Genomic DNA, 144,179 nt, shown 5'->3' with positions numbered 1-144,179 from the left:
AGTTTTGGGCAAGTGATGCTCCTGATGGCCACCCCTAGCCACCAGGAGCCTTTTATGGTGCTCTTCTTCTGCTTCTGAGGCATCATGCCCTGCCTCTCCACAGCCAGCCACCCTTCCTGGTGCAATCCAGAGGACCCAGAGTCTCCCCAGGCTTCTTGAAGGGTACCTGTGTGCCAGTGGAGTCAAGTACCAGTCCACAGAAGTCTCAGGGGATCCATAGAGGGAACCCAAGCAGCTCCATTTCTTCAATTGTTCTGCAGGGGGCATAAGAAGGCCAGTGCTACTGGCCCTGTAGAGACGCCTCCTAGTCCCGGAGTCAAGTCCCAAAGTCCATCCATGTAGGGAATCAGGTGGCTTCTTCTTCCTGCTGGGTATTCTTTCACTGTCTTTGCTCCCAGGTTGATTGTCAAACATTCTAGAAATCAGGCACTCCTTGTCAAGCACTAACATGTTTTTTCCTTGGAAGTGAGATGGGAGTTCCAGATGCTGGCTCCCAACACCACCTCTGCACCACAGCACTTTTGTGATTTGCACACAGCCAGGACTGGGGTCCCAGAGGAGAAAGGGATACCAAGAGAGAGAGAGTGTGCAAGATGAGTGGTTCCTTGTCCTTTCGTTCAGGCTCCAAGGCCTCTTGGTGAAATTCCTTCAATGGTGTAACCTCTACCATTAGAAAAGGGTTTCAGGGTTTCTACTAAGTACCTTCAAATTCCCTTTTTCCCACTGTTGATGCTGTTCCTCTCTTGTTCTTGTCCTAAGTGTTTTCTTGTCTGTATTTGAAGAAGAGTTAAATTTAGTTTACCACAATGCACTTATCAATTATGTCATTTCCCACCGATCATAGAGTACATATCAGAGTTTCCTTACTCCGAGTGGTAGATGTTTCTAGTACGACAAAAAATGTATATAGCAAATGTTCCTGAATACCTCAAGTGTCAGGTTAGTGCAACACATTCATGTCATACATCACATGCAATTATGTCAGGTTAGTGTTCAGATTCCCAACTAAAGTCTAAAATCTCTTCTTTTGTCTTTTAAGTTTTGCTACACTAACTGCACTCGCAGTGCTCCACAGTACAAGGTAAGTTCTATATAAATCATGTGTTTTCATACAGGTGCATTACCGCCTTGTTGCTCAGTTTGGAAGGGCGCCTTAATTTTAATTTCTTGCTTTCTATCTTCATTGTAAGTCTACTGGTGTCTTGAGTATGGTCACAGCTCGACGCTGCATGAGAAGATCACAGGTGCAGGTGGAGTGGAGACCGGAATGTGATACTTCCTGGTAAGTATCCAAAACAGCAAGCAGCTTCCAGAAAATGAGCATGACCTTATATGGCAGACGTGCCCAAGATGGGGGTTGCTTTCGCCAAATTTAAAGATCTCGCAAGAGTTCAGGCGCCTGTTCTTTTAGTCTAACCCTATCTGGGTTTTGTAGAGGCATGACCTTATAGCCTTCCAGAGCTATTTCATGTAGTTGTTTTCTTGTTTTTGGTGTCTACGCGGTTGCTTGCTCTTTGGGAAGGGCATACTTGCAAGGCTTTTGGGGCAATGCGAGGTGACTTTGCAGGTCAAACACAATTGGCCATGATCATGATGCCATGTAATCACTTCACCTCTTTCCCAACCCTCCTGCCAGTTTTCAGGGACAATCCAATATGGTGATTTCGAGATGTCTGTGGAAAGAGCCTCCCAGAGTCTTAGCTCTGCCTTTAGCTGACACAGCTCTCTGAGCCCTTCCATCAATGCTTAAAAAGTGAGCCAATCTTTGTGTTGACTCCAGAGGTTTGCCTCTCATTCTTTGTTTCTCTGGGTCTGGGCTGATTCAACCCAGGTACAGTGTGACAAGCTAATTAACAGATGTAGAGTTTCTACCCGCCACTTCCTTTCCCAGGAAATAGGACACGCAGTGTTAGTGGCTATTTTTGTGTGGGAAGCTGTTTGAACCTCCAGCTGGAGAGAAAAGTATTTAACTTCATCCACTAGAGGCAAAAAGCCTGGAATCTGATTATGAGCCATAAGGATTATATATAGGATGTTAGGGACTGTTATTCTTCATTTGGTGTGCATGTTTACCTCTAGATTGGTACCTCTCTGGACCCTGTAGTGAAGTACTGGGTATTTTAGACCCAGCGGTGCAGGGGCACACACCCTATGACTTCTGGGTTCACCCTGTTCCAGACCTACAGAAACACAGAGTCTTCTGGGTGAAGTCAAGGATCGTTTATTGGCTGCAGACCAATTACAGGTATCCTAGAAGTACAACAGCGTGTATGTTCTCAGGAGACTGCTGCAAATCATAGGAACGGACTTCAGCTTAAATACCCTTTTTCTTGCCTCAAGCATACATTCCTAGGTTTTATGATACGGCCATTACATGTATACATTACAAACGAAAAAGCAGAGTCATGATGACCATCCCACATTCCAGTTCGGCCAGCCCACAATGATTTACACAGTAAGGTTCAGATCCCACGTTTGATATCAGTAGACCCCCCAATAAACATGAGCATCTCCTGTTTCGGGAAACAAGTCATAAAGCAGGAACAAGCAGGTGTGAAAGAGATTAGCCGGAGGTTTGTGTAGAATGAAAGGGTTTTATGATGGGTCAAGCCCTGATGCTAATCACAGGTGGACGGAGGAAGGGGAGCTCGTGAGACCAGTTTGACCCGGGGCAGCAGAGCCAGCTGCCCAGGTCACCAAGAAGTCACGGGAAAGCACATGTACTGTGAGGCCTCCTATTTGCTCCATTATAGCCTATGTGAGGGCAATGACAAGATGGCCACCGCTTCCAAAATGGAACCCGCGTAGTGAAGCAGAATAGCGTGTACACAGTGCATTCATAGCTAAAACGATATATAAAGCACTCGTACATGCCGCATTTACCATTGGCGATTTGCTAATACAGAGATAGACAGGGGTAGGGCCCTGTCCCCTACGCGGTGGCAGAAATTTAAGTACGACAGACCCTCCTTTTGCCCTTACATAGGCAATCACTATACTCATCTTAATCAGAATCTAGGTCGATGTTCACGAAGTCATGGAGATGTTGCTGTAGCATCATCCTATTACTTAGCTCGTCCCTTGATACATGTTTCCTTACACATAAGGTAGCACAGAGGCCACATATCGCAGGAGCACACTGTATACACAGACAGAACAGGAAAAGAATGGCTAAGATCATCCCAATGACCATCAGAACTTTCCAACCCCAGGCAGATATCAATTCCCAGAACCACCCCACCAGTGACCAGTCTCCCTTATCCACGTGTATGGATTCAGATATTTTATGGAGTTTGGAGATGGCTTGATACACTGTTGGAGCGTTATCTGGTATGAAAATGCAACAACTAGATTGAATAACCTTACATACCCCACCGCGGTCTGCAAGAATAACGTCTAGAACCATGCGGTTCTGCAAAGTCATAAGGCGATCCGCTTGGAGCTCAGCTGTCAAATTACCAAGGGCACCAGCCGTTACATTAACAGTGGATTCAACCACACGTGTCAGCTGTCTCAGGTTCCTACTATTGACCATAGGTCCCCAAAACGGCAGGAAACCCAAGAAGAAGTCTCCCGCTTCCTGACCGGCAGTGTCCTCCTTACTAATCACGCCTCTCACAACTCTGGTCTTGTGGTAATCAGAGGCAGCAGTAAATGTCGGCGGTAGTAGATTCGCAATATAACATGTGCCCGAGAAGTCAGGGGGCAACCATGTATATGCTCGGTCATTACAGATGAAATATGTGCCCTTGGCAGCCAAAAACGCAGGGGAAAACTGTGACGGGAAAGTGTACGTTTCAGTACAGTCACTTCTTCCCAGTTGAGCTCTAGGATTCTGACCATTACCCTGTAAGCAGAACCGACCCATGTGGGGTACGACCCAGATTGGAGATGAGATTTTCCGCTGTCTTTCACCCAGACTAATACTATACCCCGTCGCGTTCCATCCTACATAAGGTCTCAGCTCTTCTTTGGGAATGGATGAGTATGCATCAATATCTCTACTCATATCTGCAACTCCTTTCATCAAAGCCTTATTATTGGTGATAGGTCTAATGGAACGCGGTTGGCGAGGGGAGTACGTATCTAGAGCATAGAGAAACATGGTCTGGAATGCCCATGACGATCCATTGTAACTATACGGCAGCACCAAATAAGGAATACCTTTGTTAATGATATGTGGCATTAACCCACACACCCAGCAATTTGTCGTGTTCATTACTAGTTGGTGCTGGTGCAAGAGCTGGATAAATGAGTTATTTACAAACTCTGATCGTCTGGTCTGTTCGTGCTCAGGCAAAGGGTGAAAAGAGTGAGAGGAGGCAGTAGAAAGAGGTATAGGCTGTTCAGTGGGTGCAATGGGCTTTTGAGCGGAGAAAAACACAAATCCTACAATAAACATGACTATACTACACAGTGTAAAAAGACACAAAAATACAAAACATTTACTGTTCATAATTTTACATATCCTTGCTTTAAAGTTCATTTCCTCAACGGGTCTCTCCGTCTTAAAAAACTCCATCCTCTACTTGGGCCGCTCGCGGCGGATGAGTTTCTTCTGCTAAGGAGTACGCCTGTCAGTCCAGGGAAACGCCCTAGACCAACCAGAACCGTTGACCTAGCGTCTTCGGCCTGTACCCCAAAGTCTTGGTACCGCGACCCTGCGGCTGAACCCGGATGGTGGTTCGAAAAACAAAAATCAAGAAAGTCCTTCAGATGGGAGAGCAAAAAAAATGTCAAAAAGGAAATAGTAAGGAAATCTTTATTTGTCCATGGGCCTTGGTCTCAAATTATAACGGAGACGGCCAGGTGCTGTTTGGTCTTGGAACAAAAGTTCAGGCTCAGTGGTGTCCAGTCGATTTGATGGTGGCACAGCTTCCTGCAGAATATTGTCACTCTCTTGGTCTGAAACTGTGCCTCTTATGCGTGCGTCACTGAATGGTACAAAACGAGGTACAGTGTCTGTCTCAGAGTTGGCGATACCCTCCTGGACCCACTGGTCGTATGGCAAAGGCAAGGGGACTACTTTGCAGTGGGTGCCATGGATCCAGTGCTTCTTCCCTTTTACTCGCACCGCTGATCTCGTCGATAAAAGTACAAGGTGAGGGCCGATCCAGCGAGGCTCGTCGTTGCTCTTACGCTGGAAATTTCGGACCAGGACCCACGAGCCAGGGTTGATAGGGTATCCGGGAGGTTCAGAAGCTTGGGGAAGAGTATCATGTACCTGTTGGTGCAAAACACGCAGTTTAACAGTCAAATCATACAGGTAATCGAGTAGTACTGGATGCTCAATCTCACTAAACTTCGTAGGCCTCGGTACACCCCATACGTTGGCCGGGCGGCCAAAGACGACCTCGTAAGGGCTAAGTCCCACTCGTGAGTGTACGGTCATTCTGGTGGACAGGAGTGCTAAAGGCAGAGCGTCAGGCCATTTAAGACCGGTGCTCGCCTGGATTTTGCCCAGCTTGAGCTTCAAGGCTCCATTGTAGCGTTCTACTAGTCCAGCTGATTGGGGGTGATTTGCAGCGTGGAACTTTTGCTTTATGCCTAAACCTTCACATACATTCTTCATCACTTTACCCACAAACTCACTTCCATTATCACACCATACCATTCTCGGCATTCCAAACCTAGGGAAGAACTCTTTCACGAGGGCTTTGGCTGTGGATAGGGCAGTGTTATCTTTCAGAGGATAAGCCTCTATCCATTTTGAGAAAGCACAAACAACCACCAGTACATATTTCAGGTTGTTGCACCTTTCCATGTGAATAAAGTCCAGCTGCAAGACTTCGAATGGACATGATGGGGGTGCAAAGTGACCAGCTGGAGTTGGGGTTCCCCTACCAGGGTTGTACTTCAAGCATACCATGCAATTCTTGACCACATTCTCTGCACACTTGGGAATCCCAGCATTCTGCCATACTGGAGCCAACAACTTGCATATACCTTTCGTACTGATGTGTGCCATTCCATGTGCCATAGTAACCACTGGGAGCACATATGCGTCAGGTAACAACCATCGCCTATGTTCTGTCAGATCAATCCAACAACCATTCTCATCCAACTTACGCATACTTTCTCTCCACTTGCTTAACTCTTTCTCTGTGGCTTCAGCTTGAAGCGACTTCACGCTCTCTATTGTGTTTTCACACATCCCAACATCGTCAACCCATCTTGCGGGGCCTGCAACATACATTCTAGTCTTCACATTCTGTGCTGTTTCTTTCGCGGTCTCATCAGCAAACGCATTCCCACGTCCAACATCATCTGTGACTTTCCTATGCGCACTGCATTTCATGATCGCAACTTGCAACGGTAGGGTCAGTGACTCAAGGAGATCATTCACCAACTTGCCATTCTGGATTTTAGCTCCATGTGACGTCAGGAACCCACGCTCTTTCCACAGTCGCCCAAAATTATGAGCCATATGTGTATATATTCACTCTCATTCCTTCAGATAACACGCATGCTCTCGTGAGGGCGATTAATTCTGCTGCTTGGGCCGAATTATGTGGCACTCGTGCAGTTTCCACGACCGTATGTAAAGTCGTGATAGCATATGCAGCAGTCGTGTCACCATTAGGGAGTTTGAAACACGAACCATCCACCCATAAAGTACCATCACACTCAGTCAGGGGAGTATCTTTTAGATCTACTCTCCCTTTCGTCTCTTCTTCTGTTCTGAACAGACAGTCATGTTGCTCAATCTCGTCTGAGTCTGCTGGGACTGGCAATAACGTAGCTGGATTCAGCGTATTGCATCTCTTTATGTGTATGTGATTCGCTAACAGTGTAAGCTCATAGCCTGATAATCGCGCACTAGTCAAGTGTTGTGTCTTGGTCCTATTTAATAATGTGTCTACAGCGTGTGGAACCATAACAATCAATGTATTGTCCATTACCAAACCAGCAGATTGTCGGATAGACATTGCTGCAGCAGCTGTCGCTCTCAGACAGCTTGGTAATGCCCTCGCTACAGGGTCCAAGGTTGATGAAAAATATGCGCATGGGCGCGGTCTGTCGCCAAAAGGCTGTGTTAACACTGACAACGCACATCCATCTTTCTCGTGAACATACAATGTAAAAGGCTTACTGTAGTCAGGGGTACCCAACACAGGAGCCGAACACAATGCATTACGCAATTCCACAAAACTTCTCTGGCACTCTTCAGACCATGGGATAGGATACGGTGTGTCTTTGCATGTTAAGGCTACTAAAGGTTTTGCCAACAAAGGAAAACTAGGGATCCAATGCCTACAGTATGAAGTGATGCCCAAGAAAGCACGCACTTCTCTCTGTGTTTTTGGCACACTCTACTGTGCAATGGCTTGAATTCTTTCTGGGGTCAGTTTCCTTCCCTCCTTCGATAAGAGATGACCTAAGTAGGTCACTTCTTGTCGACAATATTGCAGCTTAGAGAGAGATACTTTGTGATGGAAAGCGGATAAATGGCGCAACAATGACAATGTAGCTTCTTTACAAATCTTTTCAGTATCCGCAGCGATTAGTAAATCGTCCACGTACTGAATCAGGATAGCGCCACTAGGTAAAACAAGTGCATCAAGCTGTGCTTTCAAAGCTTGACTGTATATGGATGGACTCTCACAGTAGCCCTGGGGAGCGCGTTTGAAGCGGAAGCTTCGGCCTCCCACACTAAAGCCAAAAATGTCTCTGCTCTCTTCTGCAATTGGGATGCTAAAGAAAGCATTCTTTAAATCGATCACTGAAAACCATGCAGCAGAGGCTGGAATCATCGTTAACAAGGCAGTTATATCAGGGACAACTGGAAACTGTGGCACAACAATCTTATTAACCTCTCTAAGATCAATCACAAATCTGTAAACAGGTGGCTGTGAAGGGTCCGTTCGTTTTAAGACAGGTAAAATCGGACTATTGCAAACGTTGCCTCTTGTCTCTTCAATCACACCCTTATTAATCAAGTCGCTGACAATGTCTAACAATGCTTTCTGGCCTTCATTAGAGATTTTGTACTGGGGAATACGCGGCAGTCTGACATTGGCCTTTAAAGTTACCACGTATGGCGGTATCTCCAAGAGGCCCACATCGTTGGGACCAGTAGCCCAAAGGGCATCCGGAAGGGATGACAATTCAGGCGGCATTGTGTTTTTAGACAAGTACATTGGGGAAATCACTTTCTTGCCTAATGTAAGTTGTACTCCTGAAGGAGAACAATACAGTGTAGCGTGCAATCTTTTCAACAAATCTAATCCCAGTAAATTCTCACCACAACCTGTTGTCAGAATCAGGGGTGCTTTCAGCTCGCAAGGTCCAACAGAGAGTGACATGGGACTAGAAATCGGGTTCCTAACTGGGGCGCCAGAAAAACCTACTGAAACATTTATATCGCCAGACAAAGGTGCGCCAGGGAGTTTTGAATGCATGATTGAACTCTTTGCAGCACCAGTGTCTAGCAGAAAAGGCTTCGTTACATTTGCTGTAGTCACCTCAACATACGGTCCACTCTGATCCACTGGCACTGAAACAACTCCCTCTCTCTGTCTATGGCTGTCCTAGTAATCATTATTTTGTGCATCGCCATCCTCTGCATAATAATCATTATTATAATACTGGGCCGTATTACTAGTCACGTTAGCTTGCTGATCAAAGCTATTAATGGCGCTTTGGGGCGGAAGAGGACGCGCGTTCTGAGGAACACTTCCACGCCCTCTGCCTCTAGGAGCTTGCTGACCACCCCTACCTCTTGCGCCATACACATTACCGTTCCGCTGCATTAATTTAGGGCAACTATATTTAAAATGACCTTCCTCTTTGCAGTATGAACATTGGTTGGGACCTACAGGGACACGTGGTTGATAATACCCGTTCATTTGCTGGTTGTTCTGAAACTGTTGGGGTTGGTGATAGACACCTTGGGGTTGCCTATAATTATTCTGACCTCCACGTGGTGAGTAAGCCTGCTGTAAAAGGACCTTTGTCTTTAATTCCTTCGTTTTCTTCTCTGTTCTATCTTTCTCGTCTTTATCTCTATTTTCATAATACTGTGCAGTAGCCAGTATTTGCGCTGAAGAAGAAACAGCCCAAGAACTCTCTGAGTCTTTCAACTTTTTACACAGGTCAGGAAGTAGATTCTGCACAAACTTATCCACAAATAACCGTTGGCCACCCTCAGTACTCATATCCTGCCCACTGTGGTCAATAAACGTTTCTTCAAACCTAGTAAAGAAGTCTGACACTGTCTCATCTTTCTTCTGCTTGCATGCAGATAACTTGTCCCAATTTACGCGCATCGCGGGCATTATTGTCTTCATATACGTGATGATTCTACCAGGCAGTTCAGCTACTAAAGGTTCTGGTTTCGCGCCACCAGTTTGTCTAGCATCAGCAGCAATAATGTTAGCCCATGTGTCCCCTAGTTCTACATCGTGATCTGCATTACGAATTGACCCCCATAGAGGTTGTGGAACAACATTACCAAACAACATATCTATATCGGCCAAATTCATAACGCATGACCCTGCTGTCTGTGACAACTCTTTATAATAACCTGCTGGGTTTTTACGGGGATCAGGTAAGGACTGCTTAAGTGCTAACACCTCAGAGCGCTTCCATGGAACATGCACCCAAACACGCTGGAAATGCGCTGGCACAGCGGCGATACCGGCACCAGCTGCAACTGCTTCCTTCCATACCGGGGGAACTTCTCTCATGGGGTATTGTCGCGCTTTTACCTTTTTCCCCACAAGGACATCTTGTTCAAACAATGACTGTTGACAATCATCATTCCTGAAGGACAATACAACCGCAACTGCTTTATCTACTTCGCGGTCCACAATTATACCAGTTCCAAAATCAAACCTCACTCTACACAATTCCTGCGGGCTCGGATTTTTACCACTATCTTCCAATTCTTCACAGAGAATCTCGCACATTTTCTCAAACACATATCTCTGTTTCGGGGCATCCCACTGATGGAAGACGTTGACCACTGATCCCACATCATACAGTGAAGGGAAAACAATCCATCTGCGCGCCATGCTATCTATTACCTTTTTCTCATCAGGGTTAGGCAACTGACTACGCAATTGCTTACGCTGCAAACCAGGAGTCGCACCAGACGAATCAAAGAGAGGCGACATTAATGTAGTAACCACATTAGCTAAACGCTGTCGCGCTGAAGGAGAAGTTGAGGCGGAAACAGGGGGAAAAACAGAGGGAAGAAAAGAGGATGTAGAAACAGGTACTGGAGTGGTGCAAGGAAGAGTGTCAGGGGAGGCAGCTGCTGAATTAGGCAAAGTCGCAGGAAGCGCCGGGGCAGTCGGGAACACAGCTGGCAGCCCTTGAGAGGGCTGCGCTATAGGGATAGGAGCCGACTGCAAAGCAACTGGCGGTAGCGGCAAGGCTTGCAGTATATTGACTAGAGGGGGCATATTCACAAGCTGGGGAGGTGCCATGGCATTTTGAGCATACGGGGGTGGCGAACTCAACAAATGCGACATCAGGGGATCTTTCTCCTTTTCTTCTAACTCATTCTGCTTAGAATGTGGTAAAGCTGGGTAACATTTGTCGATCCCTAACTTGCGCTGCCTGTGCAATTGCTCACTCATCTGCTCCTCCTCATTGTCTTTAAATTGTACAGCTGCTTGCATTACTGTCATACCTCTCTCTCTTTTATTCTTTTTCGCTAGCTTAATTTCCTTCTGTTTGGCTTCCTTTCGCCATAAGCGGAAAGAGTCAAACATCGCCGGCCGGGCTTTCTTTTTGAACAATTTAATTTCTAAGTTATCTAAAATATCGGTATCGAAACTACCATTTTGGGGCCATTTTAAAACACCGTCTTTTCTGGTGTAGTGGATCCATACTTCGTTATATGCAATGGGGCCTACGCCATGCTTTACATAGAGCTCATAAGTTGGAGTTCCAACCGGAGGAACCGGACATGATTCCTCTAGCTGGAAATCTTTTCCACAACCCAAACAGAATAATCTACCAAATATTCCAGAACCAGGCATCTTCGCTCACTAGTCTAGATCCAAACGTCAAAGGATTATCGATTACGATAGTCTCGTGAATACACGAGTCCTCTGGCTTTGGCGTTTGCAAACTCCAAATTACCAAATTACCAAATCAAACGATCCCGAAGGATACCAAAACAAATGGGAGACGCTCCACTTATACTTAACTGAATATTGCTGATCGATGGCGTCACCAGAAGACTCTCTCGATTGTTTCGCTCTCTCAAAACTCGTCAAGGGTCCAAAACAGGTCGATTAATCAGGGCAGCAGTCCTTCGTAGCCGTCGGGACGCGGAGAACCTCGCAGAAAAGACTTTCGGACCACGTCGACATGCAGGGGTCGATGAAGTGGCGGCCTTCCTCCGGAATTTCCACACGAAGCTCCTCACGAACCTCTGGCTTGGACTGGTACCGCTGAAATCGTCCCGAGTTGGGCGCCAAACTGAAGTACTGGGTATTTTAGACCCAGCGTTGCAGGGGCACACACCCTATGACTTCTGGGTTCACCCTGTTCCAGACCTACAGAAACACAGAGTCTTCTGGGTGAAGTCAAGGATCGTTTATTGGCTGCAGACCAATTACAGGTATCCTAGAAGTACAACAGCGTGTATGTTCTCAGGAGACTGCTGCAAATCATAGGAACGGACTTCAGCTTAAATACCCTTTTTCTTGCCTCAAGCATACATTCCTAGGTTTTATGATACGGCCATTACATGTATACATTACAAACGAAAAAGCAGAGTCATGATGACCATCCCACATTCCAGTTCGGCCAGCCCACAATGATTTACACAGTAAGGTTCAGATCCCACGTTTGATATCAGTAGACCCCCAATAAACATGAGCATCTCCTGTTTCGGGAAACAAGTCATAAAGCAGGAACAAGCAGGTGTGAAAGAGATTAGCCGGAGGTTTGTGTAGAATGAAAGGGTTTTATGATGGGTCAAGCCCTGATGCTAATCACAGGTGGACGGAGGAAGGGGAGCTCGTGAGACCAGTTTGACCCGGGGCAGCAGAGCCAGCTGCCCAGGTCACCAAGAAGTCACGGGAAAGCACATGTACTGTGAGGCCCGTATTTGCTCCATTATAGCCTATGTGAGGGCAATGACAAGATGGCCACCGCTTCCAAAATGGAACCCGCGTAGTGAAGCAGAATAGCGTGTACACAGTGCATTCATAGCTAAAACGATATATAAAGCACTCGTACATGCCGCATTTACCATTGGCGGTTTGCTAATACAGAGATAGACAGGGGTAGGGCCCTGTCCCCTACGCGGTGGCAGAAATGTAAGTACGACAGTAGGCCTAAGTGGGGGTAATATAACCCTGATTGCAAAATTCACCTATAACAAGTGGTATACAGTGAAAGCACCACAGACGTTCAGTAAGCACTGGAGACCTACACTATGAATGCTCACTCGCATTACAAGGACTACTCCAATCTTTGAAAAGTCTCTTCTGTGATAGACTACCTGTATGCAGATTCTGGGATACACAATACATTGTCTCACACGCATAGCCCACACATGAACGCATATGCGGGTGCATGCTTGTTCACGTGTAATCAGCCCAGAGCCTCATATCCTAGATTTCCAGCAGCATCTAATCTAAAGGCGGACCCTGGCAGTTAGCGCTCTCAATCCATTTACAGTGAATTTACCACAAGTTTATCACAAGCGATTCTCAGGTACTGTCTGACTTGAGGGACCTCTAGTTACAGCTTAAGATACTACAGTCTGCATCAGTAAAGTGCTGATGTTTTGAATACCACTGCTTCTTTAAAAACAACACAACCAATTGGTTTTCCCAGTGTTTGTTTCCTTTTGTGAGTAGCATGTACTCTCTGTATGTTCAATTTATGTTGTTGTTTTAGCCTTGCTATACATACACCAACGTTAGAACTGTTTAGTGATTCAGACCCACAGCATCTCAATGAATTTTCAATCAAGGGTATATCAATGATTTTTCCTCCTCACCCCTCATTCTGAATTAAGTATATCACCCTTTATAGGTCGAGCCTGAGCCAGCGCTCAAGCGCTGCTCTGGCGATCTGTTGTAGGTAGTGTACGGGGGAGAAGCTCCGCCCCCTAACTGCCCATATTTTTCATTGGCTTGTGTCTTTGTCCTTCGTAAATGCTGGCATCTGATTCCTTAATAGGATTGTTAGTCACTCCTTGGTACGGCCATGTCGTCATTTGTATCCTTCCATGGCTACTGGCCCCTTTACTTCGGTTCTGACACGGTACAGGTTATTTTAGTGTTGTAAGCACTATTTTCTTTATTGAGCTTGTCCTACTTGAGTCACGATGACGTGCTTTGTTTACATTCAGCGCACTGTGCGCGCTTTCACTTTCAATCGCGACCGCTTGATTTTTTTTAACTTGCGCTGTCAGTTTCATGACGACCGCACGCCTTTGTTTGTATGCGGCTTGCTGTATTTGCCTTAAAGTATTTTTTTATAAAGTACCCCCAAGCTTACACTTTAATGGCTATTACTTTTTAATTATGCTCTATCCCACCCCCCCCCTCCGCCGCACGAAACGGGCGCCTTGTTAATTATATAAATCTGCGTAAGCCATTGTTCCCCTTTCCCATCTTTGCCCTTCCTGTGCCTTGTTTAGTTTTTTTCCGGACGCGGTGCCCGCTTTATAGTGTTTGCGGTTGTTTTTTCTATGTTTGGGCAGCCCTCGCTGCCTGTGCTTCTGCAGCACACATGTCACTACCTCACCTCCAGTTGCAGCCAGTGCTCCTACAGCTGGCTAAGTGCCCAGCATCCGCTTTCACCCCTTTCAGGCTCACATCCCAGAAAACGGATTCTGTAAACACGCCTTCTATTTGACATTAAATCTTCTGTTCAAAGAGTTACATTCAGAGTTTCTCCCATGCTGGACACGTTAAATAAGCCGGCTTTTCTCCCAATTGTAAATCTGACCATGACTATTTTTGGCCGCCTTGCAAATCTCGGTTTGCGGTAATGAGAGTTGGGACATGCTTGCAATTAGGGGTACTGCTACGTTTTACCCTCTCAAGTGAGCGCAGAGATGAGCAGGTCTGTCATCGCATGCTCTCGATGACACCTTGCACAATTCTGTCCAGAGTTTCCGTTTAACGTGGTAGTTTACGTTGCAGCCTTACAAACAATATTGTTTTTATTTAAACTACTTACTAAAATACTGATATATCTTTACTTGTTTTACTGGTATGTTAAGCATTGATTAGGTAAGATATTTTCACATAGCATATAGTAAGAATTCTTGATTAATAAATATGTAATTGCATTTTTTTAACCCGGCACTATAAATAACAATGCCCTGTGAATCTTTATATATTGGATGCAATAAACAAAAATTAAGAATGCTGACCTGAAAGTAGCACACGTCAATTTTGGTGCTTGAGGTGCTAAAATCTTCAAGTCCAAGTATCTATAGGGCATTTTTCATCCGTTCCATTTCTGCAGGCTTGACCTGCCTTAATTTGTCAGGTGAAAAACCAAACATTGAACTTTACTGACAAACGTATATTTCAGACATATGTGCAAACAGTGGTTTGCTCTCTGGCCTGCCCTTTAAATCAAGAAAAAAACCCTGCTTCCCTATTCTTTTTTTGAGGCACAACAGGAGAACAACTTATAAACACCTCACACAGACACACACGCATGGCAGTGGGAATCATCAATGCATCTGACATTTCAGTTATCTACATCCTTGAATTTGGTGACAGTCCTCAACAATTTGACAGCGTTTGAGAAGAGTGATTGCATTTCTGCACTTTCATAAGTGAAGCAGGTGTAGTGCAAATGAGATATCTATCAGCCCTGTGTAAAGTCAGCTTCAGGAATTAAGAAAAAATGGTAAATGCAGAAAAAATCTGTACTGTTGAAAGATAAACTAAATAAACTATGTCAAGAAGCCTTTGACTCTGAATTTTGGATAAAAAGGAAAATTAATAAAAATGCGAGTCTTGCATTACATAGCCAGGGTCCATAGACTACGCAATGCTTATGTGTAACAAGTAAATTTCATGCGTAGATGTCATGAAGTAGACGTAGCCGAGTAGTGTCTTTTAAGTTATTTATTAAGTTCATAAGAACAGTGGTAGCAGCCCCATCAGGAGCAGCCTGCTAGCTGCTCAGCCCATCTTCCAACTGTCAACACTCACACCAGGCACCCAGGCATTCCACTCATGTCCATCACATCAACTTTCCACACAGAACACTCACACTGGCTGAGCAGCTAAGAACCAGGTAACTGGGGACATTATAAACATAACAGGAAGATACTACATTATCGTCTCCCCTTAAAACTGAAAATTAATTAAACCATACTAAAATAAAAGACAACTAAAACAAAATGTACAAATGAAGTCAATAGTCTATAACCCAGGGATGAATGGTAAAAACCACACCATGAGAGGGAACACAGACTAAACAAAGGAGGGAGGAAGAATGAAGAATTACAAACGAACTATCACCATCCTCCTCCTTAAACTTTTTTAAAACAAAGAGAAAATTCAAAGAACGTCAAGCTCATAGACAAATAATGAGATAACACGTCATGACAATACATGTCTAGGAATGTGTAGAGAAACACGGTAGAAACAGACACCGAGAACTCTAACACTGTGAAGAGATATATGGGAGTAAAGCAACCCCAGAACTCAAATACTTATGGGTGGACCACACCCATATACGTACTCGTTAAAATTTACACAAACACTATGGGTGGACCGCACCCATGTACGTACTCCTTACTATTGACACAAACACTGTGGGTGGACCACACCCATGTACGTACTCCTTACTATGCGTGGACCGCACCCATGTACGTACTCCTAAGTAAGAAACGCTACCAAGATAAATGTGGAGAAGGGACTATAACCCAACTTGCCACCCCTCATGTAAGGGACGAAACATCTAAAATGGAACTACATTCCAAAATGCAAACTGTAGAGGGGACTGGCACCCATTGCTAATTACGTAGATAGGACTAACATCCACTACAAGCTGAGTAGATGGGACTAACACCCACTACAAACTGCCAAAAAGGGAGAGAAAACCCCTTAAACCACCCCTGAAGTAAGGGAAAAAGTGGCTACAACGTGGAAGTTGGACTGATACCCCTTCGCATCCCTCAAGAAAGGGATACTGACAATCATAACAAACAAAAACCCAAGTGGAGCACATGGTGACTGTGGTATTTCCCTTAGGCCGGGCGTCCCCTCCCGTTAGGTCACACACTGTCCACACGGTTTCCTAGTTCGGATTTTCGTTTATTAAGTTCAGGACCTCTATGTTATCAACAGACAGAGTAGAAAGGAGTGTTTCTAGGCGTGCTTTGCGGTTTCCTCCCACTCAGGTCTCCTCTAGGCATCCGGGTTCTTCTCACGGGTTCGCAGGGCTCAGGCACGTATGGGAAACAGAAATAGAAAGAAAAGAAACCAGGCTTTAGCCGACAGCACAACACGGCAGGGGTTTTCAAGGGAGAGGAGGGACCGAGGGTAGTGCCGGCCGTCACCAGGGACCTATCGCCAGTGTTTAAGTGCCTAGGGGACAGGAATGTCAGGTGACTGTTTGTGGATGCCCCTCATGCGTCCCCACAGCCCACGAAAGACTCCCCAATACCCGCTCGGCACTTGCCTGCAGCCGCGACCCTCCCCCGGGGCCGTGGTGATGGGAGACCCAGTCTCCTTGTTGTCGGGGAGATCAGCGGTCTCGGGCGCAGTGCTCCTTGAGCTGTTATCGACCTGTTCCTCCTCCGCGTCGTTCGCTCTCCACTCTTCCTCGTTCTCGCTCGCTCTCCACTCTTCTTCCTTCTCGCTCGCTCTCCTCTCTTTTTCCTTCTCGCTCGCTCTCCACTCTTCTTCCTTCTCGCTCACTCTCCACTCTTCTTCCTCGTTGCTCGGTCTCGCCTGTGGACAGCCTCTCGCTGCTTCCGTCCAGCCTCTTGAAGCGGAAGCACCCGCCTCTTCCGGGGAAACAACTAGTCCGTCACCTCCACTTCCGGAAGTACCGGCGGCGGCCATGTTGAGTCGGTCGCCACCGATGTCGAGAGGGTCCGGGGGACGCTCACCACCACACTGCCTTTCCCCCGGGAATGGACGTTCGGGCCATTCTAGCATCGGAACTCGGGAAAGATAGTCCACATTCGTCTGGAGTTTACCCAGCATGTGAAGGGTTTCAAATGAAAAAGGCTGCAAGGAAAGAAACCATCGTAAGACCTTGGGATTGGAGTCCTTGTGGAGCGACAGCCAGGTGAGAGGAGCGTGGTCAGTAAGTAACAAGAAGGGGCGTCCCAAGAGGTAATACTGTAGGACCTCCATTGCCCATTTAAGAGCAAGGCACTCTTTCTCGATTGTGGCGTACTTGACTTCCCGGGGATATAGCTTTCTACTGAGGTAGAGAATGGGACGTAGGTCACCGGAGTTATCCGGTTGGGACAACACTGCTCCTAGTCCTCTCCCTGAGGCGTCGGTTTGGAGTACAAATGTTTTCTGGAAGTCCAGACACATCAGGACGGGGGCTGAACAAAGAGCTGTTTTTAACTGCTGAAAACTCTCTTCTTGAGGCGTGGACCAAGGTATGCGTTTTCCACTGTATGTTTTTGTGAGGAGGTCGGAAAGGGGGCTAGCGAGTTCCAAGAACCGGGGAATGAACCTTCGATAGTACCCTACTAGTCCAAGGAAAGAGCGTATTTCTTTTCTATCCACGGGTCGGGGTATGTTTGTGATAGCCTTTATTTTGTTGATTTGGGGTCTTATGCAACCGTCACTGATATCATACCCCAGGTACTCTATATGGTTGGTACCGAACGTAGTCTTTTTAGGATTGAGTGTCAAACCGGCCTTCTCTAGGGTCTGTAGGATAGCCTCAAGATGGGTATGCCAGTCGGGACTATGCACGACTATGTCGTCTAGATAGGCAACCGCATAGTGTCGGTGTTGTGTTAAGAGGTTATCCATCAACCGCTGAAAGGTAGCAGGAGCCCCATGTAGTCCAAAGGGTAGGACTTTAAAGTGGAATAACCCAGAGGGTGTTGAGAAAGCCGTTCTCTCTTTGGCTGTTGGGGAGTGAGGGATTTGCCAGTAGCCTTTCGTGAGGTCGATTGTGGTCATGACTTTGGCCTCACCCAATCGCTCGATCAGCTCGTCCACCCTTGGCATGGGATAAGCATCGAATTTGGATACTGCGTTCACTTGGCGGAAGTCAATGCAAAAACGAATGCTGCCATCCGGTTTTGGGACAAGGACCACGGGAGACGACCAAGCGCTAGTAGAGGGTTCAATTATGTCTGCCTTTAACATGTCTTGGACTTCCTGGTCTACTGCTTGTCTCCTGGCCTCGGGGATGCGATAGGGCCTTAGTTTAACGGGCTGTTTTGTGTTGGTGATAATGTCGTGTTCCACTAGCGATGTTCTCCCTGGGATCCCTGACAGGACAGAGGAGTATTTTGCACAGAGCGTGAGCATTTGGTTTCTTTGGATCTCGGTCAGTTGGGGTCCCAGCTGTAGGGCTGGTTCGTCATTCAGGTTAACAACAGGAAGACCAGAAGACGGAATGTTCTCACCAGAGGTTGGAATATTCTCACCAGAGTTAGGACCAGCCAACTTTGGAACCTCCAAGACCACCACATCCCCCTCCTGAACCACAACAGGCTGCTGCATATTACAGCCATCTGCCAAATCAGAGGAAGGAACCGTTACATTATTAAAATCATCTTCCAACCAATCTGAATTGTAAGGACCCTCACTGAGTCTCTTACTAGACTGACCGAGGTGATCCATAGCAACCCTTTTCAAATTCCAAACCTCACCATTTTTAAGTCTCACGGCATTGTGAAGCACTTCTACCACTTCTTCAGCATCAAAGAAAGCGCTTTCACCTTTGCACACAAACCCAGGCTTTTTAACTCTAACCCAGTCACCCACTTCAATCACCACTGGTTTGGTGGAGTGTTTAACATTGTAGTATTCACAGTTTTTTTTATGAATACGCTGCATCCTATTCCATACCTCATCTTTTGACCAATTAACTGGACCCGAAGGAAATAACCAACTAGGGTTCAATTTAGAGCGGGGTTTACGTCCACGCATAATAATAAACGGAGGCAACCCGGTTGCTTCGGTAGCAGTCACTCTGTAAGCCCAGACAGTCTTACCCACCTGTGAAATCCAATCTTGTGCATTACTAGAAGCAATTTGAATTATCCCTTTTAACACACGGTTAAATCTCTCTACCATGCCGTTCCCGCTAGGGTTATATAATGAAGTAGTCCTGTGATTCACGCCCAGTTTTGCAAAGTACTCCTTAGCCATATTGGACACAAATTGGACTCCATTGTCACTAATTAAAGACGACTGAATACCCTCCGAGGAAAAAACCTCATCCAAAAATTCAAGAACTGCCGCAGTATCAGCCTTAGCCACAATCTTTACAACTGGCCAGCGCGAAAAAAGATCCATAAGCACAAAAATATACTTCTGAGACTCGCCACACTGATCTTTAATGGGTCCCAAAATATCAATAGCGACCGTATCCCACGGCTCCTTTGAAACGATAGTATCACACATAGGAGGTCTAAGGGTCTTTAAAGACTTGTCAGAATTACCACATGTAGTACAATTCCTAACCACTCTTTCCATCTCAATATCCAAGCCAGGCCACCAGAACAATTTTTTAATCACAGCCTTGTTTCTGGTAATACCCGAATGACCCTCATGACACAGTTCCACAATAGAAGAACGAAGGCTCACAGGTGGAATAACCCTTTCACCTCTTAACAAAAAACCGTCACAAAAGGAGAGTTCTAATCTGACTTCCCAAAAAGGCTTGACCATGTCGGGTATATTATCCTTACGATGCCAATCATTCAAAGTAAATGACACAACTTTAGATAATGTCTTATCACCACGGAATTCAGATTCCCATTCACCTTTGTTGATAGCAGAGCGGCCCTGACTGTGAATCAACGCAACCTGAAAATCACTCCATTCCTCAGCTTCACATTTTTCCAGCATGACAGGCATTCTAGACAAGAAACCAGCTACCAGATTATCTCTGCCAGGGGTATAAACAATTCTATATGTAAAATTTTGCATCCGCATTGAAATTCTAGACAGTCTAGACGAGACATTAGAGGACCCTTCCGAGGACAACATTTTGACCAAAGGTTTGTGGTCAGATCTTAGAGTGCATACCTTTCCCCAAATGAATGATTTAAAATGGTCAAGACCCCAAGCACACGCCAATGCCTCCTTCTCAATTATAGGGTACTTCTCCTCACATGGAGAAAGAGACCTAGACGCAAAAGCGATGATGTTTTCTTTGCCGTTACTCGCGTATTGAGATAAAACTGCACCCAATCCCTTATTACTTGCGTCGGTAGTTACAAACCTTTCTGCAGCAGTATCAAATCTACTGAGGCAGGTCGCATTTGCAATTGTGGTCTTGATAGCATTAAAATCCCTATCACATTCAGTAGACCAAACAAAATTCCCATTTCTCTTCAGAAGTTGCCGCTTATTGAAACACTTGTCAGCGAAATTAGGAACGTATTTAGCACAAAACTCAGCCATGCCTAAAAAGGATCTAACATCATCCTTACTGCAAGGAGTTGGTGCCTCTTCAATAGCTGACACTAAAGACGCCTTTGGTCCAACACCATTACAATCAATGACGTGTCCCAGATAAGTTAGGCTTTCACAGGCGAATTTACACTTAGCAAACTCAATAGTAAGGCCTTTGCCCTCCAAGATCCTCAAAACCTTACTGAGCCTAGCATCATGTTCTTCCTTGGTTCCCCCATAAATTAGAATGTCATCCTGGAAAAGGGTTACACCCGCCTCCTTTTTAAATAAGTGAAACATCAACCGTTGGAATACCGCACCCGCTGACAGAAGGCCAAAGGGCATGCGGTTAAACTGAAAACACCCAAAGGGGGTTATAAACGACGTGAGGTGTTTGGAATCATGAGACAAAGAAATTTGGTGATAGGCTGAAGATAGGTCAACCGTGGAAAACCACTTTGCACCCTCAAGGCAACTTACCATCTCATTGATTTTCGGCAATGGAAACCTATCAATAACAATATTGTTGTTGAGATGGCAAAGGTCGACACAGAGTCGAATTTTCCCATTGGAACGTTTGGCGATCACAACTGGAGAAATCCACTCTGATGCCTCTATTGGTTCTATCACCTTCGCTGCCACTAATTTCTCTAACTCCTTGGCTACATCCTCCTTAACCAGTATAGGAACGTTGCGACAACGGTGCACCTTGGGGACAGCGTTTTCTTTAAGGCGGATAAGATGTTCAAAACCACGTAAATTTCCCAGATTCCCACTAAAAACAGATGGGAATTGTTTTATCATTCTCTCACCCAACGAAGAACCCTCATCAACGATCAACACTTGTTCCTTGCTGTTAGGGTCAAGAATAATATGCAAAAGTTTCTGATCCAACCATCCCAAAACAGGAGGTCCATTCTTAGCAATGTACAATTTAGCACGACAACGTCTGTTTTTAAACTAAAAAACAAACCATCTGAAACCCACAAGGTAAATTTTCTCACCACCATACCCCTCAGGGTGGATATCAGGCTCGAACAATGGTTCACCCACCTTGCTAATAAATTTACTTTTCCACAACTTTTCTTCAATTATGGTGTAAGGTGACCCTGAGTCAGCTATGATATCAATATTCACACCCCCAATCAACATATTGCAAATCGGTTTGTTGGTACATACAATGTTGTCAATATTTAGCATCAAATTGCTTCTAAAGTTTTTAGACAAATCTTCATTCAAAATCATATCCACAGGATCAGGATTTGATTCATCCACACTCTCACAGTTCATATCCATGACACATTTAACTTTGTAGTTTCTTCTTTTACATACCTTCGCAAAATGGCCTACCAAACCACAATTAGTACATTTCTGCTTCATAGCAGGACAATTCTTACTATGAGCAAGGTGGTCTAAGCTTCCGCACCTATAGCATTTAGCACGCTCCTTAAATGGAGGTCTATCTTTAAACTTGTGAGGAATTCTATTGAACTCACTAGGGAAACTAGGTTTACTAACTAGCGCAACATTTTGAGTATCATTCTTTAAGGCGACAGCACATCGACCAGAAATCTCCGCTTTCCTCACGACAGCCAATATATCAGCAAGTGGGGCATCGCCGTTCACCCACAACCTATCTTGAATTGCAGGGTTGGAGGTATGCATAACAACCTGATCTCTAATTAGATCGTCATGCAAAATCCCAAATTTGCAATCAAGAGCCAGCCTTTTTAAATCAGACACATAGTTATCAATAGTTTCAGATTTTGACTGTTTCCTCTGAAAAAATTGATACCTAGTAACACCAATACATACTTTTGGTTTAAAATAATTATCTATCTGTAATAATGCGATTTCAAAAACATTAAAATCTCCAGAAGTAATGCTACCAGTCAATTGGTGGAATGTCTTAAGTCCCATTGCACCCAGAGCATGTAATAATAATCTTTTCTTCTGTTCCGCTGCCATTTTTTTTGCTTCATCAACAGCTTCGATGTAATTTACGAAATACGCCTTCCACTCAGGCCACTTAAGGGAAGGTTAATGGCGACTATCTACAGGCTAGAAGGCTTAGGAAAATCCCGTTGCAATCCAATGGCAGATACACAGAACCAATTTCCAGCAAATTGCAAACCCACAGTTCAAGTATCTAAAAGTTATTTTGAATACCTCACAATGATGCTGTTCCTGCTTGAAAGTATGTGAGGCAAGAAACCGATTACAATGGCTCAGCGCGAAGAATAATCCGGTCACTCGGCTCCGATCCTCGGTAACTAGGCAACGAATCTGCAACAAGATGGCCGACAAGGAGGTCACGCAGCGTGATGACGCTGCTCCGCAGTGCGTGACATGCGCGATGATGCTGCTTCACCTGTTTTGACGGACGTCACAGGGATTCCACGAACAGCAGGGGAACGTCCATGGGGAACGCCACCACGAATACAGCGCTGCCGAAGATCCAAGATCGAGATGGGTTCCAGGACACTTCAAAAGATGCGATCTCTCAGCGGCAGGTAATCTTTACTCTTTTTCTAACGCAACCACCGCAATGAAAACACCTTACTGAAGCAATCTCGTACGGTAGCAAGGCAAAGGTTCACTTGACTAGATTCATCTCCCACGGAGCTTTACACCGTGCATCCACAGCTCAACAAGCACGAAAGTTCAGATTCCATAAAAATTAATAAATCCCATGGCAAAGGGGAGGTCCAAAGTGGGTTCGATGCTCCTCAGCTCCTCAGTCGTCAATTGAAGTGAAGGAGACAAACATAGAATTGTAGATTCCTTTAATAACTGAGGAGCATCAATAAGATACAACGTCCATCTCCAGTTCCAGCAACGATTCTGGTCAACCACGCAGTGGAGCCAGAATCCCATACAAACCCAAACATTCTGTTCCACCCGAGGATGCAAGGTAACTAGTTACCAGGCAACACAACAGCTCTTTTCTGCAAATGTAATCCACATCTCGAGTAGTTTACTGGCACCGCGATCAGGTTCCCAAAAATTCACAATGCATTCCCAAACAGTGGAAGCACGAAGACACAGAGTGCAGTGATATCCCATAGCAAAGCACTCCCATGGAAATGGCCAGAGCAATACTAAACGAAGGTTTCCTTTACAAATGACCCAAGATATCGGGGTGGCTGGTTGTCCCTTTTTATAAAAGTGTATGGCTGTGATCATCATATAACCAGTAGATCCATACTGATGTAGACAACAATCAAACTGAGATGTTGAGGTAAAGTGCCTCACACCACCTACTCACAAGCTTTAATGTCATTTTATATGACCAATGGAGCATGGCCAGGCTGTGGCGGCCCGTTGGCAAGGACACTGGTTGGGCTGGCTTGCCTGTTTGGGATGGCCTTGAGGTCTGCTTGGGTTTGAGCAGAGAGCAGAAAATGATGTACTGTTGCATTTTTTATAGTGGTCACGAAAATGCAAATAAGAAACAAGGGTATCAAAGATTGGACTGCAAAAAGAAGAGAGAAAACCAGAGGAGTAACTTGCTCCATCTAAGCTCCGAGGTTTTGGACGAACATCAGAACTGTTCCACTCCTGCTACAGCACAGGAATGATTTGAACATCTACCCCTTAGGTGAATATAGGCTTTGCTGCCCTCGAACATTCTGCTTGACTGTAAACAATCCTGAACCTTAACTCAGGACTCCCACCCTTACTCAAAACTCCATTGCACTGCAGCTAGCTTTGCGCTTTATGTCTACCTAAGCATGCATACATGCAAACATATGCAAAACTAGAGAAAAATGAAAAAGATACATTTCTAGCTGAAAGGTATTTATCTTTATTTTATGCACTCACATGAAGCAAGTGCCATGGGCCATTGGTCTCAATTCAGATATGGGGTTAACACCCCCTCCCCTTAATTTTAGGACATTATTGCCTAATTAACTTAACCAATCCTTCGATATTTGGCATTTTTCACACAGCTGGTCCTCGATTGGAGACACACTGTTTCGCTTCCCTGCCTCCCTCCGGAATCGCTACTGGTCCTCAGCTGCAGAAAATATGCTGGAGGCCAAATACTTATAAGGCCCCAAAGGCGAGACCGATTGCATTGCAAATGCTTGTTTGCTTCTGCCTCTGACATCAATTCTGAAGTGGTAGATTTTACTTTCCAATGTAGTGTTTGATGCACTTTATAATTAATTTTCCATAAATCAAACAAGGTGAATCTGGCGTGAGTGCAGCTTAAGAGTGAATTTGGACACAAATGGGTACTTAAATTTAAATGGCGTTTTACAATGTAATGCACACCCTTGATTTGACAGGTTCTCTGGCACAGCCTGTGAACGCTGGAGCAGAGCCCAGAGGGATTGATTTTTCTGCCAGGCCATTTTCATGCACTTTAGACTGGTCAAATGATAGGAGGGCTGTGATGAAATCGCAAATGTTCCACGGGTGATAAGCTGACGTGGGATGTAAAAAGACCAACTTTAAAATATACCCATACTACTTAACATGTATGTGGTCGCCGCTTCCTAACAAGACCCACAATGAACATGCTTTGTGTCTGAGGAGCACATGTATGTGTAAGTGATCCCTACCAACTGAAATGGACACCCTTGTGCTGTCGGGTTTTGTGGTACAGCCAGCAATCACTGGATACGGGCCCAGAAATGATGGTGTGTTTATTGCTCGCAAAGGTGCACGCCCTTAGTAGGGGTCAAAGGAAGGTAGGGTAGGCATGAAACAGCAGTTTTCCTTGTAGCAGTGATAAGCCGAACTAGATCAAAGGTCATCAGCTAGCAACATGTCAAACATACAGAGCGCGCTGTTGCACAGTATGAAAGTGAGAACGGTGGCTCAGGAGAGGAGGGAAGCTGCTGTTGACTGTGAGAGCGGGAGAGAGCTGCACAGGATAAGCAAACAAACTGGAGATGACAGACATTCAGGCTGGACATAAAGGAAAACAGGCGGCATAGAACTACGGCATTGAAGGAAGTCAAAGCAGGAAAAAGCAGAAGAAAGAAGGTGGAACTGGGGAAGAGATGCGTTAACAAAAGGAAAGGAGAATGAGAATGTTCAGGACAGACAGAGAAAGACTTACAATAGAGTAGAGTAAAACAAAAAGAGAAAGCAAGAGAGAGTGAAATTCCCCAGGATATAACTACAGGATTAGTGAACAAGAAATAAAGGACACTCGGCTAGAGAGAAGGGGAGTGTGTGCTTTAAACATAGAAGTAAAGGTCCATTCTGCAGAAGAACATCTAGGAACGGAGACAGGCGTCCACCATGCTGCTGCTCACTCAGCTGTTAATTGGTCTGTTCTTTACTCTCTTCATTGCACATTACCTCAAGCTTCAGTGGTTGAGGAGAAGATACCCTCCTGGACCGACTCCGCTGCCCTTCATCGGCAACCTGTGGACCCTGAACTTTGTGCTTCACTACGATACCCTCATGCAGGTACCACAAAAATGGTTGCAATGTTGTTGTTTCTTCTGATGAGTGTTGCAAACACACACTCTCACACTCACAAACTCTCACATACACATACTCACACACACACGCACACACTCATGCTTGAACCCAAGAAAAAATCGAAGGTTTGTAACTGGTACACAATTTTGTTGCCCTGTCTGTCACAGTGCCACACACCTGAGTTTGTCTCTGACCATGCATCCTCCGAGCACGGTAGGAGACTACCACCACTTGGATCTTCCTTTTACTTCCTCCTCTTTTATCACTTGTCATTCCCAAGCTGGGTCACTCACCTTTTCTTAAATCTGTCATTCACTGTGGATAGCAACAAAACACACACACACATACATTAACACACGTTCCCAGTGTTACTATGTTTGGTAATTCTGGAAATGCATCACAAACCATGGGAGTTGCGTGGGAACACCAACGCCATGCCTCTGTAGCACAGAGTAATGAAACGCAGCAATTTGCGCTGCCTTGCATTAATACAGATTTATGACGCCATTCAACGACACATAAAGTGGCTTTGCGTGGCTTCATAAATCTGACTTCGAGGTTTCCGTCACACATGTACCATGTTGAATGGTGCAAGCATGATGCAAACCTCTCATTAATATGCTTCTTGGTTTTTGTAGGAAAGCGCCTCTTTTTGACATGGTTAGCCCCACGTTTTGCCTGGAAAATGATGTAATTTCGACTGGAGGTGCACAAGGTTCCTGCCAACCAGGTCCCCTGTGCCAGAAGCTCTTTCCATAAACTGTACCTTTTGTTTCCCAATTGGCACAACTTCAGTACCCCTTGTAGGGCCCTAGTAAATTGTACCCCTGGTACCGAGGGCACTGGCTCTGAAGAGGGCCCTACAGGGTAGCAGCACTAATTGTGCCACCCTAGAGTCCCCTCTCCAAGATCATGCACAGTACCATTGCAGAATGTGTGCCTTGGTGCAGGCAAAACCAAAGAGTCGACATGACATACATCCCTGTGTGCCGATGCCTACTGATACTGCATGGGATAAAGATGAGACACCCCTTTAGCAGGACTTCTAGCCCTAAGGCAGGGTGCACTGTGTCCCCTTTGAGGACATATCTGCATGAGCAGATATTCCCCTGCAATATACATATTGATTCTTGGATATTGTAAGTTAACAGGAAAGCCATGAAGAGTACATGGACTGGGCACTCATCATTACAAGGTCACCAGCTACATGATGTCTTCACTGTATTATTATTATTATTTTTTAACAGAGTTTTATATAGCGCGAACTTGACCCAAAGGTATAGGGGATCAGAGCGCTTTACATAGCACCAGTTGCATTACATGAGGACACTTTCATTTTTTTGTTAGGCACGGGGAGATTAAGTGATTTGCCTAGAATCACAGGATGTTCAGCGTCATTGCCGAGACTCGAACCCAGTTCCCCAGATTCGAGGTCGACAGCCCTAGCTGTTAGGCCAACTCCTCTCTCCTGATACCAAACATCTCATCTTAATAAACCTGCACTGATTTCAGTGTCATATTTATTAAATATTTCACACAGAGGGCCCCTTAGAGTTGTCCCCTGAAAACCTACCAACACTTAGTGTAGTCAGCGACTGGTCTAAGCCAGCCTCTCACCACCAGAGAGAATTCTGACCTCATGGGGTAAGTGCCAGCGCACTCAGAGATTGAGAACAAAGCATGCTCTGGGCAGACGTGTTCACACCTTTTCCTGGTCAGGAAGAGCCATCTGTGATGGGAAACTTCAAAGGCAAACCTAGTCTCTCCTGATAAAAGGATCAAGCCCCCCTCCTGTTCTCACCCCTTTTGGCAGGAAGACGGATGGGAAAACCAAGAAAGAATAGGAGGTATGCCCCCCTTGGCCAACTTCACCACTCATGTTCTGGAGGCAAGGTGAAGCACATCTTTCAGTGCCGACCATCTTAAAGATGGTGGGACTTCACCAGTCAGGGCTAGGGCTATGTCCCCCTCCAATAGGAGTTGGGCATAATAGAGGGTGTAGACACCCCAAGTAACGGGCCCATTGGCCACTACTTGTCACTCCCTTGTAAATGCCCCTAAATTTAGTATTTAGGTGGCATTCCTAGACCCTGAAGCTTAGATTTCACAGACACAAGAAGAAGACAACCAAAGAAACGCTGTTGGACAGAGAACTGCTGACCTCGTGGTGGATTTTGGGTGCAAACTCCTGCCTGCCACCATAGAGCAAGACAATCTCCATCCTCCAGCTTGTCTCATCGCTGTGGGGTCTCCATAAACCCCAGAGGGTCATCAGAACTTTGAAAATCGCTAAAGAACTCCTTCAAGATAGAGGTACTATCTCCCTCCAGCTGCAGACACCAAAAACAGCAAAGTCCAGTCGAGCGTCGTACAGCTCCCCAGCCCAACCAAAGTCACCAATGCCATCAGAAGGTACACCTGCTCTGAAGGGTTAGCTCAGCCTCTGCACCACACCTTGAGGCACCAGGGCCCACCAGAGCTGCAAGACACCAATACCCGGGATAATGTACCCCCTGCTACAAAAGCGAGTCCAGGCGGACTCCAACTTTACAGTGAGTCAGCACCCAACGAGGGCTCTGGAAACCCACCTCAGCTGTGCTCCAAGGTGCCAGCCCCTGAACACGAGGTTCAACTTTGTGCGTCTTTGCCCAGCTGCCCATCTGCACTGAACCCAGTGCGCCCGGCCGGGACATCTTCAAACCAGCTGTGCTCCCAAGGCCCCAGAGCCCTTGCAACCTCTACTTTCTCTTGAGAACCCTAGGACTTGCCTGCAAGCCCCCCTTTGCTTTTGTTTTACAGATGGCCCCCTGGCTTTGTAGCACACCAGCTACAAAGTCATATTTTCCTTGTTTCCTGAGAAACCCGGGAAGCTCCAAAGAACTTGGCCTTGGCACTTTGAACCTTGGTCCTGAACCTTCTGATTTCCACAAGGGTAACCACACAATATCTGTCCTGCATTTCTTTTTCCAATTGCATTTTTTCTTCCTCGGGAAATGTATTGTGCGTAATTGTGCACAACTTTGATTATTGCATATTACTGTGATTTATCGTATTCATCTAAATATATATAAAAAGTGCACTATTTTTCTAATTTGGTCTCAACCTTGAGTGTGTGTATCATTTATTGCCTCAGTGAGTACAGCAAATGCTTAGCACTACCCTCTGATAAGCCTAACTGCTCGCCCACACTACCACAAAATAGAGCATTACTATTATCTACTTTTGCCTCTGTAAATCAATAAGGGTCTCTTGGATCTCTCTGCACAGTGTACCCCATTGTGGTGCACTATATAGAGAGGTTAGTTTCCCACACTTTGGCTTACTGTGATGCAGATACCCGCACTGCTGGCGCATCGCTCTGAGCACTCTCATTCAGCCAGCTTTGATGGGCAGCCAAGTTTGCATGACTAGGCGTACCTTTTTACATCCCTTTGTTTCCAATATAAGAGGTGCTATAGCACAGGCTTGAGGGGACCAGTGGAATTTACTGTCACAGTGAGCCACTGGCTTATGCCCTGCGTTATGAGGTCAGCCACTACTGTCACTTCTTGTGTTAACTCTCCAAAACACAAAGAGGCATATTTATGAAACTAGTGGTGCAGGGCAGCGCAGCAAGTCACCTTGCTCCGCTGCCATGCATCACTGGGAAAGGGCAGGAATGCGCCATTTTTATTCAATACCACAAATTCCTGTCCTTTGCCCTTATGCTGGCACCGTTCTGGCAACCTAGTGCCAACTCAGGACCCCTTGCATCTGCCTGTGTTGTGGGCAGGACTGCTTTTGTGCAGGAAGGGCACCTTCCTGCACAAAAACAACCCTGAGAGGCTTTTCCTCTTTCTATATTTGCTGCAGAATGCAGCACACGTACAAAGAGGAAAAAAACGGGTAGAAATCAAGATATTTCGTCTTGTTATGCCTCACCTGGTGAGGCATACGGTTTTGGCGCATTTATGGGTTTATAAGTCCTTGTAAATCTAGGAATGTGTCAAAAACCATGGGAGGTGTGTGGGCACAACCATTCAACACTCATGAAATAAACCCCTTGTGAAGTTTAGGGCAATGCAGGGATTTGCGCTGCGTTGCCTTTCTCCAGATTTTTCAAACCATTCAAAGCTACCCAAAGGGGCTTTGTACGGCTTCATAAAGTCTGACTTAGTTGCTTGCGTCACGCATATACCATGTAGTGTGGTGAAAACATGACACAAGCCTCTCATAACTATGCCCCAAATTGCTTTTATGGTGATCTGTCTTCACTTTTTACTTGAAGAACAGAGACTGTAATGTCGATTGGTGAAGGGGAGTCATGCAGCAGCCTCATCAGGAGGCTTCCCTAAATGCCCTTGGCCCATGCAGATTCATTCATTTCCATATTCCTGCATTTTATCTAACTGGCACCCTAATTATTTTCTTAGCATTATTTATGGCTGAGCATTTCTTACAATGAAATATGCAAGTGGATGTGACTACATTTTTGAGCACTCTGAAGAAGCAACCTTTTTTCCTATTTTGTTTGACATTCACAGCTGTATGTCTCTCTACAATGAGTAGCAGATAATTCTGTTCAATTGATATTGGTAAAAGTAACAGCATCACCTTCATGAAGATTTGAACTGATGTTTAATTAAGAAAATGTCTTTTCCCCTCCACATGCATTTTTTGCTATGGTTTCATCGCTGAAATAATTTATTTTGGTGTGTAGAGTCATTTACTGCAAATTATAGATTGGTGCATGCATGCAACTTTAAGGAAAATGCTGGTGTACATGTGTTTCCTCATTAAATGCTCGTTTTCTCACCCAAACACGACTAGAAGTTAGATTTCAGCCTATGTTCCCTTTAAGGTGTGCTACTATTGTTATCAAAAGAAATATAAATATCTGATGACATAATTCATTTCTTACCACAAAATACACAGAAAGTCACCCTACACTGCCAAAAGAGACATGGCGGTTTGTATTTAGGATAAAAATACATTCCCTTTTGTGCAAGCTTTAAGCTTTTTCTTTATGAGACACGGATACCAGCCAAACGAAGATAAGAGCCCAGTAATGGAGAGGACCAGTGGAGGGCTACTTCTTTTCCCAGAAGGCCAAGTGTGTGTCTGAGTCCTTGTGGTGATTTGGAACTGCATCTACCATCAGGTAAAGGGCCCCTACACAAAACAATAATTGATGGCATTTTCTTCTTTGTATGTGTGCTGCAGAATGCAACACGCATAGCAAGAGGAAAAAAACGTGAAGAAATAAAAGGATTTCTCTTCGTTGTGCCACTCCCAGCTTTAGAAAATTTGTAAAGCTGGGAATGTGTCAGGTTTCATGGCTGTTGCGTGGGAACACCTACAGCAACACCATTGAATGCCCCTTTTACGCAGAGTAATCCATGAAAGGGGACAATATTTACAAGGCCACGAAAAGTCACACCTGGTGACTTTACATGGCCTTGTAAATATAGGCGGGCATACGGAGTGCATCAAAAATGTTGCAAACAGGTGGCGCAATGGCCTTGTAAATGAGGTCCACAGTCATGGAGGTTCCCATTAAATACCTTGGGTCATGTATGTGAAATCCACTCTGGGAGCGATTGGGTTGACAACCGTGTGGAGCGCCCCTTGCGAGGTAGGGTAAATACCCATAACATCATTAAATCAACCTACTTGCAGCACAAAGACTCCACATGACATTCCCAGGCAATGATGCTCTTTTCTGTCAAAGATTCCTTTAGCAGAGAAGATTTCCTGGACGAGATAGAACCTCCTCATGTCAGGTGCTTACTCTTGCAGTTTCGCTATGGGGCCCAACCCCTCCACTCTTTTACTGCAAGGTGGTCTAAAGTTTCCAGGGCTGAAGACTGGTGATGTATGGCCTGTAGCGCCCTCAAGGAAACTTTAGGACATGTACTGTTCTTTTGTACGGCCTGCATGACCAGCAGGCATTGCTAGATACTACCACTTTGTTGAGTCAGGGTATCAACGAGTATAAAGTTGCCCCATGGATACTAAGAACAGAGTCCAGAAAGCCACCGATTTATGCACTTACCCGTTACCTGATGGCCATGTAGAGGGCTAGCGCAAAAATGTGCGCCTCCTCTAGGAAGAAACCTATTGTTGCTGTAATGACATATGAATTATAGTGCACTATTACATATATCCATCTCCTGTTTTGACTCTGGATGCTCAAACTTGACCGCGTCTTCCCACTCCTTCCCTCTCACCTTCAACCTGACTGATAATTGTATTGCCTTTTTAGTCTAAAGTCAACCATTGTATATAAAGTTGTCTTGTTTAAAGGTTGCAATATTATGAGCCAGCATTATCTTTTATTTGTACTTATTTAAAATGGTATTATATTTATATTTTAATGTGTTTTATGTGCTTTTATGGCTATGGAGGCAAAATAAAGATTTTTGAACTGAACTGAACTAAACTGAAGACCAAGAGGAGGAAGTAGTGGAATCAAATACTCGAGAAGTTGTGCTTTCCACAAAAAAGCGCGAGACTCCCCACAAACATGCCTCTGGACATGCTGGGTAATTTTAACAGAAGAGTAGCCTGTAAGCTATATATTGTAGTTATTCCTAGATGCATGTTAGCAAATCAGTAGTTACTAAAAGCATTATCAAAATGAGCAGGGGCTTATTACGAGTCTGTCAGTCCATGGATCAACAGACTCAAGGGGGCGCGGTGGTCTTCCGACTGCCCTATTACAACCAGGGCGGTTCGGCCACCCTGGGACCGCCGCAACCGCCATAGATCAGAGATCCCTGGTGGTGGCTCGGTGGTCTTGAGGCTGCAATATGCTTGGCGGGACCGTCACGGTCCCGCCAAGCATGTTACAAGTTTTCACTCCACCGCAGTTTTCATGGCAGTTCCACCTACATGAAAACCGCGGTGGAGAGGAAACAAAGGGGGCCCAGAGGTATTGATGGTATCTGGACCTGGGAATGCAAGCAGGGAGGCACATCTAGTGCCCCCCGTGTGCATGCACCCCAGTACCTGCACGGCATGGACTGCAGCAGTCCATGGCGTGCAGGTACTGATTTTGACATACCCATTGCGGTGCCTATCTCATACTACCTGTAAACCATGTACATCTTTTTTAGGTTGCATTGTATTAAAAATGTCACTGTTTTGCTACTAATATTTCGTGTATACTTGGGGAAGGTGAGTCCCAGCATGGAATGGGAAAATAAGGCTTGCCTGGGTTACCACAAAAATATTTCTGAATTCTCAATCAATCAATCAATCAATCATGGAACTTATATCGCGCACTACTCACCCGTAAGGGTCTGAAGGCGCTTGGGGAAGGGGGTCTGCTACTGCTCGAACAGCCAGGTCTTGAGCTGTTTCCTGAAGGCCAGGTGGTCCTGGGTCATCCGCAGGTGGACGGGTAGGGAGTTCCAAGTCTTAGCTGCCAGGTAGGAGAATGACCTTCCTCCAGCGGTGGCTCTCTGGATGCGAGGGACGACGGCGAGGGCGAGGTTAGCGGAACGTAGCCGGCGGGTGGGCGTGTAGAAGGTGAGGCGGCTGTTGAGGTACCCTGGGCCTAGGTCGTGGAGGGACTTGTGTGCGTGGGTGAGGAGTCTGAACGTGATCCTCTTGTTGACAGGGAGCCAGTGCAGGTCTCTCAGGTGGCACGAGATGTGGCTGCGTCGGGGGACGTCCAGGATGAGTCGGGCGGAGGCGTTCTGGATACGCTGAAGTCTTTTCTGAAGCTTGGCTGTAGTACCGGCGTAGAGGGTGTTTCTGTAGTCTAGTCTGCTGGTGACGAGAGCGTGGGTGACCGTCTTCCTGGTCTCGGTCGGGATCCATCGGAAGATCTTTCGGAGCATGCGGAGGTTGTGGAAGCAAGCTGAGGAGACGGCGTTGACTTGTCTGGTCATCGATAGGGAGGAGTCCAGTATGGCGCCCAAGTTGCGTGCGTGGTCCGTCGGTTCGGGTGCGGTGCCTAGTGCCGGGGGCCACCAGGAGTCGTCCCATGCGGAGGGTGATGGTCCCAGGATGAGGACTTCTGTCTTGTCCGTGTTCAGTTTCAGGCGGCTGATGTTCATCCATTCAGCGACGTCTGTCATCCCTTCGTGCAAGCTGGCTTTGGCGGTGTCGGGGTCTCTGGAGAGGGAGAGAATTAGCTGGGTGTAATCGGCGTAGGAAATGATGTTGAGGTTGTGTTGGCGTGCGATGGCAGCGAGGGGTTTCATGTAGATGTTGAAGAGAGTGGGGCTGAGCGACGATCCTTGCGGGACGCCGCAGATGACTTCGGTGGCCTCGGAGCGGAACGGAGGGAGGCGTACTCTCTGTGTTCTGCCGGAGAGGTATGAGATGATCCATTCCAGAGCCTTCCCTTGGATGCCGGTGTCGTTGAGGCGTTGGACTAGTGTGCGGTGGCAGACAGTGTCAAATGCTGCGGAGAGGTCTAGGAGGATGAGTGCCGCTGTTTCGCCGTTGTCGAGCAGGGCTCGGATGTCGTCGGTGGCTGCGATGAGGGCGGTCTTGGTGCTGTGGTTGGCTCTGAATCCGGACTGTGATGGGTCGAGGGATCCGTTCGTCTCGAGGAAGGCTGCCAGTTGCTTGTTGACGACCTTCTCGATGACTTTGGTGGGGAAAGGAAGGAGCGAGATGGGGCGGAAGTTCTTGAGGTCGGTCGGGTCTGCTGTTGGTTTCTTCAGCAGAGCGCTGAGTTCGGCGTGCTTCCAGCTCTCCGGGAAGGTTGCTGTGTTGAAGGAGGTGTTGATGATGTCTCGGAGGTGGGGTGCGATGGTAGAGGCTGCCTTGTTGAAGACATGATGGGGGCACGGGTCGGTCGGAGATCCGGAGTGGATGGTGTTCATCATGCGTGACGTGTCTTCGGGGGTCACCTCGGTCCATGTCTGGAGGGTGGCGGCGGGGTGCGAAGGTACGACCGATGGGTGCGGGGGTGAAATGTCGAAGCTGTTGTGGATGTCGGCGATCTTGCGGTGGAAGTACGAGGCGAGGGAGTCGCAGAGGTCCTGTGAGGGAGTGATGTCGTTGTTGCCGGTGCTGGGGTTGGAGAACTCCTTGACGATGTTGAAGAGCTCCTTGCTGTCATGGGCGTTCTTGTCCAGTCGTTCCCGCAGAGATTTCTTCTTGGTGGTGCGGATGATCTGGTGATGTCTGCGAGTGGCGAGTTTGAGTGCTGTTCTGTTGTCGGCGGTCTTGTTGAGGAGCCAGGCCTTCTCGAGGGTGCGGCAGGCCTTCTTGGAGTCCTTAAGTTCGTCGGTGAACCAGGGGGCCTTCTTGCTTCTGGGCCTGGTGAGGGGGTTCTTCAGTGGGGCGAGGTCGTCGGCACAGGAGGTCAGCCACTGCGTGAGGTCGAGGGCAGCTGTGTTAGGGTCCGTGGTCCTGACAGGTGGGCTCTGGCTGAGGGAGGTGGCGAGCTGGTCGGCGGTGATCTTGCTCCAGTTTCTGTGGGGAGCCTGCTTCGGGTGATGGTGGACCGTGTTCTTTCTGAAGCTGAAATGGACGCAGCTGTGGTCGGTCCAGTGAAGTCCGGTGGAGTGGCTGAAGGTGATGTGCTTGCTGGACGAGAAGAGTGGGTCGAGCGTGTGGCCGGCGAAGTGGGTGGGGGTGTTGACCAGTTGCTGGAGTCCGAGGTTGGCGAGGTTATCCAGCAGGGCGGTGGTGTTGCGGTCATTGTTGTTCTCCAGGTGGAAGTTGAGGTCCCCGAGGAGGATGTAGTCGGCGGAGGGGAGGGCGTGAGGGCTGATGAAGTCGGCGATGTCTTCGCAGAATTGTGTGCGTGGTCCCGGGGGTCTGTAGACAAGGGTGCCTCTGAGGGTAGTCTTGGGGTCGGTGTGGATCTGGAAGTGCAGGTATTCGGCCGCGTTGAATACGTCGATGGAGTCAGTCGAGATGCGAATGGTGCTCTTGTGTACGATGGCGATGCCTCCTCCGGTCTGGTTGACGCGATCCTTCCTGATGATCTTGTAGCCGTCTGGGATGGCTATGGCGATGTCGGGGGCTGAAGAGTCGTTCATCCAGGTTTCCGTGAGGAAGGCGACGTCTGGAGATGCGGTGTCGAGGAGGTTCCAGAGTTCCACGGCGTGTCTGTGGACGGAGCGGGTGTTGAGCAGGATGCACTTGAGGTGGTTGCTGTTGTCCGTCTTGGTGGGCGTGGTGCTTGTTTGGAGGCAAGAGAAGTTGCAGGATCGGCAGGCGAAGGGTCCATGGGTGCGTCGCGGGGACGCTCGGTAGCATCCGGGGGCTCGGGCGGTTTTGAGTGCGATGAGCGTAGCGAAGTCGTAGATCCTGCGGGGGGGGCTGGCGGGCGCGGGGACCAGGGGGTCTGGCGCTGGGCGCGGTCCAGGCGCGGACGGGCGCAGACGGGCTTACCTTTGGCGCACCTTCGGCGCTCAGTCGGTGCTCCCGCTGCGCGCGTCCGCTGCGCGGTCGCTGGGGGGGCGTCATAAATAAGGAGCCGGGAGGGAGGGTCAGTGGGAGGCGGGAGCGGGGTGGCCAATGGGCAGGGAGGGGGGGCGGGACTGTAGGTGGAGGCGGGACTGGGAGGGTGCGCCTGGGGCAGCGGCGGCGGGAAAACAGCGGGAAGCAGCGGACACCAGGAGTGACCAGGTGAGCAGCGGGGGTCAGCTAGCGAGAGGAGTACAGGCAGCGGCGTGGGGAGCGGCCAGGAGGCAGCAGGCGTTACCTGGGAGCAGGAGGCAGGCAGCGGCGTCAGGTAAGTGAGGAGAAAAAATTTAATAATTAAAAAAATGCGGCGGCGGCAGTCAGGCGTCAGGCAGCGGAGGCAGGTAAGTGAAGGATGCGGCAATCAGGCGTCAGGCAGCGGAGGCAGGTAGGTCAGCAGAGCGGTGGAGGGGAGCGTCCGTCTGTGGGGGGCACAAATGTGTGTACAAAATATGCTATAAAATGCACCATGTGGCCTTTCTTTGAAAAAATATATTGTTATGGAAGAGTTATTTTCCCCCTGAACACCTCTGTAAGTGGTTAGGTTCTTTCACTTCTCTCCCCGAAATTCAATGCAGGTAACTACACCCCACCACTTCCAAAGTTCACCAGCTAGCACTGCTACTTCGACAGAATAATGTTGCTCAGTTATAATTATATTTTTGCTGCTCCATGTTTTCATATGGGTGCAGTTTTTAGGTCTTCAGTGACCCAAGCATAAACCTTTCCTAAACTAATCAATGCTCACTACAAAATGACCTCAATCAAAGGTGATCAAAGACATAAAGGTGATTTCTCATAGGTTTTGTTCAAGATAACCAAGGATGTGATTGCTTGCTAATGCTCTGTGTTGCTTTATTTTTACCCCACCACACTTCAAATTTGAGGCAACTTATTACAAGAGCAAGAGGTGTTCACTATTTACTGTTTTCACTAGGGTTCAATGTCCCCTTTGAGAGGAATAAGCAAGCTCTCAAAGTAGCAATGTTGTGCTTTTTTGAAAAAGTTCAGCCAGGTTTTTGCCTGAGAGATTCATTGGGTTAGTGTTGGTCCTGGCCCCTTCTGCAGGGTGACCCCAGATTGTTGCCTTCCTTTGCTGAATCTGTTTTTGTTGGATTTGAGGACCCCGTGGTCTATACTCCTGTTAACCAGTGATAAAATGCTTTTGCTCTCCATTCCAAACATGGTAAAATTGGGATGCATCTGATTAAATTATTTAATTTGCTTCTAAGTCCTTAGTGAATGGTACTACATGTACCAGGGCCTATACATTAAATGGTACTAAATGGACTTCAGTACTTGCTACGCCACTCACTAAAGTAGCACTGTAAGACATGTCGCAGGATGGCCACTATACCCAGTAGCACAGTTGGAAACTGCCAGTTCGACCTGGCAAAATACAACTTTACCAGACCAAAATCTTCCTTTGTTAATACTTATAAGTCACCCATAAGGTAGGTCTAAAAGGCTCATAGGGCATGGTTCATGGTATTTAAAAAGTAAGATGTGTGTACTTAAGTTTTATATGTCCTGACAGTGAAAACTCCTAAAGTCGGTTTTCACTGTAGCAAGGCTAACACTCACATAGACTAACACTGGGTTACCTTCCGACACTGAATAAGTGGTAACTTCAGTTTAGGAGCAGATAGAGAAATACTTCTTCCACTCATTTGAATTGTAGTTTAAAATCCCCTTTAATGGTAAAGTCATGCCGGCTCTGCCATTTAAGACATGGCAGGCCTGGGAAGGAAAAATCTCTCTGATGCAAAGTTAAACAACTCTCACCAGTTACATTTTGGTTTTTTTGTATTGGTTAGCAGAATAAAAGCTTGGTGGGCACCAAAATACTTCATCTGACAGGCTTTGCAGTTTTGTTGAAAGTGTTTCTACTGCACCAAAGTTTTTTCATGAGTAAACAATTTCTTACTCCTGAATATATACAATGATAAGCCACACCTAGGCATTGAGTAAGTCACAACTATTCTAGAAACGTTTTTGTGAATCTGGGCAAATTTGAGATTTTTTCAATAAAATTAGGGCTTGACAGATGACCAATGATTCCATTTTCGAAAGTTGGAGAAAATAGTAGATTTTGAACTGCAGTGTGTACAAATCAAATGTGCAATGTGTAGTATGTAAAGGTATATATTTGGATCATATTCTATCCTCTTGTATACATAAACTGGAAGCTATGTGTAAGACATTGGGGGTATTAGTTGAGGCGAGAGAGTATGCACCTCAAATAATAACCACAATTCTTACCAGGGTGAACCCTTAAAATCACTGAGTTAACATGAGCTCAACACCCTGGTACCTATGGCACAGAGCAGACAGGCTTAACTTAGAGGTAATGTGTGAAGTATTTATGCACTACTAAAACAATAACAAAGTAAAAACAAAACACACAAAAATCCCCAAAAATCTAAAACCAATTTACAAATACAGAGTGAACTTTAATAAAGCAAATGACACCAAAAAGATAAATATCAAATAAAGGAAAACAGATTGATTCATTTTTATAGTTTAACTGTGAAAATAGTGCCAAAAGGCATTAAGTGTTAACTGTGGTCATCTGGTGCGCTTGACCGATATCTAGGCACAATTCAAGACCGATTGCAATGGAGCAAGGTTTGGATAAAAAAACGATGGTGGAGACTACTCTGTTTTCACTGCTGACTTACACCTCCGACAACCCAACAGAGTAAACACCATTGTAACTTTTGTCATTTGTTGGCCCGCCATATTTAGAGTAGGCAACTAAATGACAAGTTTTCACTATCTCATCGGTATCACTGCATTAGTGACGGAGTTTTCCTCCCAATAAAATGATCCTCCAAGTGTTAAACCAGTTTGTTTATCAAAATCTTTGTCACTTCACATTTAATCTAAAAATATATTCACAGCGAGGACAGCATGCTTCCACCATTTATTTTATTTTTATTTTTATAGAACTTATAATGCGCAACAGCTACCCACAGTGGGTTTCCCGGCGCCAGGGATAGACTAAAGAAGAAAGAGAGAACACAATACCATGTCGGCACCAGTTAAAACAGCAAAAAGGCAATTAAAAAAGCAGGGTCTTCAGTTTTTTTCGGAAACCAAACAAGTTGGCTTCCAACTTGAGGGCAGTAGGCAATGTGTTCCAAAATTTGGGTCCCAGATAGGAAAAGGACCGACCACCCATTCTGACAAGTTTAAATCTTGGAACAACAAAATCGCCATTTGTCGAAGATCGTAGCAAGCGGGTAGGTTTATAGGCTTGAACAAGACTCTTTAAATATTTTGGGGCCACGCCGTGTTTGATCTTGAAGAGATAGCACAGGGCTTTAAATGGTTCTTTATTTTACATTTTCAAATGTCCTCTGATCGCCCATCCGGTTTTCAAACAGCAACACGTAGTAAACCATGCATATAAAAGGGACTCATGTATTTTCACCCAATGCATTTTGGGCCACAAAGGCCCTTTGTCAGGTGTAACTGAAAAATTGAAACAAGACATCTAAACCAGCTGCACATAGCAAACTAACAGTGCCAAAAGTATAAACAATTATATTACAACCTTTTATGATTCCCACTTCCCCCAAACTCACCTCCCCCATAGCAACATGCTTGTTTAAACAAGAAACTACTCCCGAGCTTACTAAACACATCCCCCAACCATAAGCTTCCCAAAATAACAATGCGTGAATGCGTGCAATTAACCCCATGGAGAAAGCACATCACTTCCAATCCTTTATACGAATAGAAATCAAAACTACTCACAAAACTACCCACAATCACTCAATGTCCTGTTGGAAACCGCATTTCCACGCTCATACACCAGGCTGCCGGCTGTGGTTTTAAGGTAGTTACGTGGCTTCTGTTTTTGAATAAATACGGGAGGGTTACTAGGAAGAATGGGGTTGCCAACAGGACATTGAGTGATTGTGAGTAGTTTTTAATTCTATTCGTATAAAGGATGCGACCGATGGGGGCGTACAATTAGCGCCCTCTTAAAGCATTATCTTTAGATTTTCGTGAGTTCAGGGATAGATCACCATATCGGCACTCACGCAACAATTTCAGATTCATAAATTACAACATACATGGTGTCAAGGAAAGGAGTGCTTTCTTTCATCTTTGTCTCAAGTTTTCACTATCCACCAGGTAAAACCTGGTGGTAAGAGGCAGTGAAAACTGCAACATTACCCTACACCATAGGTGGGAGAAAACTCCCATGGCAATTGGGTCATTGTTTTTCTTATTTCAGAAACAAAATCACATATGGGGATGTTGAATTTGGGAATAAAAAATAAATATTGAAAGTTTGCGTATGGATCTGCCAGGTTGACAGAGCCATCTGTCAAACTTTCAATGCAATGACTGAAAGCGCTGTAACGACAGTTTCTGCCAATGTGAGAAATGTCCGCTGGGTCATTGGACAGTTCTACATTTGGGGCCAGATACTTCCTCAGGGTGACTGACTACTTTACTCCATCACTTTGACAAAGTAAATCCAGTCTGCCAAACTCTTAATAGGGTCGATAGTTTCTGAACTGGAAGTCAAAAATCCTCAGCCAGGCAAGGCAGCAGGCTGTGGCTAAAGAAAGCACCACATCATCAGATAACCTTTGGCCGAGGTCTCGGTAAAGCAATTGACTTTTGGCGGCACTCCGAATGGGATTGAGAAGGTCTCTGGCTGGCTGAATACTTTACATGCAAACGGCCGGTGAAGATTTCTACCTTCAGTCTTGGTATGTGAAATATACCTCAGAAATCATCAGAAGGGCAAGACTGCAGACTGTGGTTGAAGACGGCTTCAGGAGGCCAGATACTTTTGCTTTCAAGGTCCAGCTGAATCAGATTTGCTGCAGTGGAGAAGCTCTGAGCAGGAGCAACAGGGATCTTTGGACCAGTGATAACACACCTTCATCAGATCGGTTTGATAGGTTCGTCTTGGTCCTCCGAGGACTTTGAAGCCAATAAGTGTATAAGACCCAAGTTTCAGGAAAGGGTAGGAGTAAACTTTGAGAGCAGCCAAGGGTCCAAGACTCTGAACACAGCACTTAGGGGTCAAGACTCACTCCAGCAGAGGCCAGCAGCAGAGTCCATAACTAATCCACTTGGAACTAGTCACTGGCAAAAAAAGAACTCTGGTTTTAGCTTCTTGTGTCTCTGTAGCTTCAACAGGAGGCTAGCCATATGAACCTTGAAGTCCAATTATTTGTCCTGGTACAGGAGGAAGAGCAGGTCCAGTCTCACAGCTCTTCTCAGGTCACTGACAGCAGGTTCAGTCCTCTTCTGTTTATCCACAGGTCCAGAAAGGAGGGTACTGTGTGTGCCACATGTATGTCTGGTGCCAGCCTGTGAGTGGGGGCAACTCCTGGCCACTCCCTAACCAATGGGATAAATGTTCCATAAGTAACCCCACCCAGTTTTGCAGCATTTCCTGTGTGCCCTACTGCTAACAAGCAAATAGTGCTCCTGTATACCTAAAACCAAGATTCCTGGGCACAGTCCAAATGATCAGTCTGCCAGTGGAAAAGACCACTTCCCCACACCAAAGGCAGTTTCAGGTCTGGCAGCAAGTTCACACCTTATCAAAGGAGCTTTTCATCTTCTGGATGACAGTCGCAGGTAATCCGAATGGGCATCTAGAGGCTTTTGGCAGGGAAAGGGTAACTTTTCTAAAAGTGTATTTTCCAAAATATATTTGTTACAAATCCAACTTCACCAATGTTTTGGACTTGTAATAAATATTTCAAAAAGTCCAAACATTAATTTTGTAGTTGTTATCTAGCCGCAGATGACACTACTACGTTTAATATTGTATCTTAGTGCTTTGTTATGGCATAGTCAATCTGGTTACACTGAAAGTTGATTTTAGGGCCTTTTCAGTGCTAGAACATGTTTTACATTAGTCTTCTATATATCCTACTTTTAAAAACCATGCACCCTGAATTATGGGAAGGAAGGTCTACACGGGGGTGACTTTATCATTTTTATTTATTTTGTTTAATGAGAGTTTTATATAGCGCAAACAAGAACGTTGAGGGTAACAGGGCTCTGTAAAAGAATAGCAATAGAAGATAAGTTACAAAACGGAAGGCAATGTACCAAAGTACAATATAAGTTACATACGCAAGTGGTGAGAAAACAAAACAAATATGGGCACATACTGATATGGAAAGAATCCTTCAGGTAATGGAACGGTGTGTAGATTTTCAGGAAAGCACAGGAGAATTGACTCAGAACAGAGTTGTATGAGCAAGGGTGTGGCAAAAGCAGCAATTTGCTGGTAAAACCTGCACAGGCAGGTTATGCATGGCAGTCCTGTAAGTCATGTTGGTGTTTGCATTGTAACTACAGCGGGTAGCACACCTGCTGCAGCAAAACTTACAGGCCCTTTGTTCACCACATACTAGAGTTTTATGGGTAAGTTAGATGTTTCAATTAGGGATATGTCAATTCATCATGTTGAAAGGCAGAGCTGAGTCACTTTACCTTTGGGTAGCAGGGGTAAAGTGCACAGAGTTCTACAGCCAGCAAAAACAGTCAAGGCAATAATCTGTGAGTACACCAAGGAAAGATGGTAATTTCCAACACTGTACACCTCACAACCTGCTCAATTGATGGTTTCTAATGCAATGACTGATTGATAGTACCGTAAGTTTATTATTTATTATTTATTTATTAAGATGTTTTATATAGCGCTGGCCAGACCTGAGGGTATCGGAGCGTTGTACAACAGATTTAAATCAGAAATCACATAAAAAGGCATGGGTAAACATAAATGTTCAGAAGACACAGTGTGCTGAGCGTCATTGAGGTGGGGAAGTCCTGAGGTAGCCTCGATGAGTGCAGGGAGTCTTGGGCTAAACCTCATTCCGGGAGGAGGGAACGAGGAGGGGGTTGGGGAGAGGGGAAGGGGTAGGTAGAGGTGGAACATTGTCAAGGGGCTGTAATGTGCAGCAAGAGGTAGGTTGTGGTCGAACATTGTCAAGTGGCTGCAGAGTGCAGGAAGAGGTGGGTTGTAGTGGAACATTGTCAAGGAGCTGCAGAGTGCAGGCTTGTGTGTTTCTGCAGCGGCTCTCGGTTCGGGAAGCCATGGTTGATGTAGAGGTCTTTTAGGAGTCTTTTGAATTTTATAAAAGAAGGGATAGTCCTGATATCGGCTGGGATGGAGTTCCAGATTTTTGGTGCGTTTCCAGCGAATGATCGTGAGCAGTTTTTTGTTTGTGTGTTTTCATGGGGATGAGTAGCAGGGCGTTGGAGCTCCTGAGGTTTCTTGTCTGGTCGGCTTTCTTGAGTTTGGAGCCCAGATATTACGGTTTCCCTGTGTGTAAGGCTTTGTGCGTGAGGCAGGCAGTTCTAAAGCTGGCACGCATTTCGACTGAGACCCATTTTAGTTCTCTGAGTGCGGGTGATAGATGGTCATATTTCTTAACTCCGGTGACCATTCTGGCAGCTGCATTGCGAGTTGTTTTGAGGGGAGCTAGGTGGGATCGAGCTGTACCGGTGAGGACTGCATTCCCATAGTCGAGTCTAGATAGTACCAGTGATTGGGTGGCTTGTTTGAGGTGCTTGGGCGGGATGAAGGGCTTAATTTTGTTTAGGAGCTTCAGATTGAGGAAGGCACTCTTCACAGAGATCTTAATGTGTTTGGTCATGTTCAGTTTTGGGTCTAGGGTGATTCCTAGAGATTTTACAGAGTTCGCCAGGGTGAGGTTACCGTTGAGAGCATCGATTGTTTTTAGCCACTCTACGATTTGAGGGTTTTCTTCTTTGTTGGAGATGAGGAGGATTTCGGTTTTGTCTTAATTGAGTTTAAGGTGGTTTGTTGACAGCCAGTGTTGAACTTCTCTCAGAGTGTTGTTGAGTCTTAGAATGTCATCAATGGAGGATTTTTCCAGGTAGATCTGGGTGTCATCTGCATATATATATGAATGAATGAATGAAAAAGCATTTATAAAGCGCCTGGTTACCCAAAGGCATCCCTACTCACTCGTAATGCAGGTTGAAAGGGATGTTGGCTTTTTTTAGTAGGGTGGTGAGGGGCTCCATGCATATGTTGAACAGTTGAGGGGAGAGCACTGAGCCTTGGGGGACCCCTCTGCAGACGGGGTGTGGGTCAGATGTAAAGGTTTTGATTTTTACCCTTTGGGAGCGGTTGTGCAAGCAGGAGGAGAACCACTGTAGGACCACCTCGTCCGCACCTACTCTGCCTTGGAGAGCCTTGATGAGTAGATTGTGATCGAACGTGTCAAAGGCTACCAATAGGTCCAGGAGGATGAGTAGGCAGCATTGGTCAGTATCTAGAGACTTGTGTATGTCATCCACGATGTTAAGGATCGCGGTCTCGGTGCTACAGCCTTTTCTGAAGCCCGATTGGTGGGGATCTAGCAGGTTGATACTGTCCATGTGCTGGGTCAGTTGTAGGAGAACGTACTTTTCAAGGATTTTGGATAGAAAGGGGAGATTGGAAACAGGTATGAAGTTGTTCAGATCGTTGGTGTCTAGGCCTGGCTTTTTCAATAGTGGTGTGACTTGGCCGACTTTGAGGCAGTCAGGTATGATGCCGGTTTTCAAGGAGCTGTTTATTAGTTCGCACCAGAGTGGGGCAAGGGAGAGTTTCAAATTCTTGGTCAATTGGGTGGGTACAGGATCGAGAACATGGGACGCGGGCTTGGAGGAGTAGATCAGTTTAACAATCTCAGCTTCAAGTACGGGGTTGAAGGATTTCCAGGTTTTCGTGGGGAGCTTGCGTGTGTTGGTTTCGATTGTTGGGGTTGGGTTTTTGCAGGAGGGATTGAGGTTGGTATCTAGTGATAGCTCAATCTTGGTGATTTTGTCGTTGAAGAAGTTGGCAAAGTTATCACACAGGTCTTTGGAGGCCTGGACTGGGATTGCAGAGGACTTGGAAGTATGTTGCCTGATGATGTTAAAGAGTTCTTTGGCTCTGTTTTTTGCGTTGTCCAGAGCGGTGCAGAAAAAGGTGGTTTTTTTCGTTGTTGATGTGCTTTTTGTATTTCCTTCGGGCTGCTTTGAGTTGCTCGCGAAGGCTTGTAGAGGGATTGTTCCTCCATAGACGTTCTGTAGCTCTATGTTGTCTCCTTTCAGCGTTAATGTCCGTGTTGAACCTGGATCTGGAAGGAATGTTCCAGGTTTTTTTTTAGTTTCAGGCGTGCAAGTTGGTCTAGGATGGACGTCATAGTTATGTTGTAGTGAGACGTGAGTTCTGTTGTGGAGAGACCGTCTGGGGAGATGGGCAGGAGCTTGCTTATCTTTTCTTCTAGGTCGACCATGTTGATTTGTTTTAGGTTTCACGTCCATGTGGGGGGGTCTTGGATGGGAGTTTGGTACTTGATCGGTTGCGTGATGTGGAATAGGATTAGGTGGTGGTCTGACCGGTCAACCGGTAAGATGTGATCAATTGTGATTGTGTCGCATTGGGCAATGATGGCATCCAGGATTGCTCCTTTGTTATGGGTTTCTTCTGAGCAGTGCTGGGTAAGGTTTTTGCTGTGTAATAGCTCATTCAGGTTTTGTATTAGTGAGCTGCTTTTTACGTTCCAGTGAAGGTTGAGATCGCCCAGAATTAGGTTGTCGGTGTCTCGGAGTGATCAGTGAGCAACCAGGTCTGACAGGTGTTCCGTGAATGTGGTGGTGTTGCCTGGGGGATGGTATAGGAGATAGCAGTGTAGTGTCTTGTTGTCGCTTCTGTTAATGTTAGCGGTTAGGCATTCAAAGGCGTTATAGTTGAAGGTATCAATTTCGGTCACAGACATGTTGTTGTTGTGAATGATGGCTAAACCCCCGCCTCTTTTGTCTTTTCAGTCTTTATTAATGATTGTAAAGCCTGGGGGTACGAGATTATCCATGATTGGAGGCAAGCAGTTGTTTAGCCAGGTCTCGGTGATGAAGGCTATGTCTATGCTATGGGTGAGGATGGATTCTGCTAGCTCTATGGCACGTTTGGAGGCTGATGTGCAGTTTATGAACATGCAGTTGTTAGGGGGAGTCCCTTTTTTAGGTTTCTTTCTTAGGGGAGCCATGGGGATGTTGGTGAGGGAGGCAGGGGGTCTAGGGGGTTTCGGAATGGAGTGATCTCTTCTGAATCCAGTGATCACCTAGCCTTGGGGAGCCTTTGGTGTGTGGGGTTGGAGACGGTGGGAGTACAGTAAGGATTTTTGGAGGGCTTGCGAAGTGTAGCGAGGTTGGTTAGGATTTCGTTAAAGCCCTCTATTATAGCGGCTAATTGGCTTTCAAGCAGGGAGAGACATTGCCCCGTCTCTTCCGGGGTGGGGGTGGGTGGGTTCTGGGCGGGGTCCTCCCGAAAGGGAGGAGAAGGCCTGATGATGTTGTGCTGTCGTCTAAACGTTATTGTGTTGTCCGTGATGGATTTGAGATGGATCGTGGGGTGAGGGGGGTCATGTTGTGTCAACTGCATTCTTTTGCAGGTGGGTATAGGAAGGAGGTTGGAAGTCTTAGACTGTGTATTGTGATTGATCGGTGTTAGTTGGAGGAGGTTGTGAGAGGGGGCTGATCGAGGGGATGATTCAACGGGGGAGCCATGTTCTTAGAGCCAGAGGTGTGGGCGGTGTCTCGTGGAGGGTAGCAGGAGTTTATGGTAGAGGGCAGAGAAATGGTGTGTGTGTTCAGCTGGGGGGTCTAGTTGTCCAGGTAGAAGGGGTGGGTTGGGCGGGGGAGATGTGTGTGAGAGGAGGCAGTCCGAAGTGAGGGGAAGAGGGAGTCAAATGCCTCAAGGTTGTCATTGTTAGCTTGGATCAGGACTGTGCCGTTGGAGTAGATGGTCACAGAGGTGTTCCCGCTCCACGTCATGCGGTTAGGGATAGAGAATGATAGTTTGCAGCTATGGGGAGTATTGGTGGTTTTAGTGATGTGGAGTTATGATCTGAGAATGGAATTCTATTTTTCAGGTATTTCCGTGTGAAAATTGAGATCCATTTTTACTTGGCCTTTGGAGGAGCAGTGATATATGTCAGCAAATAGTGATTCTGGGTATTGTCGGATCAGTTTATGTTTGAGGTTTTTTTTCGCTTTGGGTGAGAGGTTGGGGGGGAAACTAATCGAGAAGGAGTTCGGGCCATGCGGTTTTAAGTAGTTCAGTGTGAGGGGGTTGGTGTGGGTTAGTGTGATAGAAGGCATATTGTCTAAGTGGAAGTGGGGCTGGTTCCTTCAAGACTAGGTGTGTTAAGGTACCACAGGGGTCGGGGTGGGTTGTAGTGGTGGATGAGACTGGCAGCGTGGTCAAGCTGCTTTTTTAGGGGTAGGTTAGTTTCTTAGTGGGGAGTGTTACTATCCTGAATAAGGTGACAGAGGTTGTAAGTAGCTATCTAGCCTTGTGTGAAATGGATATTTGTGACTTCCTCTAAAAGGGACAGCTTTCTGGTTGTCAGTGTTAGTAGTTTACCCGGCTCCTGTTTGTTGATTTATTGCATGTTTACTTCTTATCCACAGCTTGCGAAGACCCATGGGAACATTTTCACAGTGTGGCTGGGGCATACACCAGTGGTGGTGCTGAATGGATGCCAGACTGTAAGAGATGGTCTAATCTCTCACTCTGAGGAGCTCTCTGGACGCCCTACAACTCCATTGTTTGAGGAAATTGCAAAAGGCAAGGGTAGGTGACTCTTGCTCCACAATGGCACAGATATAGAGCAAACAGTAACTTGTTTGTGTAGCTATTTTTACTGTAGTTCTACTATTTATAAGTGTTATAAATAGCAGGCTTTACTAATATGCATTATGCAATGTAGTAATATTCAATTTACCAACCTTGGAAGAATGGGAGAATGAGTCCCTTGCCAAGGATTGAATATGTGATCTGCCAGTGTCATCATATTTCAGTGTCAAGCTTTTTACCCACTGAACCGCCCTTCTAGCTCTGAGCCCATCAGATGGCAAAGAGGTGAGTCGAGAAGAAGGGCCCTATCACTGGGAAATGAATGGATGGATTGCCTGAACGTTTCTCATCTATCTACAACCATACCATTCTGCTTTCAGGAATGGTAACTCAGTGCCTGGTACAACAGTAATTCACCTTTTTCATATCTTAGGTGTGTGCTTTGTAAATCTTTACAATTGTAAGACTGATTCACAGAGCCAAGTAACACAGACCTTTCCATGAGAAGGTTTGACTTACACCTTGCTTATTTTTACAGATGGAAAAGTTCAAAGCGAATTGTGCACATAGCGAATGAGTGGATGGAACAGCTGTAGGGACAGGCTGAAGAGCACTGTCATCACAGTGAAGAACTCGGGCAACATATGTACATGGTGCACTAGTCACACAATGCAATGCTGCTGGCACACCTCTGCCTCTAGGATACCTTGTGCGTGCTCTTCCTTCCCCAGGAGTAAACAGACCTTTGCTATATCTGTCTAGGCTTCTGAAGTGTGAGCAATTGACTGATAGGATTAGCAGTGGTGGTACACAAAGAGCCTCTGAAAACTGAGCTAGAAGCAGAAAACAAACAAAGCTAAGAAGTGGTCATAGTCATACAGGTAAAACAATAGGACTCTAAGTGCTAGAATTGGGTACATGATACAAGACTGAGTGGTTCTTATGCTACAGATAAAAGGGCTCTTGGATGTGAAAGGATAAAAAATGGATGGGGACCCTTTAAGGCAGCTGCATGAGCGGTGTGAGTGGCAGCAAGAGGCGATGATGTTAGGAGAGTAGATGTAACCTATCGGCCAGAGTCATTAACTGTGGAATATGGGAGCCAGATTCAGGTCCCTGCATCGGCTCACCATCCTGTGATTCTAGACAAATCACTTAATCTTCCATGCCTAAAAAAGCCTGACTTTTTATAATGGTAACCTGGTGCTCATATAAAGCACTCTAATGCCTTTGGGCCAAGTTCACACTGTGTAAAACTCCAAATAAAAATACTTATGACTCAAAATGATAGTTGCTGAAGAATCAGTCTCTCTTGTACCCTTTTAAGTAGAGCACCTTCACAAGTATAACATTGTAAAAGAAGGTAAAAGCATTCTTCAGCCACACCTAAAAATAAAGTGGGGTACTTGACAACAAAGACAGTTTTATATATTTAAATCCTTAGGAATTGTACTTTCTTCTGGACACAACTGGAAGCAGCAGAGACGCTTTGGACTGATGACCCTAAGGAATCTTGGACTTGGGAAGAAAAGTCTAGAAGCGCGGATCCAGGAGGAGGCTCAGAGCTTGGTGGAGTATTTTGCAATGAAGAAAGGTAAATGACATTACGGGACCACTTTTATGATAATAAAACATTTGGGGTCATATTTGAAAGTTAGAGGCACACTCCTTTACAGCTACTGTAAAATAATTGACACATAGAGCTGTGCACCATTGCATTTTTTGGACTTTCCAGACTGGTTAATATCAATGGATGTTCTCAAACCAAATGTAATGAAGGGTACTTAATGGCATTAAGGGGTGGATGACAGGTTGAGGTAAGTGGAGAAAGAAAGCAGCAGAAGGAAGAGGGAAATAGCAGGAGAATAGTCAGCAAGATCACCTTGCTTCAGAGGTTGCCAAATCCTGACTAGCAAGTGCGGAATTTGCCGCTTACATATACAGATAGCCATTTCAACACAAATACTTATTGGGCTAGGGAAGTATCAGTCAGGCATCGAATATAAACTATGCAAAGAGTTTCAACATTCCACCTGCTCAAATAGACTCTGTGCATGGTGCCTGCCCTGCAGTAGGGACATTGTCACCTTGCCAACTGATCTGCCAAGGTCCATTGCTAACTCCACCTTCAGTGGCATATGCACCACCATGTTGGAGTGAGGCTAGTTGAGGAGAGCCACTGAAGGGATGGCAACAATGAGTAGTGTGACCTTCAAATGTTTGGAAATACCGCCAGCATATTAGATAAGCAACATATGATAGCACCCATAGTATAACTCAACACTAGGAATAAATTTCCAGTATCTGTATAAGGTGGTGTTACTTCTACCTATGCACAGCAACAATAGTTGCATATTGCCCAATTATGCCCATCTCAAAGTATTTGTTCCTATGACAAAGACAGCCTCTCTGATGGAGAAACCTACATTAACAACTATCCAGTCTTCTCAGAACACAGACTCTTTTATGTTGGTGCATAGAGATTGAGTAACCATGAATAAAGGAAACGTCCAACTTAGCATCAGGTTCATGTCTTTATCTTGTGTATCTACTTCATGTTGAAACAGCAAAAACACTTAAACTTGTCTATTTATCATGAGGATTTATTGTGTCAAGAATAAGAATAAGTTTTGCATACAATACCTAGACTAATATTGATAGTTAATTTTTAATTATTTTCATTTCCAACATCAAAAACCCCTTTTTAAGGAAATTATCTAAAGCTAAAATAAAGTAAACCATTAAAAGGGAGAGTGTCTATGTGAGGAGTAATCTCAGCCTCTAAGTGTTTAATAAATTCCAGATTTCCTGATGCCTAAAACCTACCCAAATTTGGTGGTCCTGGATTCTCCCACTGGAGGTGAGTGACCATTTACGGGTTCACCCCTCTCCGCCCTCTTCGTAGCACTGCACATAGAGGGCACGACACTAACAATAGGTATGTATGGTTTCCCTAGGCTGTCCCTTTGGCTCTTTGGTCCTAAGGAAGACCAGCTAAGATGTTTTACCATTAACACTCAATTGGAGGGCCAAAACGTCAGCGTAAATATTCTATGTCCTATGTCTGCTATCCTACAAGTATAGAAAATAAATAATATATAAGGAAACCTTGAACTTCATAAGTGTGGACATTGACTGTATGTGTTCTCATGTCTGTTTATGTGAACACTGAATTTTCAATTTGTCATGTGATATATGGCAGTTTAATTCACGTATTGTATGTATTCTGTTTGTTGTGGACAGCCTAACAATACATGTCATTGATGAACTGCTCTCTTTGTGTCGTGTTATATGAACAATAGGAAATAAAAAGTTCAGAGGCTTGTAAGAAATTATATAAGCTCTCCTAATCTGCCTGTTAGGGATCAGCCCTTGACCCTTAATATTCACGCTCAGTAAAGAGCATTTTTTCACAATTCGTGTCAGAATTGTGACGCCTGACAGAACCACTTCCATTTACCCAATCAGCAGACTGCAGAATGTCTTCCAACTTTCCTCTCATCTAAAAAGCTTTTGGAGCCATTGCCCTTTTACTGACTGTGCTCTTAACATGACCACATCAACACCTGTTTCTCTCATAACATCAAATCCAAATTGCATATGTGGAAACCAAACTGGTCTACAAGTTTGAGCATATTGAATTATCAGCTGATCTGCCCCATGCAGTTTAGCATCCCTTACTTTTACATAATATTGCGTCACACACCTCATCACCAAAACAGCTTAGCTTGTTTAAGAAACACTAAGGCCTGATTTATGGGGGTTTGGCGTAGGGCAGTGCTGCAAGTCACCTTGCTGTGCTGCCTTACGTCAAAGTGAAAGGGCAAGAATGCACCAAATGTATCTAATACAGTGCATTCCTGTCCTCTCTCCCTGGGCTGCCGCCGTTTCAGCAGCCTAGCACCAATGGAGGCACCTTTGCAACATGTGTAAGGGTGTCTGTGTTGTTGGCAGCATTGTTTAAATGCAGAAAAGGGGCACCTTCCTACACAGAAACAATCCATTGAGGAGTGTTCCTCTTTCTCTGTGTGCTGCAGAGTGCAGCACTCATAGAAAGAGGCATAAATGAGAAGAAATATAGTTATTTCTCCTTGTTACCCCTCACCACGGGAGGTGTAAGGTTTTGGCGCATCCTCAGGTTTACATGGTATTGTAACTCTGGGGAACTGTCAAAATCCATGGGTGTTGCGTGGGAACTAACATTTCAAAATTTTGAATATTTGGACTTCATCAACTTCTTTGTCATCACATTTGTCACCATCAACATATCATCTAGCAACCATGCATTGCTTTAATTACAGATGTATCTGAGTTCACCTTAAAATAACCGAAAGCCTTCTTGCAAACCTCAGTCAAAAGAATTAATGACCTCTATGGGAAAGACACTCACGGGAATGAAACTCAATTCTAAACTCCAAAACACCATTTGTTCCACACAAACCTGCACTTTTCACTGTAGCCCATGCTTCCTTGACCAAATATGAAGCTAGTTAGAAAGTTCTCAGAGTCTACTCACTTTTAAATTAAATTATTCTAACTTTAAAAATATATAAATGCATTTAATTTATTGTTTAAAAAAATATACATAAATAAAACATAATTATTATTGAATTTTGAAATATGGTAATAGCCCTTTGAATAATAAAACATTAGTATAACTTTATATTTATTATTAAAATTAATCTAAACTATGTCTATACATAATGTTAAATAAGTAGTACTGTACAAAAAATTTATAAACATTTTATATTTTAAGTGGGATTTTTTTTATTAGATTGAAATCATTGAAATAATTTTAGTTTAATTTACTTTATTAATGACAATTAAAAATGAAGCTAATACTTTTGCAGCTATTCTACATTTTATTCTATTTTATATTATTGTACATTAAAATATGTATACTATTTTTTTTTTTTTCAATTTGAATACAATTTTAAACTTTTTCCTTTTTACATTACCATGGGGAAATCTCCATACCAGTAGTGTTGATGTCCATTTGCATATGAAAAGTTATAATTACTAACATTAAACTCAATCTACATTCCACCCCTGGATTTATGGGGTGGGGACATATAGGTCTACACTTTTGAGGAACTTTACACAAATAGTGAAGAGCCAAAATTAGTAAATTTACTCAAAAGTGTAAGAGTACACTTCAACATGTAAATGTTCTCTCATGTAACCTTACTTTTATGAATAGCCCCTACGCTATCTTCCACAAAACCTACCAATTGCACACTAAACAAACTTGCCGGCTAGGCTCCCTTTAAGCTGTATACCTGCGCGAGCGCACTCGCTGTCATTTCTTACTGCACACAGAGCCAGCAGAGGCATGCAGGGCAAAAGTGTCTCCTGTCACAAACATTACACAGAAGGCTGTTCATAAACTACATTGCAAACTAATACAGAGTAGATATGAAGGATCATCCTTTTTTGCCTAGAGGATTAGACGTGATTGTGTTATTGTTATTCTGCCTTCCAGTCTCTGTGCCTGTTGTGTGGATATTGCTTGTTCTGATTTGAGCCATAAAATGCTACTAATGTTTCTCTCTTGCAGCCCCACCTATTCCTCAAGTCTGTTCTTCTGCATGTTTATGTTGCTCCATCAAGGTCTTGATGACCCCAGGGCATTCTGTATAAATGGAGCCCTAACCAAATCTAGTTAGGGATGGACAAAACCTAGCTCGTTAAGTAATTCATGTTTACATAAATTCAATGAATGATTTATTCCGACATTAAATCTATGGTTTGTGGATCCTCTCACTGGGTGCACGGTGTTTAAGCACTAGAAACAAATTTCAGTCTGCTTTGCATTTCTCCCTTTACCCGTTTTTTTCTTAAAACACTAGCTTCCAACTAACATACCATATATATATATATATATTATCTACTGGCGGTCGCCAGTAGATAGTTATAGTTATGACCGTGTTTCCATAGGAAATCCGCAACATTCTATTTGGAATAACTTTGGCGCCGGTTGACGAATCCTCGCGAAATTTTCAAAATAGGTGGGGTGCTCCGCTCCGCTCCTACCCTGAAAGTCTCGGGGGGATTCGTCAAGCGGGGGCTGAGAAAAAAGGGGGTCCCAAAATGCGTTTTCCCCATGCAATTTTCCATAGGGACCTTTAGTCCAAGGTACAGCCCGAACGGCTGAACAGAATTACTTGAAATTTGGCAGAGAGGTAGTCCTCAGGTCAGGGAAGTGCCTTTTGCAGGTCTGGTGTCAATCTGTTCAGTAGTTCCTGAGAAAATCAAAAGTAAAATCATATTTATGTGGGCGGAGCCTAACCACACATTTCATCCTGAGAGCTGATTGGCTGTCAGCACTTCATCCAAGAAGTGTTGGCATCCATCTTGGGACCAATATACATGATAGCACCTCATTAAAAAGCATTGCAGTTTATAGAAGGTTTTAAGACTTTAGTTACATTATAAATCATTTGTTGATGGTTCCATAATCATTTTAGGAATTGTGGTATGTTCTAAGGTGATTTCACCATGTGAAAAAGCCTTCTGCTGGGATATCATGAGTGAGAGAAAAATATTTTCTCATGCTTTTCCCACAGAGGTTTGGAAGGTGATCTATAAGCTAAACTGTGAGCTTATTTTCTGTAAATTCACATTATCTTTCTCAGTCATGTGAGAATGAAGTCTGACATTCTCAGTAAAACATGTACATCCAACAAGGGCAGAGACTGTCAGTTGATTCCTTTGTGTTCTACTGCAGCTTCCCAGAGTGTTCCAAAGAACAACTAGAGCGCTAACAGTCCTACTTATGATAAACATATGGCACACCTGAAGCCATCTTGCTTGGATTAAAGTGGTAACTCTTAAAACATTTAATTTAAAAAGGAACAACATGAGGGGGTTCATTGTTCTATAAAAAGTATGATTAGTGCTGCAGAAAGAAAAATTAGGGCACATTTTGAGTGACTTCTCAAATCCTCTTCTATTTCATTAAAAAATTCTGATATGCAGACTGAAACATGCACTTTCAATACCAGCAGCAGTTTTCCCTGGTGAGCAGTAGCTTTACTACAGTGATCTAATGAGCAAAAAGAGTGCTAACATTCTGAATTTATGGCAAATGTGTGACACATCTGAATGTCTTCTTGATGGAATCAAAGTAAAAAACTGAAAGTATTTCCTACTGAGGAGACTGCAGTAAATGAGGAAATTAGGAAACTTCATAACAAATAAGTCTCCCAAGATGGCCACCAGAGACAAAAGAGCCCAAATGTAGCCCAAATATCACCCAGATGTAGCCTAAGTATAGCCCAATGACAGAATGTCCCAGAGTGTTCTTAAAAACAACTAGAGCGCTTACTGTCTTCATTATGACAAAAGTATGGTACACCTGAAGCCATCTTGATTGGAATAAACTGGTAACACTTAAAACATTTAATTTAAAAAGCAACACAATGAGGGGGTTCATTTTGCCATATAAATTATGATTAATGCTGAAGAAAGAAAATGAGGGCACATTTTGATTGACTTCTCAAATCCTCTTCTATTGCATTAAAATATTCTGACATGCAGACTGAAACATGCACTTTAATACCAGGAGCAGACTTCCATGGTGAACAGTAGTTTTACTACAGTGATCTAATGAGCAACTAGAGTGCTAACATTCAGAATTTATGGCAAATGTGTGACATATCTGAATACCTTCATGATGGAATCAAAGTAAAAAACTGAAAGCATTTCCTACTGAGGAGACTGCAGTACATGAGGAAATTAGGAAACTTCATAACAAATAAATCTCCCAAGATGGCCACCGGAGACAAAAGAGCCCAAATGTAGCCCAAAATCCCCCAGATGTAGCCCAAATATAGCCCAATGACAGAAGTGTGCAAAACACTTATTATTTTGTGTTTTTGCAGTGTTATATAGTGCAGACTTGTCAGGTATTGGAGTGCTTTACATGAGCATTGGTTACATCACACAAGAACAAATTCATTTTGGTTGTAGACATGGGGAGAATAAGTGATTTGACCAGAATCACAGAATGTCGAGCTGAAGCAGAAACTCCAACCTGGTTCCCCAGTTGCAAAGTCTGCAGTTCTGGAAGTAACACCACATCCTCTCCCCTAAGTGCAACATTTAATCAAGTGGTCAACTGGATAAAAAAACATAAAGATAACAAATAATTTAAAAGTGCTTTGTCGCTATTTGAAAACTCAGAAAATATGTCCTTATTTTAGTCTTTTAGAGCACTAACCATAATTTTGATGCCAATAAGACCCTCTCATATATGTAATTTCTAAAGGAAATGCTCTAGGTATTACAGTTTTGATTACATCAAGATGACGTCAGGCGTTCCACACTTTTGTAATAAATATAGAATGTTAGCAATCTAGTTGTTCATTAGGATACTGTTGAGAGGCAGAGGCCAGGGGCACGGACTCTGAAAATTGAAGGCAGGTAGGAGGGTGCAAAGGCAACAATTTAACCACACTGAGCAGGCAGGAAGGGCCGTGACAGCACAACAGACTATGGAGGGCAGTGGAAAGGGGAGCAGGGGCAACAAACCAACAATACAGGACTTGCAAGAGAGGCTGTGGCAATGTAATAGACCATTGTGGGCAGAAGGAAGAGGCAATGGTAGTACAACCATATATGCCAACAGACCCGATTCAGCCAGGAAACGTCCAATGTTTTTAAGCTCAAATGGGATTTATTTGATCTGTCTCCTGTCTACAATCTCCTCTTTTTCAATGTAATTCAAAGGGGAAAATCAATACCCCAGTTTTTTTTCAAAATCTCCCTCTTACCAAGTTCAAAATGTTCGCAAGTATGGTACATTGGATCATGGAAGGAAATGGGGTAGGGACATGGACTTGGATAACAGAGGACAGGAGGGACATGGAGAGGTGCACCAAACTGACCCTGCAGGGCAGGCATCAGGGTTTGCAGCAGCACAATACACCACACAGGGCATGCGGGACGGGAGTGCAGCACAACAATCCATAGAAAGCAAGAGGGAGGGGACAGGACCATGCACATGGACAACAGAGAACAGAGGGGCAAGAGGCAATGGTAGCTAGCTGACCATAATGGACAGACAGGGGAGAAAGCTGCAGCATAACAGACCATAAAGGGCAGGAGGGACGGATCAGGGGCATTACAATGGAACAGACAAGCCAGGAGGGAGAGAGTAGGGGTCTGCACATGTAAACAGAGGGCTGGGGGCAAGGGGGCAGGGCAGGAGCAGCAAGATAGCCATGGAGGTCAGGCAGGATGGGCACTAGAAGCAAGACACACCATGAAGAGCAACACTGAGACTGTGATGGCATACACACAGACCATGGAGGGAAGGTGGGAGGGGGTCAGGGGCAGCTAACTGACCACACAGGGAAGGTGGGAGGGGCCATGGCAGCACAGAAGACCATGCATGGCAAGTGGGAGGGTTAGTGGCAGCACAATGGCTATGATGGGCAAGAAGGAGGGTGCAGGGGCATGCACAAAGGACGATGGAGGATAGAAGGGAGGGTCAGGACCTGTGCACAGACAAGAAAGTTCAGGGGAAGGGGCCTCACAACAGACCGCACGGGGCAGGCAGGAGGAGCAGTTGCAGCACAACAGACCAGGGAGGGCAGAAGGGTGTGGCAGTACAATGGACCATGTAGGACAGGAGGAAGAGGATAGGGGCATGGCATGTGGACAGGCAGGGTGGAGGTGGCAGGGACAGGTTACAGTCATCTGACAATGCTAGGCAGGTGGGAGGGGAGTGGCAGCTCAACAGAACACTCAGAGTAGATAGGAGTGGCAGGTCCATGGAACATGGTGGGCAAAAAGGATGGAGCAGGGGCATGCACAAAGACATCGGAGGGCAGGGGGAAGGAGAATAGGGGCAGCAAGCTAAGCACAGAGTTTAAGCAGGAGGTCAATGAGGGGGCATAGAATTGGGCAATGGAGGGCAGGAGGAGTGCACTGGTACATCATACTAAATTGAGGGCAGTGGCAGCACATCAGACCATGCATGGCAGAAGGGAGGAGGCTAGTCCATGGATTCACACAACAGAGGATAAGGGGGATGGGGCAGCAAGCTAACTGTTCAGAGAAGGCGGGTATTAGGAACTTTATTGTTTTTAAAACGTGTGTCTGTGCGAACTACTTAAAATATGAACAAGTATGCAGCATAATCTCAATAAACTATGCACCAAAAAGTGTGATATAAGATGAACCGGGCGTGAAATATAATATGCAATACATTGTGCGCAATTACAGATTCATTGGAGAGCGCGAGATAGCACAGGCACTTGCGCGTGCTATGCAATATGCGCCTTGGAGTGTAATATGCACAGGGCAGTGTTGTGTAACCTAACTAGTCTCTAAAGTTGTAATATAAAATATGTGCTGGGGAGTGTAATGTTGCATATGCACTGTGACGAAGATATGGATCCCAGATTGTAATATGTATGGCATAGCACTGTGCGTTATAACATAGGCATCGAGGAAGGCACGTTAGATGGGGCAATATAACCCGTGCGAAGACAAGTGTGGCATGACATATTCACGGGGTGGTGTTACAGTGCACATGGGCTAGAGAGTGTCATAGCATATGCACTAGCTAGTGGAATACAACACAGAGGTGTGTGGCACTCAGCAGGCAATGGTGGGTGTAACACAGCATTGGGCTCTGCCAGGAGCGCGCTGTGACTCTCAAGTGATGTTCGTCCCCTTTACAGAGAGTAAAATAAAAAGTATTACACATCCGGGAGTGGATGTGTGTTTTATTAACCGTGAGGGGGGTTTCTTGCATAGTTTTGGTCGAATTTTTGTCGAATCCCCTTTGAATGGCTTGGTGTGCATGTGTATTAAATGTGCCCGTCAATAGCTACCCCTGTTTGTATAAATAAACGACAAGGGTGTCTACCGGGATTAGGCACGGTAGGGCATCAGACATGTCAGAGCTTCACTAGTGGTGTAAATACATTCCACGTGGATTCATTGTATGCATAGTCGCCTTTTAATGAATATCACGCAAATCGTCATGGTGATAGGTACGTACGGTTTGTCCAGCATGTCCTAGGTGTGTTTATAAATATATATTTTTTAAAAATAATAAAAAACAGTGGCCGGCCCTGGGGATTGGGGTCCAAAAAATATAATTAGGAGACAGGCCCTGCGGGATGGGGTCATCAGGGCCAATAAATTAGAATAAGAAGGGGAACCACACAGCCCCCCTTCTTAAAGAATTAAAATAAATAAAAGACTGGCATCGTTCCGGAGGCCATGCCCCCTCCTTGCAGCACTCTGCAAACGCGCCCCCTGGCGAATTGTAAGTTGGGGAATTAATTCCTCTTCAATACTGAGGGTCCCTGAGGGCCAACTAGCCCAACAGGCATCTCCAGTATGCGCCAGGGAGCTGCGCTGCAGACAGGTGTTCTGAGGCCAAGCCCCTTTTTACACCTCTCTGCAACGCAGCTCTGTGGCACTTACTGGAGGTACCTAGTGGTCTAGTTTGACCCTAGGGACCCTTAGGATTCAAGGGGACTTAATCTCTCAACTTAGAACAACCACAGGGCGCGTTTACACAGTGGTGAAGGGAGGGGACGGGGCCTGAGGTGACGTGTGCAAACACGCACTATGGCACGTTTTAAATTGGGGATATAATTTCCCTTCAATACTGAGGGCCCCTGGGGGCTAACTAGCCCACCAAGTGCTTCCAGTAGGCTCCACTGAGCTGCATTGCAGAGAGGTGGTCAAGGCCGTGCCACTTTTTACACCTCTCTGCAACGCAGCTCTGTGGCACTTACTGGAGGTACCTAGTGGGCTAGTTGGACCCTAGGGACCCTCAGGATTCAAACGAACTTAATCTCCCAACTAAAAACGGACACAGGGCGTGTTTACACAGTGGTGAAGGGAGGGGACGGGGCCTGAGTTAACGTGTGCAAAAACGCCCTGTGGCCTGTTTTAAGAGGTAGTTTTAATCCCCCAGCCCTATTATATACTAGGGGCTTACAGAGGAGGTCATGCTAATCACAGGGGGACCCCAACGCATAATGTTCCCTAGTGTATGTAGGTGTTTTCACTGTATTCTAAGTGTCTTTTAACATAGCACTGGCTCTAGGACTGGTTAGTCAGACTCAGTTACCACCAGTATCCGTCTGAAAAAGTTGAGGGTACAGGATGATTTTGCAACAAGGCTTCTTTCTGCTCTTCTTTTTGTTCTTTCTGCACGTTATCCTTCTTCCTGCACATTTCTTCGTCTTTGAGGACTTCTGTTGCTTCTTTCTGCACTTCTTTTTTTTCTTTCTGTGCATTTTTACTTCTTTCTTCACATGTCCTTTCTCTGTAGGCATAGTTAGAAATTAGCATTTAAAAAACCTTTGAAATTCACAGAAAAAACCATAGGTTTCAGGCACGTTATAGTTAGGAATTAGCATTTAAAAAACCTCAGAAATTCACTGAAAAAACCATACGTTTCAGGGGTGTTATAGTTAGCTGGACTTTTCACTTGTACAAAACCATTGAAATTCCCCCGTTATAGTTAGTTATAGAACATCTATGTTTTTTCAATATATTTCCCAGCTATAACATCCCTGTAACCTTTGTATCTTTTCAGTAAATTTCAATGATTTTTTAAATTTTAATTCCTAACTGTAACCTGCAACCTTTGAGAGTGGGTGTGTGAGTGGCTGTATGGGTCTATGAGTGGGTGTGTGAGTGGTTTTGTGTGTGTGTGAGTGGCTGTATGGGTCTATCTGTGGATGTGTGAGTGACTCTATAAGTGTGTACATGCATGGCTATGTAAGTGGGTGTATGAGTTCCTGTGTAGATCTGTGAGTGAGTGTGTATCTGAGTGAGTGTGAACGTGTGTGTAAGTATCTGAATGAGTCTGTGAGTGTGTGCGTAAGTATCTGAGTGGGTCTCTGAGTGAGTGTATAAGTGTATAAGTGTCTCAGTGGGTCTGAGAGTGGGGAATGAGTCTGTGAGTGTGTGCGTAAGTATCTGAGTGGGTCTCTGAGTGAGTGTATAAGTGTATAAGTGTCCCAGTGGGTCTGAGAGTGGGTGAGTGAGTATCTGAGTGTGTCTGTCAGTGCATGCATGAGTCTCTGAGTGGGTCTGTGAATGAATGCATGAGTGTCTGAGTGGGTCTGTGAGTAGATGCATGAGTCTGTGAGTGGATCTCTGAGTGGGTACATGCACCTTTCAGTGGGTCTTGAGTGGAAGTGTTGAGTGTCTGTGTGGCTCTGTGAGTGCATGCATCACTGTAAGACTGAATAGTTGAATGTATTCTTTTTTATTCATTTTGGCGAGGTCAGCGACTCCACTGCAACATTACACAGAGGCCCGTGCTGAGTGTCGCTATGGGGTCACGACTCCTTCCACGTGGGGAAAAAACAGATTTTGGTGTTCTATTGTAAATCTCATAACAGATCCATGGCACACACCTACAATGCCTCCATGGAGTCAGGCTACTCCTACCCTGACCCTTTCTATGTTGTTTTACATTTATATAGATCCCCAGGACCGGCTGCTTCTTTATAAGTTGGCAGCCAAAACTTTTTTAAATTTACTTTGGCAAGGTTTGCTCCTCCTTTGCGATGGTTCATGGGTTACAGCACTGAGAGCCACTATGGGATTGCGACTCCATCCATGTTGAAAAAATGACTGATTTTGACATTCTAAAAGTCATAAAAAAATCCATGACACACCCCTACAGTACACCCATGGGGTCAGGTTACTCCTATCCTGACCCCTTCTATGTTTTCTATGTTTAGATCGATCCCCTGAGACTGCTCCTACTTCATAAAATGGCAGCCCCAACTTTTTAGGCAGCTTGCGGCCAGCCATCTACATCACTTCTCCTGGTGCGTGGGTCCACATTAAACCGCATCGGTCCACGGATCCTCCACATCCCTATAAATGCAATTGAAAATGTCTTTTAATAACTTCGCAATTACTGAATGGATTTACACCAAATCACAAAAAAGCACTTCCCTGGACCTACCTTGCAGCTAAATTAGATGTAATTCCATTCAGTAGTTCAAGTTGTAGAGATGTCTAAAGTTCCTATGGGAATTAACATGGGGAAACACGTTTTGGGACTCCACCTTTTTCTTGGCTCCCACTGGATGGCTCACCACAAACCTTTCAAGGCAGCAGCTGAAGTCAACATCTTATTCGTAAACAATGCCAAAGTTATTGGCAAATGAATAAAACGTTCATCCTATGGAAACTAGGTTCTAACTATAACTACCTACTGATAACCACCAGTAGGTTATATATATATATATATATATATCCTGGCTACAAAATGCGAAGCACTCACGGGACAGTTTTCACGTTGATTTATTGATGCAAATGCATTTCGGCATATCAGCCTTCCTCAGTGCATATCAACTGGCACTTTGACATGATGTCTGTTTAAATGCGTTAAAGAAAGATTTCATTGGAGGGATGTGTTTTCACCACAAGTGACGAAGGACTGGGATAGCTCAGGGTCCAAATGCCTTTTCTTTGGCTGCCATGTCTGTGTGTGTTGATTCAGATGGAAAACAAATCATTTTTAACTCTAGAGTCTTGATCTTGTATAGACGATTAAAAAGCAAATTGCAGTTCCACTTACATGGCAGATAATTCAACCAGCCCTTCGAGATTAGTCCGGTTACAATGTCCCCAGAAAAAACGCGTGCCTTGATGTTGTTAGGTCCCTCGCCTGCCAAAAGGGGAAAGGTTTGGCATCCTGCAGGTTTCCGTATGGATTACTTCAGTCCTACAATTTATATAATTGTCAGCAGCGCTGGTAGGATGTTTCGCCATTCTTCCTTTCGGCGGTGCAGGCAGTAATTACGTTCAGGCTCCAAGTCCCATCCTTGCTGCTGCACTCAGGGCGGGTGCTTTTGAACCGCTGGTCGTGGGGATGAGACCACGATAATAAATACTGGCTACAAAATGCGAAGCACTCACGGGACAGTTTTCACGTTGATTTATTGATGCAAATGCATTTCGGCATATCAGCCTTCCTCAGTGCATATCAACTGGCACTTTGACATGATGTCTGTTTAAATGCGTTAAAGAAAGATTTCATTGGAGGGATGTGTTTTCACCACAAGTGACGAAGGACTGGGATAGCTCAGGGTCCAAATGCCTTTTCTTTGGCTGCCATGTCTGTGTGTGTTGATTCAGATGGAAAACAAATCGTTTTTAACTCTAGAGTCTTGATTTTGTATAGACGATTAAAAAGCAAATTGCAGTTCCACTTACATGGCAGATAATTCAACCAGCCCTTCGAGATTAGTCCGGTTACAATGTCCCCAGAAAAAACGCGTGCCTTGATGTTGTTAGGTCCCTCGCCTGCCAAAAGGGGAAAGGTTTGGCATCCTGCAGGTTTCCGTATGGATTACTTCAGTCCTACAATTTATATAATTGTCAGCAGCGCTGGTAGGATGTTTCGCCATTCTTCCTTTCGGCGGTGCAGGCAGTAATTACGTTCAGGCTCCAAGTCCCATCCTTGCTGCTGCACTCAGGGCCTTCCTGATATGCCGAAATGCATTTGCATCAATAAATCAACGTGAAAACTGTCCCGTGAGTGCTTCGCATTTTGTAGCCAGGATTTATTATCGTGGTCTCATCCCCACGACCAGCGGTTCAAAAGCACCCGCCCTGAGTGCCACAGCAAGGATGGGACTTGGAGCCTGAACGTAATTACTGCCTGCACCGCCGAAAGGAAGAATGGCGAAACATCCTACCAGCGCTGCTGACAATTATATAAATTGTAGGACTGAAGTAATCCATACGGAAACCTGCAGGATGCCAAACCTTTCCCCTTTTGGCAGGCGAGGGACCTAACAACATCAAGGCACGCGTTTTTTCTGGGGACATTGTAACCGGACTAATCTCGAAGGGCTGGTTGAATTATCTGCCATGTAAGTGGAACTGCAATTTGCTTTTTAATCGTCTATACAAGATCAAGACTCTAGAGTTAAAAACGATTTGTTTTCCATCTGAATCAACACACACAGACATGGCAGCCAAAGAAAAAGCATTTGGACCCTGAGCTATCCCAGTCCTTCGTCACTTGTGGTGAAAACACATCCCTCCAATGAAATCTTTCTTTAACGCATTTAAACAGACATCATGTCAAAGTGCCAGTTGATATGCACTGAGGAAGGCTGATATGCCGAAATGCATTTGCATCAATAAATCAATGTGAAAACTGTCCCGTGAGTGCTTCGCATTTTGTAGCCAGGATTTATTATCGTGGTCTCATCCCCACGACCAGCGGTTCAAAAGCACCCGCCCTGAGTGCAGCAGCAAGGATGGGACTTGGAGCCTGAATATATATATATATATATATACATAAATATATATATACATATATATATATATATATATATATATATATATATATATATTTATATATATATTCACTGAAAAATACATAGGTTTCAGGGATGTCATAGTTAGTTGGGCATTTCACTTATACAAAACCAGAGAAATTCAGCCGTTATAGTTAGTTCAGCTAACTATAAATCGCGCCCCCGCAATGCACTGCTGATGATGTCACATATTACATCATTCATGACATGGTCAGTGACATCACTGATGAGATCACTGATGACATCTATGACATCACTGATGACCTCATCCAGTGACTGTGTGTTTCTTTAAACTTTAAATATGTTTTATATATATGCCAAGGTGTATTGAAGAATGAGTGGGTGTATAAGTGTTTGGATGGAGGATTTAGTATGTGCGTGAGTGACTGTACAAGTAAGTGATTAAACGTGCCTTACTCAATGCATGGGTTGGTGACTAAACTGTGTAAATGTCTGTATCAGTCTTTCTGTTGTTGTGTAAGCTGCTGCATGGGTTGGTCAGTAGCTTCATGAGTGTCTATATGGGTTATTGATTGGTTGTCTTAGTATTTGTATGAGAGACAGAGTGTGTGTGTGGGTGGATGGGAGGTGTGTGACTCTGTGCATAGATGTGTGAGTAGTTGATTCACTGGGTGTATGGGTTTAAGAGTGCATGTGGAAACATCTGTATGGGAGGGTGAGTGTGTGTATGGATGTGTTGGTGAGTGAATGGATGTCTCAGTGGTACATGTCCAAGTAACTACATATGTAAAAAGCAGGGTATGTGAGAGTTGGAATATATAAATGACTATACGCAAGAGTCAGTGATTGTGAGATTGGCTGTATGGATGAGTGTGTACTTGAATCAGTGATTATATAAGAGAGCAAGTATGCGTTAGTATCTGTATGAATAAGTGAGGTGGTGTGTGTATAACTGTATAGGTGAGTAAATGGGAGTGTGATTGATTCTTTGCATGACTGACTAGGTGTGTGAGTAACTCCGTGGATGAGTGGCGGTGTGTGAGTGTCTGTATAGGCGTATGAGTGCATATGATAGTGTTGTATTGATGAGTGACTGCATGTATGAGTGATTGTAAGGGTGAATAAGTGGATGTGTGTGTAGACCTAGGAATCAGTGAGTGCATATGTAGTAACTGGTATTGGTGTGTCGATGGTTTTGAAAATGGTAGTCTGTATTTGAGTGAAATGTCCAACTAACTATAACGTCCCTGCAACCTATGTTTTTTTCAGTGAATTTCAAAGGTTTTTTAAATGCTAATTTCTAACTATAACGTGCCTGAAACCTATGGTTTTTTCAGTGAATTTCAATGGTTTTTTAAATGCTAATTTCTAACTATAACGTCCCTGAAACCTGTGTTTTTTTCAGTGAATTTCAAAGGTTTTTTAAAATGCTAATCTCTAACTATAACATACCAGTCACGTTTCCAGAGTGGTGGAGAAAGGTGAGCATGGCCTTCGAAACACCTCTTAGCAATCCCACTGTGTGGGATTTACTGGAGGTAACAGGAGGAGTAGTTAGCCCCCAATGTCAACCTTGGGGGCCAACTATCCCTTTTATTACCACCAGTAAGTCCCACACAGCAGGATTGCTAACTTCTTTTATCAGGCCCCACCCTCTCCCTGCACCACTGTGTAATGTTGGGGATTAAGTCCCCTTGAATCCTGAGGGTCCCTGGGGGCCAACTAGCCCACCAGGTACCTCCAGTAGGTGGCACAGAGCTGCTTTGCAGAGAGGTGGTCCAAGGCCATGGACCTTTTTACACCTCTCTGCAACGCAGCTCTGTGGCGCTTACTGGAGGTACCTGATGGGCTAGTTGGGCCCCAGGGACCGTCAGGATTGAAGGGGAATTAATCCCCCAACTTAAAATGCGCCACAGGGCGAGTGTGCACAGTGGTACAGGGAGGGGGCGGGGCCTGATGTGACAAGTGTGCAAACGCGCCCTGTGGCGCGTTGTAAGTTGGGGTATTAAGTCCCCTTGAATCCTGAGGGTCCCTGGGGGCCAACTAGCCCACCAGGAACCTCCAGTAAGCACCACAGGGCTGCCTTGCAGAGAGGTGGTCCGAGGCCATGCCCCTTTTCATACATCTCCGCAACACCACTCTGTGGCTCTTACTGGAGGTACCTGGTGGGCTAGTTGGCCCCCAGGGACCATCAGGATTCAAGGGGACTTAATCGCCCAACTTAAAACCCGCCACGGGGCGCGTTTGCACACCATAGTTGGTAAAAAAAAATTGTCGCAGCTCCTTATGAAATTAGGGCAACAAGGATTCTGTTTGTGAAACAGAAAATATTTTATGATTGTTTATGTATGTTAAATATATATCTATATACATTTTTTGGGTATCACTTTATTGTATGTATTTTAGATATTTGATGTGCTTTTTGACAAGTATATACATAGAGACAAACATCTGGATCACAGACCGGTGTGAGTGTTTTTCCAATAAGATAAATGGTTTGAGGAGAATATTTTTCGCTTGAGGGAATAATTAATGTTTCCTTCAGGTTTAGAAATTATCATTATTCTTTGATCAATTCCGCCACATCAAGTTCTGTTTTTTGCTGTTTACTTTGCCCAGGTGTGTGTGGAGTATTAGGGCAACCCCCCTTTTTATTGAAACAGCTTTGTGCTTTTAGGCCCTGTACTTACCTGAAACCTTTAAAATTGCATATCTCCGGCTCTGCTGATTGGATTTTTGTGATTGTGGTAAGAAATATTTTAATAAAATGTGCCCTTTTTTCTAAATTAGTGTGAGACTCTTCTTGTGTTGTTTACACTTTATTGCTGTTTGTGATTTGCAGCAATACTTTGCACATTGCTTCTAGGTTAAGCCTGACTGCTTTCAAGCCAGGCTACCAGAGGGTTAAACGCAGGTTAATTTAGTGACTGTTTACGGTATAACCGGACAAGGATGTAGGCTGTTGCTTGAGAAGGGCTCACACCCCTTCAACCAACAACCCAATTTCTCACAGCTCCGCTCTTCACTATCCATCCTGTCTGGTTAGTATTTATTTCACCTTGTCTCCTAAATTCTTCTGACACTGCACACTTTCATATTTTGCACCACTGGACAATGTTCTTCTTTACTAGAAAGAGTTTTCTTAAATACCCTCTCTCCTCTTTTATCTTCTCTTTTATCACTCCCTAAATTTCTCATGAAATCAAACCTCTTTTGTCTTCAAAACAAAGGAAATACTTCTTTGAAACTAATTTTTAGTTGTGCAATAAACTCTTCTAAACAATGTTGTATAATGTGCAACACCCATAAATTTGTAGAACTCTTCTTTCAATTTTAAAGAGGCAAGTCAAGCTCCATCCTACCTTTCGCAGGGTTAAACATAAAATGGGAAGTAGCGCTCCACTGGTGCAGTTTCAGACATTTGCCTTCTATTCCAACTATTTCTACCTTGTCCTCCTTTATCTTTCTGTGGTAAAAATCATTTGCAGTCTGGAAAGCACGATACAATGTTCAACCTCTAACACTCAGCAATTATCATGAGAATGGGAATTGGTTAGGTGGTCAGAATTGACCATGACCGGTAAATCAACCTCATTATCTGTTGAACACTCTCATTGTCAAAGTGTGTACTTTCTTGAAACTGGGAAAACTAGCTGCATTTATTTTCCCAATTCCTTCAAAAATTATCTCCAACTAAGATTACTTATGCTGTGTGAGCATCATACAAGAATGTCATATCCATAACCTATGGTTCAGCCTCATCAAAGTAGACATTCCCCTTGTAGATGTCACAATTGCTTTATCATTTCCAAGAGACTGTTATTTAAAACCTGCCAAATAGCTATACCGTGTAAGAAGGAACTCCTCTCAAGTATGCTTCCTCACTTACCAAAAACTAAACCAACCACATCCAAGCGCTTATCCTGGTACGTCTTAAACACCATTTTAAAACCCTTCTTTGGATCTTTGCCAATCTAGTGGCCATAAGTCTTTCAGTTTTGTGAGAACTTAGTTTCATCCTGAGGATCCCTCACCAACTCCTCTTCTATCTTTCCATTTTCTGTATCTTCAACTAATTCTCAATCTTTATCAAACATTCCTGGATTATAGTGAAAATAATTGTGCTCATTCCTAATTTTCACATCTGACAGCATATACATAGTTATCTTCTTGTTTCTTTTCTTAAGAAGCCGTTCATTGTACTCCACAATCCTCCTCACCTTGCTCCTGTTTTTTTCCAGAACACTGACCCATTAAACAGCTGCTTGGATTTTGTACGCTCGTGTTATACCTGCAAGATAAAAGTTTGCTGCAAATTGCATATATTTACACTATATAGCGTAACGATGTAATTTCAAGAATTTTGTGTAACATGAAATTCCTGAAAATACGCAACTTACGCCAGAGCATTTTAATTTTCCCCCCAGCCTGATATCAAACACAATATTTAATTCTTCTGCACCTATTCTTGGCTCCTTTTCTTCCCCATACATTTATTTATTATTGGTTTTTTAAGTAAAAGCAGTCGGCTCTGTCAGGTCACAAACACACTTGTCACCGCAACTTCCATTTCCAGTCTAAAACTACTATCAACTACTTCATTAGCCCTCTCAATGGCTTTGTTATTTCACTTAACACTGTTGTATCCAGTAATTATAAACAAAGGGATTACCTTCTACGAAGCTGAAATTTGAAATTTGCGCTAACAAAAATGTCCTCCTTTAACTAGAGTTCCATTCCTAAAATATATTCTTCTGCCCAAACATAAATGGGCCCTGCTCTCTTCTCACAGGAACTAGTGCACTAAACCTGCATTTCAGTGTCCATTCACTAATGTCAGAGAACAATATGTCTCCATTACATGTCCAAATGCTGAAGTGAGATCGCACAGCCATTCCTTTGCGATACACAGGCAGAAGACCTTCTTCTGTTCATTCAGGTCATCCTGTAATCTCCTTTAGAACGTCAGACCTTTTACTTGACCTCCTCATACTCTCGTCTCCACATGCACTCCTGCTGCCCCATGAATCCTCAGTCTCCAGTACTTCATCCCGTAAAGGCTTATCTCTCCCAAAAAATTAACTGACCCTGGTAACTGGAAAAGGGCACCTTACAATAAAGCACAGTTGCACTTAATTTGCAATGAAAACACATACAAAACCCTTGCTTATATTTAAACTGCCATTTTACCCAAAGCTGAGGCACACTTCATTCACTAACATTCAACTTACAAAATATCTCCTAAAGTGTTGACATGTCTCATCTCGGGTAGAATTAGAATTACCACTCATTCAAAAGGAGAAGAGTAAACAACTTATCTATTGGAAAGAAATATTGAAAATGTAGTATTCCAAGGAGATGAGAGTGTTTCTGGTTTGTTTACTTTTCTCGTTTTTGGCTGTGGATGTAAAGGGTCTTGCATATAATCTGACTTTCCAATCTTGCTATAAAATCTAGATGTGATACAATGGTCTGTAGTAATTCCATCAGCAAAAACACAACATTGAAATCAAAGTACTGTATGGTAGGGCTGTCTAACTTGGCCTTTCATTCTTCTGTGTTTCTTCATATTAGTGCTGTTGAGCAGGTTAATAATAAGGTGGGGGATTTCTTGGCTAGCAATGGGGCTGAGAAATAGTTGGTTGTATGTCTGACATGTGAATCACACCCAAATCCACAAACCAATAAGAAGATTCAGACGAATGATAATCATTTTATCAACTAGTACCTGAAGTCCAACGTCATACCAATAGCACCTGCATTTTTGTGTGCATGTTCATTTCTAGTGAAACCATCACTTCTACAAAAAAGTCTATGATACTCATAAAATTACTTTATAGCATGCCCACCTAAAGTCCATGACATAAAAGGGTAGCATTAAATGCCCCCTGGTGGTATTTCATTTATCGGCAACACGTTTGTCAACGTAGACCATAGTTGTAAGTATGCCTATGTGATAACTTTTAGGGGGCAAGAAAAGGCTTCTGAAGACAGAAGTGAATTTGGGGTGGAAAGGAACAATGGCCATGAATGTCCAATGGCTCTCATCAACGGTACATGTGGCTGCTCCTTTCTAGCCCTTAAGTACCCCTAGCATAGCCTTTGTAGCACTTTTATGAGGTAATTCAATGAGCACTTTGCATAAATTCCTAAGTAAATCTTTCTTTTACAAGGCAATCACCTAGTCACAGTTAGGCATAGTAAAATAGATTTAATCCATGTACGCTTTGTTCTCTAGTTTTTTAAGATAGCAGGACTGAGCTTGAACTTTAGGATCAAAGCAAAATCTCAATCTTCTAGGCTTATCTGTGATCTCTAGCTTATGGAGAGAGGGGCCTTCTTCAGGTTGCAAGAACTAAGCTTGTCACCATAGCCTAGTGTCAGGAGTGTCATTGAAATGCAGGCTGCTAATGCTAATGGATAGTGACAGCAGAAAGGCTTTTGTTTCAGGATGAACTTTGATTAATGGGGCGCTTCTCTCCCATGAGGGAATAAGGTGAATAGAAATACCTTGTGGCAACCAAAGGTCTCAAATTTAAATAAATCATGAATGCCACAAGCACAGGGTGGTTTCTTAGAAGGCTGAAATGTGACACCATAAGAAAGGGACCTTTCTAGCATCCTGATTTTTTTCTTTCCCTTAATTAGTGAATTGCCACAAGGATTTTATTTTGTATTTATTTATTTATTTTTTAAGTTTTATATTGCGCGAGTCAGACCCAGGCTAGGGTATCAGAGCGCTTTACAGAAGGCATACGGTGAACACATTCAAAAGGAGAACATTGCATATCGAAAGACATACTCCAAAAGTAACAAGGAGTAACAACAGTGAGATGACTAGTTCTAAGTAGTAAAACCATTCAAAGTTCGTGTTGGTTTACACTTCACATGTCAGCATTGGGAAGAAATGCTCTGAGCCTTGCGATACTTACTTTATTTCCTATCTCCTAACCTGAGTTTGTGGAGAAACAGCTTTGTGAACCTGAGAAGCATGCATTCTCCCTGGTAACATAGGACCGATGCGACTCTTATTAATGTGAGAGTATCCTAAGTGTATGGGCATTTCCACTAAAGGCGGAGGACCTGATTTAACATTGCACAGTTACATAGGTCTAAAAAAAGTGTTGGTTCTTCACTTATCACATGAGAAGTCCATACCTAACCACTTGAATCAGAGACACCAGAAGGTCTTAGTTCTTACATGTAGGTGCAGATATAGAATGTTATCCCCTTGTCCACCTAAATTAGGAAATATCAGTACAAACGTATGTATTTGATAGCATAAGAAAACATTACACATTTTAAGCTATACATATTACAACACAAATACTTCAACAGAGATAAATCCTTTCTCATACTCATATCTATTAACATAATGCAGCATGTTCTCTTAATAAAACTTCAAATCAAATTTCTATCCCGGGTCTAGCAATTTTAAATAACAGTGTGAACGATGTGTGTTAGTGGCTCGATAGATGCCACAATCATGTGAAATGTAAAATCTAATAATATTGATTGCAAGAAATGCTACCTGGCAGCAAGCGAATCAGGATAATTTAATAGAATAAGAACTAACATGCATATGACTTTCAAGGTACAAAGTTGTTGCTGACCATCATATTGTACTGGCATTGTTTGTTGCCACTCAATCTGACATTCATTAGTTCTCTGCACAGAGTCCATCAGAGACAAATCTGAAGTAGCTTACAAAGTGAGATTGATCTTTATGCTTATATAGTACTGTTTTATAATATGTCACTGATGAACCGATTCACTGTCAAAATCAGAAACATACCATTGTTTTTGGATGGCTGGTAATTTAAACATAAATTGAAATTTGAACCATATTTGTTTCATGGTCGCTAAACTGGTTTACATATGGGTTACACAGCTTTCTCTGGCTAGCATTTTGTTAATGCAGATTTAAAAAAAGACTAATGTGAAATACCAGGACATTGTTTCTGCAAATGTAATATGTCTGGGAAAAACATAAACTTTCTAAACACAAAGATTGAAGAGTCTAAAAAAGAAGCGGGTAAAAAACTTCTTACAAGTTGACTTTTCAGTGAAAAGATCAAAAACGTTTTAGAGCATGTAAACTGATGTTAATGGGTACAAGAATATTGCTAAATAGACATTTGAAATGTAATATAAACCCCACTGACAACAATTGTTGGCAACCAAATCCGACATTATTGGTACTCAGAATAGCCCCTTGAAGGATATTCTCATGTAGTTTACAAGGACAGGCCAATCTTCACTTTTAGTTAGTACTTGGTCACTGTACTTGTGCTAAAAACATTCCCTTCATTGCCAATACCCAGTTAATGACACAATGTTCTAAGATGCTTCTTAAATTTGAAAAACTGTGATGTGAAGCATATTTAGTTCATTGTTCAATAACTCGGTGATACATATCTTACACAACCTTCTTTCACTTATTTCCCTTCAGTAATGTAGATTGTAGCATAGGGAATGAAAAGTATGACTTCCCCAAATTTGAGATGTTTAAAAAAAAACTTTCCAGAACATCGTAAAAATTGTAACATTTTGAAAAAGGCAAGTGAAAAACTTATTACAAGAAGACATTCCCTGGAGTACATCCTACAAAAAACCTACACAGTATACTCCCAAAATGTATTTGGGTTGTTTTATTGTTTTAATTGATTTTAAGTTACTATTTGTAAAGTGGAAGTACTTATATGACAAATGTAATATTAAGGTGCTGCTTGTTTATGCAGAATAACAACTCTGGTGTAACATTCATTACTTCAACTGTAATAAATGTTTGTATAATGCCTAAAAGAAATCTTTTAAGCCTTTAGGATAGACCAGGTTTCCCAGCGAGTAAATGAGGCCTCAGAGACCAACTTTCTATTACAGACATGTGGAAAATGCAGCGCAGCCCCCCCACCATGCGACAGGGAGGGAGTAGGAGAGCACCATATCTTCAGAGATATGGCTCTCTCTTCCCATTTCCCTTGCGCCTACACTGATTTCAGCTGCCGTGCGCCGGGCACACACCGTATCGCCATTACAGTAGGGTGTGTGCATGAGTCTAGAAAAGATTTGGTACATGAAGGTACAGTCCCGGTACAAACTTTTATGCCTAGGCACAATGCAAAGCTTTTCCCACTTTGTATGCGTGCTGCACAGTGCAGCACACATGCAAAGTTTGAAAAGCACAAAGAAATGACTGCATTTCTCCTGTTAGCACCTCCTTTGAAGGCAAGTTAAATTTTGGCACAAAACCATATCAACAAATCTTTGTAAATATGATTTTGCATTAAAAGGCATGGGTGGTTGCATGGGAACGCCTCGTCAGTGCTAAGTAACGCTTCTTTGCGCTACTTTACGGGTGCTCTCCAGCGCAAAACATGTTTTGTGATGGAAAGTAAATAGCAAAAAACAAATTGCGCTGGTTAGCGTTACTTTTGTGGCGTTAGCCCAGTGCAACATGTTTGTAAATCCCCTCCCAAGAATCCATTATCCTGGTTAGTGGGTAAGGAGGGAACATTTGCAATTTCACTGATATTGCCAGTATGACCCCGCATCTGCAACAACCAGGGATTAACCTTGACAGCTAGAAATTAAGAAAAACAGCATGATAATGTATGTTTCAAACAATCCCATGAACTAGCCTGCACAGCATTCACATCCAAGTTCTCCTTCTCTTATTTTGATAGGACTTCAGATGTGGGCCCTTAAGCTCTCTGGTCTGCTAGAGCATGCTCCAGAAACTCATTGTCTTTTTTGCTCACAGGGAAAAGCCTGGATCCCTCTCCAGCAATCGTCCATTCTGTCAGCAACGTGATCTCTGCTGTGGTTTTTGGGCATACCTTCTCCAGGGATGATAAAGAATTCCATCAGCTCATTGAAGCCACTGATGATGCTACTAAGAAGCTAGGCAGCATAGGGGCCCAGGTGAGTCTCACAATAGCAGCATATTCTATGTTATTTGTCAGTCATAAGAAACACCTTGCACTCAGATATTTGCAGGTTTGGCGAGACAGATAAAAATTAAGCATGTGAATGGAAGGCAGGTAAATAAGGCATGTAGGTTTTTGGAAATAGGTGTTGTGAAAACTGGACAAGAAGTGTGATGGACATGTAGAGGGAAATGAAATGAGAAAAGCAGAGAAATAGTAAGAAGCTAAAGAAGGAAAACAAGAAAAGGGGAATGAGGGGAAGCAGCAATTAAGAGAGAAATGTCAGGCAGGGGAGAGCAAAAGAGAGAGTATAAAACTCGCAAAAGACAAAATCAAACACAGGTACAGCACAATTGCAGAAGTAGTTGAGGAGGTACATGTGCAGGGCCTGAACAGAATAAAAGAAAAATGGCAAAGCTAAATAAAATGAAAGTTAAGAATTAAATAAGTTATAGTTTCCAAAGTAATTTAGCACCCAAAAAAATATTGATTGCATTCACACCAGAACGACCTTTCTAGAAAATATTGTTGTTACATTTGCAGTAAAAATCTGTATTCACTGATTGTTTTAATTTTCCTGAACTACTACAATGTCACAACATTGGTGTTTCTAGTAGCTCCAAATCCTAAGTTATAGAAAGGTGCAATAATACAGACTTTTACAATACTCTGGTGTAATGGTTTCCTGAAAACAGAGCTCTTTCAGCTCGCGGTTTCCTATCCATATGCATGTAGGAACAACTTAGATGTTTTGAATCTGATCATTATGCATCTGGACTTGGCCACTTTCAAGTACAGTCAAAATAGACTAGCTTAATAACAGATGTATTATTCGAATGTCAACAACTGGCATCTTGTGATATTCTGGCACTGCAGCCTTTCCCACAGTATGTCATGGATGTTTCTCAATTCATTTGTTTGGGATTAGCAAGCCAGTTAGGTGGCAAAAGTCTAGCTGTGTCTTACATGGCGTATTTGTCTTTAATGCCACTTGCAGAATTTGTGTGCACTTTCCAGTGGACCTACACAGCTATCAAATATAATAGTTGGTTTATCCCAGAGCCTTTGGCCTGTTTAAGGGACAAAACACATGCAGTGGAAGCTCATTAGCAATCATTTAATGCACAGACACCCAAACTGCCAGCAATCTTGCTCCATACAAATTAAATATCTCAGGGACTCTGGTGCACAAAGATACATTTCTTACACTAGGGAACTCTATCATGTTGTGAAGTTGACAACACAGTTACAAAGCAGATCAACAGTGGGGAAGTAGAATGGAAATGGCAAAACACTGGAGTTCAAAAAGATGAGAGAGACTTGGTTCACCAATAATTGAGAGTTGGGTGAGCTAGATAGTGGGGCTAGATTAGGGAACAATATGAATAGATGTGGTTCAGTTTGAGGCTGTGATACACAACAGATGGGTAGGGGTGGGCCAGGGAGTGTGGCTGGATATGGGGGTTGCAGGAAATGAGAAATACTGGGAATGTGTGGGGTTAGAGGGTGGCAGTGGGAGTTGAGTATTGAACCATGAAATTAGACAGTGACATAGAGAATAAAGATCTGATTCTAAAGGGAAGGGATGACCACTGGTGGACACAAGCTATGTCACAGGTTCGGACAGGGGATACACAGAGAAATGCCAGAGGGCGATCTGGAGTAAGGAAGACAAAAGAAAGGGCACTTCCAAAATATGAGGAGTATATATTGAGGACCACTTATAGTCTATAGGAATGCATATAAACACTCTGGATGTACTCAACACATTTTAAATGTATTTTGTAGAATAGGTTAATATAGACACTTTGCACTATATTTACCTGTAATCAATATATTGCACTCATGTAATTTACTTCCGGCACATACACATGTTCAACCTGTATGTTGGAATTACATTAAAATAAAAAGACCAGGATCCAGGCACATAAACAGAACAGTCAGATCTGAACAAGAGGCAAAAGAAGGCCTGGAAAATGTTTATGTACCAGACTGAGATAGTATCTAATTTCAACATGCAAAACCTCCTCTCACAATGGGCCTTTCTTTCAACTTTCTCTCTGTGCAAAGTGGGCTGCAAGACGTACAAACAATTGAGTGGTTTTGAAAATGAATTCCAATAGTTCAAAGATGGTGAAGGACTTGTGAGCACTATTTCACTACTGGAGGAACCAATGTATCTTTCTACATACATAAGCATGCACCCATCCCTCATAAATCTTTTTAGGGTTGGCAGGAATAATGCTCCTATGTTCGACCTGGCTATGAAAGTGGACTACTGCCTTTGGTCCAGGAGGGGTTCTCCAGTGTTACCCATTTCCAATCCAGCCTCAGTCACAGTCTTGCTGTCTTTGCTTACACAGCCTAGAAAAGGAATTGACGAAAAGTCTCATGGCTACATAACAACCCCTCTTACTTTGTGGTCTTTTATAGAAGCCTGGTGGGTGCTTCTTCAAGGAAGAGAGGACACCTTCATCAGAGTCTGTATTATATGTCTTTGACCATTTATTTGTATGTTTGTGAGGAGGCCAATCAAGGTAATAGTCCACAGTGGAACCAAGATGTAAGAAGGCAGGGTTTAATCTCAATATATCTTCCCTAATCCCTGCAGTGCATCACTAATGCTCAATAGTTCATGCCACTACACAATTCTCTTATGTTGTATTTCTTTTATAATACACTTGCTAATTTCAGTTTGTTTAGACTCACATACACACAAATAAACAAGAGAAAAACTCTCAATGAATGTCTATCAATAATCTAGAATGCATCTAGAAGGAGACAATAATTCAGAAAGTACTCTGTCTGTACCCATTGTCAAAAAGGACACTTTACTTAATTAACTCCAATGCCTTTCCCCCCAGCTCTTTGATGTTTTCCCCTGGCTGATGCGGCGTCTTCCAGGACCTCATAACACCATCTTTAAATGCTTTGCCAGTATAGAGGAATTTGTGAAGAAGGAAATCAAAAGTCACAAAGAGAATGGAATGTCTGAAGAGCCCCAGGACTTGATTGATTTCTACCAAACTAAAATATCGCAAGTGAGTATTCACTGCTGCCCCATTGACTGGTCTATTCTGCCTCCAATAAATTGATCAAGCCTGTGAGAAACAAAAGTGGCCATCAAATAAATCATGATACAACGGGGACTTTTATGGCTGTTGTGTTCCAAGATCTTATCAAACACTTGGCTCTATCATCTTCTTATCTCATTGATTTAAATATAATAAATGCCAGAGCAATTAACAAAGAAATGCAGACGCTTCTCAGATTCCAAAACCAATGGCCAAATTCTGTGTTAAGTGAATCATATTAATGTTTGCTCCACCCTCAAAGCCTGCAGAACTATGGGCCAGGAATATCGATAGACCGTGCCCCCTCAATGCGTCCGATCACAACCTATGATCGGTAAGCTAATTGAGTTTTGGTGGTAACTGCACAAAGATCTGCATATCCAATATTGCGTATTTTTCCCTTTTAAAATTTTGACAGGTTTTATCTGCAAACATTTAACAAGGGATGCAAACTTTATTTCACCTAGTAATTATCGAGTTGAGTAAAGTGTTGTGTGTCGCTTTAGATAACCGTATATAGGCTTTACAATCATGCCCTTATATAGGCACAACTCACATTGTCCTTATTTAGGCATAGAATTCCAGTCCTTATTTAGGCATTAGGCGTGCAACCCAAATACAGGCATGGTCACCTACATCCGTCCATCCCATGTCACAACGAGTTCTTAGAAAACAGACCCTTAAGCCATTGGGATTTTCCCTGCTGGGATTATTGCTTTCTACAAGAACTCATCTATTATGCATGAACTACTATTTCTTAGTGGTTCATTCATGACATCTTCCTCTGCCCAACTTTACGTCAATTCTAACATTCCTAAGCACCTTCAGGTATAAATATACCCTCACTTACCATGGCAAACCACGGCTCGATTTAGCTTGATGCTGCTCGGCTCACCACGGCAAGTTTGGAAGGAGTTCGAGTCCCAGCATGATGCACTGAACAGATGCTGTCTTCCCTGCACGCAGAGATTCCAGCTTCCAGTGTTCTGACTCCCCTTGTGGGGTTTTAGAGTTCAGGATCCAGAAAGAGATTCCCACCTCTCTCATTCTAAAGGTATGGAGCTGATCAGAACCTAGAGGGACTCTTGGCATACAAACTTAGTATAAACTATACTATAGAAAACAGCACCTACTTCTTACCTCGTACTACACTTAGGTTAGGTACACTGGGATAGAACTATTTAGAAGCACCAGATGAGTATTCACATTTTAGCCTATGTTATTTATATATGTATGTAAATATGTGTCATAGCTAAACGACAATGCTATTGCAGTATTATTTCTTCTTACTGCTTACGCTGTGCATATTATATCTCGCATACTGTCTAACGATTGTAACAGCTCATATCTCTTACACGAGAACTAAGACTGTTCAATAAATCTTTTACTGAAACGCCCGTCTTTCTATTTCTGTGTAACTCTGAAGAAACTAAGCATGCACGATTGACTGAGTGAAACTGTTATCTATTGTTTCCACGATTCTGAGACTGTTCCGATTCTAAAGGGAAACAAAGTTATCATGTTTATGCGGTTGTCAGAAACTAATCCCTTCTTGTTCATTCGAGAAGTTTCTAGTGACCTCTGAGTTAGCTGGCACAAAAAGTAACTAAGTTTAATATTCTCAATACGAGCATACTGACCTCAGTCCTATGCACAAAACTATAGTGTATATTATTCCAATAATGAGCCTATAAGGGAAATAGGAACTGCACTACAAAAGTCCATGTCACTTTTTAATCTGATCTCGGCAAGAAAGAGGGTTTTGTGCAATGATCTTTACCAACCATGAGCTCATAATGAAGGACCTCATTTCAATGTTCAAAATATTGTGGCAAAAGCTTTAGAGCTCTCGGTTCACAACTCTTGAATTGCCTCAGTCCTTAATTAGAAAATTAACCTACACTTCAAATACTTTCCCTTTGAAGTGAGGCCTTCAATCACCATCTAAACCTCTCCATGAACACCCCAATTACTCTGTAAAAAGGAACCTGGCCACAAGCCTCAGTACGCTTGCAACGTCAAGTCCTTGGCGCAGTTCTTTGAGGACCAATCTACAAACACAGTCCCAACAAACCATTGATACCTACAGAATTATGGCAAAGACACTGTTGCAGATTTTTTAAGTGGCTGAAGTGCAATACCTTTGGCACATTATAAGGCAAACACGAATAAATAAATCTAACCCGTCGTCCCCTCTATTGATTCCATTATTCCTTAATCCTTTCCTTCTTTCCTATCTGCCCTAACAGTTTGAGTTTTTCGTTTAATGATGCAGATATCACTCTAACCATTCTCCTGAAACTCGAGTCACTGATTCCACAAATGCCACTACTAATGAGCTTCTTCTCTACCACCGCCCTCGACAAGGGTAGTTCACATTCATTACCTACTCCTCTAAGAGTTCAGACTATAACCTCACCCCAATCATCAATATAGAATGTTATCAATCCCAGATTTCAAATTAATGCTTTAATTTCAGTAATCAATTTTAAAAGGTGCTAGTCCTTTTCTATGGAATTTTGGTTCTACAGTTTGATACTTTCATTTCCATCGATGGCATTTGTTGAAGAAAACAAACATTTTGTATGTCATTCATCAGTCCTCATGGCTGGGTATTTTCACAATACATTAAGCTTATTTAGTGTTTTATATTTGCTGAATGTGAATGCTTTTTTTCCACTCCAGGACTCTCATGATATCAACTCTACGTTTGATGAGGATAACATGATCCGCCTGGTGTCTGATTTGTTCGCAGCTGGGATGGAGACGACCACCACGGCTTTACTATGGGCACTGCTCTACATGGTGAATCACCCAGAAATCCAAGGTGGGATTTATGATGAATACAATGAGTCCCAAAGACGTATTTTGTTAGACTCTGTGCAGTATGAATTTAGAAGCCAAGGTGTGGACATATTAAGTATATTAACAAACCTAAATAAAGAATCTTATTTGTTGGGCATGAAGGTCCAAAAAGGGATGAATGTTTCATTGACTGTTCTGACACAAGGGCTGAGTTCAGACTGCATTCCACAAGAGTCACGGGTGCTCAAAGCAAGCACTGTTCACAGATAGTCTTGTTGACAGATTACCATGGCCATGTTTAGGGAAACAATCAATTATGTTGATTCCCCAAATGCCTGGGGCAGCAGAAGTGATATCACCCAACCTTGGTACAGTCTCTGTTTACAGTATGTGTTGGCTCATTACCTTTTATGATGGTGGCACAGCAGGACTGGATGTGAAGTGTCCTTTCCTGCTGAATACCATAAAAACTAATAACAGTAAAAAAATTACAAATAGTGCAAGTTTTTACGAATGCTGTTAAATGGATATTTCAGTAACTAGCTATATATAAACCTGGGCCCAGCCATTATATGCAAAAAAACCAAAGAAGGGGAGTAAAGAGGTGTGAAAGTAGAATTGTCCTCCTATACAGACCTTAATTAAACAAAGAGATTCTACCACTTTTCAATATATCCTTACTTGTGTTAAAAGCTATAATGAAGGTGGTGGGAAAATTGTGTTTCAACCCACGGAATTGTCTTGAGAAACACTATGTGTTTTTAAAATACCCCTCACGCACTAAGAATCCCTTAGTGTCATGCTCCATCATGGGGGTCTTCCCGTCCCTCTACGGGGCAGGGCCTGCTGCAACCTACAGAGATGTGGGAGCACTTGATTGAAGTGAAAAAATGCTATGTGTGGTGCAGAAGTAGAAGTGGTAGGGTCGGGAAAGATAGTGGTGCAATTTTAAAAGTTGCCTGGCTAGTGGAAAAAATAAACTTTATTCACTTCCCTAGCTGGAAACATTAAAAATGGGGAAACGTAGGGGGTATACTATTATGAGTTGCATCCTACTTGGTCAACATGTTTCAAAAGCCCCCTACGTTTCCCCATTTGTTAATGTTGTAGGTGATAATAAGACTATTTCACTGACCTCTGTAAATTTTTCTCTCCAGAGGAAGTTCAGAAGGAGTTGTCCGCTGTTCTTGGTGAATCTCAGGTCATCCAGTATGAGGACCGAAAAAGGGTTCCATACACTAATGCTGTAATTCATGAAATACTACGCATAAGCAACATTGCATCCATTGGCATGCTTAAGCAGACTGTGCAGGACATGTCATTGCAAGGGTTCAACATTGAAAAGGTATGTATGTACTGGCATTGAGAGATAACGTTTGAAGCAGAGTCGTGAGTATGATCTGCCAATTACAGCTATAACAACATTTTGAGGTAACCTAACACAGAATACAAAGTTTATCAACTGGCAATATGCAGGCTTACCTATATTGTAGCATGGGGCAGGAAACAGACACTGATGTTTCAATTACAAAGCATCATCAGCATGCGAAGTAGACTGTGACGGAGGAAGGGCAAAAAGGATGTTTTTGCTGGGGCAATGGAGTTTATTTTCCAGTTTAAAATTTAACCTGGCATTTTATTAGAGCTTTTGACACAGTGGAAAAATTGAGTATTTCACCAAAGTGTGAAGACTGAAGAAAGGCTAATACTGAGCAGAGTAAAAGGTGATCTGAAGGAGGATGATGACAGACAGAGGCTAATCTGTACAGTATGCACAGTGATACAAGAAAAGAAGAACATACAGCACAGTGGTGCAAATCAAAGGACATTAAAATACCCATATTAAAATCATTACATTTCTTTTTTCTACACCATAATGTATGATCAGCTAACACATATAATTACTCATGGTAGAATTACTCAACTATTAAAATTACAGTTACTTGAGAAATAAGAAGCATATATTTTCCTCTCAATCGGTATCTGATACATTCAATATAAGGCACAGCAGATGTTTCCTTTGAGGCTGTGCTACTGCTCAATTCTATTCTCTGTAAATCATTCATTCAGGAGCTAAAATATTAACACTGGTTATATGTTTTAAATATATTTTGAGCTTCCTCAGGATTCGCATCCTAACTCTGGAGTGCAGCAGAATGTTGAGTTGCTATTGTGCTATTCCATCTTACAACCCAAGATGTGGATATTTTGCCAAACCTACCCGTGGCTCACAATCAACAAGTCACTATCCTCAAAAATAATTTTCAGCAGAATTGAATGTTTCCATCTTCTGTAATAAGCTTGTCAATTGGGAAGAGAGTCAACATCATTAAGTCAGAATTTCTCAATTTCATGCAGCCTCAAATCTCTGTTGCTTCCTTTCCACTTTGCTTGTTGCTGACTGGTTCACTCAAGTTTACTTTTGTAACCAGAAGTCATCACCTTCTCATTCCGGCCTACTGTTCATCATGCAATTCCATATTGGCACAACAGGGAGCAGACCTTGAGTCTATTGCTTTGCTTTGCATCAACCTAAAGTGTTGTTTTTGATCCAGAACATAGTAATTATGCAAAACAAATCCTTCAACTTCTAAAAGCATTTTAGTATGTCAAAATAAATTTGCTGCTCATGATATTAAAGTAATGGTATTCTTTTCCAAATCTTTTTGTTATGCTACCTCTCTGTATGAGCTTCGGACCTCATTTGTTACTAAGAGAAATCATTGCCCCATGAAATGCTTTAAATCCTACTCTAGTAGCCTTTTGTGTCTTTCAAGTCGGAGCATAATAAAGTTTGTGATAGATATTATTTATATATTCTGAGATCTTTCCATTGACAGCCCTACGCCTCATACTACAAGTCTAAAGGTAGGGCACAAAATTTCCTTGTGAACCTTCGGAATAAAATAAAATAGTGGTATAGTAGGATCATTGATCTTCAAATATCAATATGCATCATCGCCGAGAAAGCCTTCATTGCACTACTTCATTAAACTGTGAATGCAATTTAGTTTTAACATTTTTTAACATTTTTTAAGGCGTCATTCCAACCAGTTTGGGGTGGACTGTTCCCATGAGGCACAGGGTCAGACTGTTTTGCATATGGCCATGCATGAACAGATCAGTTGACTGGGGGTGAGTGTTTGATTTGCTCAAACGCTCCGTCCATCATCCCCTTTGGCATCGCTTTGTTTGCCCTAAGTTGGCAGGTATGCCCAGACGTGGGTCCCTTGCTCACTTTGCCACTGGATTCAAGATAGCCTGGCTGAAGAGGGTTATGAATCCGAAACCGGTCAAAGGATGCTTGTTTCCGGTCCAGGGAAGACATGGCTTGGCAATTCGGGCTGGACTTTTCCCATGGGGCACAGGGTCAGACTGATTTGCATATGGCCATATCTGAACTGGGGTGGTGGAGTGAGCTAAAGAATGATGATGGATTAAACCCAGATCAGTTGACTGGAGGTAAGTGTTTGATTTGCTCAAACGCTCCGTCCATCATCCCCTTTGGTATCGCTTTGTTCACCCTAAGTTGGCAGGGTATGCCCAGACATGGGTCCCTTGCTCACTTTGCCACTGGATTCAAGATAGCCTGGCTTATGAGGGTTATGAACCCGAAACCGGTCCCAGGATGCTTGTTTCCGGTCCTGGGAAGACATGGCTTAACCGTTCGGGCGGGACTGTTCCCATGAGGCACATGGTCAAGACTGATTTGCATATGGCTGGGTCCAAACTGGGGTGGTGTAGTGGGCAAAAGAACAATGGATTTAACCCAGATCTTTTGACTGGGGGAGAATGTTTGCATTGTCAGCATTCCGTCCATCATTTGTTTGCTGTCCCACTTTTCGCCCTAAGTGGGATGGGTATGCCTAGACGTGGGTCCCTTGCTCACAGTGCCACTGGATTCAAGCTAGCCTGGCTGAAGAACGGTGGCATACCCTGAAACCGGTCCCAGGATGCTTGTTTCCGGTCCAGGGAAGACCTGGCTTGGCAGTTTGGTCTGGACTGTTCCCATGAGGCACAGGGTCAAGACTGATTTGCATATGGCTGGGTCCAAACTGGGGTGGTGTAGTGGGCAAAAGAACGATGGATTTAACCCAGATCTTTTGACTGGGGGAGAATGTTTGCATTGTCAGCATTCTGTCCATCATTTGTTTGCTGTAACACTTTTCACCCTGAGTGCGATGGGTATGCCCAGACGTGGGTCCCTTGCTCACTTTGCCACTGGATTCAAGATAGCCTGGCTTATGAGGGTTATGAACCCGAAAACCGGTCCCAGGATGCTTGTTTCCGGTCCAGGGAAGACATGGCTTGGCAGCTCGGGCTGGACTGTTCCCATGAGGCACAGGGTCAGACTGATTTACATATGGCCATGTCTGAACTGGGGTGGTGGAGTGAGCTAAAGAATGATGATGAATTAAACCCAGATCAGTTGACTGGGGTGAGTTTTTGATTTGCTCAAACGCTCCGTCCATCATCCCCTTTGGTATCGCCTCATTCCAACCACGACATACCATTTTCATTGCCCAATTAAAATCAAAGATTTCTATCATAATCTGAAAGGTTCAAAAGCACAAAATTCTCTCATATCTCCTGTCCCTACTATGACAGATCTGTTGTTTTTCAAACAATAATTTTATCCAAATATTCATCTCATGTATTCAGTCTAGAATGGTAACATTTCAAGTGTTCAATTTCCTGTAAACAATCTTTAGGAAATGTATCAACTGAACATATATTTGGAAGTTTAGCGATGAATAATTTCAATTTAAACCTCTGTCTGTATAGTGAGTGTTGTACATTCCCTATGATAAATTAATTTTCAGCTTTATTTTTTTCCATTATGGAGATTGTAGGTGGTGTTATTCCCAAAAGTTTTTCAATGTAATTTTTTTTTTATTTAAAGTAAATGTAAAAGATAAATTGTTAATGTTAATTAAAGAATCTGACATGCTGGAATGGTGTGAAAGATAAACCTTTAATAAGTATTGGACCTCTTTGTTAGTTAGGATTTTGTTAGATAAATTCATCAGTAAGTTCAAGTCTCAATTTAAGCCTAGATCTTGTCATCATAATTTTTGACTTCATGAAAGAATCATTGAGACCTTCTACAAAAATATGGGTCATCAAAATGGCTATCGCATGTTGAGCCAGATGTACTTAAACAGGATTCACAAAAAGTGCTTTTTACAAATTCTATGGTTTATTGCAAGCCAATTTTTTTGGTTGGTTTACAAAATACTGAATTGTAGTCGGTCGCAATTTGACCTACCTCATAATTATTAATGAATTAGGTCCCAAAATGCGGCCCTCTACAATTTGCTGTCATCACAGGGATAATGGTGTACTGTGGTCAACAGACCATCATGTCTGTGATTTCTTTCAAAGAAAGCAATGTTTTTTTTTTAACAAAGTTCGTTTACCATAACAAAAAATGGAATGTGCTTAAAAAAAAGTTTGTAAATGAATTTTTTAAGAGTCAGAAGTGGTCCCATAGACCACTGCCTACTTCTAAAACCTTTTCTTTTGACAATTCTCAAAGAGGGAGGATTCTCTAGTAGACCCCTTTCAATTTGCAATTGGGTCTTTCCTTCCTTTGAGGTGTTAGTAAAATAATAGGTGTTTTGCAACCAGATTTCATTTGCAAAACATTAATAAAGACCATAAGGAATCGCTGTTTGGGAGGGACGCCCTAAACTTACCCCTTTGAACAAGCAAATTTGTATGATTTCCTAAACCCAATTGGCAATTTGATAATATGTTTATGACTCGCAGTTTGATACATTTGAAAACTACAGTTTCTTGTTGGATTTGCAACAAGAAAACCAATAAGTACACCCATTGTTATCATGTGAATGACTATCAAGAACCTGAGAATACACACGTTTTTCATGCCCTTTGGGGTCTGGGTGTGCTCACTCTGCTCCCTGACATATTTTTTAAATTCATTTACAGGGCACAGGGACCAAGTCCCTGAGCCTTGCAACAGCTGTCAAAACATATTGTTCAGGTTGTAACCAAGTAATCAAGATTGACTAGTCCCCTTTAAAATAGTAAGTCAGAGCATATCTGGACACCAAATTTCGAGATATACAATAATTTTTAAACTTAATTTCTCAAAACCTACTGAACAGATTTACACCAAATCACAAAAAACATATTCTGCAAACCAATATCTCTCCTCCTGCTAAATTTGTTTTCATTCTGTTTAGTTGTTTTTGCTTTAGCATGTCTTAAAGAAGTCTATGGAAAATGCACAAGGGTTTTGTGTTTTGGGACGCCCCTTATTTCTCGGCTTCTGCTTGACAGATCACCCCACAACTTTCCAGTAAGCAGCTGAGGTGGATGAACATTTTTTTTATACGTTTTGTGCAGACCCAGCAAACTTGGGCAAAATTATCAGCAATCCAAAAAAGACTTTCTCTATGGAAAGGCTGAACTAACCATACCTACCTACTGCAAACACCACTAAGCAATATATATATATGTATATATATTACCTGGCGGCAGTCGCCAGTAGGTAGTTATAGTGAGGATCAAAGTTCCCATAGGAAAAGTGTTTTTTGTTTTGCCAATAACTTTGGCGCCGCTTGTCGAATCTCCACGAAATTTAGATATCTGGGGACGTGAGTCCTTCCAGTGGACTCGCAAATTCTACAAAAATTTGATTGGCTGTCAACACATTAACCAGGAAGTGTTGGCAGCATAGGGGGCAGGTTGGGAATATGCTGACCCACCTAGATATGGTGGGGGGGGGGGTCCCTGTGGGACCCCAGCAGCGATAAAAAGCATTTTTCCATTTTTTAATTATGATGTTGACTTGCGGGTAAATCCCTGAATCTGAGACAAAAAATGTTTTTAAAAAGCAAGCACGGACTCCCGCACATGCTTTGCAATAACCCCTGGTGAGCCAGGTCCTGGGGGCATAAAGCAAATGAAGTAGTGGGTTCATTAGGCCCCCCTCCTAAGCTTTTATGTAACCCCGGGGACCGTCACCTCCAAGGGACACAATATTAATAATTTTAAAATTACAATGTGGGGGAGGCCCTAGGCCTCTCCACAGTCCCAGGGACTGCCAGTTCCCCAGGGTTGTAAGAATATACGGGGGAGCATCTCCGATCACCCACTGCACCTCCCTGGGGCACACATACAATAATGAAGAAGGTTCGTTGTGGACCCCTATCCCCGGGGATCACCACCTACCCGGGCAAATTGGAACCAAGAAGGGAGGATGTGCAACCCCCCTCCAGGAGCCCTAGAAGGCCCTAGAAGGCCCTGGGGACTGCCACCCACCAGGGCTGGCTCCAGCAATGGCCCTGGGAGCCTACTCCCAGGACATTGGAGTTTGCTATGGCATGGCATGCCATAGCAAACAACTCTCTGCTTTTAAAAAGCGAGAGCAGAACATCCTCTCACTTGTTGAAAGCAGAGCATGTCTGTTTCCCTGCTAGCTGTGAAGTAAGCAGGTAAACAGGCATTGCTTTGGGACTCAGGGAGCTGCATGTCAGCAGCTCCCTGGATCCCAAAGCAATACCAGCTCTGCGGTCCCATTTGTGAGTGGGTGCCCTGTAGGTGCCCACTTTAAATTGGCAGGCCAATGGGGATGGGGTCCCTGGGGCCCAATTTGGCCTGCGGAGGGGGGGCAAACAGCCCCCCTTCCCTATTTTAAAAATCACAAAAAACAAGCATTTGCAATGCAATTGGTCTCGGATTTGTGAAACTTTGAGCTATTGGCGCCGTAATTAGATAACTTGCTATAACACAGTGCAATTTTTAATGACCTCTCCCTATTTTTGCACATTATAAGTGTTATGAAGCTGAAACTGATGCAGTCTGGGATGTTACAGTGCAAGAGGAAAGAAGTACATGAGGGAGAAAGCTGGTGTTGTGCAGTTCCTACTAATCCATAGGACCTGCGCATTGTTCGGAGAACATAGACTAAGGGCTTGGTATCAAAACTCTTTCCAGCCCCCCACGCAGGCTATGTTGACTCATAGACCAGCTAGCTCAAAGTGCCACAGTAAACCCACCTAACCTACCAGGGAGCGAATAAATTCTGGCAACCACTGACCATGATAACCCTGATTCCTCAGGAATCGTGGAACCAGTACAGAACCTTTTGCTCAGTTACTCGTGCTTACGTATTCTTAGAGGAATAGACAGATAATACACAGTGGGACGTTTTCAATAATATTGATTGAACCAATGTTATTCTTGCGTAAAATAGGTGTGGTGCAATGATTAGTAGACACAGATAAACGTGATTGCAAGCACCGAAAGCTTGAATAGTAGATATTGTTCTACCATGGTGCTAAACAATTGTATATATGCTAGCATATAAACAAGGCAGTAATCTAGCGTATTCCTGTGATGCGAATCCTACTCAAAGTGTACCTAGAGTGTGTGTAGGTGTAGAGCCAAGAATCCCCCAAGGGATGATCCAACCCCATTACTGATGCAATAGAGTGAAGGACCCTGTCTTGGTCACAAATTGGACACCCCTCACGAGATGTCAGACCCCTCGTGGTGATTTCTCAGCATGCAATGACCTTCGATGTCAGTGGAAGCGCCTCCTCTACCAATCTATCGGGATGATCATCTTTTATAATGGAATGCAACCTCGCGATGTACGCATAGATTAGTGATGTTGTATATAGCCCTGTCGCCCCATGGATGAAGATAGTGATGACATTTGTACATAGTAAGGAGCGAGACCTTGTACATGATGTTCAGGGCGTTGTGATAATGTTGTGCAAAGCTGGATGTAAAACAAGTTTAGTTTCTAGGAAACTAATCCAACATTGTCATGGGTACAAATGTATGCAAAAGTTCACAGTTTGGAAATTTTATTTGTGAGGACAATGTAAGAAATAAGCCACTTTGCTACATGGGCCTAACACTGGAATATAACACTGGAAAATACATGCACCCTCATGGAGTGGTTAAAAAAGGGAAGTTTAATTTCCAAAAAGTGAACAATGCAAGGACACAAGTGAAGAGGCTATGCACCAGAGGAGGGACAAACACATGGGAGGAAGGGAAACCCATAGAAGTCAACGAATAAAAAGCAAGTTAATCAGAGTGACAAATAAGCCATACAATGGCAAGCAATGGATGGGTTCTAAGACCATTGTAAATTCACAATAGGTATTTCACAAGCTTACAACTTGCACTTTCCTATGCTCGAGACCTCAAAACCAATACAGAAGCTGTAGCAGTGTTGTGCCTAAGAGTACCTTGTGCTCGATTAATTTATAGAAGTGGACATGTGAACTTTTGGTGTTTTTTATTTATAACAATCAGTTATGGTGGGAAGCCTGCCACCAGCACACTATAAGAATTCCCATGAATATTGTTTTGCACAGCTATGTCTTGGGTTACTACAGTGCCTAAGAGCATATTACAGAATATAACCAGCAGATGCAAAAGGAAAGTCATGTTAAAGAAGATGGAACCGCAGCTAAGCAACAGGACATTGGACACAAGACGGAAAGCATTATAGCAGTGAGGCACTGAGGTGGGAAGGAGAATGAGCACAAACACCTTTTCCTGGTACCCTGAACCATTTAAAGCCAAGATGGTTGGGCTCATGCACTGTTTCACATCACAGCTTCAGATAGGCTGTGAGTAGCAGAATGGTAAAGGAGAAATAAAGATGAGAGGAGAGAAGAAAAAAGTAAAGCATGCAATTAAAAGCAAATTATAAGCAGGAGCATGGACAACATAAAAAAAGAACTAGAAAAAAAAATAAACACTTATGTCCCCAACCCAACAAAGCAGAAGGTCCATTCATCACAACCTCTGTTAACGCATTGTCCAATCTGTCATTAATCTTCCAAATGATTCTACCAGGCCCCTTAAAACAAAAACAAAATTAAGCTAGTTCCTCTTCCTGGGTATTGGCATGCAATGAATATCAACAGGATTTTGGTCAATTGTTGATCATTCACTTTACTACATTGTGAAACTGAAACCAGTTGTTATCTAGCAACAGGGAAGACATGTAAAGAATGAGTAGCTGCAGATCTGAGTTGGCCCTTGCCAGAATGGCATGGAGGGACTGAATGAGGGTTTGGAAAGACACTTGGCTTTTAAAAGTAGAGTCGTGGTCAGATGCCTGACAGATGAAGACATTAGGGCCAGGACAGAAGGTGTGGAGAAGAGAGGAGGGGGGAGAGAAGGGACAGCAGCAGAAAGAAAAAGATAAGGTACCTTTCACCTGAATTAGTACCCAATCGACTACACAGTAGAAAACACAGACAATTAAGAGATTACAGGAGGAGAAATTAAGCAAAAAAGTCAAGATTAACACAAACAGTATAGAACTACTGGAAATATTTAAACACAATGCTAATCTACAATTGTGTACTTGTACATACCAAAACATGCCATGGGCGACACATTTCAACAACATCTTTCCAATTGTACACCCCAAAAGGGAGCCCAGCAACCAGATGTAAATTAAGTGCTGTGCATCGCTTTAGGAAGCGCTGTACAAATGCTGCAATACAATTGATCCATCCTTTATCCCTCTCAATAGATGTAAGCATGCGGACTACACAGAAGTGCTGCCATGAAACATGTTGCCTCTAGATGTGAACACTGAGCCCTCTGAAACTAGTGGTACTGGCTTAGGCAGCAGCAAGAGAAGTCAAAACAAAACCTGCAAACACTAAGAAGCAGTCTGCAGGAACAACCTCACAAGGAAGCAGGGCCCCAAAGCTCCATGCCTAATCCCAAAGAAATTGGCTGCAGGAAGAACCTAGTCCCACAAACAATCAGTGGCCAAGGAGTCGGGGTCAACCAGCCCGGTCATTCAAATTATTCACAGAACCAGATTTAAAGCGCCCCATAAAGGGAGAGGAGCATTATACAAATGCGGGCAATAGTGTAGGCGACAGGATGCCGATGGGCATGGCAACAGGCCTCAAGCAACTGAAGCAAAGCCTACTTTTAACAACAGTGCAGGCTCGAGTGTGGGGATAAGGGGTAGAGACCTTCACCACACGCAGAAACCCCATTAGTATATGGTGCATGAAGCTTCCCTGGCTCATTTAAAATGTCCTGTGTATAAAGGAACAGAGGTATCACCCTGGGCTTGGCGTTGGCATGCAAATTAAAATGAGGTTATGTCTCTGGAAGCCACTTGTAGGCGTTTCTGCAGTGGTAAAGTACAGACAAACAAATGCAGCCACCGCTGGATCGCTGCTGCAAGACCAACATGTATGTGCAAAATTAAAGTAAGGGTAGATGATGACAAGTGACGAAACAGGTAAAGAAATTAACAAGAGACATCAGCAATGGTTTAAGTACTTCCTTGCTCTGTGGCCATGCGTGCTGGACTAAGCCCCCATGCCGCGTTTTTGCAGTTGGAATCAGCTGCCTTGCCGTGCCTCTATGGAATCAGCCACCATGCTGTGTCTGTGACTGAGCCGCCATGCCGTTTCTCTGTGCCACACAGTTCCGTTGCCCCCAAAGCAGAGCCCGCCCTTCCAGTTAAATAAAACAAGTCTGCTCCTCCTGTTAAAACAAGCCCCACCCCATTAAAAGAAGTGAAAAGCAAGCACAAGCATACCAAAGGAAGCCCAAGACAAGCATACGAGCGATGTTAATAAATAAATAAAGGCACACGGAGAGTGTTGTTTGATGCTGTTGAATGCTAGGAAAAAAAGAAACATAAGGGCACCGAAAAAATAATAATAAAGGCGCTATGTGAGCCTGCTCCATGCAGTTTCGGAGGTGGGAGGGGTGTGCTTTGCAGGCAAGCCATGAGAAGAAAAAAAACGGGGCCCGTTAAGGTGCATGGTAAGTGCTGCCCCTGCTGTGTTGGAGGATCGAGAGGTCTGCTTTACATGCAAGAGAAGAAAAACAGGCAGAGTGCGCAGCGCTGCTCGTTTCCGCGGCAAGACCCGATGGGAGTTAACTTGTAAGAAAAGGTGGGGCATGCACCAACCATTAGCCATTTGCAGGCTATTATTTTGGAATGACACAGACATAACCCAAACCCAACTTGGTGGGATGGATCAGACCCCACAAAGTACATATTGAGCTGCAAGGAGTAAGGAACTGACTCTATCCTTCACACCACAAGCAAATGCTTAGCGTGGATGCATCTGAACAGTTTATTGAAGATTTGTTCAGAAGAGGAATGGTATATGTGCTGGGTGAAAAACAAGAAAGTGTAGCTGAGCAACTTAAACACACAATTGTAGAGGCTCTGTATTTACCAAGTCTGTAGGACAATGTGTTGTACTGAAGATTTATTGACAATGTAGTAAGTGCAATGTTGTCTCAGATGGTTAAAAAAATACATGGCTACATATTCAGAAGTTGTATGGGGTACTGGCAAGTTACTAACATGAGCGAGGCAGAAAGAATGTATTGCATCTTTCTCCAATCTGGCAATAAAACAAGTGTTTATTTTTTCTCCAACAGGGTTCTCTTGTCATAGCTAATCTTTCCTCTTCTCTGTATGATCCCGACCACTGGAAGATGCCCCACCAGTTCAATCCTGGCCATTTCCTGGATAAGGAAGGGAACTTTTTTCAAAAGGATGCCTTCTTACCGTTCTCTGCAGGTATGACTTTGCAGGGTTTAGAACAGATAGTAGGTTAAATATTTCATGCTCCTTCTTCTTGAACCAACCTGTGGTCTTGCTACATTTTCTTTAAGTTGATATGGGTAGTCCACTGATTTACCAGGCTATTGATATTAAACAACCAAAAGCTTGTCCATGAATAGTTTCATTAGTTTGTTTCTAAACTAAACAAGATTAAACTACAGCTTCACCAGAATAAATGGCAGAAGCGTGTGATCCAAGTGACATCATAGGTCATCTTATTAATAATTATTACATATATAATTTCCCAGACAAAGTAAAAAAGAAGTAAGAATGACTATTGAATTTGTCAGTGGTCGTATTGATATGCTTAGAAGACAGGTTTACAATATGTGCTTTACCCAGCTTTAGGAGGTGATACGTATGGGTTGGTGCTTACCTGTGAAAGGGCAGGTTTGTTTCCTGCTATAGGTTGTGAGGTGCATGCGGGGCATTTAAACATGCTAATTAAGTCCAGTTGCACCTTCACAGTTTAAGTTGACAGCTCAGGAAAAATCCAATTTTCACACCCTTAATAACTTCATTAGCCTATGTTTTGTTTGTTCAGAAATATGAACACAATATTCAGAATGCAACCCTTTAATATCTAACGGTATGAGTGTATATATCTATGTATATATTCTCTTTTAATAGATACCTGTAATATATGAGCATCCAGAACCTTACAGGCATACCTACATGCAGATCACTCCCTGGCAAGATCACTCAGAAAAACAACCTTCATCCTCACTACCCCTTACCTGTCAAGTAAATTAAAAATATTAAATAAGTCCACTCCTGCACCATGGAGCACCCTTGAGGGACTGGGTGGTATCCTGTTTTAAAAAGTAAACCCACTCACCTTGCCAAAGATCAGAGAGTTGTGTTTATAGACATCCCAGGCCATGCCTAAGGACTGTGGAGGATAACGCATGCCCTTAATTCCACCTTGCCAGATAACAGGGATCATACATGTTTTACACCAGGGCAACTATTAGATATGCCCCTCCTATTGCCCAAGGGCAAGTGGAAATTGGATTTGACTAACATCCCTCACCTTGTCCAATAGAGGGGTGCTTTTTAAACACCCCACATATTAATGAAGAGCAGGGAGTATTTTAATTATTCCTATTTTAATTATTCCCCACCTTGGTCGAAGACAGGGCTTGTCTTTTGGAGATTTTACAACTCGCCCTGTCCAAGGAAATGGGATTTTCAAAACAAATAAGAGGACCGGATTAAATGTGCACAGTCATTTCTGCGTTCACGAAGTTGACACTGGGGCAGCTGCTCATGTACTCGGTAACTCCAAAACCGTTGTGTCCACAGAGGATTGGGTTCAGCTAACACCCGTCTAAGCACCCTGTTTGCAGGTGCAACCATTTGATTGGCTTGGTTTGGTTTTCTTTGGTCCTCTATGTTGCCTGTGGTCAATTGCTTGCGTTCAAAATCTACAAAGAGTACATACAAATGTATTACTTTTTTGTATGATTTTTTGTGCGAATGGTTGGAACATGAGTAGGTGATCTAGCTGGCTTTGTAGATATCCAGAAGACAACAACCTGCTTTATTTGTGCTTGACATACAAAAGGTTCCACAAATGGGAGAAATCCATGCAGATGATAATTTTGATCACCCTAGCAAGGAGACAGGAAGAGATAACCAGTGACAAAGAACTGCCCACAAACCACTTAAAATGCAAGCATGTATTTTTTCTTTATTAAGTAAAAACACATGACCTTAAAAATGGGTTTTGTTTAAAAAAAATAAAAACAATTATACACAATTATATAAAAGTCATTGGATGCAATTGAGACAAAATACTCCAATTCGTGTCTAGATAAAGATGGTAAAAGGATTGTTAAAAAGAATTTGAAAATGGAAGAAGATAGAATAAACTTGGCATACAGGGAGAGAACAATTCCATAGAAAATATGAAATTACAACTAGAACAGTTTAGTTGACTTTGAAAATACCCTAAGCTACTCCCAAAGGCAATTAGGCAAATATTTATTATGCTCCTAAAATGTAATCTGCCCCTGCTTCAATGATTGAATGAGTACACTTGCTTTTCAGAAAATCAAACTAGGAGGCTTTATTTGTTCACTGGTGTAAATGGCCACCATTTTCTAGTAACCAGCCACTTAAGGGACATAAGGCCAGATGTATCAATACTATCAGCATTCACAAATTGCCTGATTCATAGTATGGTAAGGAAAATGGGGTGCATTTTAAAAGAAAACACATTGCTATATTTAAAAACAATCACAGACTTGGTGGTCTGCTGGACACATGTGATGGCTGCAATACTTAATGGGTCACAAATTGTGACCTACTTCATTATTTTCATGAGGTAAGTTGATTTCCAACCTACTAGAAATTGCTATTTGGAAATAAAAAGATTCATACATTAGGAATACCAATTTCCTAAATGCGAGCCAGAAATAATCACAAATAGGAAATCAGCATTTCAATTATTGGTACATCTGATCCATAATCCTTTGTTCTTTTGTAAATTGGGCTGCTACCATCCATTCCTACAACAATGTCGGTACAATGCAGTACAAGACTGTAACAGCCGAACAAGGTTTGGTTGGCCCCAGGATCTATTGATGTTGGTCTAGAGTGGAGCAAGTAGGTTACAACTTGGCATATTTATTGATGGGCAGTAGGGAGGCAAAGTACTGCTGTAGACTTGTTCTCTCCTTCCTAGCTAGCCACTCCAGGAAACAGGCCCATATTTCATCTGGCTTTGAAAAGTTTTAGATTATTAGCCCAATTGACTTAAGGAGACAGAAGTTGGCAGAATTAGTAAGAAACATTAGTTTCTCTATGTTCACAATCGAACACCACAGGGATATAACCATGATTTTCCAATTTAGTAATATCATTAGCACAAACTTTAAAAATCCACATTTGAATCTACTGCTGTCCCAAGGAGAAGTCAAGATATAGACTTTCCTCAAAATCTAACCACTGCACATACTGAAGAGCCCTTCCTCCTGTATGACAGTAAAAATAATGTTAAGTGAATAATAATATATGCAATAGAAAGTAACCTCCTCGGATTAAGCCAAACCCAAATGTGGATGATAAGTGGCACATTTAAATTGTGCCTTCCCCATTCAAATAGATATGCACCATACAGTAAAATACTCCTAATTTATGTTCTGCTTACCAGCAAGTAAAGTGCTATCTACTATGAAATATTAAGCCAAATTAAAATAAAGACTAAGAATTGCTACCCCCCTAAAATCATAATAAACTTCAAGCAAGCAATGATACAAACAGGGTTTAAATTCTACCCCCACACAGCCATACAAAGCTGCTCTTACTATTACAGTCAAAGCATTTGAAGAATCCCCCAAAATTCTGTGTTGAACATGCAACAAACTGTCTATTTGCTCGCAAAATTTGAATAAAATTGTCCTAACTTACTTACCAATCGCTGAAGTAGCTAACCACTGGCAAACTCCTTACTTCAAAACTTATTAGCAAAAACTAAGACTATTTTGAAGACTTGGTTTGGCAGACTGCACCATTCTGGTCACAGGCACCAATCCAAGTTTCAAATACCATGGTGAAATGTCAATGGCAGCACCATGGCCCAAGAAGCCAAAACAAACAATGCAGTGGAAGGATGGCACAACACCTTCCATGCCACAGTAGACCAAAGGCATCTTTCATTATACCAATTCCTATAAATCCTAGAAAAAGAACAAAGGTACTAAGAACAGAAAACTATTTAACAAACATTAGACCTGTAATATTCAAACAGACCAAAGAAATGTAAAAAATGCTACAATGCAAAGTAAAACCTTTTATAAATAACAAAGGCCTCCACTACCCAGCAAGTTCACTACACATACTACACTGAGGTCCACCTCAATTAACTACGTAACTACAAAACACAGCCAATACAGTATTCCACACTAACTAGCTCTACCCCAAGGATCCCTACCCTCAAAATCTAAAATATTACCTTACAAGTACTCCTACATCCGTTGTGTAGCAGCAGGTAACCATAACCGACGGGATCCGAAATCGCCTAATACTTATGTTACTACACTAACAATGTAACTACCAATATAAATGGAAATTAATAAAAGACTATGTTATAATCGAAATGAACGGAAACATTAAAATATAAAATGTGTGTGTTCAAATAGTATCGAAAAAAGTTATAAACATGTTCAAATTATTTGTAAAATACATAATAATTAGCACTATAAACAGCTTATAATATACTAATAGTACTAATTAATATATATTATTTAAAATTATACAATATGGCATAAAATGTTTACTTTTATTTTTCAATTACAAATGTATGTGGAAAATAAATTATAAACTGTACGAAAGAACATTCAACAATGAGATCTACATATGTATGTGTGACTGTACCAACTACATTAGAAAATTTCTTAACATTAAAAATTAAATATGTAAAATATAATGTAGAACAAACTTAATGAAAGAATATTTGTTTCTTATTGATAGTAGCGGTGGCTGGTGACATTTCAATGGGGTGGCCTGTAAAGGTTGAGGATGGGTTTTTCATTTGGGGGATTTTCCTTCCAAGGCAATCTTCAAAATAAAACAGTGGCAAATAGTGCATTTTAAAACAAATTTGGGAAAGCAAGAAGGTTTAAAGCAATAGTGACCATGTAGTACTGAAATAGTTAAACACATAAAAAGCAATGGTACTGTATTAAATATGTTTAACAGTTTTATTTCATGTAAAACGACCTTGAAATATGTAACTTCAGAATGAGTTTGGGTAAAGAACCAATAGCAGTGAACCAATGATAAATCAAATGCAAAAGAGTTTTGCACAGCGCACATTCTGAACTCATTATGCTGTAATTTTGCTCTATGTTTAATAAGATTCCAGGCTACATATAAATTACACAGGTAAACTATCCTTGGGGATTTAATGTTTCTTACTGGGTGAATGTTTCTAACTTCATTTTCAAAAAGTCACTTTTAATAAGTGCCTTTCAATGCAGAAATATAATATAACAAATGAAGGTAAAATGCTTGAGCATGTTAAAGAGAAGCACTAATTATGGTAGAGACTTTGCCATATGTTTGTTGCATGATTTACATTACAAATATTTTCAAATCGTGTCTCGTACTTAGGGCTAAGTCAGACCCAGGGCTCAGATCTACCCTCGTGGTAATTTGTTGGCTCCAGGCTTGCTAACCTTTAACTAATTTAATACAAAATGCCTGGTCTGCAAATAATGCGTACCCGAGACACAAGGAGATGTGTGACGTGCTCTGGATCTTACAGTTTTGGTGGTGGGTAACCCAAGATTAGAGTCTGTCTTCTGATTCCACAGACCACATGTGACCCAGCTGCCTCTATTTCTCCTAGAACAGATCACATGACTGATACGGACATAGTTAGCAGTAGTGAGATTCTAAAAATGGCTTTATAATTCAATTACAATTAATGTGTATTCCCATATAGGGCTTGCAGTCCCAGTTTGTTTTACATTAATAAAACAAATATCTGGGGGCAGATTACATGGCAAAAACATAGACTAGGGCTGTTTTCCCATTTATCTCAATCAGCACTGGTGCAAAAGCAACATTGGCTCCAAGCAGTGCAAAAACACACATTTTCTATCACTCAATCAGTGGAAAAGTGGTTTTGTACCATTCAGGTAGTTCAGTGCTGTTTCTGCATTGTTGGTTCACATTTGCAGTGCTGGATTTTTTACATAATGCATTCTTGACACATATATTTTTCCCAGAGACCACATTATTTGTTGTCTAATTTTTGTGAATCTGAAAGACTGAGTCAGACTTTTTTCAAGAATGTGTCCTCCAGAGTACATACCAATCACAGCAGCGAGGGAGGGTATAACTCTCTGAACTGTTCTGCATTCGAGCATGGAAATGATATGTCAGTTGCTCCACGGGTGCAGCAAGAATGTCAGGAGTGCTAATGCCATCAAACAAAATAGCTCCCTCCCTATGTAGATGGTAAAATAGAACTATAATTGAGGTGTGTAGCTTCCTAAAAAAAACTGGGCCTTGTGCCATTGTAATTTTTCGTCTGGAAGAAGGTAACATGCATTATACATATCCTACATAAACATTACCAACCTCGATGCAGTCAGGTTGTTGGGGTGGGCACTGTTTTCGCAACAAAGCTGAATGAGGGACAGAGTAGTGCTGCAAACCACAAAAAAAAAGTACAGGTTAGGAACCACAACATTCCCAATGAACTTCTCAAAATGTACTACATTGCACCTTCTCTGTGATTACCACAGTGAGGGGGGGAGGGTGGCGTGTGTATGTGTCAGAGAGGGGAGATTAAGATGTAACTAAATCATCATAAAAGTGATCAACCTAAAGCCAAGGCAGTGGATTAACATAAATTGATGGCCCCCAGAGTCTTGTATCTCAGATGTTCACAATGTTTAGCCTGAATACGGCCTTCATGGGCAGAGGCCATCTGTAGATCTACAGACAAACTTACTTTGGTGTTGATTTATTAGAAATATCACCAGCATTAGCATTAAACAATTAAGTTGGCAGGACCAAGCTCAAACTGTTAACTGCGTCACAGTTGGCGAAATCGTGCCTTAACTTAATAACAGAAGGACTTCAAAACTTAGTGTATTTAATTTCACCATTCGAACAAGATGTCTAACTCTACTTACCTGCTAACAATTGGTCTTCATTCACATACACACTTTCGTAATCCTGTCCAAAGCACTTTAAATTATGGTTGGGCAATAAAAGACAATAGTATTTTGATAAAGCAAGTTATTTAGAAAGCTTAAGAACAGATGGAGGGCCTGATTATGAGTTTTGAGGTCCGATGGACCGCCAAACCCATGATGGCGGTGCGGAAAACGCAGCACTGGCAGTTCAACTACCCGATTAGAAGTTTGGTGATCAGACCGCCATTGCACCACTGCAACCGCCGGTGGATCCGTGATCCCTCGGGGGTGGCGTGGCGGTCAGAGACTCACAATATGCTGCCGGCGTACCACCAAGAATATCACGAGTGTCCTCATGGCGGTGAGCCTGCCGTGAAAAGTGTGGCGTGGGGAAACAAAGAGGGCCTTGCCTTAAGGCCCGGGGATGCATGCATGGGGGCACATCTTGTGCCCCCTGTGCGCATGCATCCCCTGTTCCTGAACGGCATGGACTTCACAGTCCATGCCGTTCATGAACAGGCTTTGGTGCTTCCTTGGTGCTACCTTGCTATGGCTCACATATGAGCTTTAGCAAGGCACCGCCGTGGGACCACCAATGGACCACCCGCCAGACCTGGAAAAAATTCCTAATCTGGCAGGTGGGCTGCAGTCGAGTTTGGAGGTGTAGGAGCGGGGAGGTGGCATGAGTATAGCTGTCTTAGTAGATGCTATTATTGTTTCATGTATTATTATTCATAATTTCTAGCCTGGATGCTTCAGAATTTGTGGCTGGTCCCAAATAACCAAAGCAGGACTGGAGTGTCCCTTAGGCAAGGCGTCTGATGCAAGCCCATCCATGTGCTCAGAAACAGAATGGCAAGCAGCATGACACTGTTTCTCTCTTCCACACTGCCATATGAAATGCTGCTATTGGCACTGGTATCAAAGAAGGAAATAGAGCAAAGGACAGTAAAATGGAAAATGACTGCATGGCTTCAAAAGAAAGCCTGAAAGTGAATGTTCATGTCCTGTGTGAGATCTCAGTCCAGCACTAACTCATGTCTGCATCTTCTGAGCCAATCCAGATGCTGCTCCCTTGCTGTTTATGTTTGACAGCACTACGATTGGCTGGGACAGGTGAAACCAGCACATCTTAAGAGACCGGGATGCTATTGATGTGATCCCCTGGCTCACTAACATTACACAAATAAGAGATGCCTCAAGTGCGCACATTGGGCTGGTCACAGAAAGGAACCAGTCCAGCTTAACATGCACATTTCCCTTCAATACTACTTTTGTGGGGTCCCTGCTGTCATTTAAGCCCCAAGCTCACACTAATGCAGAAAGGCACCCGTCACGTGACTGAAATAAAACAGCACCACAGCCGAAAAAATGCCCCATTAATTGTAACATTTCATAAAAAAAATCCAGAGGGGAAAACCCTAATGCTACTAAAGATGATCTATGCGTCACATAAAGTGACATGTAAAAAATGAATGCAAATGAAATGAGGGTAGAGGCTGTTAGAAACCGCACCTGACAAATGAAAAAGTGTCTTGAGGTATCATGTAGTGCAAAGAAACAAGGAACACTCCCCTATATGCTCCTTAACTAGGAAAATCCTATACCAACATTAAGCACAAAGGGTTCAGCACTGTACAACAAACTGTAGCAATTCAACATCAGTGTTCAAGAGGCAGTGAGCACACGGAAGGATGTCCAAGTCCAGGATATAAATGTCTTAAAAGGTTTTCTCTTTATTTCATGTTTTCATAAAAGCAGAAGATCATAGCCTATGCGTTTTGTCTCTCAAAGAGACTTCTTCAGGACTATTGAAAAAACATACAAGTGCAGTTTAAAAAAGTGTTTTCATACATACAATAAGACACAATCACTACATTTAAAAGAAAACATACATATTTACAATGATTGCTAGGGAATTAACATCCTTGTAACGATACAGAATGTATTTCTTGGAACCATGAAGAAGGCCTATACACATTACATTGCATCGGGGACAATACATGAAAGAATGCTGTAGTGCAATTTACACTGCAGTAGCCAACTCACAAGTTAGCCCGGGAAATGCCATTGTAGGTTAATGAACAATAATGATTGAAATCGTACCTTCGCAGAGTAACAAAGAGTGTATTCACATGGACGTTTGTACAATTCAACCAGATAACTGAGAATCCAGTTTTCGGAAAACTTCTATGTAGTGGACATTATCTAAAATAATAAATGTATGAATTATGAAACAATATCCATTTCTGTTCATTAGGTTTTACATTCATGTATAAGTAGATTAGCGTTTTCAATAGTACACGCCCATTGTTGCACAGCCACATGGTCTTTCATTTAGACAATTTCTATCATTTGTCATTTTACATTTGACGATCAAGGAGAGAAATTTAAATACCTTTTACATTGTATTGCATATAAAGGAACAGATAAAAACTCTACAGAGGCGAGAGCAGGAACTAAACAAACCACTATAGATTACTGTATGATGCTATGCAATGCACCGAAAGATGTATCATCAACAATTGAACTGTGATTCTTGCATGTCCATAAGTGCTAGCAAAGGCAAGAACTAATGATCTCACCTGATATGGAGTATTCAGATTAGTCCAAAGGCACCCTATTTAACAATGTACATGTGCTCAAATATTATCACTAGAGTAACGCTAGTAAATACTAATATTAAGGAGGAAGAAATGCCTTCTAAAAGCTGCTATGCTATAAGGGGAGCAATTCGTGTTTTTAATATAGGCAAAATCATATTTAGTTCGCAAATCATGGCGGTACACAAGCGTCCTTACGCTGTAGACAAACAGAGATCAATTAAAACACACGTGATTGTAGAACAGCTCTTAAGTGTTTGCCTCATGTACCAAGCAAAACACTGTATGCGTAGCACTGATGTCCAGTGCCAACCAATAATAGCACCAAACTGAGTGAAGCATAGTCACTTCTAGGTTATTAAAATATTAGTGAGCATATTAAAGCTCCAAATGCAAACTGCCAGATGGCCCCCTCTTGCGTTTTTTTTCGTATTAAAAAAAGATAATACGATATTTCAATATAATTCATAAACGCTCACTAGGTAACCAGCATCGAATGTGTTAGTTTGTTTACAAATAAAGCTCCTAATGACGAGCATTATTACATTCCCCGCCGATAAGAATATGGAACCACTATTGTTGCTACCAATGACCGACATACGTCCAACGATGTCATACGGAGATATTCAAGAGCAGCGGCCATCTTAACAAACCCATATCTAGCTATATATAATGCGGGATAACGATTTTGCTTGGGGCATAAGGTAACTGATACATGCCTCAACTCCTAACCTCATAAGTGCGGTGGCCATGAGACTGTATTATTTTATAGACAGACAATATTACATGCATTAGAACCCGCTCGTTATAGAAAGGCTTACACATCACTTCGATAACTACAAAGTGGTATTGCATCCCTATGTGACTCACCAACAATGGCCTGGTAGCCCGTCGCACCTGTACTCCTCGTTTTACGATTCGAAACCAAACATCCTAAAACTGGCACTTTTAAATCCCCCGCACGGAAGTGTGGATCATCTGTTGTGAGGTAACGATCGAACACGTCTACAGATGCCACTGATAGACATGTAAACAAGGCGGCCATCTAGGAACAATAAACAACCAAGAATAGATATGTTTGTCCTGACATATTACATCATATGGTACGAGTTACCCAATGTCATGTAAGAACCGAAATTTCGATATAATAATACCGAATTCGATTCGGATGAAAATACAAACAATACTAAAGTTGTGGGGGCGTCAAGTTTATAAAGCACTGAATGTATACGTAATGGAGTTAATCATCCATACACCTTCCACACAGGCAGAGGAGTCATACCAAGCAAGGTAAACATATCCCTATTGTATGGATAACTCTCAATTGCTGATTACATGCTGAAGCTGGAACCATTACATAGAGCTGTCAGCCATTTGTAAGTGGTGAACAGTATAAATCAGACAAGCGCAGAACAATAGTCCCACTATTTCTCCAGATATAGAGTAATCCTAGTGGGCAAACCATTTACTGAAAATAGTCCATTCTGATTTTATTCAGAAATCAGGTTAAGTATCAGATGACACATTGCAGTATAAAAGAAGGGACTATAAACGGGGTATAATTAATTTCAGTAATTATGTGCACAATGTATGCACATGTATCTCGACTAAAACCTTAGTACTTCTAGCATTTGCAAAAGACAGTACATTGAGTCGATTCCAAGAAAAGAGTGGCTTATCATACATGAATTTGTAATAGCCATGTCACCAAAACTCTATATAGGAAGTTCCTATTTTTTAAGATGTCAAACAGTGTTTGGTTGTTATTGCCCTATATCCACAAAATCTGTGTACAATGTGCAACAAGAAGTCCATATAACAAAGGTTGTGAGCAAATGTGATACCTAATGCCATAGGTTTGTAATAATCATATTTCATGTTTCGAGCCAATGCTCCAATAATGAATGAGTACATTTTAAATACGCAGATCATGTACAATCAAGGGCAAACATTCTTTTCTTGAATAGTCACTCTATTTTACTGTAGAATTATCCAATATATACAGATACAAGACATAGCAATTAATATGATGTTACTCAACATTCAATCAAACAGCTAATGATAACAGCCCATTACCATTTCTAGTCAATGTATGTTTACAGCAAGCATTCTCTCGATTGTCTCACAGAAAATGATGCAGCTCATCATTAGTGTTGAGCCCAAACTTGCCTGTCCTGAGACAGCATATCCAGGACGCCTCTCGCTGTCTGAGTCAACTCCCTGTCACCTCCTCTCTCTGGCTTCTTAACATGATCAGTACCGCAGTAGGTGATCTTCTTATCATTTGGATGATCATGATGTATGTGCATAACAAATGGGTATTTGACGTCACAGTTTTTTATGGCTCTCACATGTTCTTGAATTCACAGTTTAAGACTGCGAATGCTGCTGCCAATGTACACCTTTTTGCAGGCACATGTAATCATGTATACCGTGAATGTTGTATTGCAGTTAATAAAGCAATTTATGGAAAACTCTCTCGATTGACTGCTGCTGAATTTTTTGAGCTTATTCAGACCAAGTTTACATATGCAGCAATTTCCGCATGTATAAAAACCTATAGGTTTTTCTGGTAGCCAAGTTGAGACGGAAATTTGGGCACTTTTGACATAGCTGGGACTTAGTATGTCTTTTAATGTCCTGCTCTTCCGGTAAACGACACTGGGTTTATTAGATATTATGTTAGCCGGAAGGCCTTTGTTCTCAAGCAGATGCCAGTTCTTTCTCAGAATCTTATAGATATCGTTACTAAAGACGTTGTGCTCCGTGATGAATAAAACATCTGAATCATGTTTTTTGGAATACCGGTTTCTTTTGGTATTGGACACTAGTGTCTCCTTCCTGTTTAGAAACAGGGCTCTTTTCTCTGCAGTGTCTAGGCATGCTTTGTCATGACCCCTTTTGGAGAAATTTGTTTTGATCTGATTGATGTTCCTAGTGAAATCTCTGCCCATACTGCAATTACGTCTAGCGCGTGCCATTTCAACATACGGTGTGGCTTTAATGGTGGACTGAGGATAGGCGCTAGTGGCGTGCAGATAACTGTTGCACAAAGTCTTTTTCCTATACATATCACTATGTATGATAGTCCCGCTTATAAATAGTATCAGATCAAGAAAACTCAATGCTGGTCTCAGAGTGTTGAATAGTCGGTTTAACATTGAAGTTGCTCTTATTTAAGTACCCATGGTACATATTTAGATTTTCAACCGTTCCATGCCATATCATAATGACATCGTCATTGTAACGTCCGTAAAAGATTACGTTATCACTTCACATGTGGGCCCCTGGCCCCCAGACCTGCTCAATCTCATACAGCCTCATAAAGAGGTTAGCATGCGATAGAGCAAATCTGGAGCCCATGGCCGTGCCCTACCTTTGCAGAAACCATGGAGTCTATTGGCATGGCGGTCGGAAAATCACTCCGACCGCCATGGTAGCGGGAAAACACTGCCCGCCAGGACTGCGGGAAAACCGCTGGTCCAATTATTATGCTCTGCAGTGGAAATCCGACTGTGGCGGACGGATAACAGCGGTTAACATTGTGGAGGGCGGTGCTGCCAGCAGCACTGCCGCAATGTCCAAACAAGCATGTCCTGCATGTCCCTGCACTGTGTTGCAGGCACTGCACAGTGCCTGCCACCTGGTACTGGGACATGTAGGAGAGTACCACGGGTACCCCCCAGTGCACCCACACACCCCCAACACATTGGGGGTCCGCAATGGACCCCCAGAGACATTCTCCGCATGCCTTTCCATGGCGGTTTCCATGGTGGTTTCCATGGCTACCGCCGGCATCATAATCGTGCCAGTGGTGCTTGGTTCTGATCCGCCACAATTGTAGTGGTCCAACTCCGCACACCAGGCATACGGACGGACTGCAACCGGCGGAAAAGTGGCAGGCGGAAAATCACACTGCTGCGGTCACGACCGCAATGATAATCGGACCGGCGGTGTTCAGGGCTTCGATGGCGGGCGGATGTCTGCCGCCAGTCCGGCGGTTGCTACCGCCCGCCTGGTGGAGGACATCTGCCCTCCATCCTAATGGACCCCCATGTGTTGTTATGCAGAAATGCATTTTGTGTCAAAATCATTTCTGCCATACTTAGCAGCATATCAGTATGTTCCAGATGTTGTGCCCCCCGCTTAAAGAGAAAATGTTTGAGAGCTCTCATTCCTTCTTTGATTTGAATGCAAGTATATAAGCTTTCAAAGTCCATAGACACAAAAAGTAAATTATCCTGATCCCATTTGAAATCCTCCAGTTTACATAAAAGATCAGAGCTGTCCCTCACATATGATGGTAGACTTTTTCACAATGGGTTAAAGAAAATAGTCTACATATTGGGCAATATGATCAGTGGGCCCACCATTCCCAGAAATTATTGGCCTTCCAGGTGGAAAGGGGCCCCCTTTATGGATCTTTGGTAATATATAGATACAAGTTGATCTGGAATTGTGGGCCTGTAGAGATTTATATTCATGATCGGACAACAAACAAGATTCATGCCAATCCCATTGTATGTTTTTTCAATAGCCCTGAAGAAGTCTCTTTAAGAGACGGCTATGATCTTCTGCTTTTATGAAAACATGAAATAAAGAGAAATCCTTTTAAGACAATGACATGTAAAAAATATAAACAATATAACTCTATGTGTTTAGTAACTTAAAAATTTTCAAATAAAATATATGTTAAACTACACCATCAAAATTGCAAAACACACAAACACTTCAAACCAACAAGACTACAAAACAGTATGGGGACTTTTTACCGCTTTTTTTTAGCAACAGACATTTCACCACCTGCACTTCAGTGCTTACCCACACAATGCTGCAGTTCGAGGTGGCAACATTACTGTGGGCAGGATGGGGAGTGGAGCAGGAGCATAAAGTGGCACTCCCCCATAAAAAAATAATATCAGTCACGCCAGGTCTAAGCACCAGCATCAAGAGGGTGTCAATGTTTGCAACAACCGTCAAATGTCTGAAAATCCCACAAAAAATATAATCCTATTTCTCTCCACAATATCCATTATATTACATACTTAATTTTAAGATATAGCACACCTACGAAAAATCAAAATCTTTTTGGGAGCACACTTACATAAAAAACACAATGCAAGCTATTCCAATTCCAATGTAAAACATTTTAGGTAATATGTTGCACAATGAAGGGGGCAAATGTAATATTATCACTCCAAATTAAACCATTTTGGGGAAGGTATTGACCAATAAAGGGGCCACATTTTCTATTCCCCCCCAATCTAAACCATTTTTGGGAAAGTGTTGGATACTGAAGTTGTCAGATTTACTATTCCAACTGAAATTTCAACTACTTTGAGAATGTGTGGGACGCTGAAGGGGTCAAACTTCTTATTCCCACTCTAATCTAAACTACTTTTGGGAAGATATTGTTCTCTGAAGGTACTTTGGACACTGAAGGGACCAGATTTGCTATTACCACTCAAATCTAAACCACTTTGGATAATGTGTTTCGATCTGAAAGCCTCAAAATTACTATTTGTACTCCAATCTGAAGCACTTTGGGGAATATGTTAGACAATGAAGGGGTCTGTTGTACTATGCCCATTTCAGTCTATACCACTTTGGAGAATATAGTACACATTAAAGGGCTCAAAATGAATATTCAATTTAACCATTTTAGGAAAGGTTTTGGACTTTAAAGGGGTATAATTTACTATAGCCACTCCAATCTAAACCGTTTTAGAGACGGTATTATTAATTACAACAAATAAATGGCCTATTATAAGCCATTTGATATAAACATAAACCTATAATAATCATAGCATTTACTATTTAAACCAAAACAATAGAAAAATATATTTGTAAAAGAAATTACAACTGTTACATATACTATTGAGACTGAAAATTACATATTTCCAAAAATATTATACAATACATATTTCGAAAAATCTCTTTAAATATAATGTTCTACTAATACACAAAACAATGTCTTATAAGAATAAAAATAACATTTAAAAAAAAGATAATTTGACAATAATGTGTATGCAAAAACACTTGAACAGTACTTAAATATTTATTGAAAAAATGTAAAGATGTGTGCTTAATATATCAAATGTACAATTAATAACAATGGTAAATTGGTTTTAGCATAAAACTAATTTTAATCAAGAAATAAATCAGTACAATACAGTACAGTACAATATACAATATAAATATACAAGTATATAAACAGTTAAAAGCAATACAATTATACAGGCAACATTTTAATTTAAAATGTAATCTAGATAAAATAATGAACAAACAAAAATACAATTAAAACTTCTATTCAATAAATACAATTTACAATTAAATATTAATAACTTTTAAAGAATTATAAATTCAAAAATCAATATACATATAATTAAAAATATCCTCAGCCTTTTCCCCTATAACACCTAGACCCGCTAATAAAAAAATATGAATACAATTTTAAGGTTCGATGAATACACATAAAATTATTTAAAAAAATACAAACATTTAATGGCAATTTTCTGCATAAAATGCATACTTTAAACTACAAAAAATAAACAATACTACACAAACGATATTACACTAAAACAAACAACTATTATTTTTGCAACAATATTTTCAAAAACAATATTTTCAATAACATTAATAAAAAATTAACCAAAAAATATTTTCCATATCACAATATTCTTGCATATATATTGAGCTGTCATAATATTAAAAGCTCAATACTTTTTCTAAACATCAATTAAGGAATCCTCCTGTCTCGGTCTTAAACTTTCACAAAGATTCACCCACTCTGTTTTACTTTTAAACTATTTCCTGTGTTACTCAACTGTTCGATCAAGAATCACACTGCCCAAGTGGTTTGTAAAGATCTAAAAATCTAACTTAGAATAATTTTATTCAATTGGTTACAGTATTTCATCAATTATATTAAAAAAAAGATCACAAACCCGATATACAGAGTACAAAAATACTGGCCTAATATATCTTCTGTACATTCAAGTTCTTCTTCTGTTTTCATATTACATCCAAACATCTTAAATTAGCCTGAAGTTTTTTTTTTTTAATAAAACAATGCAAAGCAAAATTCCTATTTAACCTGTCCTCAATGCATTGCATCTTTTACATTATTTTAGTTTTAACATTTTTATTCTCCTTTGGCCAACCAATAATATTAACTTTGTTTTTCCAATTTTACAAATGTATTGACCTTGCTACTATTGACACTATATATACTTTTTTCCTATGACTTGAGCTTAATCCTACACCTGGCATGTAGCCCAGTAAAATTAATTATAGATCATCTAGAAAGTCTTTTCTGGCAATATTGCCACATGGCTTCCCAATGTTCCATTAACACTGGGTACCCCCTTATACGTGTCCAGTTGCTCACCATTTTTATAGATTTTTGGTCTAAATTCTTTAAAATATTTAACATTTGAAACAAAGACCACAGCATATGGCTTTCAGCGCACTTGATATGTGGTTCAATGTCTACCCCTTTTTCCATCAATCATGATGTAAAAATTCTACAAGACATCTAAAGTAATTCATTCTCCATCTTTGCACTTCACTCTTATCCAGAAATGTCTGCTGGTCTAGCAAAATATCTTCCAATCTGATAGACACATTTAAAACTGGAATGGCATAAAACATAAACATCTGCTCTTTCTTTCATTAAGATCTTTAGCTTTACTTTATAAGGAACTTTTTTAGGTGACTTATCAAAGACTGAAAATCATTTATTTTATACTCTATTAGAATTTGATCCAAGAAAACATTATCTACTGCACTATGCATTGATTGTGTGTTAATAAAAAATCATAGGAAGTCTGTGAAAAAGTAGCAACATAATATTCTTTTACTTTTAGAAGGGCAAGCCCTCCATCATTGACTGATTTCTACAATATACTTAATACTAATTTGAGTGTTTTATTTTCCCAAATAAAAGGTGAAAATAATCCTTCAATATTTCTAAAATTGTGGTGCCGATTCCGATCCTGTATTTAATTCCCCCGTAAGACTCGTATCTGTAAATTTTTCCATACGAATCGTATGAGACCCGTCCGACCCATGAAGTACGATTCGTATGGGAAAAATACATACGAATCCGCCCCATCCGTACGAATTAGAGTCTGGAAAAGTAGTACGACACGGACCCGGACACTTTTACATACAAATTGTAAAAATAGAGTCCGAACGTACAAGTACGATCCGGACCGGCTCACCGAATTACGATTTGTAAGGAAAACGTCTGTCGCGTACACGGGGAATGACTTCCAAATAAGCGATGCCGGTGTACGCACCGTAGCTAGCAATGGAGGGTACGCACCGTACATAAGCGATGCCGGTGTATGCACCGTACCTAGCAATGGCGGGGTACGCACCGTACATAAGCGATGCCGGTGTACGCACCGTACCTACCAATGGCGGGGTACGCACCGTACCTAGCAATGGCGGGGTACGCACCGTAAATAAGCGATGCCGGTGTACGCACCGTACCTAGCAATGGCGGGTACGCACCGTACATAAGCGATGTCGGTGTACGCACCATACCTAGCAATGGCGGGGTACGCACCGTACATAAACAATGCCAGTGTACGCACCGTACCTAGCAATGGCGGGTACGCACCATACATAAGCAATGCCGGTGTACGCACCGTACCTAGCAATGGCGGGTTCACACCGTACATAAGCGATGCCGGTGTACGCACCGTACCTACCAATGGCGGGGTACGCACCGTACATAAGCGATGCCAGTGTACGCACCGTACCTAGCAATGGCGGGGTACGCACCGAAGCTAGTAATGGCGTTGTAAGCACTGTACATAAGCGATGGCGGTGTACGCACCGTACCTAGCAATGGCGGGGTACGCACCATACATACACAACGCAGGGGGGTGTGTGCCTGTACGACTCGTAACCCTGTACCATACTGAACCACGGACACTGTAAAACAGCACAAGGAGGGTCTATTCGACTCACACAACACCACAAAACACGTCTACACTGCACAAAAAATGGAAAGGACTGACCTGGGCACAACCAAACAGGCAAACAGAGGGCCAAACTCACAACCACCCTTTATAACACACCCACCAAAAATTCAAACTGAGCCCCACCCACAAATTGACCAATAAAAAGGGCCCACACACACAAACCATGAGCCTTTGCAACAGACCCACTGCTGATAGACACCACACACAAACAACTGCACCCATCCACCTTAACTGACACACCTTCACACAACCTCCTTCACACATACCCCCTCTTCACATTCAGACCCACACCGTCACATTCACACCCACACACCCACAACCATCCACACCCTCACCCCACACCATGCCCACAGACAAGAATCCAAAGTTCACAAGGGAGGAGCTGGAGATCCTTGTCAATGAAGTCATCAGAGTCGAGCCACAGCTCTTTGCAACATTGGTCAGACAGACCAGCATAGTTGAAAAATCAACCCTGTGGCAGAGGATCGTCGATAGGGTGAATGCTGTTGCACCCATCAGAAGGACCAGGAACGATTGCCAAACCAGGTGGTACGATCTGCGGAGGGCTGTCAAGAGGAAAATGACTGAAGACTACGCCCAGAGCAACATCACTGGAGGTGGGGCGCCCTGCAGACCAGTACATTACCATCCCTGGGAGGAGAAGGTGATGGGCACGCTTCCGCCGGTGAGAGTACATGGAATCCAAGGAGTTCCAGAGCCAGGTGAGTACACAAACAACTTACGTAACAGGGGGGTGATGGCATCCACACCACAACTACACCAACTGCACGCAACTACCCCCAAGCCATCACCGGCGAGAACCACAGTCAAAAACAACGCTAATGCCAATAACATGTGAATGCCCCATTGAGAAAGCAAGGCCATGATATGTCCCATGCTACACGAAGCACCAACCCAAGAATGGATGTCCGGTATGCAGGGAGGGTGGGTGGCACAAAACGCTTGTTTGAATTCCAAATCAGACACAATTGCCCTCATCCCATATGGCCCAGCTACATACCCATGCACCATGCGCAATGCACAGGGATTGGGAAAGTACTGGCAAGATAGCGCATACTCGGCCCTGGTGTAGGCAGCACAAGGCCCTCCTGTGACCAGTGCAAACACAAACACCAAGACAAGGTCAGATAGCTAGGACAGGAACTCACACTCACGGTCATGGCAGCATGCTCCATGGGGGGACAGCTACATCACCTGGGAGACCCAGTGCCAAATCACACTACACACACCAGCAGGCCCTGTCACACACACCCCTTACACAAGAAGACACCATCGGGACAGGCAATGGATTCACCCACTGTCACAATGGACATGCAACACAACAAGACCAATACATAGCCGAAGAAGCACCCAAGCCGCAATTCCACATGTCAAACACTCAGGAGAACATATCAATCTGTCCCCCGCAACATACCCATCCACAAGTGAACATTGAGGAGAATGCTAGGCACATACAACTACCTGGAGGAACAGTGCCAACTTGAATGTGTATGAAACATGGATGTCGCATGAAACAGCATTAACATTGTCTGTCTCTCACACACAGGGCAACGTGATGAACATCCCCCCAACAATGGGGGGGAAGAATCACAGTCACAGGCTCGGGAGGAACCTGATCCCACCGGCAGCGATGCCTCTCAACACTCCGCCGATGACACCGACCGACCTGGACGCTCTGGTGTCCAAGCCCCTGCAGCATCTGGTTCAGGGACATCTGTGCCAACCACCACCCCCATTACTGCCACATCCCAAAAGACCCCTAGGAGCCCTGCCCACACTGAACAACTGAACCTGTCTGACCAGGAGGGACAAGGTGCAACGGGCACCGAGGAGGAGGCAGACAACACCGCCACTGAGATCCCTCAGGGGTCCCATAGACCCGATGTGCCCACAACGGCAGCCCTGGCTCGTGTGGGGCGGGGTGGTGGAAGTGGAGGACGGCGGAGGCGAGAACCTGACCAGCCAGCTGAAGGGACCAGTATGTCACACATACACAACATCATGGACGCATACCGGCGGGACACCAGGGTGTTGAGCCAGGTAGCGGTGACCCTCACAGAGATAAAAAACCAGCAGGCCGAGCAATACGCCAGTCAACTGGAACACCAATGACGGATGGAGGCAAGACAGGCTGAGCTCTTGGCGGTGCAAAGGGACATTAGCCATTCACTCCGTCGGCTTGCCGACAACATGTGCAACCCTCCCTGTGCCACCAGGCGAAGACCAGCACCAGCCACAGGGAGGGAGGAGGAGGAGGATTCGTCCGACGGAGCGTCCCATGCATCGTCAAGGCCTGCATATGAGGGTCCCGCAAGGAAGGTGGGTCGTCCACGGAAAAGACTATGGGCCATATGTAGGTAAATTAAATTTACCGATTCCTAAATACCGAATTTTACCGAATCGGTATTTAGAAATCGGTATTTCCTATGTACGTAATGATTCGGTAAATTTTACCGAATCGGTAAAATTCGGTAAATGTTTACCGATTCCACATTACCGACCGGTCTTTCAGAATCGGTATTTACCGACTCGTATTTGCCGAATCAGTATTTACCGAATCGGTATTTACCGAATCGGACTTTCAAAAACACATCAATTGAGGAATCAGCCAATCATGTGCAACCCCCACCCCTCCCAACCAGGAAGTGGCCACACCCAGGCAGGTGCACACAATCAGAACCCTCTGGAGAGGCTGGGAGTGCTGAGGAGTGCAACAGAGCCAGTGCCTGAACATTGTCAACTGATCCTGCACAATGGCCAGCCAGGACACAGATGGAGGGGAAAGGAAGAGGAAAATGAAATTTAGCCAGAAGGAACTGCAGGTACTTGTGGAGGAGGTGGTGAAGCAGCACACTAAGCTTTTTGGGAAGCAGTCCCTGCAAGTTGCAGAATCGGGAAAAGAAAGATCTGGCTAGGAATCCAGTCGCAGGTAAATGCTATTAGAGTGACCCCCTGGGACATTGATGTGCTGAAGAAGCGGAGATATGACATCCGGATCATCACCAAGAGGAAGATGGCTGATCTGAAAAAACAGGCCAGCCAGACAGGAGGAGGAAGGAACAGGGCACCTGCCCTGACTGAACTTGAGCAGCTCGTGGAGTCCACGATAGAGCCTAAAATTGTCATTGGGATTCCGGATGCAGACAGCTCTGCCAGAGCTGCTCCCACAAAAGGTAAGAAGCATGGGCAGCATTGTGCCCCCCCTTCCCCTATCCCAAATCCCCAATTGGGCTATGTGAATCCCACTCCAGTACAGGTTTTTGTGCAGACCAGCAATGCATTATGGGTGATGTAGTCAGTGAAACCCTTACATGACAGGAATCGCACCGAACTACAAGGCATGTGACACACATATGTGATAATCAGGCTGAGGACAATGTGATAGTGTTGCAGAAATGTATTATGATGTGAGCAATGCACGGCTGCAGGTACACTGAGCAAATTTAAAGTTTCTATCCACAGGCGAGACATCGCGCAGGACTGCTCAGGAGAAGGGAGAGAGGGCACCCTGGAAGGACATCGCCGCAAAGGCCACCACGAGTGCAGGGCACACAACACCACCACTGCTGGGCACACAACACCACCACTGCCAGCCTCACCACCACAGCCAGCCTCACCACCACAGCCAGCCTCACCACCACAGCCAGGCTCTCCACCACAGACAGCCTCGCCACCACAGCCATCCTCTCCACTAGCCTCTCCACTACAGCCAGCCTCTCCACTACTGCTCGCCTCACCAGCATCAACACCACCTGCAGTGGTGAGACCTAGGAGGCGTGCTGTTGCCAGACTGCATCTGTCCGAGTCCTCCTCAGAAGACTCAAGGGGGGATGAAACATCCACTGTGCCACTAGATGGTAGCAATGCTGGTGTGCTGTCCACCTTTGAGGGAGCACACACAGGTGCCAGACGCCGCCGCAGGGCTCGTGTGAGCAGTCCACCTCCACAGGGTGAGAGCCATGGTGTCTTCGGGGGGCTGGAGGCAACCATGGTGAAGGTGCAGCGCCTACAAGGCAAGGCAATACAGTCGGTACAACGCCAAATGAAGAGCCACAATCCAACAATGAGCAACATTGACAGGGGCATTTCCTCAATGGCTGAGGGCATGAAGGAGATGGCTGTGGGCATGTGGGACATGTCCCAGTCAGTGATGCTGCTGTGCAGTCAAATGGATGAGGACAGAGCAACACGGCGAAGGGAGAGGCAGAAAACGGAGCACCATACGAGGGCAGAGAACCGCCTAGCTACTGCCACTTCTCTGCTCTGCAGGCGCTCCGTGGCCAGGCAGGAGGGGCTTGCGCACTGCAGCACTGATCTTTCTAGGGGGCTGGTGAAGGTGACCACTGCTCTTGAGGTGCTGCTTACGAGCCAGTCTGCCAATACTGGTGCCGTGGATGCTGTGGACAGCGAGGACACGATCAGTCGGAGCAACATTATCCCCCCTGTCACAGACACCCGGAGGAGCAGCAGACGGCATGGGGCTGCCACTGGTCCCACAGCCAGTGAGGACACTCAGTCACTGGCATCCCGCACTGTAGTGCGTGGCCGCAGACGCCGATGCAGCACACACTTCCAGGACAGAGTTGAGTGAAGTAACCCATGACTTCCTACTATGGATGTCAGTAATTTGATAGCCCAGTTTGGCCGTTTGTGTTGTGGCGTAGTGCCCACAAATAAAACTACGTCATTGCATCAAACAACTGGCTGTGTCTCCTTACTTACTTAGAAATAGTTGCATGTGATCTCTGCCCGCCTCTCTCTCCCATCTGTTGCTACTGGCACTCCTGCTGCGTTGGGCTCTGGCTGTGCAAATTCATCATCATTGTCCTCATAATCAGTTATTTCCACTTCTCTACCTTTCTTTGTGGCAAGGTTGTGCAGCATTGCACAAGTAGCAATGATCTTGCAGCAGATGATGGGTGTGTACTGACGTGTGCCTCCGCTTTTGTGGAGGCAGCGGAACCTGCTTTTCAAAAGTCCAAACGTGCGCTCCACAACGTTGCGTGTTGATTTGTGTGCCACATTGTATCGTCTCTCACTCAGGGTTGATGGGTGTAGGTAGGGAGTGAGGATAAATGACCGCACAGCATATGCACTATCGCCTAGGTGAGAAAGAGGGTGCCATTAGTCACATACACCAATACACATTCATCTGCAGTAAGTATAAGGGAGTGTCACAGTGATTTACCTAGCAGGTATCCTTCTCCAAATTCTCCCGCAACCAGGCGTGTGTAGATCCCACTGTTCTGGAAGATGTAGGAGTCGTGGGTGCTCCCAGGAAATTTTGCAACAATGTCAGTGATTATGCTGGCAGCATCGCAGATTACCTGCACATTTATGGAGTGGGTGGACTTTCTGTTCCTGTAGATATACTCAGTGGCTGCTGGTGGGCAGATTGGAATGTGTGTGCCATCAATACAGCCTATGACATGCGGGAACTGTGCCATCTGGTAAAAGTCTGTCTTGGTTTTCAGCAGTTCAGCCTGTGTGTTTGGGAAGCTAATGTAGTGTTGCATTCTCTGCATCATGGCATCCAGGAAATTCCTGAAGAAACGGGACAGGCAACTCTGAGATACCCCGCCTACCGCAGCTATCACCCCCTGGTAACTGCCAGATGCGAGTAGATGTAGGCTACACAGCACCTGCACATGTGGTGGTATGGCATGCGCCCTTGTTGTTGGATGGTCCAGGAGTGGGTGCAAGTCCCTTATCAGGTCCATGATGGTTTGGGGGTGTAGCCTGTACCTTTCATGTATCTCAGCCTCAGTCTGTTGGAAGAGTGTGATGCGCTGTCTGTAAATGCGCTCCTCCCATCTCCAGATCCTCACACCTGCTGCCTGTAGACATAGGCGCCTTGCAATCACATAGAGAGCCGCCGTGGTGATCACACTGTTGCATTTTGGGATTGCTTATATACACTGTAGCTGATTACCACCTGCTTTCACTCAGTGTTAATTACCGACTCTTAAATACCAAATTTCACGGAATTCAGAAATACCGAATTTACCTACATCTCTTTTCTCGTTTTTACCATTTCTTATTTACCGATTCGGTAAATAGGAATTCGGTAATTCCGATTCGGTAATTTAGAATTCGGTAAATATGAATCGGTATTTACCGATTCATAATTACCGAATCCTTCTTTTTGGCCTCCTACATCTCATTCGCCTAATTACCGGTCGGTAACGTGAAATTTACCGAATTTCGGCCGTTACCGACCGGTATTTAGCTACCTACATATGTCCCTATGAGAGGCAGCTGCCCATCCACATCTCCCAGGTCACCTGGCCTGGCACCTGGCCTTCATGTGCGACAGCATCACCTCATTGACTGACATCATCTGCCGCATGGACTTGCTGGTCACAGTCTGACCAATGATGCCAAACACTGTGGGCTGGACTCTGATGACTTCAAATGCCAAGGATCCCATCTCCCCCTGTGAACTTTGGTTGCAATGGTCCCTGCATTGCCCCTTTTTCTTTGCACAAATCACGCCCCAGAGCCAAAAATAAAAATTCTACATTTTAAATTTTATGTTTCCGTCATTTAGCATGAGTGTGGGGATATGTCAAAGTATGCCTGAGTGCGGAACTGACTCCAGCCATCCATACACTGGGATCTGAGTCTGGTCGAGGACCCACATGGGTCACAGTATAACACCAAATACAGACATGGACCATAATACTCACCCGTGATGGCCTCAAGGAGCTGATGGGGGGCTTGCAATACTGCTCAGACAGACCAATTTGGAAGAGTATCATGAAGGTGTAGAGGTCATGGGTCATGTTGAGGTGCCCGGGGAGGGAGTCCCATGTCTGTTTGGCAAGGTTGGATGGTGCCGCAGGTGAGGCAGCAGCAGGTGGAAGGGATGAGAATTTACGCTAAAAGTAGCACACAGAGACAAGGAGGTCAGAAAGGCACAGTGCAACAGGTGTATGTAAAGGAAGGAGTGTCAGGTTACTCATGGCTCAGCACGAGAAAATGTATGAACAACCAACAAAAATTAAGGACACAGGATCAGGCAACAGAATGCGGAGCTGCGCACAGGAGACACAACATCATCAGGCATTCACATCCCGTTGTGGGGAGCAACCTCCAGAAATACCTACACGACCAGGTACTACATGCACAATAGAGATCATTAGCCATGAAGCACCGTATGCATGTTGTCGAAGGACACATACACACAGATGCTCCATCCCTGACAATTATGCCATAGATGACGCATGCAAACTGTCAAGACAGCTGCAGTGACAGAGAGGAGGCACTTTGGATTGTGCTGAACACCTTTATTGCACATACACACACAAAGGGATATGCATCCATATGAACAGACTCACAGGTCAGTTGACAGAACATGTGGGACATATGCTGGACACCACCTTCCCAACACGGATGATGTAAATCCCAATGAACTGCCACACAAGACTAAGGGGATGAGCCAAACATATCCTGCTGCACACAGAGAGGATGCAATTCCCCATAGAGGCTGTTGTTGTGAGGTCACACACAATGTCCACCCGTAGCATCCGCAATGTTTCAGAGGCAAGGTTTACACACATTGATGCCTTCAACAGACTCCACACTCCACTACAGATGACTGTCAAGAAGGGTGACTATCATGTCATGGGAGTGATGCTACTTGTTACATGCTCCATGGTGAGAAGACATGTATGCATGAACCACAACATGCACAGAAGCAGGCCCACACAGTCCCAAGCCGTACCACCACCAAATAGCCTTGCAGCAATCCTTACCCAAACTGACATTTCCACATGTCCGTGCATGGAACGCTGACTCAGCACACGTTGAAATACTCATGAGGAATAGCAGGAGGACAACGATGACACGAGCAGACAACAGGTGCAAAACCCTGTGAATGACAGACACACAAGAAGTCACCTAAAACAATTCTTGCCGCACACATGGACATTTACAAAACATGAACAATGTTGGACACATGTAAAGTTTTAAGAAAGTCTCGCCGCCAAACTGTGTGGCATGACATCATCACTCGAGTGACACATCAGAACACACATCAAAGTCAATTTGCATTCATTCAGTTGGACACACACGTTGCAACACATGCCACTCAATGCTACAAGCTTGCACACCCATACCCAGTCACTCACCATCATGAGAAGAAGTTGCGTATGAGCTGACTCTGGATATCATCCTCCTCCTCCTCATCACTAGCCTCATGCCCAAGCCCTTGATCCTCCATGGGTGGATGGTCCTGCTCATATGGATCGAGGATGAGTGGCACTGCCTCGTCAACTGCCATGTTGTGCAGCATGCAGCACACGAGGAATATATGGCAGACCTTCTCTGGGGCATAAGGGAGGGAGCCGCCTGTCTTGTGCAGGCACCGGAATCTGCTCTTCAGGAGTCCAAACGTCCTCTTAATCACGCGACTGGTCTGCCCGTGTGCATTGTTGTAGCGGTGATCTGCAGCTGTTCTTGGGTTGCGGAGCGGTGTCATCAGCCATGGCATGTTGGGATAGCCAGAGTCCCCTACATGGAAACATCATGTAAAGAAGTGGGTCAGGAGATGCCGTAAGAGACAAAGGTACCGCAACACACAGGACAAAAAGAGTATACCTACCAACAAGACATGCTCGTTCGTTGTGCAGCCGCAGCATCATTTGTGGCACCCTGCTACGCCTCATGATGTAGGCATCGTGTGCTGATCCTGAAAAACGTGCACAGACATGGGAAATCAGCATGTTAGCACGACACACCACAAGGGCATTTATCGAGTGGTAATGTTTGCAGTTGCGATAGGTCTGTTCCTGTGCCTGTGGTGGTACCAAAGCCACATGTCTACCATCAATGGACCCAATTACATGGGGCATCCTTCCCAGGGCATAGAAATCACCCTTGACATCTCTCAACTCCTCTGGAGTGGGAAATTGGATGAATTCATCAAGCTGTCCCAACATGGCTGCTAAAACATCAGGCAAGACACGGCTGAACATGGTCTGGGACATACCACCCACATCACCTATGGTCAATTGAAACGTACCTGTGGCAAAAAAATGTAAGGCTACCATCACCTTCACCTTGGGGGTCAGCGCAGTAGGATACCTGTGTCGCGGTTGGAGGTCTGCTGCCAGCCTGTCTGTCAAGTCCTCGATCAACTGCTGAGTGAATCGGCACCTGCGGATGCATGCATGTTCCATCATGGTACCCATGTCTGGCATTGGTCTTGGTACAGGTGGTGCCCTGCAAAACATTGATTTGAAGAAGGAAGTTTGAGAGTGGGGAAACATCAATGTCAATGAACATAGCACTTGCTACACTGCCAATGCACATCAGGTAACTATGGAGTCGGGTGGGTGCAATACATACAGGACACATATGCCAGCTTGCTGCCACTCCTACAAAAACCAAGATACACCTGTTGATTATCAAGTCTACATGACATGCCTACAAATGAGCTGGGGACCAGTCTGAGTGAAAAGCTACAGTTATCACCGGAGTGACACATAACCACACAGCTGCATTGGAAGGATGTCATCTCATCCAGACAGCTGATTGCAAGGCACACGCACAGGTCACATGGAATGTGAAATGTACATATCAAACACATTGCGATGAAGGGGAACACGTGACAACACAAACACACAGCCATTGAGACACCGAAGACATGTATGCTTGGGAAACACGGTCTGATGCACACTGACACTACAGCCATGGGAATCCACATGGGGCATGGTGTGAGTAGATGTGTTCCATGCCCATATCCACACAGACCCATGTTGGACACACCAACAGCAGATGCAGTTGACGGAACACTGACATCAAGGTCATGTGAACACATGGCACACACCTGACATAGTCACAAAGGGGCACGCTGATCGTGACCTGTCAGTTGATGGAGTGTCCCTGTCCCTGCCATCAGGAGACAGGTGCGTGTGTTGATGACTGTGCCATCCCACTGCTGCTGTGCATGACACAGTTGGACTACAGACACACATGTGGCAAATGTCAAGGTGATGTGTGCCAAATATTGCACCATCACACATGACATGTGTCCACAGGTCATCACACATCAATTGTGCAACTAGATGAGATGACCTGTGCAATATCACTGGCTAACACACCTAGGGCCTGCACATGACAGTATGCAATGACAAGTACATGATGGACATCCGTGTGCGACTCATAGCCCTCTACACTGGTAGTACGCATACGTTTAGGCACTAGTAGTACGCGTACCCGTACAACTAGTGCCTACACGTATGTATACGTGTACTACCAGTGCCTACACGTACGTGTATGTGTACAACTAGTGCCTACACGTACGTGTATGTGTACTACCAGTGCGTACACGTATGTGTAGGCACTGGTAGTACGCATACGTGTAGGCACTAGTAGTACGCGTACCCGTACGTGTACAACTAGTGCCTACACGTACGTGTGCGTGTACAACTAGTGCCTACACGTACGTGTAGGCACTAGTAGTACGCGTACCCGTACGTGTACTACCAGTGCCTACATGTAAGTGTAGGCACTGGTAGTACGCGTACGTGTAGGCACTAGTAGTACGCTTACTCATACGTGTACAACTAGTGCCTACACGTACGTGTACGTGTACAACTAGTGCCTACACATACGTGTAGGCACTAGTAGTACGCGTACCCGTACGTGTACTACCAGTGCCTACACATACGTGTAGGCACTGGTAGTACGCGTACATGTAGGCACTAGTAGTATGCGTACCCGTACGTGTACAACTAGTGCCTAAACGTACGTGTACGTGTACAACTAGTGCCTACACTTATGTGTAGGCACTAGTAGTATGCGTACCCGTACGTGTACTACCAGTGCCTACACGTACCTGTAGGCACTGGTAGTACGCGTACCCGTACGTGTACAACTAGTGCCTACACGTACGTGTAGGCACTGGTAGTACACGTACCCGTACGTGTACAACTAGTGCCTACACGTACGTGTAGGCACTAGTAGTTCGCGTACCCGTACATGTACTACCAGTGCCTACACTGGCACTGGTAGTACGCGTACGTGTAGGCACTAGTAGTACGCGTACCCGTACGTGTACTACCAGTGCCTACACATACGTGTATGTGTACAACTAGTGCCTACACGTACATGTAGGCACTAGTAGTACGCGTACCCGTACGTGTACAACTAGTGCCTACACGTACGTGTACGTGTACTACCAGTGCCTCCACGTATGTGGAGGCACTGGTAGTACGCGTACGTGTAGGCACTAGTAGTATGCGTACGTGTAGGCACTAGTAGTATGCGTACCCGTACGTGTACAACTAGTGCCTACACGTACGTGTAGGCACTGGTAGTACGCCTACCCGTATGTGTACTACCAGTGCCTACACGTACGTGTAGGCACTGGTAATATGCGTATGTGTAGGCACCAGTAGTATGCATACCCGTATGTGTACAACTAGTGCCTACAGGCTCGTTGCCTGTACTCGGGTTCTTGCAGTTGAAGACACGTAGAGGTGTGTGGTTATTTCAATCAGAATACAAGACGGGGACGTTACGGAGGGAATGGTGTGATAATTATACATGGGAACACTCGGAAAGGAGGAACTCTAGGTTATTCATGCGGAAAGAGTGAAAACGTCGCTGGTCTTTTAAGCAATTTCAATGTGGGATACATTTCAGATGGATATTGAGTAGTAGTATATTGATTTCGCTTGGAGCAGAAGCGTTGCTCATTTTTGGAGGAGGATTGGAAAAGATTTATGCTACATGGACGGAAAACTTAAAGAGATACAGACAAACATTTGAGAATACAAAGCCCTGAAGAAGCCGTAGGTTTTATCCCGACCACAGTGAAACGCGTTGGCATAAGGGATTGGAAATTAACAAGATTAAAAGAAGATGAATACCAGAATTTAAACTGTGTTTGGATTGATGTTTTGTTGAGATTTAAGAAGAATATTGTATAAGCTGTGTGCTCCGAAAAGTTTAGTTAAATTGTTCAATCAATCCTTTGGATTGAGTTTAGGGAAGTAGGGTGTTCCCTTCCCCCAAAAAATCTTTTTGGAAGCACCAGAAAGTCTGATTAGAGCAGAATAATAAATTGGTGATTACCATATGAGCGCTATTGCCTTTAACACCCAAAAGTTTTGACGTGTACAACTAGTGCCAACACGTACGTGTATGTGTACAACTAGTGCCTATACGTATGTGTACGTGTACAACTAGTGCCTACACGTACGTGTACGTGTACAACCAGTGCCTACACATACGTGTTGGCACTAGTAGTACGCGTACCCGTACGTGTACTACCAGTGCCTACACGTATGTGTAGGCACTGGTAGTACGCGTACGTGTAGGCACTAGTAGACGCGTACGTGTACTACCAGTGCCTACACATACGTGTAGGCACTGGTAGTACGCGTACGTGTAGGCACTAGTAGTACACGTACGGGTACGCGTACTACTAGTGCCTACACGTACGTGTCAAACGCACTGTGCAACTGGTGCCATAGGGCTACGTGTTAAACACACCGTACCTGTGTGTGGATTTAAAAATTACATAGGGGACACATAAGGGACAAGTTTTAGGCCCTAAATGCATGCTGGTTGTCATGGATACCGAGTTTTCAGTTCAAATTTTTCCATCAGGTGTCCTGGAAAAGTCAGTTGGCCACAAAATACAATGTTGCAAAGTGGTTGTTGACTTTACATGATGCTCAAAATTTGAAAGATGCAAATGCTGTCACTGGTGTATGTTTAAAGGGATTGGAGTAAACGTAAGATGCAAATGATTCTGACCAATCACTATGTACTCCTCAAAATGAATGCCCCTCAGCAAGACAGATATAAGGCAGCCAGGACCCATGAGAGGGCACTTGCCTGCACAACTTTCCTGTCGACAAGATTGCTGCTGTCACTGCTTCCCTGTACCATGTCTCGTGCTGTGGAGAGGGCCCAGCCATTCGCTCTTGAGGAAAATGAGGCCCTGCTGGATGTCATCCTACCAAAGTACTCCAGCCTGTATGGGAGACCAGGGGAGCAGGTGAGTGCTGAGTCCACTACCTTTGCCTATGCACCTGCTGTGTGACTTTCAATATTGTGTCCAGGTGGGACTGACATGCAATGTTGTTTAGAGTGTGTCCCGTTGGGGGGTCATGCTTAAGGCTCTCATGCAGAGCATCATGTAGTTCCTGTGTGCACTCCTCACTTGCATAGTGCTTACAGTGACTTTCACTACATAGTGCATGACACATTCAGCCTGACAAATCGCTGGGGGCTTTTGTTCCTGTTGTCCTGAGGTGATTCAGTGGTCCCCCCGGTGTGACAGGTGACTGTACCCACAGATGTGTATGAGTTGAGTGGACCTGTGGTGAGAGTGTCCAAATGATGTGTACGACCTCATGGACATTGATGTGTGTGAATGTTCCTTGTCATGTGTCTGAGTGTCTATGTGAAGTGTTGCACCACAGCTGCATGTTTGAGGCTACAGATCTACCCATCTGATGTGAAAAGTGAGCCGTGCTTCGTGTCTGACTTGCAGAGCTAGCACCACACCTGTGACTCCCCTCTGGCAAATGGCACATATGCAGAGTGAGGGTTGTATTCGCTGTTGTCAATGACAGGCCAGTGATCTGTGGCTGGGTGTGTCTGTGTAGTCTGCTGAGGGTGCCTGGCCATCAGCCTGCTGTTGCATGTGCTGCACAGTGTGTGGCATGTGCATTGAGTGTGTTGCACCCCTCATGCCACCTGTAGATGTTCAATGGCATGTACTGCATTGGCGCTTGCACACAGGCCAATTTCATGTTGTGAATGAGGCCATTCATGTCAGCATCCTATGCCCTGTTCAACATTTCTAAGATGTTCTAATGTGTGTCTCTGGGACATGGAGCAGGTGTATTGATGCTGTGTCACTTTGTCATCCTGACAGGTAACTGCCTACGAGAAGGGGGAGATATGGACCAGCGCCGTCAGGGCCGTGAGGACTGCGGGGAGGCGTGATCGCCAGCTGGCCAAGGTCCGCAAGAGGTGGCAGGACATCCGGTGCTGGACCCGGCGGATCGCCCAAGTCCAGCTCAACCTATCGCCACCTCACCCCCACGGCAGCCGCCGACATCTCACCACCCGGATGAAACGTGTCCTGGCGGTGGTCTTCCCTGAGCTTCATAGGCAGTTACAGGAGAGACTGCAGCAAGGGGGGGGGGTGTAGATACATGGCTTTTTGTCGTGTTATGTCTTGCCAGCTTTAGGAGGTGCTATTTTGCACGAATACACTCACGGAGTTCCTATGTGCAGTGCATTTCCTGTTCCCAAATGTCACCTGGGGCTCTTTTTCATCCATTCCTCTCCTTGACATGTGTCCCCTGGTGTGTGTGTAATCACATTTGCACATGGTCATCTAGGGTGCCAGTACATCTAAGTGCACATTGCTTTCTGCATCATGTGGGAGGGTGGTCTGTGACTTGTGTCGGTACCTTGCCTGTGCCATGACCTGTTCACTATGTTGTGGGTCCATAGTTGTTGTCACTGATGCTGATTCTCAACATAGGAGTGTGAGCTTTCAACTGGACACCCTTGCAACATGCATGACCAATGTTGTGGCCTCAGACATGATGTGCATGAGTGTGATATATGCATAGTGCCATGACGGACGAACATGGTACAGTCAGCTCATTCCAGGACCATGGAGCAGTGTGCCCACTACAGTGCCCTGAGACACCCTGGCCTCCTAATCATGTGTGTCATCCAATACTGTGCACATTCTCTGTGTGTTCTGCATAGGTCTGCCTCTGTGGCATTGTTCCCTGGACTAGTTTGTAATTTACTAATGTGTGCTACATATGTTCACTGGACAGGGATACACCATTTTGCTTGTGCATACTCACACTGGGCAGTACCTGTTTAGCTATTCACAACAATCTGTTGATGGTTGTTGGTCACAAATATGTGTTGCCAGCCCCACGAGGTGATGTGCTGTACACGAAGCAATTTTTCAAGCACAGTTGTTGTAACCCTGAATAATAGGTGTCACTTCTTGATCTGTATCAATCACATTGACTCAGGTATGGGGGGGGGGGCGGGAGAGGCATACAAGTGCAACCCTGATTTTTCATTGCCAGGTCTGACTTGTGTGTGAGAATTGCCTGGACTAAAATACACTGTGCTGTGCCCCTGTGATGCTGGCCAGTGCTTCATGTACGTGCTTTGCAGCATGTGTCATTTTTTTGACAACAAGAATCCTGCTCATACATTTTTTGCACGTGTGTGGTTCTGATGCAACGCAGTTTTGACTTTGTGTGCTGACATCTGTGTGTACATTTTGGCTTGCCATGAGGGTGTCCCCACAGTACAGCTGGTCTTTTTTACCACCCAATTAAAGGCCCATTAGCTGATGCATTATCCTTGGTGTGGACATGTGTGCCACTCCAGATGACAGGCAGTAGGTCATATGTGTAGCCAACTGTGTAATCAGGTGACGGATGGCCTGGTGACAACTGACATGATTCAAGTCCTTACTCGTCATAAATTGTACCTTGGCACTCACAGCACTTGTCAACAGTTGTTCATGTTTAACATGTTGAAATTTGATGATTTGTGTTAAGCACACTGATGTGCCTGCATGCAATATGTTGCACAAGGTAGTGCACACAAAAGTACATTGACACTGTCATTGAATCAGCTGGCACCTTTTCAAAGAAGCCACTGTTCTAACTAAATGGTGTTGCAGATTCTCCATAGACATGTTTCCACGGTGGTCTTGATTTTGTGAGACTCCTTAGTTGTCGGTGATACAAACTAACGAGTGTCAAGACATCAAGACCTCCATGGGCTCATGTATATGTATATTCTAAAACACCATCTATTTCTAACAGTGGCTCCTCAGAAAAGGTGCCAGCTTCTTCAATGACAGTGTCAATGTACTTTTGTGTGCACTGCCTTGTGCCACATATTGCATGCAGGCACATAAGTGTTCTTTTCACGAAATGGACAATTGTCACATTCAATACATGTAGATTGTGTAAAGTATTGTGAGTCCCAAGGTACCAACATTTGTTGGTTTTGTGTTCCAAAGGACTTACAGGTCTCTGAGTGTGGTGACACCTTGAGTATTGAGGTGTGTTAGTTTACCTTGAGTGCACCACTACTATTTCTTGGAGGGTAAACAAGAGGTGTCATGACTTCACTGTATTGCTGTGCTCACCGGTTCACAGACACTAGCTCCTCAGTGTATTACTCATTCAAGTTGTGGCCTTTTGTGTATTTATTTTCATGGTGTCCAAGTGGCATGGTGGGGCTACCAACTGGGCAGTACAGGGCTTACATATGTGCGGAGTAATGTAGCTGTTACTCATGATGCATTGCCTGATATGCACTGTGACCAATTGTTCTTGTGCTCATGTGTCAGATGTATACAGGTGACTGATGCTTTTTTGTTTCTTCTCCTTGCCCACAGCATCATCATCCACAAGCGAGGGAGACACCTGCATGGACCTTCAGGAGGGACCCAGCGACAGTGCCACAAGTGCTGTGGAGTCAGCAGGAGCCAGTGGCATGGAGGGCGAGGGGAGTCAGTCAGAGGACCTGTCTTGCGGCGAGAGCATGTACGACACCGACGGGTCCCAGGCTGACATCCTTGAGGAGGCGGAGGATGCAACAACATCTGGCATCATCCCAACATCTGTACCCGCCTCCTCCATTGCCATCTCCGCCCTCCCAGTTGCTCCCATCCCTTCTGTCCGTGCAGGGTCCCACCGTGTCTCCTTCGGACCAGGCACCGCAGCCCCTGTCACCCCTGCTGCCCTCCGTGAAGAGTCTGTGAACACACTGCGGCAGTTGCAGGTTGGTCAGGCATCGATGCTGCATGTCCTCCATGAACACACTAGACTGCTGATGTCGTTCGTGGAGGGCATGTCATCAACGATGACTGATCAACGCAGGTTTCTGCGGTCCATGGACTCTTCACTGACGGAAGCAGTGTCTCTCCTGTGGCGCTCCGTCCCCCCCACCCCAGACCCATCCACACTGCCCTCTCCCATGTCTGACCAAAGCACACACAGACAGTCACAGGCACACACCCCAACAGACACATCCAGCACACCCCCAAGTAAGGCACAGCGCACACCTCCTGTCACGCACACTCAGGGGGCTGTAGTCACACCCACAGGGTCTGGGGGCAAACGGCAGACACGCAGCCACAGTCGGAGTCCGCAGTCTTCATGACCCACTTCCTCCAAATCCACTCCCCTTGGCTCCCCTACCCAACTGTCAGACAAAGAGACCTTCATGGCTAGTCTCTCCCTCAGCCCCACTGTGACCCCACCCCGCAAGCGGGCGAGGAAGTCCCCGGGCAGGGGAGTTGAGTCCCCCCCATGTCCACCCCCTCCCCCAAGAGCGCTGCGCCCCATCCCTCGGACACCCCCCCTCCGTTGACCCTGCAGTTTCTTCAGGTGCAGGGGTTCCTCTGGACGCCCTGGCAGCAGTGTGCAGCGAGCTGTTCACCACCACCTTTGCTGCTGCCCCACCCCCTGTGGTGGATACGTCCAGCCCTGCACCCACCACACCTACCCAACCCACCCCTGTCCCTGCGGTGCCTGGTACTCCCAGTGATGATGCCTCCCCCCCGGTCGACAACCCTTGAGGTGACTTTGTGCAGGCAAGGTAGGGGTGGACACACTCACCTACGTCCACCCTTGCACTCTAACTTTGGACTGGCCATTGGCCTTTATATATAGTGTTTTCATCAAACTTTTGTTTGTGTGCTGAATAAAGCCTTTTCATTTAGTTTCAACACTATTGCATTTCAGGTACTTGATGTTGGTGATGAGGCTCATGAAGTAGGTGTTCTGGTGATGTGTTAGGGTAATGTGAAAGGTTTTAGTATGATGGTCATGAGGTGGACCATGGTATCTGTGTGCCATCACAATGGCTGTGAAAATATTAATTGGTAGTGTGTGTTCCTTTGGATGGGGAGACATTGTCCCAAGGAGTGTTCCTTCCTCTGTGGCACCTGACATGTTCCCTGCAAACAGTTGCACAATTGTTGTGCTGCCCTGTGTCAACATATCCTTTGTTGGTGACGGATCCCTTCAACAATGGCCATGCATGCTCACCAATGTCTCCTGCTGACTCGTCCGTGCCATCTTTGCCAGTCACTGTACTTGTGTTTTGGGGATGTGGGAATGGCATCAGGGACCAATTGCCCCTTTTCAGCACTGTGCATGTGTGTAATCACGGCCTAACACACAAATGGCACGTGTAATGCAGGGTATTTGGGCACCTGACTCACAATTGTGTGCATTGTAACTAGTAGCATTGAACCCTATTCCTTCCATGAGAGACAACATCTGGGTGGCTGGACTAGCACCTGGACATTCCTATCACTCCTGTGATGTGCGTGACAGTGTGTGTTCCCTTTGGCCAACTCATTTTTGTCTGAATTTCCATGACTATACAGTCTGTTGACATGACATCAGGGTGTGTATTGTGCGGCACCCGCCATGGGTGGGTATGCATGTGTTATATGTCCTCACACCCACATGTGGTGTGTCATGCAGTGTGTGGAAGACATCCATACTCCTGGGAGTGGGGCACCTCTGGGTGTCCTCTGCACCAACCCCTCATATGTCTGGACACTGCTGGCAGTCCTCCGCACCCACCCCTCATATGCCTGGACACTACTGGGAGTCCTCTGCACCCAACCCTCATATGTCGGGACACTGCTGGTAGTGATATGCACCCACCCCTCATATGCCTGGACACTGCTGGAGTCCTCTGCACCCACCCCTCATATGCCTGGACACTGTTGGTAGTGATATGCACCCACCCTTCATATGTATGGACACTGCTGGGAGTCCTCTGCACCCACCCCTCATATGCCTGGACATGGCTGGGAGTCCTCTGCACACATCCCTCATGTGTCTGGACACTGCTGGTAGTGATATGCACCCACCCCTCGTATGCCTGGACACTATTGGAGTCCTCTGCACCCACCCCTCATATGCCTGGACACTGCTTGTAGTGATATGCACCCACCCCTCATATGTCTGGACACTGCTGGGAGTCCTCTGCACCCACCCCTCATATGCCTGGACACTGCTGGGAGTCCTCGGCACGCACCCCTCATATGTCTGGACACTGCTGGTAGTGATATGCACCCACCCCTCAGATGCCTGGACACTGCTGGAGTCCTCTGCACCAACCCCTCATATGTCTGGACACTGCTGGTAGTGATATGCACCCACCCCTCATATGCCTGGACACTGCTGGGAGTCCTCTGCACCCACCCCTCATATGATATGTCTGGACACTGCTGGGAGTCCTCTGCACCCACCCCTCATATGCCTGGACACTGCTGGGAGTCCTCTGCACCCACCCCTCATATGTCTGGACACTGCTGGTAGTGATATGCACCCACCCCTCATATGCCTGGACACTGCTGGAGTCCTCTGCACCCACCCCTCATATGTCTGGACACTGCTAGTAGTGATATGCACCCACCCCTCATATGCCTGGACACTGCTGGTAGTGATATGCACCCACTCCTCATATGCCTGGACACTGCTGGTAGTGATATACACCCACCCCTCATATGTCTGGACACTGCTGGAGTCCTCTGCACCCACCCCTCATATGTCTGGACACTGCTGGGAGTCCTCTGCACCCACCCCTCATATGTCTGGACACTGCTGGTAGTGATATGCACCCACCCCTCATATGCCTGGACACTGCTGGAGTCCTCTGCACCCACCCCTCATATGTCTGGACACTGCTGGTAGTGATATACACCCACCCCTCATATGCCTGGACACTGCTGGTAGTGATATGCACCCACCCCTCTTATGCCTGGACACTGCTGGGAGTCCTCTTCACCCACCCCTCATATGTCTGGACACTGCTGGGAGTCCTCTGCACCCACCCCTCATATGTCTGGACACTGCTAGTAGTGATATGCACCCACCCCTCATATGCCTGGACACTGCTGGTAGTGATATGCACCCACTCCTCATATGCCTGGACACTGCTGGTAGTGATATACACCCACCCCTCATATGTCTGGACACTGCTGGAGTCCTCTGCACCCACCCCTCATATGTCTGGACACTGCTGGGAGTCCTCTGCACCCACCCCTCATATGTCTGGACACTGCTGGTAGTGATATGCACCCACCCCTCATATGCCTGGACACTGCTGGAGTCCTCTGCACCCACCCCTCATATGTCTGGACACTGCTGGTAGTGATATACACCCACCCCTCATATGCCTGGACACTGCTGGTAGTGATATGCACCCACCCCTCTTATGCCTGGACACTGCTGGGAGTCCTCTTCACCCACCCCTCATATGTCTGGACACTGCTGGGAGTACTCTGCACCCACCCCTCATATGCATGGACACTGCTGGTAGTGATATGCACCCCCCCTCATATGCCTGGACACTGCTGGGAGTCCTCTGCACCCACCCCTCATATGTCTGGACACTGCTGGTAGTGATATGCACCCACCCCTCATATGCCTGGACACTGCTGGAGTCCTCTGCACCCACCCCTCATATGTCTGGACACTGCTGGTAGTGATATGCACCCACCCCTCATATGGCTGGACACTGCTGGAGTCCTCTGCACCCAACCCTCATATTTCTGGACACTGCTGGTAGTGATATGCACCCACCCCTCATATGCCTGGACACTGCTGGTAGTGATATGCACTCACCACTCATATGCCTGGACACTGCTGGGAGCCCTCTGCACCCACCCCTCATATGTCTGGATACTGCTGGGAGTCCTCTGCACACACCCCTCATATGCCTGGACACGGCTGGTAGTGATATGCACCTACCCCTCAAATGCCTGGACACTTCTGGAGTCCTCTGCACCACCCCTCATATGTCTGGACACTGCTGGGAGTCCTCTGCACCCACCCCTCATATGCCTGGACACTGCTGGAGTCATCTGCACCCACCCCTCATATGTCTGGACACTGCTGGTAGTGATATGCACCCATCCCTCATATGCCTGGACACTGCTGGTAGTGATATGCACCCACCCCTCATATGCCTGGACACTGCTGGGAGTCCTCTGCACCCACCCCTCATATGTCTGGACACTGCTGGTAGTGATATGTACCCACCCCTCATATGGCTGGACACTGCTGGAGTCCTCTGCACCCACCCCTCATATGTCTGGACACTGCTGGTAGTGATATGCACCCACCCCTCATATGCCTGGACACTGCTGGTAGTGATATGCACCCACCCCTCATATGCCTGGGCACTGCTGGGAGTCCTCTGCACCCACCTCTCATATGTCTGGACACTGCTGGGAGTCCTCTGCACACACCCCTCATATGCCTGGACACGGCTGGTAGTGATATGCACCTACCCCTCAAATGCCTGGACACTGCTGGAGTCCTCTGCACCCACCCCTCATATGTCTGGACACTGCTGGGAGTCCTCTGCACCCACCCCTCATATGCCTGGACACTGCTGGAGTCCTCTGCACCCACCCCTCATATGTCTGGACACTGCTGGTAGTGATATGCACCCATCCCTCATATGCCTGGACACTGCTGGTAGTGATATGCACCCACCCCTCATATGCCTGGACACTGCTGGGAGTCCTCTGCACCCACCCCTCATATGTCTGGACACTGCTGGTAGTGATATGCGCCCACCCCTCATATGCCTGGACACTGCTGGGAGTCCTCTGCACCCACCCCTCATATGTCTGGACACTGCTGGGAGTCCTCTGCACACACCCCTCATATGCCTGGACACGGCTGGTAGTGATATGCACCTACCCCTCAAATGCCTGGACACTGCTGGAGTCCTCTGCACCCACCCCTCATATGTCTGGACACTGCTAGGAGTCCTCTGCACCCACCCCTCATATGCCTGGACACTGCTGGAGTCCTCTGCACCCACCCCTCATATGTCTGGACACTGCTGGTAGTGATATGCACCCATCCCTCATATGCCTGGACACTGCTGGTAGTGATATGCACCCACCCCCATATGCCTGGACACTGCTGGGAGTCCTCTGCACCCACCCCTCACATGTCTGGACACTGCTGTGAGTCCTCTGCACCCACCCCTCATATGCCTGGACACTGCTGGTAGTGATATGCACCCACCCCTCATATGTCTGGACACTGCTGGGAGTCCTCTGCACCCACCCCTCATATGCCTGGACACTACTGGGAGTCTTCTGCGCCCAACCCCTCATATGTCTGGACACTGCTGGGAGTCCTCTGCACCCACCCCTCATATGCCTGGACACTGCTGGGAGTCCTCTGCACCCACCCCTCATATGCCTGGACACTGCTGGGAGTCCTCTGCACCCACCCCTCATATGTCTGGACACTGCTGGTAGTGATATGCACCCACCCCTCATATGCCTGGACACTGCTGGAGTCCTCTGTACCCACCCCTCATATGTCTGGACACTGCTGGTAGTGATATGCACCCACCCCTCATATGCCTGGACACTGCTGGTAGTGATATGCACCCACCCCTCATATGCCTGGACACTGCTGGGAGTCCTCTGCACCCACCCCTCATATGTCTGGACACTGCTGGTAGTGATATGTACCCACCCCTCATATGCCTGGGCACTGCTGGAGTCCTCTGCACCCACCCCTCATATGTCTGGACACTGCTGGTAGTGATATGCACCCATCCCTCATATGCCTGGACACGTCTGGTAGTGATATGCACCCACCCCTCATATGCCTGGACACTGTTGGGAGTCCTCTGCACCCACCCCTCATATGTCTGGACACTGCTGTGAGTCCTCTGCACCCACCCCTCATATGCCTGGACACTGCTGGTAGTGATATGCACCCACCCCTCATATGCCTGGACACTGCTGGAGTCCTCTGCACCTACCCCTCATATGTCTGGACACTGCTGGAAGTCCTCTGCACCCACCCCTCATATGCCTGGACACTGCTGGGAGTCTTCTGCACCCAACCCCTCATATGTCTGGACACTGCTGGGAGTCCTCTGCACCCACCCCTCATATGCCTGGACACTGCTGGGAGTCCTCTGCACCCACCCCTCATATGTCTGGACACTGCTGGTAGTGATATGCACCCACCCCTCATATGCCTGGACACTGCTGGAGTCCTCTGTACCCACCCCTCATATGTCTGGACACTGCTGGTAGTGATATGCACCCACCCCTCATATGCCTGGACACTGCTGGTAGTGATATGCACCCACCCCTCATATGTCTGGACACTGCTGGAAGTCCTCTGCACTCACCCACACACCCCCTTGGAGCTGTACACTGCTGGCCAGGAACTCTACACACGACAATATGTAGGTAACATGCTGGGCCAGTCTTCTATGCCCACATTCCTGGCGTGTGTATGCCTCGTATCCCAAAATTACTGCTGCCGTAACGGGGTACGTGTGGTAAGCACCGTACCCATGCATTCATACGTTGGTGCGGTGCGTACCACACGTACCCCTACGGCACCATTCCTGCTGTGGTACGCACCGTACCCACGCATGAATGCGTGGGTACGGTGCGTACCACAGGTACCCTACAGCACTATTCCTGCCGTGGTACGCACCGTACCCACGCATTCATGCATGGGTACGGTCCGTACCACTGTTGTAATGGTGCCATAGGGGTACGTGTGGTACGCACCGTACCCGTCCACTTCCGTTGTTGCGGGACGCAGGGGTTGCTGGACACGCCCCCCAAATGACCAGTTCCAGGTGGTAATGTATGGCCTCCATTTTATAGGGTTTTTTTTGGTATGGGGTATGCTTCCTGGCCCTCACCCCCACTCTGACCCTGGGTGTTGTTCTCACCTTCTGCGGCATGTGCGTCAGGTGCGGTGCACCAGGTCATAGGCCAAGAGGACCGGGATGACACGTAGGGCGGGGTCCATGGCTGTCCGTCACGTACCGGGGCTCCGTGGCGTAGGGTTCTGGTGTCCCGGCAGCTTTTCGCTCTTGTAAAAAAAGCGTGGTACGTGGTGACGTCGGGACGAATCGTACTTGCTGGGCCGGAATACGCTGCTTAAATACGTCGAGAGGTCGCGTCGAAGCAGTTCCGGATCGGAATCGCTGGTATTGTTTGCCTGGATGGTCTTTTGTACGATTCGTACAGAAAAAGCCTTTCTGTACGAATCGTACTTTCTCGATTGTATGGAGCGTTTACCGGGTACGAGTCGTACGGGTGAAACGCTCCTTACAACGATTTGCAGGCCCTTTTTACAGGATCGGAATCGGCCCCTGTATGTAGAAAAAACACGACAATGTAGCATATAAAAAAATGATTGATTGTGAAAAGCATATTTGATTCATTGCCATTCTTTGCACAATAGGTAGAGGGAGGTGATTCCATTATAAACAAGCATTGGCATAGCCAATAGGTCTCGCTTTTGGGACCTTATAAGTATTTAGTTATGCAGCACAATATCCTTGGTGCAACAACATCAACTGTTGCATGGCTCAACTCTTATGGGGTCCCAAAGGCGAGACCTATTGGCTATGCCAATGCTTGTTTTCATTAATTATGGACACAGTCCGCTTGCTTCCCGCCAGGGGATGGAGTGAAAAGTGCATCTGACCGCTGAGTTTACAGGAAGGACAAACACATGCACGCTGAAGTCGTCTGACCGGCTGAGTCTTGCAACCAGGTGAGTAACACATTTTAATATTTAAAGCCAAATATATCTAGGACAGCTCATGCATTTGTTGTTGTCTAGGAGGAGCAATGCTTCGGCTCAAATGCCAATATACTGTTTGATGCAACTGTGTGCTCCTGGGTAGAGCGTGCAGGCACTGTACCGCGAAAGTGAAGACGAATGTGGGCCATTTTAACTTGTTAGTTGAAAAAAGTCTCCTAACGATTGCACATTTGGTACCAGAGTGCAAAGGAGAAATTTTATGTTGCCAGAATCCCGTTTCGCTTCCTTTAGAATTCACTGCTTACTGTCTTGCAGATTTCACGTTACAATCACTTTACAGAAGGAAGAATGGGCCTCTAACCATAAGGCTTTTTAATGAGTTTTTATCCACCTACGTGGCTTAACCCCACGTCTATTTAAATATATTTTCTGTGCATGAAAGCAGAACATGGCAGGAGCCATTCACACTGATCCGCAGAGCGTAATGGCAAATTCTAGGTCAGTATAGCGCCCTGAGCACTTTTATTATTTATTGATCTATTATTCAGACTTGTGTAGCGTTCCTGCATCACTAAGTATTAGGGCCACTTACATGCAATTCATATTCATAACGCTGCATTAAATGTATAGCAAAACATCAAACTACATGAACGAGTCTAGAATAGAGCGCAGGATTCAATGAGCTTCAGAGGAGCCTCGCAGAATGGCGAGACTTATTGAAAGGGCTCCAAAAAGTGCTGCCAGGCCAGCCTAGAGCTACAGTGCATGTGCGCGGGCGCGCGCGCCGCGCTTTACCGCGATTACTTTCACTTTCGCGGCCGCTTTGTTGTTTGATCGCGATTGCGGCCGCTTTGCATAGCCAATAGGTCTCGCTTTTGGAACCTTATAAGTATTTAGTTATGCAACTGTTGCATAGCTAAACACTTATAAGGTCCCAAAGGCGAGACCTATTGGCTATGCCAATGCTTTTTTTTGTATGTTCTGTGGAGTAGGTTTCATGTGTAAGTTTTGCTAAATAAGTGCTACATGTTGATGGAATAATATGGCAGTCAATAGATATATGAGAGTAATACATCTATTGAGGATACTAGGCAGAATTAAAAAAGAATGTGTTTGAAAAGGTTTTAAATAAAATATCTTTTCTACAAAGCATGTATATTGTGTAGCGCTTCTCCGGCTCAGAACACATATTTAGACACACTCGAAAAATTCAGGTCAGGTGGTATTTTTGTCTTGCTTAATTGTTTTTAGCCCTTAGTCCAGACCTAGAATTAAGATTTATAGGGGGTACCGTCTGTGTTTGGGTGGATATGGTTCAATATTGCCATCTCCTCGTGTTTTAAAAGCATCCCTTCAAGAAGCCGTTTCTATGTAAGCATGAGATGGTTTTGAAAACCTGTTTGATAAGGCTGTCCTAGCTTGTTGAGCTCTGGTGTTAAAAGTCGAAAGAAACAACGGCATAACGGTCCGGTCAAAAAGCAGAAGGTGTTTTTTCACACCAAGTGCCCTACGATCAGAGGTTTTCTGCTTTGCTGCTGGGACGGATGTACTTCTCGTGTACAGTACTGAATAGCCATTTGTAGGATCGGAGGTATGCTGCTTTATTAAATATGGATGAAACGTCATTCTGTTTGCGAATCCAATTGAGGCGGCTGTGAATAAGGGAATCGAGGCGTGTAAGGGACTGAAGACTTTCATCACTACATTCGTATTACGCCAGAATACCTACTTTGATTCCAGACCATCTCCCTTACAGGGGCGGGGCTTATGCACTGGTAAACAGGCGAGATAAACGAGGCAGGCGGGTGTAGTCGGGTGCCAATGCGGACAAGATCGACGGCCTGCGGTAATTTTGCATATAAAATCTGTCACCACGCGCACTGCATGGACCGTCGGGCACACGCATCCAGGAGCTAGTGCAGCCACTCTAGGACCTGCCTCAAGTCAGAGCAGCGTGGAAGATGTCAACATGAAAGGGCGAGGAAACAAGCGCTAGTAATGTTGCCAGTTGTGGGTGTGCCGGCAGAGGAGGCTGGGTCTGCGCGAAATTGAAAGTGATCGCGATCGCGATCAAAGCGGCCGCGAAAGTGAAAGTAAGCGCGGCGCGCGCGCCCGCGCACATGCACTGTAGCTTTAGGCCACGGCAGCACTTTCAAAGCCCAGATATAAAATGTCTCTTCGAGCCTTTGGCTCGCGAGACCTAAAAAGGACTTAATTTTATCTACTAACAGTGAATAGTTTGATTCAAAATGGTCATCTACATTCATGGTTGTGTAAATTTCTAAATATCTTTTTGATCTCTGCTTCACAAGATCTGTGTGTTGAGTATCTACAGTGCAACTACACAATTTGTTTTATGTTTTCAGCTTATTTATCATATTTCCCCCATCTGCTGAAATTGATGAAAAATACTAAAAACTCTTTGTTGAATCTCTAAGTAAGGCTTTCAAAAAAGTGGTAGGTTTTCTGCATATAGCTTACTTTTGGACATCTCGTTGATTGGGACCTTAATTATCATATCATTTCTTATAGTAATAACAAGTGGTTTAATAAATATTGCTAAAAACGTGAGGAGAGTGGAAAGCGTCTGCCCAGTGAAAATATAACGTTGTGATATTTACAATTGTTTTAAAAGTTGCAGGTTAGAAATAACAGCCATAAGTATTTTTTTCCAGTAAAACATACCAAAGATTGCTCTTAACATGATACCTTCTTTTTAGTAAAAAACACTTATGAGAATTTTGCTAAAAGGTCCAAGCAAAATAACTAAAAACACAATACTGAATGCCGAGAAAATGTTACCCTCTCACTATTCAGCTCTGTGGTCATGATTCATTCCACAGTAGCCTCCCCTCTTAGTCCTCCCATTGGCCCACAAGCCCAATATCCTCCCATGTTACCTTGCAAAGTATGCATTATATACATTATGCTGGACAGTTGTAAGATACCTGATCTAGCTCTCTTGTTTTTTCACTTGCAGGACATCGTGTGTGTTTGGGGGAGCAGTTGGCAAGGACAGAACTGTTCATCTTCTTCACCAGCCTCCTTCGGGCCTTCACCTTCAAGCTCCCCGAGGGGGTTAAGAATATCAAAATGGACCCTGTTTTCGGTGCCACTATGAAGCCCCACCCTTACCAGATCTGTGCTGTATTACGCTAGGCAAAGGGGGCCCCAAGGCTGAAGTACGGACCAAGGATTCATAAGTTATGTCAATATGCAGTATTAATGTCCTACTAGCTAATAGCATATACATTAGATCCTTGTATACTAACTGAAGTCTATTATGCATTAACATTTGTGATTGCATTGTGATAGTCATATAATCAATGTACTACAGTCTAGAGGACTGTTGTAAAACAGATATTTTTAGATACGTTTCACAACTTTTAATTACTTTTCTTATATTGCAAGAAGGCCAGGTCTGTAGGTCAGGTGCCAGAGAATATCTTATAAACCTGTTGAGCAGCAAACCCTTAAAAACATGTGCACTGTAAATGCACTTTCCCTCCCATCGTGGCTTTGATGGAGTTGCAATACTGGGATTGGTGCTAGCGATGATATGAGCTAGTGAGAGTCTTGATTATAGTACTTGTTCTATGGCAATGTAGCACCTAGAAGAAACATATTGTAGCACAAATGAGGTCTTAGGGAGCTGTCCTATTATCAGGGGTAGCTAGCATTAGTGCAGGAGATGCAGGCACAACAGGAGCTTGATTTGGGGGAGAAGTGCAGAAGAAAGCATCCATTGGACCATCCCATTCTAACATTCCAGAAAATATACCCTTTAGGATGGATTTTAAATAGATCACAGGTCTATGCAAGCATGCAATAAAATAGCTAACCATCTATGTCTGTTTCAGTAACCACCCAGATTTTAGGTGCGCGGACGGAGTTTGAGGACAGATTTCAAGAGGTCTTCAACACAATTTGAGAGGAAATCATAGACAATCTAAGGTTTTTTACCGGGAACGAAGGTGAAAGACATGGGTTGGGCTGAAGAGGATGATCCTTCTGTAGTTCAGAGTAGGAATGAGAGATGGACTCTGTGATCAGAATAAGGACAGTCAAATATAGCTTAATATTTAAACCACTGCTTTGTAGATTCTCTATTGATAAAGTTGAATTAGCCAAAGTAGGTGCTGTGTTTTTGTTTTACAAGCAAATGCTTCTACTTGTGACTTGAACTTTTTTAATGAACCACCGAAATAAATAAATCACATTTTCTGTCACTGATTTGATCACAAAGTGAAAAGTGGCATCACTAAGACCAGTGTTGGAAATAGAAGAAATGTAATTTAGGTGTGCAATATAAGGCAACAAGGGACAGGGCAAGTGGTTTCTGTATCTGTTCTTGATGGGGCAGAGGTGGATGAGTCTCTATGATCCATGTTTCATCCATTATAAATAAACTTAGGAATGTTTATATAGCTCAGATACTATTCACAAAAAAGAGTAGCAGAGTGTCCTAAGAGATACATAGGGAGGTATTTAACAGAGCTAACTATATATGAGCAAAAAGTAGTTTTTTATTCAAAATTTAAATAAACTGCAAATAATAGGGAGAGGAAAATACTGATACAAAGGGAAGAAAGGTATAAAGTGGATACTTAGGTAAGGACAAAAGAAATATATGGAAAGTGTAGAAAGGTAGTGGCGGTATGTCATGAAGTCGGGGCAGTTGAGCAGCTTGTCAAATAATTGAATTAGAGGTCAGGGCAATGTGCTGCTTCAGATAAAGGGGTAAAAGTCACAAAGTGAAGGTTTTAGGTTGGGATTTATAAATCCCTTCCTTTTTTTTAAATTGAAATCTTACATTTAATGACCAGAGATGCTGCCTCACCACTGCTGAACAGGCACAAGAGTAGCTACCCAATCCAGCCTAACATAAATTATGTTAACATTCTCTGTACACATTAGCCTAACACTAGTTCACTGTAGAAGGATTAAAACTACTCTGGAGATGCTTATCAAATCACACAAAAGGATTTACAAGCCTGACTTTGATGGAAGTAAAAGTAAATTACCAGGAAACCAGACTTTTTGGTGGCAGGCTCCATTCCATAACTTCTTACAAATTATCATCTGGTCACTGAAGAATCTCGTTGAAAAACTACTGGCCATCCCTACACATTCAAAATGCTCATTAGGCCCAGAGAAATATTTAATTGAAGTGGGCTTAATTGAGGATTATCTAGGTGTCATTATCCTGGACCTTTTAAAGTTGTTTCTTATGAAGTGATTAATGGAAACCTACAAAACAATTTAGCCTATTTAGAGTACCCTCATGTGGGACCATATGAATGGACTATTTATCTAATTCATATTAATATCTAAACATTGAGTAACGAAGATCTAATAATTAGAGTATATGAGTCAGGCCTCAGTGACTTTATTATACAAAAATGTTTTCGAAAGAACGGTAAATATGTTGCTAATATGTTGCTCATTTTTTGTATTTGTTTTTCGTCTTTAGATGATTGTTTTTTCTTTGTTGTTTGGCAAATGTGAATCATTGTCTTTAATGAAACTCTAGCACAAATTAATGAAATACTGGCTAAGTGAATTAAAATATCATGAAATCAACCTGAAAAATAAGTTGCATGTTGACTACATACATAATCAAGTAAATATTTTATTGTTAAAGAGGGTCTTTCATATTAAGACATTTGTAGAGCGTGTGGCAGGCTGGCGGCCCTGCAAGACTGCTGTTGCATTGGTAATTTCTCTTGTATGCTCTCAATCCATTTCTAGCCGTGGCAGGATGTCTAGGTTTTACTTGCTCAGGAGGAGGTAACTGGTGTGGAGTAATAGTAAGACTTTAGAGAGACTTTACAGAGATCTGCTAGAAAGAGTGCATTACAATCCTCCTTTTATGATTGTGTTTACGAGGCATCCAGTAAGGATATTTGACTTTTCAGAGTTGTTAGAAGAAGTCCAGTTGGACACAGTCAAGAGTCCCATGACCTCAGGAACAGCACATAAGGGTCTAGACTCAATCCAGCTGGGGGCACCAGCAGGGTGGTTCTAGGTTCATTTGCTACTGGTCTTCTGGACACTTTAGTAAAAAAAAGTCTCTTTCAGTTATGTCCCTGTAGCCACACAGGAGGTCCAGCAACTGAACCTTGGATCTTCTTTGTCCTGTTTACAAGTGGGGGAGGTCCATTCCTTTTGGTCGCCTCACAGGTCTAAAAATCCAGGGGTCGTCCTCCTTCGGTTGTTTTTCACAGGTGCAGAGAGTGTTCTGAGGAGATTGCCTTGGGGTGCCATATTTATGGTTGACACTAGCTTATAGTTGGGATGAAAGCGGTCTCCTCCTTGGTGAGTGGAGTAAAGGTTCCCAGGAGGAACCCCTTCTCACTTTTGCAGCAGTTCCTGTTTACCCTACTGTAATCAGTCCAATGCACCCTACTTCCAAAATCGACAGTGTGTGAAACCTTCCTCCCTTGTGCAGAGCCTGAATGCCGACCCAGAGGTCTGGCCAACAAAATGAGCAGTTCCCTCCTCTGTGGTTATTCAAAGCCCATGCTGTGGGTAGCCCCCCTCCCTCTGTGTTTGGTGCCAGCCTAGCTGGGAGAAAAAGGATTGCCTTCTACAGGTCTCACCTTACATCTACTTCTGAATTAAATGAATGCAGCTCCTGGGTCGGCACTAACTGGTCTTCCTGTTAGGGGAACAAACCATATGCCCACACCCAGGTCAGTGTTCCTGCTCTGGTGGCAGTTTTAACACCTCATTTAGGCCAACCACTGACTGGGCAGCTGATGCACATTAGCCAAAGGTAATTTTCTAAAAGTTACTTTTCCTAATAATTATAAAAAATCCAACTTCACCATTGCGTATTTGTTGAGTGCACTATCACCCGGGAGGGTATACTGGCACTGACTGGGTATGGTATGGTAGGTATGGTAGGCACACCTGGGGCCTAATGGGACTACTCTAAAAGCTTCTTGCAGCATTTAGAAAATAAGGAGGAGGTTCTTATATGTAGCAGCAGGTTGCTCCATGCTTTAGAAGTGATGCAGGAGAAGACTCAAACACCGGACATGGTTTTTGTTATGTGTGGGATTTTTGCAAGTAAGAGACCAGACGATCAGAGGTGTCTGGAAGGTTGTGAAAGCAGATGCAATTGTATTCTGGGCCACTGTAATGTTGTGCCTTGAAAGTGTGAGTGATGACTTTGAATTGTGCTCATTTGTGAATGGGAAGCCTGTGAAACTCCTTCAGGTGTGGGAGTTTGTGAGTGGTTCTGGCTGCCAAGTTCTGAATGGTCTGCAGCCTTCTGTTGAGTTGTTTGTTGATCCCACTATAGAGGGTGTTCCCCAGTATCCAGATTGCTTGTGACCACGTCATATGTGATAGTATTCGAGGTACTGATTGGGAGCCATTTGAAAATCTTCATCAGCAACTTCAGGGTTTGGAACAATGAGCCGGTGATGGCATTGACTTAAGCAGTCATGTTGAGTTTGCAGTTGATTACAATCCTTAGGTTCTTGGCATGGGCAGTGAGTGACGTAGTTGGTCCCAGCTCTGTTGGCCACCACATGGAGTCCAATGGTGAAGTGCTCTTTCCGAAGGTCACAATTTCAGTCTTGTTCAGCTCTAGACATTTGGTCTTTATCCAGCGGGCAATTTCAGTCATGCAGGCATTGAACTTGATCCAAGTATTTGGCATCTTTCTGTGAGGGAGAGAATGAGTTGCGTGGCTTCGGTGTAGGAGAAGATGTTGATATCGTAAGAGGAGATGATGCTGGCTAAAGGGGTCAGATATGTGTTCAAGAGGGTCGGGATCAGGGAGAATCCTTGCGGAACACCGCAGATAACATTGTGGGGGTTCAAGGCGTTTGGTGATTGACTGGGTTCTTCCAGTCAAGAAGAAGCAGATCCATCGAAGTGCATGTCCTTGTATTCCCATCTTGTGTAGGCATTAGATGATGATGGGGCATTAAATGCTGTAGAGAGGTCTAGGAGGTTGAGGGCCGCTGTATCTCCTCTGTCCAGAGTCATAGGTATGTAATTCGTGGCTGTGATAAGGGCTGTTTCCATGCTGTGGTTGGGTCTGAAATCAGACTGAGTTATGTCAAGAATTTGGTGGTCAGCATGGTGTCTTTTGATGATTTTCTCTAAGACATTGGTCTGGTAAGGTAGCAGGAAGATTGGTCTATAGTTGGTAACCATTGAAATACTGGCAAAGAGTTTCTTTAGTAATGGGAGGATAGTTGTGTGTTTCCAGGCATGTGGGAAGGTTGTGGAAGAGATGAAGGCATTCAAAATGTGTATGTGCATGGTACTGATGGATTGTCATCCTCTGGAGTAGGCATGTTGGGGGCAGGAGTTTGATAGGGCCCCTGAGTGGGCGGACTTTATGGGGGCATCAGTTTCTTCTGGGGTGATAACAGGCCATGTGTTTGGTATTGGTTCTTTGGATAAGATCAGGAGGTATTTGGTAAGGTCTGTTAAGTCGAGTTGCTGGCTCAAGATTCTGTAAATGGTGGTGATTTTGTTGCTGAAGAACTGAGAGAGATTGTTGCAGA

General features: G+C 44.3%; 1 protein-coding gene across 3 annotated transcripts; it reads left to right on the top strand.

The window, feature by feature from the left end:
- Window positions 1-25,329: 25,329 nt before the first annotated feature.
- Window positions 25,330-141,240, top strand: LOC146786130 (cytochrome P450 2J2-like). Of its 3 annotated transcripts, none has more exons than XM_085635633.1 (9): window positions 25,330-25,985; window positions 47,877-48,039; window positions 49,487-49,636; window positions 74,098-74,258; window positions 77,128-77,304; window positions 80,023-80,164; window positions 81,300-81,487; window positions 92,575-92,716; window positions 138,629-141,240. In XM_085635633.1, the coding sequence occupies exons 1-9, from the start codon at window positions 25,815-25,817 to the stop codon at window positions 138,805-138,807; spliced, it is 1,473 nt and encodes a 490-aa protein (XP_085491759.1). In that variant the 5' UTR covers window positions 25,330-25,814; the 3' UTR covers window positions 138,808-141,240. The 3 variants fall into 3 exon arrangements, with proteins under 3 accessions (XP_085491759.1, XP_085491758.1, XP_085491760.1); XM_085635632.1 differs by lacking the exon at window positions 138,629-141,240 and adding an exon at window positions 127,461-128,797 and having other exon boundaries at window positions 25,338-25,985; XM_085635634.1 differs by lacking the exon at window positions 138,629-141,240 and adding an exon at window positions 104,149-104,499 and having other exon boundaries at window positions 25,338-25,985.
- The last annotated feature ends 2,939 nt before the right edge of the window (window positions 141,241-144,179 follow it).

This window comes from Triturus cristatus, chromosome 11, assembly GCF_964204655.1.
Source record: "Triturus cristatus chromosome 11, aTriCri1.1, whole genome shotgun sequence".
Lineage (NCBI taxonomy): Eukaryota > Metazoa > Chordata > Amphibia > Caudata > Salamandridae > Triturus > Triturus cristatus.
The sequence above is the reverse complement of the archived record's forward strand: the minus strand, read 5'-3'. Positions and strand labels throughout refer to the sequence as shown.

Bases quoted from the DNA above. Each gene is read 5' to 3' on its own strand.
- LOC146786130 (XM_085635632.1), top strand. From the start codon at position 25,815: ATGCTGCTGCTCACTCAGCTGTTAATTGGTCTGTTCTTTACTCTCTTC. The intron at 49,637-74,097 runs GTAAATGACATT...TTTTGCTCACAG, and splicing joins GTATTTTGCAATGAAGAAAG to GGAAAAGCCTGGATCCCTCT. The intron at 92,717-127,460 runs GTATGACTTTGC...CCTTGCCCACAG, and splicing joins CTTCTTACCGTTCTCTGCAG to CATCATCATCCACAAGCGAG.